The 144,179-nt window shown below is 41.6% G+C and overlaps 2 protein-coding genes and 1 non-coding gene across 3 annotated transcripts; 2 read left to right on the forward strand and 1 right to left on the reverse strand.

Moving 5' to 3' along the window:
* Positions 1-27,477: 27,477 nt before the first annotated feature.
* On the forward strand, positions 27,478-27,580 carry LOC135884186 (U6 spliceosomal RNA). The gene has a single exon (XR_010561679.1). It is a non-coding gene; the product is annotated as a U6 spliceosomal RNA (small nuclear RNA).
* A 24,211-nt stretch (positions 27,581-51,791) lies between these two features.
* MME (membrane metalloendopeptidase) lies at positions 51,792-111,093 on the forward strand. The gene is made up of 22 exons (XM_065410933.1): positions 51,792-51,951; positions 53,012-53,047; positions 57,164-57,325; positions 58,488-58,568; positions 59,578-59,673; positions 59,782-59,900; positions 61,059-61,124; positions 65,289-65,423; positions 68,099-68,200; positions 72,748-72,884; positions 72,986-73,079; positions 75,921-76,049; positions 77,422-77,520; positions 81,812-81,892; positions 83,039-83,142; positions 89,854-89,912; positions 97,479-97,598; positions 98,326-98,459; positions 101,690-101,755; positions 106,001-106,096; positions 106,488-106,564; positions 110,994-111,093. Exons 1-22 carry the CDS (start codon positions 51,792-51,794, stop codon positions 111,091-111,093), a joined length of 2,253 nt encoding a protein of 750 aa, XP_065267005.1.
* A 26,617-nt stretch (positions 111,094-137,710) lies between these two features.
* On the reverse strand, positions 137,711-143,727 carry STRIT1 (small transmembrane regulator of ion transport 1). Its single transcript, XM_065410417.1, has 2 exons — positions 143,715-143,727; positions 137,711-137,805 (listed from the first exon to the last, which is right to left on the reverse strand). Exons 1-2 carry the CDS (start codon positions 143,725-143,727, stop codon positions 137,711-137,713), a joined length of 108 nt encoding a protein of 35 aa, XP_065266489.1.
* Positions 143,728-144,179: the final 452 nt, after the last annotated feature.

Consider the following 144,179-nt stretch of genomic DNA (forward strand, 5'->3'; position numbering starts at 1 on the left):
AGCTGCTGTGGTACATTGCAAAGCCTTGCTCTGAAGGTGCATCAGACATTAACATTAAACTAAACTAAATCATATCTGTGGTACATTTTCTTAAGTAAATTAAATAAGTAGATGTGGGAGGAGCAAAGAATGAGATGTGAATATACAGCTAAATTATTGGGGTTTCATGTATTAACATATTTCATTTTTAAAATTTTATTCTACTGATGTCACTAAAATGTTATGCAGATTGGAAAAGTGATATTTACCTCTGAAGCAAGATAGTATTGAAACACATTGGAGAGCATTCAAAGTTCTCTAAATAGAGATTGGTTACAACTCTTTGTGACAACATGTTAAAGACCCAAGTCTGATTTCCAGACCGATCTGGTTTTCAGTGTTTTAGCGGTGAAGCACATAGGGGTCAGGGTGAAACATGAGCCTTGCATAACTCAGCAGCAACCCCAGTGAGTGATTTAGTACTAACAAGGGGTTTTGAAAGCACCACTATGTCTGCTGAAAGTTGGAAGCTGGACTTATAGAAGGAGAAATTGAAGCTAGGTCTCCCACATCATAAGTGAGCACTCTAATCACTGGGCTAACCATTGTGAGGGCATCACCACTTCTTTTGGCCGTTTTGTGTGGGGTTAGGATAGCTCTGAGAACACCCAGATCAGGCCCTGCAGGTGAGATAGGAGGGGAATGCTAGTCTGAGGATCCCACTGGGGCTATGGCATGAGGTAGGTGAGTTGTCGCTAGACGGAGGCTGTTGGGGCAGGACTCTAGGCACCTACCGAGCAAAGCATCCACTGAGTGAGGGTTTTGGAGATCTCAGTGTTGCCTAAATGTTGGGCTTAGGCGCCTAAGAAGGCAGTTAGGCACCTAAGTCTTTTTGTGGACCTAGCCCTAAGTGACTAGCCTAGGCTCACTCACGAAGGCTGTGGCAGTGCTGAGAATAGAATCCAAATCTCTGTACTCATTCCCACAGGACCACTCTGCCCATAAGAGAAAATAAAATGCAGAAGACATTTTAAGGAGAAATGTGAAGGGCAGTAAGAACATTTGGTGCACTGGAAAATGGGTCCTGCTCCAAACGTATGCTGTTCCATTCTATTCAGGGCTTATACAGCCTTCATCACTGTAACATCTGAGAACCTTCCACAAATGCATTAATTGATGTGTCTAGCATCTGTCACATGTGATTCTTTCTTTTACTCTTCCCATCCCCAAGGATAAACTAGGGAAGATAAAAAGGCACATAGAAGTGGGAGAATGGGAGTAAAGTGCATTAATAAGAAGGTTTAGGTAGATCCAAACCATAGAACAAAAATGTGACAGTTATGGGACATATTCGTCTCGTAAAAAAACCCTGGAGAATATTTGGGGGGGAGGGGCGGGGGAATCCAAGACTCTGAACTGGAAAAAACTGGTTGATTTGAGAATTTTGTCTGATTTCCAGATCTACAGAGCACTCTGATGGGAGTTGCAGGGGCTCAGCACCTCTCTAAACCAGGCCATTAATTTTTAGTAAAACAATAACTGAGAAGTCTGTGTGTGCTTAAAAATGTAGCCTGTTGCTAGCTGTTGAGTCTACATTCTATTTCGACATTACTGGTGGCCTCCTACATAATTTGCCTTTTCCTTTGCAGGTAATGGAGTATTTCTACTTTATCACCCATTGTAAGTAATCCCAAGGATTTTGACAGTTCTTACTGGAGCATGAAGTAAATTCCTAAAATAGAATAATTGAAATGCAGTGCTGGAAGGGACCCCGAGAGATCATCCTGGCCAGCCCACTGCGCTGAGGCATGACAAGTATACCTAGACTATTCCTGAAAGATGTTTGTCTAATCTGTCCTTAATAATCTCCAATGATGGGGATTCTACAACCTCTAATATCTAACCTAAGTCTTTCTTGCTGCTCATTAAACTCATTTCTTGTCCTACCTTCAGTGGACATGGAGAACAATTGATCACCATCCTCTTTCTGACAGCCGTCAACATATTGGAAAACTATTATCAAGTTCCCCCTCAGTCTTCTTTTCTCAAGAATAAACATGCCCAGATATTTTCACCTTTCCTCAGAGGTGAGGTTTTCTCAACCTTTTATCATTTTTGTTGCTCTCCTCTGGATCCGCTCCAATTTGTCCACATCTTTCTTAAAGTGTGGTGCCCAGAACTGGACACAGTTCTGCTGCTGATGCCTTGTCAGTGCTGAGTAGAGCTGGACAACTATCTTCAATCACAGTATATTGCATACAGAAATTCTATCAATACATCCCAGAATGATATTAGCCTGTTTTGCAGCTGCATCGCATTGTCAACTCATTCAATTGTGATCCACTATAACACCCAGATCTTTTTCAGCAGCACTACTCCTGAGCCAGTTACTCCCCATTTTGTAGTTGGGGATTTAATTTTTCTTTCCTAAGTGTAGTACTTTGCACTTGTCTTTATTGAATTTCACTTTGTTGATTTCAGACCAATTCTCCAACTTCTCAAGGTCATTTTGAATTCTAATCCTGTCCTCCAAACTACTAGCAACCTCTCCCAATTTAGTGTAATCCCCAGATATTATAGGTAAACTCTCCACTTCATTATCCAAGTCATTAATGAAAAGATTGAATAGTACTAGACCCGGGACAGACCCCACTAGATATGTCCTCCCAGTTTGACAGTGAACCATTGATACTACTCTCTGAGTGTGGTCTTTCAACCAATTTTGCATGCACCTTATAGTAATTTCATCTAGACCACATTTCTCTAGTTTGCTTATGAGAATGTCATCTGGAAATGTGTCAAAAGCCATACTACAATTAAGATATATCTTGTCTACAGCTTCCTCCCTATTCCCTAGGCCAATAACCCTATCAAAGAGGGAAATTAGGTTGGTTTGGCATGATTTGTACTTGACAAATCCTCGTTGGCTATTACTTGTAACCCTATTATCCTCTAGGTACTTACAAATGGATTGTTTAATAATTTGTTCCAATATCTTTCCAGGTATTGAAGTTAGGCTAACTGGTCTACAATTCTTCAGATCCTCTTTGTTCCCCTTTCTAAAGATAGGCAATACATTTGCCTTTCTCCAGTCCTCTGGGGCCTCACCTATCCTCCATGAGTGTTCAGGATAACTGCTAACGGTTCTGAGATTTCCTTAAAATGTCTCATTATTATTTCAGACAAACTAATTTATGCAAAATAAGGACTAGATCTTCAGCTTGTGTAAACTAACTGAGTATTCAGACATTAAGTTCTTGTGGTGTGGGGATGCATGACACACCTTCTGTCCCAAGCCACTTTTACCACTAATGCCTTTTTTAATTTTACACTGAGTGATGATGTTTCCACTCCAGCTATCCCAACTGTCTTTAGAATCAGCTTTTGATTGAGCCTGTTTCTCAGTCATCCTACTGTCTTGCTAAATGAATCTGACACTACTATGGGACAATGCCTTTTCACAGATGTTCCTATTGCTGTGACAGCATCCCCTCTTTCAAAGCACCCATTTCATTTCTAGAAATGTCCTTGGAGAATTTCAAAGAATGTTTAGGCCAATTCATTCATTGATGTTGTTATGCAGCATCCATACCATACTAGCTGGGCATCTCACTTGAAATTAAAACAAAATTGTTGAATACATTGAAAGAAACTACACAAACAGTTAACTAAATGAAATCAAACACAAACCCCGAGCGATGGTGACAGTTGGTTGATTAATTAAGAACCTGATCATACCACATTCTGAATATTGCTGAACTCATATTCTGATAGATCATCAGAAGGAGCAAAATTTATAGGAGAGGAGTGGACTTTTCAAAAGCACTTAAGTGACCAAGGAAGTTCTATACAGCAGATCAGATTAGATGATCACAATGGTTCCTTGCGGCTTTATAAACTGTCAATATAATCTATGTAGGCCCACTGAAACTCAGGTGCTATAAGTGACTACAGCTCTTGAAAATCCCACCCAAGAGTCTTAAACTGAGATAGTAGATGAGAACTACTCCTGGATAATTCCATTTCAGGAAACAGCAAGAATTTCCCAGCAGATCTCAACTGTTGTGACAGGAGATTGCCTCTTCCCTATCTTTCAGATACCTGAATCCAGAATTCTGCATCCAGAAACAAACAGGAAGCCACCACAGATCATAAAGTACTGGAGTCATATGTTCAGAGGGACTTTCACCCCATTTAAGAGTTAAGCCACTGCAGGTTTTCAGACCTTCTTGGATTGCTTTTCTATACCATAGAAGAGTACAGAATACTCCAGGGGAGAATATCTTGGAAAAACTTGGCACTATTGGAGGTGTTGGGAAATCACAGCTCCCACTGATCTTAAGGAAAGGTGCTCAGCACCTCTAAACATCCGTCCACTTATTTAGGTATTTGGGTTCCTAGTGCTTAGCACCCACATTTGAAAATATTGTCCTGGTGTGTCCTATGTTTCTGGCAAAATGTCCCTGCAGACCTTCACGTGAACAGAAGGGGAAAAGAATTCCCATAAAGGTTATTAAAGAGAAGAATTTCAAGGAAAAGAAAAACAGCTGTGTTTCCAGAGGCATGAATTTCCACTCACTTTCATCCTGAATCCTATTTGGCTTTCATGAAAAAGGGAGATATTGTGCTATTTCAAAGGGACATACGCCAACAGTTTCCTTTAATATGGTACTTTTAAATGATTCCATTTAGTTAAACTGATTAGTCCCAGTATAATCATGATTTCACAGCAGGGCATTTAATGCAAGTTTTCATGAAAGCATTTATACAATGTATAAATCACACTTAAGAAAGGAAGGGTACAATTACATTTGTAAGCCATGTTTATATTATGGCTGCAATCTTCCATACAGGTTTTTCCAGCTGCAATTAAAATATCATTTTATATCCCTACAATTTAGAATACTGGAAAACTATTAAACCAGAATTATTTAGAGAAACAGAAGCAGTTAGAAATTAAATTTGGAGATCTCTGTTGAACAGCACACAATATGATAGAAATATTGTCCTTTGACACAAAAGTGGAGCAGCAGGATGAACTAAGATGGCGTGTAAAGAGCTAAAAGGGGCATTAATTCACAAGAGACAAATAGTAAAAACTACAACTAAAACACAAGCTGAATTGACAAAGGGTGTTGAGAAAAAACAAAAGGCAGTGGACAAGACATACTATTTGAAAACCAGAAGTCAAGTAAAAGACAAGTGCAATTTTGAAATGAATACCAATAAATGAAGGTTACAACAGAGCTCAAAACTATTCCTTCGTTCAGACTGGAATTTTTCACAGTACTCTTGTTTTCAGTTGTGTACTGTTGATTTTCTTTCCTGCTTTCTGTTTAAAGTTGATCTTTTTCAAATTGAATTTCAGTTTGCAATTGCAAAGATTGTGGTCACTGCTAACATCTGCTGTTCAAAATTCCCTTGCGATGTCGATAGATGACCTGAATCTCAAATTAACACAGATGTGTCAATCTTATTTTGCCATCTAGTGAATTCCATGTTTCTTTGTGTGGATCTTTATGAGGGTACAGGATACTTGCAAGAACTAAGCTGGACACCAAACAATTCAATGAATCTCTTGCCATTTTGGTTGAGGGTTCCCATTGTGTGCTTCCCCACTGTTCTTTCTGTTCTTTGGTTGCCATATTGTACTTCAGCATTAAAGTCGACCATGACAAGAAGTAAATCATCTTTAAGTATTCTGTCAATCATATTTTGGAGGCAACTGTAGAACTCATCTTTATCCTCATCACTATGTTCCTCTGTATGACTGCCATCTTTAGGAATCTGGTTTGGAGTCTGCTATATATGATTCACTGGCTAACAGGTTCCTAGCTCATGTGAAACCCTTGAAACCCAGATGTCAAGCAGGAACATCTCATTTGAAGGCAAAAATATCATGAAAGTAGAACAGTTCATCTGGGCAGCACCATATTAGCCAATGGAGTCCTCAAGAAGGAAGTGACTTCAAGAATAGGAAAGTCATCCACAGCACTTACTAAACTCAACAATGTTTGGAAATCAAAGATATACAGCACCAGAACTAAACTGAGAATTTTCAATTTAACCGTAATCTCGATGCTAACATGTGACTGTGACAGCTACTAACACGGTGGAGAAAACTAGAGGCCTTCGAGAATAAATGTCTAGGAATGATTCTGGGCATTGGTTGGAAAGCCTTCATCACCAATGACAAGATTTGAGAAATCACCAACCAGCACTCATTTCCATCAGAAAAAAGTGCTGGACATATCTAAGGTATGTACTCTGGAGGCCAACACACAGACTTTCACATGCAGCTGTCAAATGGAAACCACCTGAGGTTGAGGAAACGAGGGAGCCCCAGAGAAACCTTAAGAAGGACCCTTGGAGACAGGACAGTGTGATTCTGGTAGACCTGGTACCAGCTCATGCCAAGGGCCCCTGCCTCACTGAACAAATCAGCATGAAAACCAGTCTGGCTTATCTGTATGGCAGTATTGTTAAGATAGATATTAGAGTTGTAAGAATGTGTTTGGTGTTTAGACCTTATGAATAGCTTGTAGATGCTGTATTAGTCTCACTTATCTGTACCCCATGTTATAAAGCATTAGCAAATGTTTGCCTTGTAAACCTCTGTAAATGTGTAACTCATCAAACAGGAAAGAAGCCTTCTTTAGTGCAAATGCTGCCTTCTTTAGTGCATTGTCTTTGGTTTGAGATCTGAGTACAGTTGACCTGTGTAAGAGACTGGTCCTTTGGGATTAGGAGTAACCTGACTATTGGTGTGATTTTTGGTATAAGAGACTATCTATCAAAGAGGCGGACTTGCCTAGGGTGGTAAGATAGACCAGAGTGCCCAAGGGGACTGTCTGTGACTCCATGGTAAGGCTGTTGTAGTGCTTGTGCAGTTCACACTTGTTACTTGGTTGATGAAATCGAATTATAGAACATACAACCAATTTGGGGGTTGTGCCCTATTTCCTGACAGGCTGCTCTGAGTTTGGCACCCATGCTCATGAGTCACTCAGACAGCATCAGAGAAAGAATAGTCGATCTCAACACCAGAGAGCAAATGGAAGCAGCAGCAAATGACAGAGAGGAACAGAAGAGGCTAGTTTCTGCCCTGTGTGCCAACGTTGGCACAGGAAGAGTGTTTAAATGCAAAGAACACCCCCCCCCAAAAAAAAACAGAGCTAGACAAAATACCTAGAGAAGAAATCAAACAATAATTATTCAGGGAACAGCATAAACATAAAATGATCTGGCTAAAGATTATTGGGCAAGATTTGGGAAGGTAGAGGAGACATACAAAAAACCTAAGTTTCCTGATGATGATCAAAATTCTTATTGTATAATGTTTATATTAAGCAAGGCCTGGATTTCCACAGCCCATACCCAGGAGAGGTATCAGGAAGACAGATGAGAGGGAAAAGGCCACTACTGCTGTGCTTCCCCATCTGCTGCCCAGAAAGGGGACAGTGAGAGAAATGAGTCACTGCTGGGCTTCCCCACACGTTGTTCAGAAAAGGAGATATGTAGGGAAAGAAACAAAATATTTCTGGGCTTCCTCAGCCCATGCCCATGAGAGTAGAAATGGACGGAGAAACAAATCAGGATATCTATTATAAATATCTATTCATGGAAAGCCCACGCCGCTTCCCGCAGCCCCCATTGGCCTGGAGCGATGAACCGCGGCCAGTGGGAGCTGCGATCGGCCAAGCCTGCAGACACGGCAGGTAAACAAACTGGCCCAGCCCGCCAGGGGCTTTCCCTGAACAAGTGGCGGCCCTAGTTTGAGAATCATTGGTCTACACTGTAAAAAAAAAAAAAAAAGATTCTTTACTCAGGTTAGCTAACAGAGGCGTAGCGAGCGCCCTTCGTACCCTCCGACCGGAGGGGGCCCCACAAGGAAGGGGGCCCCTAAAAGTGGCAAAATAAATACCGCATTCCAGTTTCTGCATTGTAAGGGGCCCCGCCCGGACATATGTTCGGAGGGGGCCACCGTTCGGAGGGGGCCACGTTCTTCGTTGCTACGGCCCTGTTAGCTAACTTGGGTTAAAATAGTAGGGAAGACATGGCAACTCGGCTTTTAACTTGGGTGAGCAGCTCGAGTTCACCCCAGGCTGCCCTTATGGGCTTGAACTAAAGGGTTAACCTGGGTTAAAAGCCAAGTGGCCATATTTACACTGCTAGCAAACACGAGTTAAAACACAGGTTAGCTAACTCAGGTTAAAACACTAGGGTTAAACACCTTTTTGCAGTGTACCCTTAAGGCCTCTTCACTGCCCTCTGCAATGTAAAGGTTACACCCCCTTTGCACTGCCAGAGCGGTGTAAAGAAGCTGTAGTATAAATAAGAATTATGCTCAATGAGATTTATGGTAACAGCCTGTAATAAACCTTTTCAAAGCTAAGTATTGCATAAAGCCTTATTGGTAATGCTATTAAAACAGTCATGAGATAATCCGGATGACTAAATTTGGCAATAGTAAATATTTAATGAGAACATTTATATAGTCTTCCAAGAATGAAAGAAAAACAGTACAAATATTGTGCTTGTTTAACCTTTCCTAGTGATAGTGGTGAGGGGCCTTTGGGAGGCAGGGTTCAATGCATTTTCTTTCCTAGCACACTAGAACACTGTACCAGCCTAGTTCTCCATAAGTCTACTTAATAAACTATGAATGTTTAAGTTCAGAGACCGGAAAGCCTGTTGGCAACTTTTTGGAACCATTTAGTAAAGGTTATTATGGCTAGTTGCAAGCACTTAATATACTGATGTAAGTATTCCAGCTGTATTCCTTTGAGTTTATTTTGATGGATTCCACTCTTTCTGCCTTTAAACTTCAGTGTCACAGAAAAAATTATTTCCTGTGAAACAAAGTCATTAATTTTCTCTTAACTAAATATCTATTCATGGAAAGTCAGTTACATAATCTCCATGGATGATTTCTTGTTTAATCAAGGTGCCCTTTTTATATTGGAATGTGAGCTCCCTTTCTAAATTTAGCAAATAGTGCAGTAATGCAAACTTTATGTTGATCACAAGAATTGTTCTTTTTATATCCTCTCCGTTACCTGCTTAGGTTATGAGATGGCTACTCCTCTTTCTTTTGTGATAACTTTAATCATTGAAATCAGGGCCGGCTCCAGGGTTTTTGCCACCCCAAGCGGCACAAAAAAAAAAAAAAAAAAAAAAAGCCACGATCGCGATCTGCGGCAGCAATTCGGCGGGAGGTCCTTCGCTCCGAGCGGGAGTGAGGGACCATCCGCCGAATTGCCACCGAATAGCTGGACGTGCCACCCCTCTCCGGAGTGGCCGCCCCAAGCACCTGCTTGGCAAGCTGGTGCCTGGAGCTGGCCCTGATTGAAATTGATCTGCTCACTCAGTCCACTTACATATGCTTAAATTATAGTTTAGTTCATCCTATTCCATTACTGTGCATAGCAATTTGTTTAATATTTCATTTTAATTGTATTTGATGAGAAAAAGATGGACAGTGGGAAGAAATGTTAGGATATAGATATTCAGGCCTGTCTGTAAAGGCCTATACTTTAAGAATTTACGTGTATTCTTATCACTTAGCTAGTTATAGAGGTATAAAAGAAAGAATCAAAATCACTGTCTGTTTGTGAAAGGGCCTTGTCGTACTGTGATAGCCTGAGGTTCTGTTCTTAGGCTAAGGGTACGTCTTCACTTACATCCGGGTCCGGATGTAAGCAATCGATTTTCTGAGTTCGATTTATCGCGTCTGGTTAAGACGCGATAAATCGATCCCGGATCGATCCCGGAAGTGCCCCGGATCGATCCCGGAAGTGCTCGCCTTCGACGCTGGTACTCCAGCTCGGCGAGCGGAGTACGCAGCATCGACGGGGGAGCCTTCCTGCCGCGTCTGGACCGCGGTAACTTCGGACTAAGGTACTTCGAATTCAGCTACGTTATTAACGTAGCTGAATTTGCGTACCTTAGTCCGAAGTGGGGGGGTTAGTGTAGACCAGCCCTAAGTAAGGCCTTTGGCTAAGCAGCAGAGGTAACCATAAGCTGAGAAGTGAACGGTCACATCCTCACATTCCAAACTAGTCACATGGAAATAAGGCCATCTGGGGCTGTTAGGAAGGTGATCCGATCTATCACCTCCAGATAAAGGGAAAAGCCTAGAACATGTAAAAGAAAATTTAGTTTGATAGTTTTCTGTCTGGTAACAACTCACTTATCAATAGACACAGCTGGAAAACCCTTATGTCTGTACAATTGTAGTTGTAAAACCCTTATGTCTGTATAGATGTAGTTGTGAAATCCTCACTTCTGTATTGTTTTGTATGTTTATTTGCATGGTCTCTGTCTGGTTCTGTGATTGTTTCTGTCTGCTGTATAATTAATTTTGTTGGATGTAAACCAATTAAGATGGTGGGATATAATTGGTTAAATAACCATGTTACAATGTGTCAGGATTGGTTAGTTAAATTTCAGTAAAATGATTGGTTAAGGTATAGCTAAGCAAAACTCAAGTTTTACTAAAAAAATAACAGGAGTACTTGTGGCACCTTAGAGACTAACAAATTTATTAGAGCATAAGCTTTCGTGGGCTACAACCCACTTCTTCGGATGCATATAGAGTGAACCATATATTGAGGAGATATATATACACACACATACAGAGAGCATGAACAGGTGGGAGTTGTCTTACCAACTCTGAGAGGCCAATTAAGTAAGAGAAAAAAAACTTTTGAAGTGATAATCAAGATGGTTCAGTACAGACAGTTTGATAAGAAGCAAGTGTGAAAATACTTACAAGGGGAGATAGATTCAATGTTTGTAATGGCTCAGCCATTCCCAATCCCTATTTAGCCCTGAGTTGATTGTGTCTAGTTTGCATATCAATTCCAGCTCAGCAGTCTCTCCTTGGAGTCTGTTTTTGAAGTTTTTCTGTTTTAAGATAGCCACCCGCAGGTCTGTCAAAGAATGGCCAGACAGGTTAAAGTGTTCTCCCACTGGTAGCAACACTATAAACAGTAGTGTTTCCTGGACACTACTGTGCTAATAAGCGATGGTCACATAAATACCACCCTGTACCGGAAACCTACTGACCGCTACACTTACCTACATGCCTCCAGCTTCCATCCAGGACACACCACACGATCCATTGTCTACAGCCAAGCTCTAAGATATAACCGCATTTGCTCCAATCCCTCAGATAGAGACAAGCACCTACAAGATCTCTATCAAGCATTCTTAAAACTACAATACCCACCTGCTGAAGTGAAAAAACAGATTGACAGAGCCAGACGAGTACCCAGAAGTCAACTCCTACAAGACAGGGCCAACAAAGAAAATAACAGAACACCACTAGCTGTCACCTTCAGCCCCCAACTAAAACCTCTCCAGCGCATCATCAGAGATCTACAACCTATCCTGAAAGATGATCCTTTACTCTCACAGATCTTGGGAGACAGACCTGTCCTCGCTTACAGACAACCCCCCAACCTAAAGCAAATACTCACCAGCAACCACACATCACTGAACAAAAACACTGACCCAGGAACCTATCCTTGTAACAAAGCCCGATGCCAACTCTGTCCACATATCTATTCAAGTGACACCATCATAGGGCCTAATCACATCAGCTATACCATCAGGGGCTCGTTCACCTGCACATCTACCAATGTGATATATGCCATCATGTGCCAGCAATGCCCCTCTGCCATGTACATTGGCCAAACCGGACAGTCTCTACGCAAAAGAATTAATGGACACAAATCTGACATCAGGAATCATAATACTCAAAAACCAGTGGGAGAACACTTTAACCTGTCTGGCCATTCTTTGACAGACCTGCGGGTGGCTATCTTAAAACAGAAAAACTTCAAAAACAGACTCCAAGGAGAGACTGCTGAGCTGGAATTGATATGCAAACTAGACACAATCAACTCAGGGCTAAATAGGGATTGGGAATGGCTGAGCCATTACAAACATTGAATCTATCTCCCCTTGTAAGTATTTTCACACTTGCTTCTTATCAAACTGTCTGTACTGAACCATCTTGATTATCACTTCAAAAGTTTTTTTTCTCTTACTTAATTGGCCTCTCAGAGTTGGTAAGACAACTCCCACCTGTTCATGCTCTCTGTATGTGTGTGTATATATATCTCCTCAATATATGGTTCACTCTATATGCATCCGAAGAAGTGGGTTGTAGCCCACGAAAGCTTATGCTCTAATAAATTTGTTAGTCTCTAAGGTGCCACAAGTACTCCTGTTATTTTTGCGGATACAGACTAACACGGCTGCTACTCTGAAACCAAGTTTTACTATACAGTCTGCAGTCAATCAGGAAGTGGGGGGGGGGGAATGGGAACAGGGACTGGGGGTGGGGAAATTGGGATCATGTTTTGTTAAGGGGGGGAATGGGAACAGGAACAGGGACATAGGCAAGGCTCTGTGGTGTCAGAGCTGGGAAGGGGGACACTAAGGAAGGAAACTGGAATCATGCTTGCTGGAAGTTCACCCCAATAAACATCGAATTGTTTGCGCCTTTGGACTTCGGGTATTGTTGCTCTCTGTTCATGTGAGAAGGACCAGGGAAGTGAGAGGGTGAAGGAATAAGCCCCCTAACAAGAAATAGCCAACTGAATTAACATTCCTTAATTAGCAGATCAATTGAATTTGATATGCTATGCAAAAAAGAAATGTATGAATAATTTTCTGTTATTTTGTTTACATTCAGATAAAAGCTTTGTTTCATTTAAATTATTCAGCATATCTGGCCATTTCAAGAGGTGATGATTCAATTCGTCAGTGGTTTAGTTATTGCATTTTCCAGGGGGGAAAAAGGAGATGGGTTGATGGGAAATTATACCTTAAATAAACCAGGTTTGTAGAGAACTATATTTTCAATCAGCATGCTTTGTAAATTCAAATCTAATATTAAAAATGTGGGTGCTACGTCCCCCCCCCCCCCCTTGGCATCAAAATCCATCCTATGTCTGTCACCAGGTTCCATTCTTCCTCATTAATTTAAATCTGATACGTTCCTTTTCTTGGTCCTTCTATACCTAAGTTTATTGGTGTTTGTTGGCCTGTATGTTTCAAGCTAGCTGGGATGAATGGAAAAAAGTGTCTTTATTATAGTCCTATCATACTTTCAGATTGCAGTCCCTTAAACTACGTATCTAAAATCTCCTAGCCTCAAGGTCATTACAAACATCTTCAGAGCAGCACAATGATACAGTGTTACAGTGAACACCAAAATTCCAGGTGAATGTTTTTCTACATCATGATTTATATGCAAAAAGAACAGGAGTACTTGTGGCACCTTAGAGACTAGCAAATTTATTTGAGCATAAGCTTTCGTGGGCTACAGCCTACTTCATCGGATGCATAGCTTCATAGGCTGTAGCCCACGAAAGCTTATGCTCAAATAAATTCGTTAGTCTCTAAGGTTCCACAAGTACTCCTGTTCTTTTTGCGGATACAGACTAACACGGCTGCTACTCTGAAACCTATGATTTATATGGAAACTGAAAGTATTGAAAGAAAAAAATCTACATACAGGAATTTTTTTAAACCACACTAGGGAAAAAACAACTGTATTATTTTAGTAAAGGAACAAGCAAATCTATATATAGCAAAGGTAATATTTTAAAATTGTCTGATAATATAAAGGCACTTTGTCTTTTCTTCGCTTTGAACATGTTTGCTATGATGCAGTGAATATTTTGATACATTTAAAAGTGTAATAATACATTGCTGAATTGTGTTATTGCAATCAACTCTGAGTCCCTATAACATGGAGCTACCCCTTTTAAATTCCATCAACATTATAAGATTCCAGGATTGTCACTCTGAAGTCTAGAATATCTGAATCAGAATGAAGCAATGAAAAGAAATACAAAAAAGATTGAGAGCTCTTTTTGTTCAGAATACCACCAAGTTCAACCATCAACGAGATTTGCTGTCTACTACTGTCCAAATTTAAGTTCTCAGCCATTTTGACTTTATGAATTATGCCATTTACAGATTCAGTAAGGCGTGTATCTAAGGCCAAGAGTCCTAGACCATTGTGATATCAACGGTAACTCAACCAATCACCACCTTTACTCTACAGCTAATTTGCATGTAACAGTTACATTGGTTATATGAGGGAGACTGCACAGATGATAGATTACTTGGCCCAAATGCCACACCTGTTCCACAGCATGGGCTTTCAGCTACGAGTAATACAAATAATTTTCTATATGGTGAATAGTAATATGGTCCTTTCCTACCTAAAACATAAAGGACAAACTTTTGAAAAGTTTCCGCTACTTTGGATTTCCTCAGTTTTGGGGCATCTAACATGAAGAACCTACGGCAAAAATTTTAAAAACAGCCACCTAATTTGAGGTGCCTTTATTTTGTGTCTCAAGATGGGCACCCAAAAATGGAAGAGCCAAAGTTAGTAGACGCTTTTGCGAAAGTTAGTCAAAATGGATATTCCAGCTACAAAGATGGGCTTGATTCTCTCCTGCGTCTGAGATCCACTCAGCGCAGGGTCAAGGAAGTCATCACAAATCTGATTATGACACCCTTATTCCATGGGTTAGTCTCTACTGGTGCCAGCCCCAACGTGAATTAGAGCAGCCTCAGGGCTGGTCTAATTTATGCCAACTGGGTATCTGTGGTGCCAAGCAGAGCTCCAGTCCATGGATAATCCTAATTAGATGTGAGATCTTACAAATCAGGATGCATGCAATCCATCTAGGACATAGCTGTCTACCAAGATAGTGGATTCCATATACATGTAATAATATATGCATTATGCACTATCAGACACTTCTGAGCAAGAATTTTTGTAGCTCTGTGAGCTCAAGTGTCTTACTTTTGTTAATTTATTTTTAAAAATAAATTATATTAGTATTTATGAGAAAGTGTCAGAACAGTGTCTTTAAAAAAAAGATAAAATAACACTGTAAACCAAAGTCACTACTTTAAAAAAATGCAATTTTATTCCTCCCCTCCATAAATTAATTGCATATGTTCAAATGTAATTAGGGTAACAGCCACCAAAACAAAACTATCTCTTGAAAGACAGCACAGCATAAGTTATGGCCTGCTGAGAAAAAACATGTTATGCTTTTGGGGTCAGGGATTATACCTTCCTCTGTGTTTGGAAAGTGCCTTGAACATTTTGGGCACTTAGCCATCTTTCCATTTGCCCCAATCCAATAGCCAGCTCTTGGTGTAGGTCAGAGTGGCCACAGGACTGCTGAAGCTTACACTTTCTGGAGCAGCTCCATGGAGCATGATCACCTTAACATATTGCACTCTGGCTCCACCTCTTCCCATCCTGACATGTCTTCTACCTGCTCAACATGCCTCCTATGTTGGCAGGGAATTTTCAGCTGCTTTTTAAGGCAGCTTTAAGTTTCCTTTTTATGCTGATTTTGGTAATTTGGCCACCTGTCCACTAACATCACGATACTGACCAATGGCTCATTCCACTGAACAGCCTTCAGAGACAACCCCTTCCAGTTACAGCTGATTTGGGTTGGATTTAAACATATGACTCCAGGTGGGCTGAGTGAATAATAAATTACCCAAATATTCTTAAATTGGTGACAATTGGGTTCAGAGAAATACCAAAACATCACTAATATTCAGAGCTATTTAGATAAGTCAAGATTCAGGGACAGGAAATGAGATTCAGGAGAGCATGATGCCAGGGACCACCAGGAAGAATGACAGGCTGATTGGTGCTCCTTTATACTCAGCTGGTGTCCATCTGACAGGGAGAGGCAAAGAAGCATAGATCCACCCCTCATTCAGCTAGCTCACAACTGTAAGCCCAGCAGTGGCTCATCTATACTATCCCCCTTCTCCGGCTCACCTCACCTCTCCAAATCTTGGAGAGGGAGGGTGAGAAAATGATACTTCAGTTATTGCTCTCCTAGTTCCAGTGGGAAGAGAGTGACTATTCAAATGGTCTAGCTCCCTTCCCTGGATGCAAAGGGAGTAAGATCCTGGCAAGCCAGTCTCCTGATGCCTCAGGAGGTAAAATTACTCAGACAGCTTGGCTCTTCCTTCCTGAAGGCTGGAAAAGTGGAAATTAAGAAGTTCCCTCCAAGCTGTGTGGCCCCTCTTCCTTAGGACAGGAGAGAGAGAGAGTGTGTGAGGAGAGATACCCATAACCTGATAATTCCTTCTCTAAGGCTTTGGGAAGAAGGCATATGAGCAGGACTTCAGCCAAAGTGGTTATTGCCTGAATACTTTGATGAGATGCGGCTCAATATTTGACCAAATATGGACCTGCTAAAGGCTGGGACCCTCACACATCCAGAGACCTAGATCCATACCCCATTAACAGTCTCCTAACCATCCAGTCCATTTGTTTCTGACTGAATATCTTCATGACAATATTCAAACATGAGTCGGTTTATTAAGAGCAACTACTTTCAAAGCTGCTCAATTTCCACTTAACTTTAATGGGAATTGGGTGTCCAAGTCCTTTGGGCAGCTCTGCAAATCTCAGCCTAAACATATATATAGAATGTTAGCTAATTCATCGGCATCCTGCAAGGATACACTCAGACCCTGTGGGCCCATTTATATAATGGATTGCTACAATCTTACAGAATGAAAATCCTTGTATGGAAGAGCTCTCATTATCCCTTAAGGAGCAACCATAGCAACTGTCATCATGGACATTCTGGGCATCTCACACCAGAATAAATCAGGAGTAATCTCATTAATGTTAATGCAAACTGGTGTGAGATCAGAATTAAGCCCTTTCTTTTGCACCGAGAGCTCTGTTGGATAGCCATAGACTGTAAGAGCTTTTTATTTCATTCATTACTTTGTGCAGGCTCTTGGCTACTATGGACTGACTGGTCATGTGCACCCAAAATGCCCTTTCACAGCTGGTCAAATATTAATGCCCTTTATGCCTTTTTTGTTCTCAGCTACTTAAGTATTATACTGTATGATGTTTTTTGTCTTGCAGTAGGTATACTGTGCTTAGAAAAGCTAGATTCTAAAAAGAATGTGTCAAATGGTCAGAGGAAACTGGTCAGAAATCATTCACTTCCTCTATGAATATGGAATCCTAGAATGCAAAAGGGAAAATCACCTAATAAAATATAACAAATTCCTGACATTTTTATAAAACATTATAGTGTTGCTCTTATTTAAAAAATGCATCTCTCTACCAGGAATCTTCACAGCAAACTAGGTAATAGGTCTCTGAGGTTGAATTCTCACTGGGAGAGTCTAGAAGGAAAATGGTGTAATAACTGACTCTATGAAAAACTGGGCTGCCTATTTTGATAGCCAAATTATTGAATGGCAAAGATCAAATCAAAGCAGCAACTGGGCATGGAGAATGGATTGTCAGTATAGAGGGAAAAAGCAACTTCTAGCGGAGCCAAGTTGAACTCAGATCAACTAGAAAGAGATTCCATTTGGCTCGTCTGGCACAGCTACTGCACTGTTTGTTGACTTCAGTAATAATACTTATGGAACACTTTCCAGTTTGAAAGCATGGTACAAGCTCTAAGGGTTTTTCTAGACAAACTGTTAGCACACAGCAAGCTAGGATATAAATCTACAGTGCTCTAACATGTCCATGTGGACCTTGCGGCTGCACACTAACAATTCCCTAGTACATAATGACCTACTCCCATTTCAAAGCACTAGGGAACTTTTAATGTGTGGTAGCATGGTCTGCCCGTACAGTTAGGCAGGCCAATCTAGCCCCCGGTGTAGACACAGATAGGTCAATGGAAGAAGGCTTTTGTTGACCTAAGCTACTGTTGTTCTAGGAGGTGGAGTTTCTACAACGAAGGAAAACCCCCTTCTGTCACTGTAGGTTTTGTCTATGTTACGGGGTTATGCTGGCATGGCTACAGCGCCATAGCTATTCCACTACAGTCCCCGTAGTGTAGACAGGTCTATGATGTGCAGCATGCTAGTGTGCTGTAGATTTACAACCCAGCTTGCTGTGTACTATTTGTCTAGAAAAGCCTTAAGGCCCATATTCAACAAGGTACTTAAGCGTGAGTTTAACTTTAAGCATAAGTCTGTTCATGTACTTAATGTCAGGCATATGCTTAAGCACCTTGCTGAATCAGGGCCTAAATAACTAACTCTTGTAACATCACTGTAAAGTAGATAATTTTCATCTCCATTCTATAGAAGAGTAAACAGATTCCGAAGTGAAGCTACTTCCCATGACCACACAGAAATTCAATAGCAGTAGTGGCAATAGAATTCGGAAGTTCCTAACTCTCCACAAACCAAACCTCAGAGCCTCTTAGTCTGTTGAGTCTCAGCTATGGTCATATGTGGGGTGACCATACTGCATGGTCAGCAGCAGAGAAATCTTGATATTTGGTTATGTTTGCTCTAGTGTCTGACCACCAACTGGCAGACTATCTATCTGTGCATTTCTACCACGCTCTTCACCAAGGTATCTGAGCAGCTGAACAAATACATCTGAACTTCATTTCTACATATATTTTGAGTCGCTAATGTAGATGGATTCTTCTTTTTAAAATATCTGACAGATCATATCTGACAACAGTAGCACTCATCTCTGATTATATGGAGTGACATTAACATGCTATTCAATCACATCCAGGGTAGACAGTCAAGAGCAGAGTATCACTTGCCAAAACTTTTAACACACTTCATTCTGTGATCTCAGAATAAAGCTTTGCACACTAATGAAGATTATAACAACTGGACAGAAGACAATTCACATTTCTCACTATCTATAATTCTGTACTCTAGGAATGGATAATTTTTAGATTCCAAACCAGCTTTGGTGTATAATGCCTTAGTAACTCTTGGCTCAGACGCAAAGAGAAATGTTTTGTTTTGTCATAATCAGTAAAAACATTTAAGAGTTATTTTTGAGGGTAAAATACATGAAATTAAATGTTAAGACTAACATTTCAGCACTAATATTTGTAAACATATGAAATGTTGAGTCTTACCCCTCTAGTTTAAGTCTTTCTAGCAGTGCTAGAGAACATTAGTAGTCATTTCCTTTCAACTGAAATTATTTCCCCTTTTTAATATATGATGCAATTTTGTCTTTCACAACAACTGAGTGAAACATATTCAGGAGTGTCCAGCAGATCTACTTTCCCATAGGGCCATAATCTTGTACAAAAGCTTACATTACATCTGGAAGGCTACATAATTTCTCAACACATAGTGAAGATTCAAATGTTGCTACTGTCTCTTCCAAAAGATTTTGCAAAGAAACAACAGCAGTCATACCTCCTAATCCTTCTTCCTGGGTTATGAGGAGTAACAGCTCCTCATTTATTTGATTACATTTCTAACTCATGGTGTAAGACAACATTTTCTTGAGCTATAGTGGTAGCTAATGTCTTTAAAGTATTTAAATCAGTTTAAATACTTTACATATGATCCCGTTCTTGTGAAAACTCTAAATATCCTGTTGTATATCCTCAGCCTTTTCCTAAATTTTGTAATTGTAGGGATTATACAATTTTTTTTAAATGTTCAGACATTTGAAGTGATCCAATATTATTAATTTAGTGTAATTCATCCCTCCTCAGAAATAATAGATCCTAATCCTAACAAGTGAATTTGCCCAGGGAATGATAGAGGACCAAAACCTCAGAGAGCACACCTATATTCAGTGCTTCCTCCCCATTTTTACCCTTTCCTTGCCAGATGTATCGGTCCAGTTGCTTTTGTAGGTATAGCTTACTAGGTTACTTCCATCTTTAATGGATCATACTTCCAAGATAATCATCACCTGAGAAGTCAGGCCAAGAATAGTATCAACCTAGAAGTTCAATAAAAGTTCCTCCACTAGCCAACTGAATAACCCAGATGGGAAAACCCTCATGGCATTCAAAGAATCCACTATGAATGTTCCAGGTCAATGTGTATATAAAATCTGGCCAATTACAAATGCCCATAAAGTTAAAGCTTTAGAAAATATTCTTCATTAACACATGATTTAGGAGTTAGGTCCTGGAAGGGTAGCATGGTGGAACAAAAGGGAAACTGCTGCTATTATCATCACTATTGTAGATTGTGCCTGTATTTATATGAAAGTCAGCCAAGTCTGGTATCCCTCTATGAAATATAGATCAGATTGGAAAGAGAAGAAGCAAACCAGTTCTACACAAGTGTCTTGTCCTTATCTTTAAGGCCCTTCACAATTAAGTCCATTCTATCTAGCTAATCTTGTAACTTATTACAACAACCTCACCACCACTCCTCCAGTGTTCCCAGCCTGTATTACCCATCATTGCCTTCTCCATTAAATACCTTCACACTTTCTCCCTGTAACTGACTCATCATCCCAGTGTACCCCCTTGTGATGTGACATGACATTTCCATGACTCTGCCTTGGCTCTCCCTCAGGACTTCAGTGATATGGCATCATGGTGTCTTGGCCAGGTCACATTCTAGCCCCACCCCTTCCTGGGTTCAACTGGTCCTTAGAATTCCAAATAATGTCCACCACAGCTGGCAAATTATATATACTCAACTCAAATGTCTTTTGTTCCTCCTGAGGTCTCTCTTCAGTCCCAGTGTCTCTGCTGAGAAGTAACAAACAAACAAAAAAACAACCTCCAGTCCCCAGCCCTGCAGGGCATGAAATTCCAGTCTCTCTTCCTGTTCCTCTCAGTCCACCACCCTATTCTCAGGATGTTGACTCACAAGTTCTAACTGGAACAAACTTGATGTGCCAAGATATCATGAGAAAGATGCTCCTGCGGTATTTCCAGGCCATCAACAGCATGAAGCACACCAAAAAATGTTGATAGTTCGGATAAGCAGTGTGCTTATCCTAACGAATACCTGAACCTGCTGAGGATCACCCATCAATACCAGTGACTGTAGAAGGAGGTATAAGGCTTGATTCAGTGCCCACTGAAGTCAGTAGGAAGATTCACAATGCCCTCCTGTTAAAGGGTGTGACTTCATGTGGAAACATTTCTAAAATGATAGATTTCAATAGACTGAATGAGAGCCAGGAGTTTCCATATAACTCTATGTGGGACATAGTCAAGGCTGTAGTTGGGGAACGAATCAGGAATCATGCAGTGAACAAAAAGCAACTGTACAATTTTCAAACTATGGTGAATAATTAGAGGACTATATCATACAATTAGAAACGGACCATATCAGAAGCAGTAATACTGATTTGATGTGATCCTGCACCACATGTGGACAAGATAACTCACTCCTGTTTATCTCATAGATTCATGGTCTGTATCAGAAAAAGGTAATCTGCTTTCCCCTCTCCCACCTTGAATTTAACACATAGACCAGCCAGACTAAACATGCAATTAACTTAAAAGAGAAAGGGCAAATACTAAAGTATTGTCATCATTCAGTTCCCCCCCAAAGATTATCACCACAGACGTCAAAAGGATGGTCAAGCTATCTGAGATACACCCAGGAGGTACACCCATAATACATTGTAGCTGGAGCTGGGCAAATAGGGGGGGGGGGAGTATTTATGAACATTTTTGTGAATTCTGAAGTACATTTCAGTTCAGCCTTGTTCACAGGAGGAGAAGCTCATAGAAAGTTAATTTAAACCTGGAGCGAAGATCTGTGAACCAAGGCATAAAATGCATTTTGCATAGAAGTAGACGCTGTTTATAAATATTAGAGCATCCAGGCAGTCAAAAATCAGGAGCAACATCATATGACTCATCATGCAGCTTGAACAGTAAAGTCCAAAAGTTGAAGGACCACTTTGAACAATATGTGAACAATCCACTAACTGACATGTATTCACATAAATCGTTCAGCAAACGAGTTTGAACAACGAACAAACTTTGAAAATTGTAATATGTTCACAGACAATTTGTGAGCAGAACACAGAGACAACCAGATGGTGGGAGGCACAATTAAAGGTTGGGGGGACATGTGACCGCCCCACACATTGCCTCAGGGCCCTTTCCCACTCACCCTGTACCTCCCACACCTGCTTCAAGCCAGCACTACCTTGCCCCCGCTCCCCTCAGAGCTTCTTCTCCACTGCTTCCATCGCCTCCCCACTACGGGCATGGTGCGGGCTGGAGCGGGCTCCAGACACTTACTGTCAAGCAGGAAACTGCAGGTCCGGACGAAGAAGGGATGGCACTCAGTGGGTTTCTCTGCACCCCCTCTGGCAGAGCTGTGCTGCCAGTCCGGTTTCTCTTCTCTGCTGCAGGTGCCTCCTAGCAGGGCTCAGCAGGAGCGCTAGGTGTCAGTGCCTTTCCAAGGCACATCCCCCTAAGCTACTCTGAGTCCAACTCCCACCCTGGAGGGACACGTGACTCCACATGACTCCTGCCACATGTCGCCTCTGGGCTAAAATCTCTGAATAAATTATTTGCAGCAAATAACATGACCAGCTTTTATTTTGCAAAGATTGATACAAGCTATGTTTGAGATGGCAAAATAATCTGCAGAACAGGTTAGTTGTCCATATAGATAACCCAACATGGTTCTGAATGAAGTGTAAGTAGTAAGGACTGGCCCAGAATAAGATGAACATAAAGGCAACTTAGTCCAAACATAAGTGGAACAGATATATATATATATATATACAAATTGACGAACAACTCTATGAGTGTCTGAGCTCATTAAGGTGTCATTCTACAAAGTATCTGTTTCAACCACTGAAATTGACTTTCAGGTGAAAGCTGCATTGTGCACCTCTGGTTATAACAAGATCACACAACCCTCAGCACAACTGTACCATCTGCTCTGAAAGACTAAACAAAAATGGGGCATACCGCCCAAAGTCTTCCCCCAGTTTTATCATCACTGACAATGTTGTAGGCTCATTGTGCAATAACAAACTTACATATGAGCTTTGCTTTCTCAGCTGTCTGGCACAGCTTATGTAGGATTTTCCTGAGGCTGAGCATTCTACTGGATATCTTCGAGCAGATGCTTTCAATATCTCTACACATTTTGGATCACTCAGAGAAGGAAAGAACTGCTGGAGAGACATAATATCCCCATGCAAAAATAAAAATAGGAAAGTTGCTAGAAAGAAGACCACTTTGAAAATTGTGGAAAGATTTACAATACTGAAAAAGCATACCCCTGGAATAAGGAATAGTAAAAGGACAATAAAGTGTAACTCTTTAGTAGTTAAGGCATATGCAATATTATTTTGCAACCATCAGAGAGAAGTACTCATTTACCTCAGGAGCAACTTCACTGAAGTCACAAGAGTTACATGGGCATAGAACCAGCATGAGAGCAGAATCAAACTCCCATATCTGATGCCATTGGAAACTAGATTGGACTCATAGTCTTGCCCCCACTTCTACAACAGTCCTCTGAGAAACACCCCAAAATGCTGTAAGACAAGATTTTGAAAAATAAAGTCTTTGGCTGTCATGCAACCAGCTACTATATCTGGAAGAGTCTATTCATTTCCCTTTATCCCACTGATTCACCTGCCCTTCCTTCTCAAGTAATCCCATTGGAGTCAATGTCAATGGTGAGACTAACAATATTTTAATCATGCAGAAAGGTAAATGCTTGTGAAAATGTACCTAACTTAGGCCAGTACAGTACTGTGTGTTAATTCCCACTATTTTCACAAAATTGACAGCAATTGCCAGTAAAATCCACATAAAATGTGTGTGAATTTCACACTTTTCACATAAAGCAGCTATTTCCTGGGGTTTAAAAATGTGAATTTTCTACAGTTCCACAAAAGATGAGAATTATCTTCGTACACCCTAGGTGGATAAGTATTACAATCCCCAATTTACAGAAGGAAAAACTGAAACACAGAGAGGTTTTAATAATATAAAAATACCATTGTTTCTTCTTACTGTTAACACTTAGCACTTTCCCCCATAGACCTGAAAGTGCTTTGTAGAGGTGGATACAGTAAAAGTACCATTAGACTCATTTTACAGATGAGAAAACCAAAGAACAGAGCAGTTAAGTGATATGTGCAAGACTATATTGTGATTCAGTGGCAGAGCCAAATATAGAGCAGAAACCTCCTCACAGCTATTTCTGTCCACTGGACGATACAACTATGACTTACTCAAATCCACATAGCTAATCAGTGGCAGAGGCAGATTCAAACTCAGGAGGAGTTTACTGGCTCCCTATAACATATTTGCTACTGATTTATGGCTATTTTTTAGCATCGTGTATGGAATGGCATGATTTTATAATGTTTATGAACTTCTACTTCTCAAACTATACTGGGAGCACCACTGTTTGACACAATGTTTCATAGCTTTGTTCTGCAATTTCTCTGTGTATAGGGATGGAGATTTTCTAACTGGTCCACAAGTATTCTTGACTGTATCTGCTTGCTGCCTAGCCAGGAGGTTATTTTAATTTTAACATGGCATTCCCCCCGGGTTATCTCACAGAGTAAGAGAGAATAGTAACACACTTCTGGAAGGCTGGGGGCTCGACCAGATCCTCTACTCTCACTTCCGCCTAACTATTCACTCTCAGATCCCCAAGGCTTCTACACAGCTGGGTGTCATATTATTTTGGCTTGGAGTTATACTTGCACAGTTGGTACCACCTGCTGTAAATTCTTTAGTCCTTGTTATCTCTGCAGCAGCTCTTGGCCTTTTAAAAGCTAATTCAGTGAAGGAAGAGGAAGGGACAGTGTGTGCTTGATGTTCAAACAGCCATTTTATTTTCCAGAAACTCTTCAGATTTATAGTTCAGGCTACATTTTGGGAATTCACAGTGTGACACAATGAACTATTAACTGCTGCTGCTGCTACTATTTAAATAGTAAGGGCCAAACTATATTCCCAGTTATATGATTGTGAGTGTAAATCCAATATAACTGTAAGGACTGCAATGGAATATCTTCAGTTGCAGGTAATAGAGGAACTCTGGAGTTTTACCTATGTAAATGAGCACAGATCTATGCCTTCAGCCTCATGTCTCATTATACATCCAAGGCATAGGCCAAAAACCAAGTGAAAACCCCTAATGTTGTCCTGTATACCCCAATATCAGGCACAATAGAGCATTGAATGTATATATTAATACTATTAGGCATTCACTTTCAGCATTACAGGTGTCACCAGACCAGTAATGGAGAAGCTGAGGGAGACAATGAGTGGCCACTGTAACAGATGAGTTATTAGCTCTTAAATACACTCTTTTTGGATGCAAGGCCATCTTAGATGATTCAGGCACAGGGTGGATTGAAGCACGGCTAGTAGTTGAAGCAAAACTTAATGATTTCTCATTCATTTACATCCATTTCATTTCATTTATGAGGTCTGAGCTGTGAATTCAGTGGGAACGAATGGAGAGATCTTATGTCGGCAAGAAGGTCTGGCTGGACAATAAAACTAGAGATAGGCCCAAATCAGAACCCCGGATCCCACTCCCCATTGGACTTTGGGAAAGTTTCGGTTTGGATCTGGAGCTGAATTTTACAGCTCAAGCCCATATCTAATCAGAACACAGATTTGGACAGTCCAAACCTAAGTCACGCTCTGATATAGTTTATTTGATGTATAAGTTCTCCATCTCTTATTTCTGTGACTTTGGTCTTTTAACAGGGTATTGACTGGAAGTGAAAGAGGAACAGCCCATTTGCAGTTTGGACCATGCCCAAACTGGAAGAAAATGCAATGTCATGTTGCCTCAAAAACAACGATTAGCTCTACTTCTATCCCTTTATTCTAACACACACACACTGCTATTTTCAACTAGCAGCACTGAAAAGTGGGCTACTCACTTAGATCCCAGTTAAAGAACTTGGTTTGCACTCTCTTCCTGGCCAGGAAAGCTACAGTGGAGGTCTGCCCTTGTAGTCAGGAAGAATGTGACTGGGCTAATTACTCTTTAATGGTATTAATGAGATCTTGGAGTCACTGTTGATATTTCTCTGAAAACATCCACTCAATGTGCAGCAGCAGTCAAAAATGCTAACAGACTGTTCGGATCCATTAGAAAAGGATAGATAATAAGACAGAAAATATCTAAGTGCCCCTATATAAATCCATGTTGCACCCACACCTTGAATACTGCGTGCAGTTCTGGTAGTCCCATCCCAAAAAAGATATATTAGAATTGGAAAAGGTACAGAGAAGGGCAACAAAAATGTTTCGGGGTATGGAGCAGCTACCATGCAAAGAGAGATTAAAAAGACTGGGACTATTCATCTTAGAAAAGAGAGACAACTAAGGGCAGGAACTTGTTGCCAGGGGATATTGTGAAGGTCAAAAGTATAACTTGATTCAAAAAAAGAATTAGGTAAATTCATGGAGCATAGTTCTATCAATGGCTAGTAGCTGAGTGGTCAGGGACACAGCCCCATGTTCCAGGTGTCTCTAAACCTCTAACTGCCAGAAGCTGGGAATGGACGTCTGAGGATGGATCATTCAATAGTTGCCCTGTTCTGTTCATTCCCTCTGAAGCATCTGGAACTGTCCACAGTCAGAAGACAAGAAACTGGGTTAGATGGACCATTGTTCTGACCCAGTATGGTCATTCATATGTTCTTATTTTCACAATACAAACACAGCAATAAAACTTGATGCTTAACAGACACCTTGCATCTGAGGATCTAAGAGGGTGACGGTTTGGGGAGCAGGTTTCTTCCTGAGTTGGACAAACACTGAGACCCATTTCAAACGTCATCAGGGAAAAGGGAATTTGTGAAATTCCTTGTTCACAAACAGTGTGTTTTAGTGGACCGATAGTGTGAGGTGCAGTGTCTGGCAGGCATACATTTTAACATGCACATTTTTATTTGTATCCCAAAATATCATACCATTTGGAACCAAACCAGCAAAGTTTTGCCCAGTTGATTTTTGAAAGGCCCCTATCACTTTTACAAAGTTTTAAGATGCTATTTTCCATTTTAGATGAAAAAACTTTAAAACTCTCTCACTTTTATTTTCTTAAACTATTTTTCTAAAAAAATAACGTTTTTCCTTATTCCTTTAGGCTTTTGTGTGTAGGCTGAGGTAGCTTCATTCAAAATCCTCTCTGGTCTCAGTGTGTGGTGTCTTTGGAATGCCTTATGCTCAGCTGAGCTGACGGGCATTTAAGAGGCCTGTAAGCAGACTACTAAATCCCCCTGAAAATCCAGGCAAATTCCAAGGCTGTCCTTTTCTCAGTAGGAGTGGGTGGGCTAATTACAAACCTATTTAAACATTGTGAGTTCAAGGGTTTGGTTTAACCTTGAACAATATTTGGTTCACTTCGTACTTAGGAGATGCTGTCAAAACGGGAAGAAGAGAGGGTGAGAGAGGACATAGCCAATATGAAAACAAAGTGGAAATTGGAGCAGAGAGTGGGCAGACTGAAAACACAAGAGTAAAGTTGAACTCCCATGAAAGTCTGGGGGTTGGGAGTGAAAAAATTCTAATTACAAAATGAACAATCTACAACAGTGAGTACCCATTTGTCATATTGTATCTTTATGTGGGAGTGGAGGGAGGGATTCTAGCTTGCGTTCATACATTGCACAGGCTCTCTTTCAGTTAGAATAACTTTTTTAAATTGAATCACCCTTAGGAAATACCCCTGCTTGACTGGCACCATAAAAGATGCTGGAACAATGCAGATACAATTAGCATGGCCTCTGCACAAGCATGACATGAATATTTGCAAAGCATTCCTTTTATTTTTTAAAGGATTTAAATTACAGAAATAAAAGGTTCATATACTAGGCCAGGGGTAGGCAAACTTTTTGGGCCGAGGGCCACACTGGGATTGCAAAACTGTATGGAGGGCTGGGTAGGGAAGGCTGTGCCTCCCCAAACAGCCTGGCCCCCGCCGCCTATCCGACCCCTCCCACTTCCCGCCTCCTGACTGCCCCCCTCAGAACCTCCGACCCGTCCAACCCACCCCTAACTCCTTGTCCCCTAACCGCCCCCTCCCGGGACCCCACGCCCCTAACTGCCCCCGGGACCCCACCCCCTATCCAACCCCCCCTGTTCCCCGTCCCCTGACCCCATCCACACCCCTGCCCCTTGACAGGCCCCCCTGGGACTCCCACGCTTATCCAACTCCCCCCCCCCGTCCGCCACCAAGAACCTCCGCCCCATCCAACTGCCCCCTGCTCCCTGTCCCCTGACTGCCCCCCGACACCCCCCGCCCCTTAGCCAACCCCCTGCTCCCCGCCTCCTTACCATGCCACTCAGAGCAGCATGTCTGGCAGCCGTGCCGCCCGGCCGGAGCCAGACACGCTGCCACGCTGCTCGGCAGGAGCGCGCAACCCCGCCTCCCAGAGCGCTGCCCATGCGGCAGCATAGCTGCGGGGGGTGGGGGGAGTGCGGCGGGCGCGGAGCCAGGGGCTAGCCTCCCTGGCCGGGAGCTCAGGGGCCGGGCAGGACGGTCCAGCGGGCCGGTTGTGGCCCGCGGGCCGTAGTTTGCCCACCTCTGTACTAGAGCAAGTTTTGTGAACTCTGTTAACCCGAAAGAGTACTTCAAGCAGTTTGCCAAATCTCAAACTCCACAAGGTTCAGCCATCCCTAATTCTCACTTCAGTTGGGTGTCCACATAGGAAGTGGAGAAAAGAGATAGGACAGGAAAGTATGCTGCCACCATCAGAGCCCACACAATGTAACAGACTGTCTAGGGGCGTAGTGGAAGCTCCTTTGCTGGAGGTTTACAAAAGGAGGCTGGATAGCCATCTGTCTTGGATCGTTTAGACAGTTTAGATAGTTTAGACACAACAAATCCTGCATCTTGGCAGGGGGTTAGACTAGATAACTCTTGCGGTCCCTTCTAACCTTATGATTTTATGAAAATAAATCTAAAGTAAATCATTCACATTAGTAGAAATACTCCTAAATTATTCTGGTGTAATCAAATTATTAGCCACTTGTATTCACAAACTATCTTTCCAATTTATTGTTAAAAAAACTTTGGAATCTACAGTACAGATTTAATTGTCCTACTTAGTAGAGTTTATGGAATGGCTTCTAATAAAGATAGTAATAGTGATATATATCAGGATAATCTAACACGGATCTCAATGAAAACAAAAATAAACATATGTAGCGGGATGGTCACTCACTCCTGCCTTAAAACAGCCTGGGGAGAGGGTTGTGGCAGGGAAGGAAAAGCGGGGCTGATTGGGGAAAGCAGCCTCAGCTGGGGGCCACGCACCAATCAGGCCGAGGCTGGCTTAATGAGGGCCCAGCTGGCCCTTATAAGAGGTCTGGGGCCAGAAGCCAGAGACAGACCCTCTCTAGCTTTGAGAGGGAGGGACCTGGCTGCAGGGAGCTGAGAGAAGGTACCTGGAGTGGAGCAGGGTTGGGGGAAAGCCAAGGGAGCTGGGGAGCTCCGGTCTGGAAACCCCCTGGGCTGCGGCCTAGTGGAGGCTAATTAGGTACTGGGGTTGCAGGGGGCAGCCCATCGGTAGGCAGAGGCAGCAGGTCCAAGCCCCCCCCCGCCTATGATGAGTGGCTTTTACACTGCAGTCTGCCCCAGCAAGCGGGGGCTAGATGGTGACTAACAGCCCATGACTGAGGCAATGTGGGGAAAGAGGGTTGGGGGTTCCCCTGGGTGGGGAGACCCTGAGACTGTGGGGGTATTGCCAGGGGGCAGCACCCCAAAGACAAGGGGCACCAGGTCCTGAGAGGGACATGGGGGGCCAGTGGCAGTGGGACACCGGCCTGCAGAGGGTGCTCTGGAGGCTAGAAATGCTAATTCCCTGAGATGACCAGCAGGAGGCGCCGCAGCGGTGAGTCCCGCACCGCGACAACACATCAGAGTTTGAGTTATGATTTTGGTAATTCAAAAAAAGTTGATCACAGCCTATGGATCTGGCTCTAACCCCTTATAAGGGATAGTGTAGTAGTTCAGTAGTATGGATGCATAACTGCAGTAAATTCATGTGTATAATATGCTCTGAATATTAATCTTTAAAAGAAAAGGAGATAATATGACAAAAATTGAGAAGAGAGGAAAAAAGACAGATTTTTCTTACTGACTGCTGCAAAGAGGGGCAGATTGTCAAAGTTTGAAAGACCCTACTCAAAGAATAGTTATCAATGCTTTGCTGCCTCCCCCCTGCCAGAGCCTTTCTCTGCATGTAGAGGACTGTGCAGGACCCTCAGGGTACGTCTTCACTTACATCCGGGTCCGGATGTAAGCAATCGGTTTTCTGAGTTCGATTTATCGCGTCTGGTTAAGACGCGATAAATCGATCCCGGATCGATCCCGGAAGTGCCCCGGATCGATCCCGGAAGTGCTCGCCTTCGACGCTGGTACTCCAGCTCGGCGAGCGGAGTACGCAGCATCGACGGGGGAGCCTTCCTGCCGCGTCTGGACCGCGGTAACTTCGGACTAAGGTACTTCGAATTCAGCTACGTTATTAACGTAGCTGAATTTGCGTACCTTAGTCCGAAGTGTGGGGGTTAGTGTAGACCAGGCCTAAGGGTCTGTTGTCTCATTACTCTACTGGCATAAGCAGTGCCTCACTGTATATATTACTATATATACTCCTGCTGGAGGGCATGCAGTGTATGTATTGTACATGCTGCGATAAGTGTAGACATAGCCTTATACAGAGTCTAAGAATACTGGGTACAGTTCTCCTTGTTATAATACAATGAGCCATGGATGGATTGTACACTTATATATGTGCTAAATACTAAGGGCTACATTGTGCCATTCTTACTCCTGTTGAGTACCATTGCAATCAATGGCATTACTCAGGAAGTATGGCACTGCTTGATGTGAGTAATGGGGGCAGAATCTGGTCTAAACATAGGAAGAAAAAATATATAAATTGTTTCAAAGTAACATCTAGAGCACTGGACAAATATTTCACAATCCTACAAAATAACAAACCACAGCACTTCATCCGCTGCAGCAACAAATCAATGCAACTATAGAATTTCAACCCACATCCTTCACACTGTGTTTAAAACCTATATTGTAGTCTCATTTCCCCTTCCCAATGATGTAAGCAAATAGCCTGGAAAAAAACCGAGTTCTATTTCCATGTCACAGATTAGCTGGCTCTATGTCCCTGCACAATGAGATAATTTGAGCAAAATCCATTATTTAAGTGTCTCTTTTGGGTCTTTTTACCCCAGATGACAAAATACAAGGCTTGCACAGCATAAATAGTAGGCATCCGTCAGGCTCGAGAGACCATGGATACGTGTCCCCGAGAGGTAAAGAATTTACTCAGTTGGTTTTATGGCAGCTACAAACATGGCTGAAGAGACCCACTCGAGAGACACAATTTCTGCTGCATCTGTCACATTTAAAGGTGATGTTTCGACCCTTTGGGCTCTGCCTTCTGCGAGCTCTTTTCTCCTCTGCTAAGCTGGACAGCTTCCTCTTGGAACTCCGGAGACCTTTGTTAAGCTCTTGTTTCCAAAGGCTGCAGTCATGAGTGTGATCTTCCCATTTGTCCACATCCATGTCCATTTCTTTGAGGTCTCGTTTGCACACATCCTTGAAATGCAATTTTTGATGTCCTTTGGGTCTTTTTCCAGATAACAATTTGCCATAGACAATGTCCTTTGGGATGCCCATCATTAATTTGGTACACATGCCCAAGCCAGCGGAGGTGTCTCTGTTTGAGCAGTGTTTGCATGCTGGGTATGCTGGCCTGTTTGAGCACCTCAGTGTTGGTGACTCTGTCCCTTCAGGAGATTCCAAAGATTAAACGAAGGCAACACATGAAAGCTTTTGAGCCTCTTTTCCTGATGAGAGTATAAGGTCCATGTCTCGCTCCCATACAAAAGTGTGCTGATAACACACCCATGATACACACAGATCTTTGTGTGTTCTGTCAGTTTGTTGTTTTGCCATACCCTCTTGTTCAGTCTAGACATTGTTGTGGTGGCTTTTCCAATGCAGATGCTGAGTTCTATTTCAATGAAAGGTTGACTGCGATAGTGGACCCCAGGTATATGAACTCGTTCACCACTTCTAGCTCATAGTTGTTGATCTTGATGGAGGGTGCTTCCTCAATTCCTTGGCACATTATGTTCATCTTTTTTTAGACTTATAGTAAGCCTGAAGTCTTGTCAGGCTTTGGAAAAAACTGTCCATAATGTTTTGGAAATGGGTTTCTGTGTGGGTTGTCACTGCTGCATCGTAAGCGAAGAGGTGGTGTTGGATAAGGTCCTCCCAAGTCTTGGTTTTAGATCTGAGTCTTGCAAGATTGAACAGCTTTCCATCAGATCTTGCGTGCAAATAGATTCCTTCAGATGAGGAACCAAAAGCTTGTTTCAGTAGCAGGGAGAAGATCCCAAATAGTGTTGGGGAAAGTACACAACCTAACTTAACTCCGCTACGAATCTGGAAAGTTGCAGACACTGACCCATCGTATTGGACTGTGCCGTACATGTTTTCATGGAAGGATCGAATCATGCTTAAGAGCTTGGGGGGACATCCAATCTTTTCTAGAAGCGCAAATAGTTCACTTCTTCTGAGAAAGTCAAAAGCCTTTGTGAGACCGACGAAGGCTATGTAGAGGGGCTTTTCTTGTTCTCTGCATTTCTCTTGTAGTTGTCTCGGCGAGAAGATCATATTGATGGTAGACCTTTCAGCTCTGAAGCCGCACTGTGATTAGGATAGGTTCTGTCTGCAAGGGTCTGAAGTCTGTTCAGGACAACTCAGGCAAAGGCTTTCCCCATAATACTAAGAACGGAAATGCCACGATAGTTGTTACAGTTGTTTGTCACCCTTGTTTTTATAGAGAGTGATGATGTTGGTGTCTCTCATTTCTTGTGGTACTTCTTTCCAGCACAAGCAGAGCAACTCATGAAGAAGTTGCAGTAGAATAGGTTTTACACATTTTATGACCTTGGACAATATGCAGTGTTTTCCAGGGGCCTTTCTATTGGGGAGGCCATCTATGGCAAGGCTAAGCTCCTCAACATTCAGTTCATCATCGAGTTGGTTCATAACAGGCAGGCTTATGATGGTGTTGATGACTGCGTCCGTAGCAATATTTCATGAGAGTAAAGCTCAGAGTAGAGTTCTACCCAGCAATCCATCTGCTTGATACGGTCGTTGATAGTTTCCCCTGTTGTTGATTTCAGTGGGACTGTCTTCTTTGAAGTTGGACCCAAGACTTTCTTGATCCCATCATGATATGTTTCTGATGTTGCCTGTATCAGCTGCTACTTGGATGCTTTCACATAAGTGCAGCCATTCGGGAGAATGTTGCACAGCATAAAGCCTGTACAAAAATGGAAAAAAAGAGGAAATCCCTGTCCCTTTGGGTCTCCTGGCTGTCAGACCACAGTGAGAATTCTCATGTTATCAAGTCCAAATCATGTTTCTTACAGCACTTCCAGCAATAGATCTGGGGAGAGGGAAAGAATGGCCATTCTGAACAGCCCACATTAGTTTCTGCAGTCTCTTAAAAAAAACCTTAAAGGCCAAAATATGCATACTTGAGTGCCTAAAAATAGACAACCAAATCCATAGTGAGGCATCTAAATAAGGGCTTGATCCTACCTTCTTTGAAGTCCATGGCAAAGCTCCCATTGACTTTCAAGGTGCAGGCCTAAGTGGTCTGACCTACCGCTCTAAAAATCCAGCCACTTGCTTAGGTCCCCAGGTAGGGGATTTAACTGCCTAACTTCAGACACTTGAAATTTTTGGCCTAAGTTCCTGGCTCTTCTAGTCAAATATGAGCTTCAAATATGAGCCACTGCTGCTGCCTACTGAGTCCCTAAAAACACAATATGAGAGGTATAAACTTTTCTGTTAATCTCACCTGGTGTTAGTGCTGAAACTCGGTGATTACAATTTAAAAGCTAATGTTAACTATTTCACTGCTGCCCATTTTAGTAGAAACATCCAGCTTATCAGTATATTTACCTCCTGTGATTAGGTGCAGTGGAAGAGAGAGATGGCAGGGCAGGGGGGGCTGTAAAGGGACCCACCCTCTCCCCCAAAAGTCGTACTTATAACTGGTAGAAACCTGGAGCACCTAGCACCTAAATTTTCCCAACCTCTGTCCAACAGGAGATCGGAAGAAGAGAAATGAGCTGCTGGGTTTCCCAACCCGGGGTTCAGGTTGGAGGAATGGGAAGCCAGGGGATTTTCCTGCCCTTGTCTCATGATATAGTTGTTAGGTGGAGGAAGGAGATGCCATTGGCCTCCTACTGTCTTTGCTGGACTTATTCATTCCTTTCTCAGGTATGGGGATTGAAGGATAAAAGTAACCTACTATTGGGGTTCTCTGTGCCCTACTTAGAAGAGGGAATGTAGAGTTGTGGAGAGAAATGGTTACCACCTAAGTTCCTTTTCACAACTGGGTAAACTGTTCTTACAGTGAGGAAGATTTTCTTGAGATTTAGATTAAATCTACTACACTGTAGTTTGAACCCATTGCCTCTTGTCCTGCCTTCTGTGAGAGAACAAATTTTCTCCATCTTTTTATGGCAGCCTTTAAAGTATTGGAAGACTGCTATCATGTCCCCCCTCAGTCTCCTCTTTTCCAAACTAAACATACCCAGTTCCTTCAGCCTTTGCTCATATGGATCCTTTCCAGTCTCTCTACATCCTTTCTATACGGTGGTGACCAAAACTGGACACAGTACTGAGGCCTAACCAGTGCTGAGAAGAGCAGTATTATCACCTCCGGTGACTTGCACGCTATGCTTCTGTTAATGCAACCTAAAATAGCATTTGCTTTTTTTTCAACAGCATCACATTGCTGACTCATTTTGAGGTTGTGATCCACCACAACTCCCAGATCCTTCTCAGCAGTGCTGCTGCCAAGCCAGTTATCCCCCATTCTGTATTTTTGTATTTGGTTTTTCTTCCCTAAGTGTAGCACCTTACATTTGTCTTTGTGTAATTTCATTTTGTTGTCTATAGCCCAATTCTTCAATTTATCAGGAATCTTGCCTCTGAATCTTGCCTCTATCATCCAGTGTGTTGGCAATCCCCCCTAGCTTTGTGTCATCTGCCAGTTTGATCAGTTTGCTCTCTATCCCTACATCCAGGTCATTAATAAAGATATTAATCAACTCCGTACCAAGAACAGATCCCTGTGGAACCCCACTTGAGACCTCCCTCCAATCTGACATCATTCCATTAATAGTTACTCTTTGTTTGCAGTTGTTTAACCAATTATGTATCCACCAAATGGTAATTCCACCAAGCCCGCATTTCTCCAGCTTACTTATCAGAATGTCATGTGAGACTGTGTCAAAAGCCTTGCTGAAGTCCACATATATTATGTCCACTACATTCCCCCTATCCACCAAACCAGTTATTTTGGTGTAATAAAGTGCAGAATGTACTTGGGCCAGACTTTATTTTGAGCCAAACTGAATTTGCTGAGCTTGTTCTTTGAATTCAGTTATTCAGCCATCCAATGCAGCACAAGAAAGTACTTCTTTTCTACAGCATTATAGCCCAAATTAATTATTGCTACATCCCTGTGTTAAAAAGAATAAAAGGCATTTTTCCAGGTGCACCATTTAAGGAGGAAGCAATAGGGTAGCCTATTACCGCCCCCAGATTTTGTTGATGTTCATTGGTAGTCAGACTGTCTGATTCAAGATGTAGCAAGCAGAAGCAGATCTGCCCCTAGAGAGAGTGCATGGTCAGAAAAAGAGGCACATCCTGTCTATATGTGGCATGCAGCTCTGAGCACTTAAAATTGCTAGGTCTTGAAAAGTGCTAAGTATTACAAAAAGTGAACACAATATTTACTAAGTTTAGAGAATTCACAGGGATTAGGAGCTATAGAAATGAGGAGTACAATTTATATGCAGTAAAAATGCCAAAGAGGCATTTTTGACTTTGAAATGTACAGATTGCATGAAAAGGAAAGTATTACCCAGCCAAAACAAAACATGAGGGAAAATATACATACACAGTCTTTCAAGACAGCTAAATTATAATTTAAATAGATTACCTCATAGCTTTCAGTTAAGAATAGAATCCAAACATCAAAATAACAGTGGTCTCTGATTGCAAGGAGGAGAGGAGCAGGAAGACAATATAAAAATTCAGTCAACCATTGCATGACTAGGAAGGAACAAATGCAACTTGATCACCATATATGGGTTTGGAAAAGAATTTTCCTCCTAGTCAGACTGGCAGTGATCTTGGGGAGGGGGAGGGGTTCTCTTCCTCTGCAGCATGTGGGTCACTCACAAGGATTATCTGGGCATATCTCATTTAATAATTACCCTGCCATTGTGGGGACCTTGGGCACTGGTGCACCTCGATCCTTCCTATTCCCTCGCTGTAAACATAATAGTTTAGTCTCCTGTGGACTGTAATACATTGGTCTCATTTTGTTTGTTGAGTTTAGTGTGTGGGTTGGTGTTAGTGGCCTGTGATATACAGCAGGTGAAGTTAGGTGATCTGGCCTTAAACGCTATGACTCTAACTTTAATATGCCAAGCACTGTAAATACAAAGTGAAGCACTGCATGTATCTCTAAGCTAGTATACAGCAGGTAAGCATTTAAAAGCCAGTTACTATAAAAGAGTTCACAACAACCTCCCTCCCTTCCAGCAAAGTTGATATGCCAGAAACTGTTAACAAAAAAAAAAAGATACTGCCATTGCTCCAGGTTTGCTAGTGTACAGGCAAATATTAAAGTTTAAAAGGTAGTGATAATAAAACAAATGAAAACAGTTCAAACTAAGGGCAAATACAATATTGAAGTGATGTTAATTTTTCATACAAACAATGTATAATACCACAGGACTGGCACAGAAAAATACTAAGCACATGCCTGTGAATACCAAGCAGCTAAACCAAAAATATTAATGAAAATCACATAAAACTACTCTCCTCATTCAAACATATACCATGCGATGCTGCACATTATAAGTCTAACCATGCAAGTCCTCCGAGCCTGAGTTAAGGTACCTTCTAGAACTTACTTCTAGCATTTTGCAGAAATAATGTTCCCTTAACAAGCAGTTTTTTCATTATACACAGTTTTAGCTTCCTTTACCAGGCAGTACTGTAACTCCTCAGTAGAAAACACCTTGGGAAACATCAACTTCTTCCTTCTCAACTAGGTCAGTGGAGGAACTAAGATCAAGATGGAACTGATTCTTTTATGTTTTACTATCAACTGATTTTCATGTCGAATATGTACATAGTAAGTGTGACCTGGAATTGATTTGTACTGATATGGGTAATCTCGTGAAATGTTTCCCTGATTCCCTGAATAATTGAATTTGCGGACATGAAGTCAGCATACAGTGTGCAAGGAGCTGACAGTCTGCAGTTTACACACTTGAATAAAGTCTCATTTCACAGATTTGCCATTCCCTCTGACTGCATATGACACTTCATAACCTCTAAAAATCAACCCCCAACCACAAGAGTTATAATCCCAAATTACCCTGGACAAAGCTACTGTATATCTTAAATATTTCCAGTGATTCATGCCCAGATCCCATTCTAAAAGTAGGAGGGCCCATTCTCACTGTAATCTCCCTCACTTGATGAGAGTTGTCTGGTTTCTTTCTTAAACTCACCAACTAGTGCCTACTAAAAAGAAGAGCTACGCAGCACATTCAGTTTGAACCATAACACTCTCTCTCTCTCTCTCTCACACACACACACGTACAAATAAACCTTTGATCAAATCCAGCCTGCATTCAGAAACTAGCAATGATTCACACAAATTTGCTTGAGTCTGTGAACACTCTGTCAAAGCAGGATAGGAGTTTCTTTACTCTATCCCAGTTCACAGACACTTTGATGCTATTGTGCATTTCAGTTCTGAACTGAGACAAGTTACATAGCATTTCCCCAGTGTCCCTGACTAGTGGTGCCTACTGTGAGGAATCAGAAGGGAAGGCAGAAACTTTGTTTCTTAGGCTGTGGTTAAGTTAATGTCACTTATCCAGACAGAAAAGTCAGAGAAAATAAACGTTTCAACTCAGCCTTGGGCAGTAGTCTAGGCCAGTATGTTACTAGCCTTCATTCCATCAGTTAGTGGAAAACTAAATTATTATTATTTAGCCTAATTATATGTATTACTTGTATAGCTTTGCAAGAGAAGTTCTCTGACTCGAAATCCTGGTTCAGCTAATGCCACTACATCCTGTGCCAACCAGGTCCAACATTTCTACAGCTCCAGCTGTCTGCTCTGGCTACCCAGCAGGTGCACATACATGCTTCTTCCCTCGGCCACAGTGTTGCTCTGTCACCCCAAGATCACTGTTATAATCGCACTATCTTTGTAATGTATTCATATAGTTATCCTTCCACATAACTATAGTTCCTATGTTCCTTCCAGACCATGGTTCACCTCTTTGCAGCACTGATTGTGAGTGACAATCTGATTGGTATTTCCTGTAGGAAAATGGAAAACTCAGGCTCGGAGGACTTGCATGGTTAGACTTATAATGTGCACTCGAATCTGATCACCAGAAGACAGCACCTGCCTCCCATGTTATCACTCAATCTGCCTACTGCCCTTATTACTACAATCTCCCACAATGCTTGCTTTCTCCTTCTCTTTCTTACTGCATTTATATTATGCTCATCCAATGTGGTGTCTCCTCTTCCCCATGTATAAAGTGTGTGTCACTTATTATCTCTAGTTAATTTGCTCCCTCCTCTCACAAAAGAAAAAGCCTCTGTGTTGTCTTCTAATAAACACTTACAATCATATTTTCCAACATGGTCACTAGTCCAGTTTCTGGTCCCAGTGAGCCAGTGAACCCATGTTAACTCAAACTTTGCCTGTGGGTTTGCAGTGAGATTCAAACATACGGCAAACCAGATGTGTTTGCAGCCAAACCTTTTCAAACGTCAAGGATTGCAAACTCATCTGAATCAGTTATGATATAAAACATATCAACCTGGAGGGGTTTACAGTACTCTACTACTAAAATCTGAATCGTTTAGAAATTCTAACAAACCTTTTGAGAGCTGTGATCCCTTTGGAATTCAGGGATTATAACCCAATTAGTCTGCAATCATATGAAAAACACAAAGAAAGGAATTCTGAATCTTGTATATGATGAACCTAGAGCCATGAATTCACAATCTGTTTTACAGCAACCATCATCTGGTCCGTCAGCCTCCTGGATGATTCCTCTGCTGCTGAAGCATGAGGAAGCTGACAGATTTAATCAAGGCCCTCATACCAAAATAGACAATGTTAAACCTGCCTTGCTTTATTCTACACTGAGTCATTTGGAGGAAACCGTCTTCTTAAATGAATAATTTACAAAGCAAAATAGTCAGGCCACAGACTTGTTTAGATACAGTAGAGGAGACATTAGTTATATAATATTGTAGGAGAATGCCACATCGCTAGCCAGGAGTTGAATTAAAGTCTGGGAAAGAAGACAAATTCGAGAAATAAATAAATAAATAAACCTCAATCAAAACAAGCTGCAGTGCTGAGGACAGCAGGGAAAGAACTATCTGAGTGAGCTGACAGCTTCTTACTGAGAAATTGTGTCCCTAAATTTGGGTGTGGAGAGTGATCATTTAGGAAGCATGGTTTAGTAGATTAAAAAATAGGATATGGAAAGTCAGGAGCTGAAAATCCAATTCGTGCTCACTTGCTGTGTGACCTTAGACAGGTAATCTAACCTGTCTGTGTCTCAGTTTCCAAATATGTAAAATGGAGATAATATTGTAATAACATACCTCACTGAGAAGATTAATTTATTAACATTCACAAAATGGAAAATGCTACATGAGTGCGGACATTTTTTATTACTATAGGCAGCACAGCCAGCAATGCCTATAGTTGCTTGACAATTTCCATTGAGACCCTATTTTCAGTTGTTTATAACTTTGCCCAACTTTAATCATTTCAGCTGAAATTTTCCATGCCAGGTGACTGCATCAGGCTGACTTTATTTTATTTTATTTTATTCAAATTTCAGCTAAACTAGTTCAGCAATTTCTCAGAACAACGTTAGGAAAAATATGTTTTGCCCACGTTAAAATTTCTTACAACCGTTTTGTTGAGAATTTCTAGTACCTCCATACTTTGGAGCAAAGACTTGTAATTTGGCCAGTGGTGGGTGGGGGGAGTTGACATGGTGTCAGGGTTGTGACTTTTGTTGTCTCCATGAAAATTCCCACACATTTGGACAAGTTATAAGCCTCTGAAAAATCTGTTTGCTCATGCTCAATAGAGATTTGTTGGAGATTAGTCGTTACATTCTCTGAAGATTCCATCTGCACTGAGCATGCTCCCTCTTGGGAATGCAAGAGCTGAGCAGGACTTTCCTTGCAATAGCTGTTTCTGGATGATGTGGATCGCTCTAGCACTGCACGAAGGACCTGAGAGGAGGTAGTCCAGGCAACCCTAATTCTGGCCTTTCCAAACTTTCAAATGCTTGACTTTTCAACCTAATGTTCTTTTAATGTAGTGTTTTGTAATATAATTTATATATTAAGGGTGGGCATTAGATCTCATCAAAATGACCAGCTTTCAAAGGCAACGTATCAACTTTTCTCAACGTTATCTCATAGTCCATTTTAAATAGTTACTCCTTTTGTTAAATGTCATTCAGAGAGTTCCTGGACAACAAAATGGCTCATTGTTGCTGCCCTAGTCATATGTGCCAATACAATATTGAATGGGTTACTGGCTATTCTTCCATCGATTGCATGTGACTGTGAGTTGAGCTATTGTGATGCAACTTGTTCTAAGTATACAGTAAAGTGCATCTTTCTATTATAGATAGTGCTGGATTATCTGGAAGCACATTACTGTGAGTAGTGTTAAGTGAAACAAAAGTAGACAAAATGTGGAACACGGGCTTATGTGCTAAGCAATGAGCCCAAAAGAGCCTTCCTCCAGTGGGGCCCCTTTCAGATCCAGGGCTTCAAATCCTAGCTCTGGGGACAGTTCTCAAGATGCTGCATTTCAATCTTGAGTGATATTGGTGGCAAAAGGGGATATCGTCCTCTGCCTAGCTACAAAACTTGACGAACACATAATCTTGCTTCATAAAACAATCTACTGCTGACATGCAATTTTCAGTTCCAGGCTATGCTGTCATGGCTTATTACCATAACGAATAGTATGGGATGGCATCTCATGTTAGGAAAGGGCTGCGCACTGTCACTATATTGACATCTGGTCCAAGTGACATCACAGAATGCTGGGCAATAATAGTGAATACATTTATGTTGATCAGTGTTTACAAACCTCCATCAGTTAAGTGGCCAACCCCTGCTCTGCCCATCTTTCCAGATGCTTCTATCTACAATTCCTACCATGTCAATTGGGGATACCCTGACAGCAATGCAGATGGAGAGATTCTAATGGAGTGGGCATTAATCACTGACCTACAACTCCTCTACAAACCAAAGCAAATATTAAGCTTTCATACTAGCAAATGGACAACAGGCTCTTCACCCAACATTATCTTTTCATCTTCTGGGCAACTGCTGCCAGTGGTCATAAAGCAGAAGGTGCTTGAAGCTTTGCCAAAGTCTCAACATCAGCCATCTTTGATCACCTGGGTCTGTGGATATCAATAAGAAACAGCTTACAGAAAGCCCCGTGAAATTTTTGGAAAGCTTAGTGGGAGGTCTTTCAGTGAATTGGCTGAGTTGGATTTGATATATCCAACCAATATAAATGATTCCTAACAAATTTTCTGTGAATTAGTTCAGCCAGCTGCAAAGACATCAATCCCTAGAGGCTATCGCTGACAGTATATCCCTGAGTGGTTGTCAGATGCAATTAAGGTCTAACAGGAATTCAATCTGCTGATAATAAATGTAAAGTTCTTAATAAGAACAGGGAGCTCATTCAACTGCTGGATCAAAGTAGGTGTGATAGATGGAGAGAAACAGTCACAAAGATGGACATTACTCATTCTAGCCAGAAAGCCTAGCAGACCTCCAGAATGTCTTTTGATGATTCCAGTCTCCACAAATTCTATCACAACCCAGCTGTACGCTGAACTTGGATAAATCTTTCATTTGTGTGATCAAAGCCGAGGTTACAAAGAGGTGGCAGGCTCTGAGTGCGGATTCAAACCTGATGGCGTCTTTTTCAGACAAAGAGCTGGACCTGGCCATAAAGCTTATGAAAACAGGATAGGCCTGGATTATATCCATATAGAGTTCCTACTTCACAGAAGCCTGACAGCCAAAATCTGGCTGCTTTGGTTTTTCATCCTATGTTTCTAGGACAACTGCATTTCAAAAATCTGGTGCAGGGCAAAAATTGTAGCCATTCTGAAACCAGAAAAACTGGTGGCAGATCCCAAGAGCTATCAAACCATTCTTCTCCTTTGTGCCTATGCAAGCTTATGGAGAGACAGAACCTCATTGATGGACATCAGAATATCAAACCACAACTGCCTTCAAATGAGGATGGTGTACCTAAGATCAAGTCATTTGCTTAATACAAGACATTGAAGATGCCTTTGAGAAGGGCAAGAAAGTTGGTTCCATCCATGTTAGCTTCATATAAGACTGTCTGCATACAAGGCTGACCACTAAGTTGTTCCAGACTGCAAGCCCATGGTACGGTTCATCATGGAAATCATAATGAATTGATGCTTCATCTTGCAAGCAGGAGACAAAGTCTGCTGCCTTAGGCATCTGTTACAGACTCCCACAATGATCCATTCTAGCTCCTCTCTTTTTCAACATATATACTTAGAAACTACCAACACCTAAGCCAATTAGTATGTATATGCAGATGACATCCATCCCACTGATGTGGGTAACATTCTACACAATATTGAAGGGTTACTCTGCCAAGACACAAATGGTCTGGCCACTTACCTTTGTCAGTGTGATACCAGAGAAACGCCATTTTGAAGTCCTCAGACTCCATCTTCTATCCCTAGCTTCTATTTTGAATGAGCAAGAGTCACTCCATGGGTGAGCAAGAGTCACATTAGATGAAAGCTGTAGGTCACTTAGCACTGAAATTGGCAGGAGAGAAATTGGCAACAAAAGCAGAGGTGAGGCAGTTGTTGATCATGAAGTTGGGTACATTAAAAAACATTGTGATGTGGTATGTGCTCTGCAGAACTCTGACAGGAAAATATTAGCAAAAGTAAACAAAACTGTCTGTCAGCATAGTATATAAAGAGAGTGTCAAAGATACAATTAGCAGAAGAGAAGGTGCAAGGAGTGTAGAGATGGTGCAGAGAGAGAGTCTGAGAGTGCATGTAGAAGTTGGAGCAAAAACCAGAGAAGGATCCAAAGATGAGAGATGAGACTTAACATGAAAGACACTGAAAGACTGTTACCAGCAGCTGTCAGCAACCTGTGGAAGACTGGCCATCTGAAGCAAGGCACAGCCATTTAGCATCACTTCAAACTGTATGGTAATGGAGTTTGGGGTGCTCTCTAGCTTGTTGTGAGGGATTTGTGTTTTATAGCATCAATAAGGGGTGTTGTTAGGTTGTTATTGTGTTAGGGATTTGTGTTATTTGTGTTTGCACCAATAAAGGGTGCTTTGTTTTGGAACACTGCTTGTGTCAATCATTTATCAGAGGGCTGTATCCGTATCCTCTAGAAATTCCTTAGACATCCTGGAGACCATACATGAGGAGAACAGATTGGCCAGGCGATCATTCAGATGGAAGATTGTGGCCACTGTCTTAGACTCCACTTGTTACCCTGAAAACAGAAGTTAAGTATCCCCAGAATAGCTCAACTATTGCCCCCTCCTGGGTTTACCAAGAGTTCCCTCAAAACAGCCCAACTGTTCACCTATTATAACCAATCTACTGCTTACCAGTCTCTGCTGAGGATTGTTCACTCCCTTTTTAGCTAGTTGCCACTTATTTAGGAGTCAAACTGGACTGTAGTCTATCTTAACGGTCCCATATAGAACACAAAGAAAAAGATTATCTCCTACATTGCGTTGATCCAAAAGCTTGCAGGATCCTCCTGGGAAGCGGAGGCAAATGTTCTATAAAATCTCTGTTCTGGCACTGGTGTTCGCTTCAGAGGAATACAGTGCAGCAGTGTGGGACAAAAGATGGCATAGCATCTCATTGATTTGGAGCTGAACACAGTCACCGTATCATTGGTGGCTGCCTTAGACACACATTAACATCTAACTTATATGTGTTGGCTCACATAGCTCCTCCAAAACTTTGACATGCCATCACCCTTAAAACTATGTGGCGGGATAGGGCAGATGAAACCACCTGCTGCACACAAGGCCTGACAATGATTCCAATACGTGCAAATAAACAACTCACATTTCCCACAAGAAGATCTGCCCACCTCCAGAAGAAAACACATACCCCGTAGTTCCTGATGACTTTCCACAACTGACTTTGCAATATCCTTTTGAGGTGGCCATTCGTGCATTCATGTCCAGTGCTGCCGGTCCAGTGCCTATTTCAAATAAACAACAACATATCCGGGCCAGCAGCTATGACTTTATGGAGTGGCAGCAACTCCTGGGATAGAGAGACAGGCATGCCAATGAACTTCAGAAAAGCCCTACTTTACAATCTAGGATGCATATCCTGAACTAGGCTTAATAGGCTACTGACTAGAATGGACATAGTGGGTCCCACAATGCAGAAATTTGGCTTAGCCCAGTCTTCACAGTGTGACTGCAGAGCAGTGATGCAGACAGTCAAACGTGGTGGAGTGCACAATTAGAAGATTGGATGGTGGACTGCAACACCTTACTACCCTTGATGATGCAGCAATTAGATGGCTGAACAATTTAGATAATGACTTGTGATGCATGGGGGGGGGAAAGAGTACCTGGAAGTAAACTTTCAGGAGAAGCAGATTTCTTTAATTTTTTCTTTTGTCATTAGTATGAAGGACTGCCATCAGAGCTCCCTTAGACAAATAGCTGGCACAGAAACCTGTATGTTTCAAGCCAGAGACAATCTATTAATACTATTTCCATTCTCTGATTCTGTAACTGGCATGCTGTATTCTCTTTGACTACCAAATTACCACTTTTTAATGTATCAGCTTCAACTTAGTAGTCATCTGTTAGAAGTACAGAAAGTTATCAGGGAGTACCCGAGATCCCATTAAGGTTACAACATAGTGCCTGATCCTACAAACCCTTACTCCTGTGGTTATTCTCACTGAAACCAATATGACTACTCAATGGAGTAAGTGTTACTTACATGAGTACAATTTGAGAGGACTGGCCATTTATTATAACACCAAAATGCCTGGGATTATAAACTGTTATAAACTATTTTAAAATTTAGAGAGAACTTTTCTGTTTTTTTTTCTTTGTTTTTTTTAAATAACACGAACAAATGGCAAATTGAATTACAGTAAGGAATCTGATCATGCACACAAATATTTTGAGAGAACATCACATGAGTTAAAGCATTATGTTGTCATTTCTTTGGTTCATCATGGCAGTAGAGGCATATCTAATAAATATATTTAATTTTTCCATGAATGGAATGACCTTTTTGTTATCTCTAAAAAAGGCACTGCATAAAAAGATTAGAGAATATAGTTCTGAAGTCTTCTTAGCTATCCTTTCATATTAGTACCCTTTACTGCACTGGCCAGATCCTCAGCTGGTGAAAATGGGTGTTGCTCTACTGAAGTAAAGGGAGCTGTGCAAATTGACACTAGCTGAAAATGAGGCCCATTGAGCCCAAACTGTTACCTGGTCACTTTTATATGGGATTCTTGCCTGAATAAAGACTGAGGAAGAACTTCAGAATTTGATCCACAGATTATATAACTGATTAACCCCTATATGTGCTAGCTTGTGATATCTTCTCTCTCCCCACCCCCTCCAAACTAGGGGCTCTAAAAACAACGGGACAAATAAGGGATGCAGACTCAGGCATTTTAGTCCCCTTTGAACAGATTTTAATGTTACTTTCCCTCCTGCAATGGGCCCCAAAGTATTGGCACTTCGTTTGTTCACCTCAGTACATTTTGAAAAATGAAACCGCTGGGCTCATTTTAACTCAGACCACTCTGATTTCCCTCTACTTCTGGAACTTTACTGTACTTTAAATATCAGGTGGTTGAGGGAAACCTACTACCCTCACATAATTAGACTCATTTTAAAATGTTTTTAAATGACTCGTCTGCCATCACCATTTGTAAGAAGGATAATGGGTAGAAGGGTTGGAATTATGACTGTGTAAAGGGTGATTTTAAGGCAGTAGAAAGATGGATAGTCCTGGAAGCAGATGGCTTGCTGTAATAACTGAAGTGGCAGGAATGAAAGACTAATGCATGAAAGGTTGAAATTGAGACGTTTGAATTAATAAGTCTCTAGAAAAGATTAGAGTAGGGTGGTTATTACTCTGCATTTAGATTTACACTGGGGTATCTCTGTTCTGTTAACTTTTTGAATGTGTCCTTTTCTTGCCTTCATTGGATGCTTCTCTGCCTTTCTGCTCAGTCTATAAAAACGTATGTTCCTTTTCATTCCTTGAATAGGCTGTCCTACTTAATTGTAGGCTGTACACCCTCGTCTTACTCAGAAAGGAAATTAGTTCTCGATGTTCACCCTTCTCCATTAAAGAAAGGTTGCATCTCTGAGGTGGCAGATATTTTAGTTTGTGGAGCTGGTAATATCAGAGTTGAGAAATTTCAGTTGGCACTTGCATCCCTGAAACACTATATGGGCTTCTAGGAAAGTGGGTGTGGGGAATGGTAATACAAATCTATCAGTTGCCTGTTTGGAACGTTGGTAACAGAAATCGAACTACTGCCGTTGTTAACTATGTAGATAGTAGCGTGGTTTCTACTAGTATGGCGCCAAACATGCACAGCACATGCCTATCTAGTTTGCCAGAGAATCTTGAGAAAAGTACAGTTCAGGGCCATTTCTATACCCAGCCCCCTTCTGAATGCAAAAAAGTCTCTCCTGTCTGCCTCTCCCTCTTCAGAAATCATTAAGTGCGCGTGGGGAAAGGAAGCTTGCAGAGAAGCGATGTGACTGCATTAATGTGACAAAGGCAACGCGCCTGCATGAAACAGGCATTGTGCACGGCAGAACTTCCACTGCGAACCCCCCTTTTGCATCCTCCGCCTCTCTCTCGCTCCCCCTTGGGCTGAGCCTGGGGAGACATGAAAACCCCGTGAAGGAAGGTGCAGTCTGAGCTCCCGCTGCGGCTCAGCTGTCACTTTGCATACGGCCTGTGTGTGTGTTTCACATACGCGAGACAGAGCAGCAGACGAAAGTCTGCCCCAAGCCTCCAGTCCCGAGTCAGGAAATGGGGCACCTCCGTCGGACCAGTGCTCCCCTGCGCTGAGGGCCACCGGCAGGCGCCTCCTTCCCTTGCCATCCCCGAGCAAGCTGTGGCGGGAGTGCCTGGCTAATCCCCCTCCTCCCCGCCCGGTGCGGGCAGCGAGGTGACGAGGGGTTCTTCTTCCTGCCCCCATCCCATTGTACGATCGCCCGGGGGAAGCCTTCGGCTCCCCCCAGCGAACTGCTCAGCCGGTCGCCGGGAGACAAGGGCTGGTTTATTGCCGCCAGCAAAGCCTGGCTCTGCAGCAGCCGCCGCCAAACTCCGACCGCAGCCGGTGCGGGAAGCAGGCAGCGCTCTGCTGGGCTTTGATGTCTTGGAGATGCCGCAGCTCCTCGCCCCTGGCCCTGCTGCAGCCGGAGTCTGAGCCCAGCGCCCCAGGAACAGAGTCTGTGCCCCGTTCTACCTCCCCAGCCCAGCCGCTATCCCGCCGGCTCCCGGCGACTGCTCAGCCGGGGACACCCAAGGCTGCCTCCGCTTTTTCATTGGTCGGTGATGTGTCTATTTACATCCGCACCGAACTTCTCCGAACATCAGCTGGTGAGTCCCGGGAGAGGAGACAGGGCAGCGGGACTGGCAGGGGGAGAGGGGCAGCGAGAAGAGACAGGGCAGCGGGGAGAGGACAGGGCGAGGGCATATCGACTGGAGAAGGGGGGAGGGAGATTTGAAGTGGAGAGAAGGGGACTGGAAAAGGGGAAGAGAATAAGAGTGGGGTCGGACAGGGAGAGGTTCTGGAAGTGAGGGAGGAAGAGGAGGACAGGGAGAAGATGCAACTGGAGAGCTATGGAGATAGTCACAGAGAGAATGCAGTTTTCTAAACTCTTATCACACCTCCCTGTACACAGTTACTTGGCTGTCCTTCTCTTCAACAAACGTGCCCTGGAACATGTTGTAGCAAAGTCTCCTCTTAATGTTATGGATATTGATGTTATGGTGGCCAAGCCTTCATTGGACTGTGATTTTTAATTATATACAGCATATAGTTTACACTATCTAGATTTATGTTATTTCACTCTCGTTCTGCTACTTTTGTCATTATGAAGTCATACATACCTTATTTTCAAGTACCCTGTTTTCCTCCATTGGACTCAAATGTAATTTACAGTGATACTGATTATGCTTCGAGGGCATTTGGTTATTTTTTCACATTGTCTTTTACATAAAAGTTATTACACATTTCATAAAACTTATGTATTAAATCACTATGGTTTTGAACCTGCAAGAAACTTAGTGCCACCAGTGAGATGCTGAGCACATCCAGCTCCTAGCTAAGTATCCTGCAGGATCCAGCTTAGTGTTCCAGGGGCCACATCCTGCACCCTTTACTTATGGAAGGCATCCTACTGAAATGATCGTAAGTGACCCTGGTTTTACACCTTTGGTAACTTTGGTTTTACATCTCCTCCAAAGGATGAACAATGGATGCCATAACCAATCAAATTGCCACCTACTGAATAATCAGTAGTGTCAATAGGATTCTGATATCCCTTTTCTTGATCCAGACCACTACTTAGCTTGTAGGAGCTGACAAAATCATAGCACAAAGTGGTATGGCTGTAACAAATAATTTGTGTTCACTTTTTAATTAAAAATGAATTACATTTGTAAATGGTGAAGGTTGTTGCAGGTATACATAGTTACTCCAAGATCACATTCACATGTCTGATAAAATGTAGAAGAGATAGGAGCCCTAGCCCAAGAATTCATGCTTATCTGAGTGATGGCTGAAGGCATTTGTTAGTCATCTCTGTCAATCCTTTCCTACTCTTACTGTAACACACCAGGTATGTCTACTCCTCAGTTCCTCAGGACATAAGTTTTAACTCATGTGGAAGTGTGTGGTACTTTTGGGACACACATACATTTTTTCGGAGATTTGATTGAGAACATGTGGCTTATCTCAGAAGTCAGTTTTAAACATACACATCCAGAAGTGAACAGCTAATGCATTAACTCACTCTGCCACCTAGGCCACGGCCAGTCAAAATAATTATGGATGTCTGTTTTGTCTAAGCTTTAGTGGGCAGCTGGTAGATCATCACAGGAGCACTGAGAGAAACATAATGAAACTATAATACCTAAGCTCAGATCTGCTTAAATTACTCCTAGGCTTTTGTTGTGTCTGCAATTAACACATAAAGAGGCTTTTACTAGGTGTTCTTTAGTGCAGACTTTATAGGTTTTACAAAGAACTAAATGTAAGAATGAATCAGTGGGATACCTTTAAATAAGAGGAACACTCCTGCAGCAACAGAAAGACTAGTTCACTTGGAAAAAGTTGCTGACTGCAAGAAGCACATTTGCACATGAAAGATACAGTACTTCTTGTAGCTCTGAAAAGCTGCATTTCCAGGGCACTAAAAACACTTCAAAAATCAGAAGAGTGTACTATATTCTAATTTCGGAGGAGAGTGTTCATAACATTTTGAGCATTGGTCAGCTCTTAATATAAATAAAGAGCAATTCTTATTGCTTGCTGGGTGTGGAGGTGAAAAGATAAAAGCAATTTAAAAGTTATACATTTTTATCTGTGAATTTAGATTTCACAGTTTTAATATAGGCCCCAGTTCTCCCAAACATGGGAAGTTCTCACTCTTCTGTATCCATTTTCTATGGGATTCCACTCTTATGTGTAGCAAGCTGTAACTTATTTGATGAAAAGCCTGTAATTCACAGCAAAACAGGGGCCCATGTGGACTGGAAGGAAGGTAGGGCTCTGGTAGTCGCTATATGTTTGAAAAGGGAGGGGCTAGACAAGCTATGCAGGATTCCAGTCTCCTATGGACCACCTGTGCCTCCCTGCTCTGTGGTTCCAGAACTATCCCTTAGGCGAACAGCTGTGAGTCAGGAGAGCCTGTAAGCACTGTGACGTCTGGGGACTGCAAGTAGAACTTGGAGACAATGGGAGGGCATATCATCCTATTCATTTAGTTACTCTTGTTATTATTGTTCCCATAGTCCCCAAAGGCACCAGTCAGGCTCAGGGCCGCAGACTCCATTGAGCTCGATGCTGGACAAACATACACCAGCCCTGTCCAGGAGAGTCTGCAGTCTAAAAGAGATGAAGAGTTGGGGAACATTCACACAAAGTGATCAGGGTGATGGGACAGACAGGTGGAAAGTTAGCTCCTGACTGTTGAATTCTTTTACATATTTTATTAATTTACAAATACTAGTTATAGAGGGCTAGTTTTTTGGGTGTGTGTGTGTGCAGAGATCTTGAAATTGAAAGGAGGGGAGGAAGAGGTCATAGGTATAAAAGAGTGGGAATGCGTGAGAATCACAATCTGTATGGGGAAGGAAATGAGGATGGGAAACTGAATGGCTATGGTGGTAGGAGAGGATAGGGATGAAGCAGAACCAGTCACCAATAGCGATACAGCAAATAAAATATATATATATATATATATATATATATATATATATATATATATATATATATATATATATATATATATATATATATATATATATATATATATATATATATATATATATATATAGAGTACAAGCCTCAGAGCTGATTGAGTTTTGATGTCAAGATGCTGAGAAGGTCGCCACCAGCTGTTGTTCCTTATTGGATGATGGCAAGGAGGGCCACTGGGCCAGATGCCCCAGGTGGGTTCCTCTGGGTATGATGGAGGCAGGAGGACTTGAAGGCCCTGACTTATTGCTGTGCCCTTGGTTTGTTACTTTGGGAGACAAGCCCAGAGAGTTTGAGGATTTCCACAATTCCTGCTGGTAGAAATCCAATATTCTTCCCTGTAGAGTGGAAAGGGCAGGGATAAAAGAATCTCAAGGAAACTCTGAGTTGAAACTGTCAGAGTCCCCATTCTGTAGCAGGGAGAATTACCTTGCATCAAGGAGAATCTGACCCAGTATTGCAGAAGCAGAGGAAATGAACGGGCCCCATTTGAATGACAATATTCAAATGAGGATGCAAGGCATGGATATAAGATCAGCAGTACTATAAGAGGTAAACCAAAAACTGCCTTTAAAGAAATATAAACAAAAAGGACTGTCACCACAATCATATCCTACTACCTGCACATTCTCTGACCTGACTTCCACTAGTTTTATCTGTCTTTCTTGGAGTTATTCCTAATTTACACCCATCTAAAGTTAGATCAGTGGTCCTGATCCTACTCCCATTAAAATTAACATAAAGACTCCCACTAACTTCAGTGTGAGTGGGATTGAGCCCAGAACAAAGCATTTTTCTTTCTTCTATTTAGTCATAGCATCAACACTACAATCTTTAATTGCTGAAATGATTTTAAAAAATGCCACTGAGGCAAAAAACATTTGACCTTTGGCATTAGATCAAAGATTGGAATGTTAAGTTACTTTTCCTGAAGTTAACTGAGGTTAACTATTCAGACAGTAATAGTTACCTTTTGCTTGCCTGTGAACTCTTGTACCAAGACGTATGATTAAATCACAAGGATAAGTGTTAAAACCATGGGTTTGTGTTCTTTCCTTTGCGGTGGCTTGTATATGTGAAAGAAGAACTGTCCTGTGAACTGTGAGTGGCAAAACAACTTTAATTTCATGAGTAACATGCTACTCGGATTTGCAACCTTTCCTAGCTCACCACGGAAAACATCCTAGTAGCTGATGAGCTAAGTGGCTAGATGTATTTGGGAAATATGATTCAGTTAGGCTCTCAGTGAATTTGGCTTTTTCCTTCTCAGAATTTGGGTTATGGGCAAGTCGGAAAGCCAGATGGATATAACTGAAATGAACACTCCAAAACCAAAGAAAAAACTGCGATGGAGCGCCCTCGAAATAGGGCTAGTTGTTGTAGTGATTCTCCTAACTATTATATCTATCACAATGATAGCTCTGTATGCAACATATGATGGTAAGTGGATGTTCATCTTATTGCAATTTGAATGTTAAAGTTGTTAATATTCTGCAAAAAAAAAAATGTCTTCAAGAATAGAATGAACCTGATAGAATAAGGTAATAGCACTCAAGTGAGGTAGGCTCAAATGCGATGTTAAAGTTTCAGTATGTTTGAGTGCATATATATTGCTAACTAAATTATTTAGCTAATAAAAGAAAAACCATTTTATGTTTGACCTAGAGAGGCTCAGCCAAGAATTTAATTGCCTGTCACTACTATGTTATACTTTTTATAATCATACAAAGTATTGTGTATAAAATTAGCTGATTAACAGTTCCCATTTATTGGCAGCTGACCATAAAAGAGTCATTAGACAGCATTAAATGGTCAACTGAAATTTAAAAATTCATCCAAATTTCATATTTCATTTAAAGTTCTGATTTACTATGAGCATTCCTTTTCCAACAATTTTTACTTCAAGAAACAGAATGTGGCAAATGCTATATTTAACAAAAATACCTGTTTGTTCCAATATACTAATTCTGTAGTTTACAGTCTATACTTTAATTACACAGTGAAGCACAGAGTATACAATATGCTGGTGAAAAGATAAATGAAATGGAAAAGCTTTCTGTACATTCTTACTGTACCCAGCATGAAAACTCCATTCTTCCTAACTAAGGCTCTTGATTTGCAGTACGGCTCCCATTGTTGTCAATCGGAATTTCATCAGAAGGATCAAAAGCAGTGCATGACCCTAACTAAATGAAGATGTTAGCAATCTTAGGGCCTGATCCTGAAAACACTTACTTACCAGTTGAAGCACTAATTATTGTGAGTATCCATTGATGCCAATAGGACATAGTAGTTAGCATTATATTAATTGTATAAGTGTTTGCAGGGATCAGGCCCTTAATGAATTAAAATTTTAGGTGGTGTTTAGTCTCTGCATTGCCTTTAAATTCAATTCTGAAATGACGGTAGCACTGAAACTAAAATTTAGAGTAGTGTACATTAAGGAGACTTTCAACTGGAAATTAAGGATTTTAATTTTTGTCCCATAACTTTTTTTCAGATGGTGTTTGCAAGTCTTCAGACTGTATAAAATCAGGTAAGGATATATAGCTTTTCAACTGATTCTAATACTTTTGCCTGTGTTAGTATTTTATGAAATCCATTATACATTGTCACCCTGCTTACCTTAAATATTCCCCCCTTCACAAATCTCTCATTTATTTAGTAACACTTTATCTCAGGAAAGCAAAGGCACTGAAAGAATACTGATTTCATATGGTCTTTATGTGTTTGTAGTAGATACGTTGTGGGAGTTTTATAATATCAGTTTTATTTAAGTTTAATTGAAATGTTTGGTAAAATTAATTGATTTAATTGTATGTCATACTTTTAATTCATGAAATATAGCAACAATGGTTCACTTACTTTTTTAAAGCATATTAAAACCTCAAGCCTGATCTCAAAGCACAGGCCTTCATTGTTGTCTGTCTTGTAAAAATCAGCTTTTCTGCATGTCTGAGATCAGGATCAAGCCTTCAAGCTCTCTAGCAGGGTAGTGATTTATCTTTTATGGGTGAAATCTTGGCCCCATTGAAGTCAATTGCAAAACTCCTATTGATTCCAGGGGGGCAGGATTTTACCCTATATCTTCCAGATTTCATCCTCCATCTTCTAAATTGTGCACTGCCCTGCATGGGCACACGAAAGAGGCTGAGGTGAAGAGGAAGCAAGGAACCTTGTACCCCACTTAACTTCTCTAAGCACAGCCAGTCATTGGCCCTTTAGAGTAAAAGGACTGGGGGACTATACTGCTAAGAGGAGCAATAGAATTTCATCATTCCTTCATCATTGGCTGGCACAGGAAAGAGGGAAGTACATACTGCACTCTGGTAGTAGCAGATGCCCTTGCTGTGGGCACTCACCCAATGCTTCAGGAAACATTGTATTGCCTCAGGCACAATGAGTGAAATAACTGGCCCAGCTGAAGTCAATGGGAGTTTTGCCACTGACTCCAATGTCTCTGGGAGCTCACCCTAGGTTTCTGGGAGCTATCACCAGTTCAGTCCAGCAGCTTACAGCCACTGTCTCGCCTTTACTTGGTTTTCATTGGGATACAAAAATACAGTTCTCTGCACCTACTCATCCTCGAACTGTAGTCCATATATCATATTTGTGAGAAATTCTTTTGGGCAGAGACCCAGAGGCCATTTCATTTGTTCTATATGCTCTATGTGAATAAATAATCATAGATAAAATTATTAGTATGAATTTGAGATGAGCCTTGTGAATAACACAGCTCATTCCAAACAAGCACCCATAAAACCCTTATACCGTATAACCCATCATGTATTTGGCATTCTTCTTCTTCTTCCAGGGAAGTCCTATGGCCTATTTTATGTAGGAGGTCAGACCTCTAAATATGGCACATGACCTAAGGGCCAGATTGTGGAGTCCTTGCTCATGTCTGTGAGCACATACTCATTCACTCACATGACTACTCCTGGGTTTAAATGCTCGCTACTGTGAATGGGGTCTCCACACTCCAGCCCTAAACCAGTGTTCTGTAATGGCTAATCGGTGGGAGTTCAAGGCACCCAGCAGTTCAAAAGATTTGGTAATATAGTGGTTTTCATGGGTTTTGCACCGTTATGAAGGGATTCAATGGCATGATAAAATTCACTCTGTTGCGAAAGACTGGTATAATAAAAAAATCCCTTAAACCCAGAGAAATAGTTGTCAATCTATATTAGTTACCATGTATTATTAATGTTTCCACTGTGATAAACTGTAACTCTGAGTTCAGTATTTAAATCAATAGTTGATGTCCATTGAATATCTGTTTGGACTTTGGTATCAAGGCCAAGTAGGATAAACTGCTCAGGTTACTTTCAGTAGTACTATGGCAGCGGTTCACACATGGAAAGTATGTGATCAAATTACTAACCCAAGGAAATTATACAGAGGTCCCAAAAGAAATTGAATCTGGACAATTTTATTAGGGATAGAAATTAAATAAACTGGTAAAGCCTTGAAATTACAGATATGAACAATGTACTGGGACAGTTTTGTGTGTTCATTTTCAAAAACTTGCAATATGTACAAGCCCCTGAAAAGGGTTAAAATGAAGGTCTTGCATTATAGATGCCAATTAATCGAGGTCTGTGGGTCTGCTCTTACTGTAGTTAATAGGAGTTTAGCTACTGATCTCAATGAGAGCCAGAGCAAGCCCAATAAAACCAAGAGACGCAGCATGGACAAATAAAGGAAAACAAGATCAGTAGTGCTTTGGGGAAAGTGATAAAGTTCAAATTTAACTGAGACACAAATCCATCATTCAAGCTGTAGAGACTCCCCATAGGATTTTCAGAGCATATTGTTCATCCAAAAAAATGTAATAAAAATAATGTAACATTCTCTCTATTGTGAGTGTACAGTTTGCCTCATGTGAAGAAATATACAAAATAGCATTTTTTAAAAAAAATAATTGGCAGCAGACCACACTATGTATCATGTATAAAATGCTAGTGGTATACAATTTTTAAACTTTATTTACTAAAAATTTAGATTTCTAAGGAACAATACTGGAATGCAGTAATGACATGTTTTGGTAACATTTTACTTAGAATTTCTTGGTGATGTGCTTTGATTTTTCATTTGCAGGGTTTTGTCTGTCTTTCTGCTTCAAGCATCTATTTGTCTTCTTTTCCACACATTTTCTGTATGTTTTCAACACACACTCACTTAATCTTTATTCCAGAACCTTAAAGCTTCATCTCTACTCAAAATCCCAGATGTCTTTTCCTTCTACTGTAGGCTCTGTCTTTCATTCCTTCTAGTTTGGCTCCTGGGAGCCTTTCTACCACTACTGCAAGTGAAGTGTGCTTGAAAACTGTCCTGCTCTAGTGGCTAGTTTACATAGAGGCTAACCGCTTACCATTGCTTTCACTTAACGATTATTCTTTTAGCTCAAATGGTAGGGATCTATGCTTGTGTGCTGGTGGTCCTTCATTCAATCCCCGATAGCAACCTGTGGTGAGGTCATTATACAAGCAGGCCCTCAAATCTCCAACTCTGCCAAAATATAATTTTAATTCTGTAGACTGAGCACTACCCTTTCTAGGAGACTTAACTCCTAACACTCACTTCCAATCCCTAGTTTCCTTCATTCACCAGACTCCAATCTCCTCCGAAAATGTCTCCCTCTCCTTATATGGAAATTTTCCCTTTAATTTAAATGCTATTCTAGCCACATTTTATTACAAAGAAGTGTAAATGAGTAAAGGAAACATAAGTACCTTGTATAATTAAAAAACAAATAATCAGTCATGGAGTCATCATCTTGACAATTTTATGATGCTAAATACAACTAGAAAAATCAATTTTTCCAGAAAAAAACTGGTAACTAAAAAAATTATTGTATGTGTTGCATTTTGTGGACTGTTTAGTAGTAGTAGTAGCTCCACATCTAAGCACATTAAAATCAATGGCAGATTTACCTGAGTAAGGACTAAATTAAGAAAGTACTTCAGCATTTGGCCCAGTAAATATTGATCCTGAATAAGCAACTAGGATTTTTAAAAGATGCTTTGACATTTTTAAATGCATACTGAGTAGGAATTTGCACAAAAATGGTTTTTTTAAAAAATACCTTTTAGATAAAGCAAAACTCCAGTGATTGTTTGTTAAGGCTGCTTACTCACCACTACATGTGGGTCCAGCTCTACTGCCCTTTGAGGATGAAGATCTTCCAGTGAACAATATCAGATATCAATTTAGTATTTATCATATTACAGTATGAATTAGAAAGATGGTGTGGTCTGGAAGAATGAGCACAGGGTTGGGAGTCAGGTGATTCTAAGTTCTAATCCTGGCTCTCACACTGACTCTGCCTTGGATAAGTTACTTTACCTTACTGTCTCAGTGTTCCCATTGGTAACATGGAGATAATACCCACCCAACTCGCAGGGCTGTCATGAGGATGAATTCGTCATTGTCTATACAGGGCTTTAAAGATGTTAAATTATTAAATTTACTGGCTAGTTTAGAAAAAAAATTCTTTTAACTTAAGAAGATTGTGTAGGTGTTTTGGCGAGGGAAGGGGGAAGCCAGAGTATCCTAAACTCAGGAATTATATTTGTCCCTTTCCACCTCAGAATCCAGATTTATTTATTTTCTCTAAGGTTTCTACATGTCGATCTGTCTCATATTACAGCAGCCCGAATCATTGAGAATATGGACACTACTGCAGAACCTTGTAAAGATTTTTACCAATATGCCTGTGGAGGATGGTTAAAGAAGAATGTCATTCCAGAGACCAGCTCCCGTTACAGCAACTTTGACATTTTAAGAGATGAACTAGAAGTTGTTTTGAAAGGTCAGTGGAGTTTGTCCATGTACTAGAAAGCTGGACCATATAAAAGTTTCCTCTTTGGCTTATGTGTAATCAGAACAAAACATGTTGTCTAATAAAGGTTTATACATGATAGAATAGTCAAGATTCTTCTGTATTCAGTTCAGCATAAGCCAAGCCAGACTATTTGCTTGGCTAGTAATTTGAGCTTTGGTGGTTATGCTGTTGTTTCTGAAAAATAGTAGCCAACCACTGAAGCAGACTTGTCCAGAACTGACCCCTGTGATGACTGAATTCTGTGTGTGCACTTATCCGCCTATTACAACAGCTGAAACCCAATTCATTACCCTCATGACCTATAAGTGACAGCTGTTCCAGGTGAGGGGAAGAAAGGAATTTCCCTCTGTGTGAGCCATTGGAGCACTGCTCCACATGCTGGAAGTTGTTCTGTGCCAGCTTTACATTCTGCATTACTCCTTCAGCTGCAGCCAAGCAGGCCGACCCCTTTCTAAATGTTAAGGTCAAGGCATATCAAGATGTCACAAGGTATTAAGACCAAATTCAGGATTGTGGCCTATATAATCCCTCCCTTGAGTTTCCACACATAGGGTGTTCTTCTAATCATTCCATTGTGTGTCAGGGGGTGGGGAGCTAGCACCCTTCCCAGCTACCCCCAGCAGATCTTTTGGGGGACACAACCTGTAAACCTCAGAGCATCCCCAGTGGTCATAGGCTTTTGCAGGGAAACCCAATATTCTTGTACTGTTTCCTAGGCTTCACCTCTTGCATGGCAACACAGCTCCCTCTACTCACAGAGCTTTCCCACCATCTGCAAACTCTCCTTCCAGGGTCAGGGAATTTTCATTCTACAGAGGGGGACTCCATAGAAGGTTTACCTGGCAAACATTATTGGGAAACATCTGTAGACTAGAGGTGATACCATGGAGAGTAGCTGTCAAGAGTCTCACCACTCCCCACCCAGCCATGCCACCTCCAGGGCCCTGTCCTCTCAGACTTGGAATGGAGGGGCTTCTATGGGATTTGCTATGAGCAGGGAGCATGCTGAAGAGTTATTGATCCCCCATACTTGTGCTCCCAGTTGGTTTCCATCATGTTTTTCTCCAGGCTCCTCCCATTGCAGATGAGGTGCTGTAATATTTTTCCATGTATGTGTTCTTTGTTTCAGACGTCCTTGACAGGGACAACAGTAATGACATAGTGGCAGTGCAGAAAGCAAAAACTCTGTACAGATCATGTATAAATGAAAGTAAGTTTTCCCACAAATTACTGTACATAAGATTTCTATATAAATATGGGCATAATCCATATACTGCACAGTGCATGGGAGCTGTACCCAAATGTTACAAGACCCCCAGCTTCTGGGGCCATCTCAGGAAGCAAACTGGAAGTTCTGACCCAACTTCATGTAAACTAGATTAGGTGTCCCTAGACTCTGTTTGCCAGAAGTTGGGAATGGGCAACAAGGGATGGATCACTTGATGATTACCTATTCTGTTCATTCTCCCTAGAGCACCTGGCATTGGCCACTGTCAGAAGACAGGTTATTGGGCTAGATGGACCTTAGGTCTGACCCAGTATGGCTGTTCTTATGTAGATTTTTATTTAATTAAATATCAACATCAGTACAGTAGCCCATGTTATTAATTTTGATAGTTTATATTACTCTTCTTATGCATTTTCAGTATTCTGTGTGCTGCTGCCTTTTGTCGGCAACTTAGAACTGCACTGTAGAAATTCTTGAGGGGTAAGATGGAGATTTTGAGTGCTGGGTAGCAGTCATTTGGGACTTCTGACATCAGGAAAGGCATGGGGAGACAGTTTTGGATTTTGGGGATAAGAACTTTAGCCAGATGTTTTTACTAAAATGATCAGCAGTAAAATAGCTAACAATGTAGCCCTTTGAATTATCATTGTTAGGTGTCAGAGTGAAATGTTAGCTCTGAAACTTTTCAGAGCTATTGTTTGAAGGTGTTTGCAGCAGACTGTACTTCAGTTTACACTGGCTCACATTTTAAAGTTTTTTTATTTGGTTGGTTTGTTTTGCATCCATGAGAGAATTTTTTTTTTAAAAAGAAATCTCAGATTCTGGAGCACAAATCTGCGGTGCTGCTGGTGGGTGTGTTCTGTGGGAAAGTTTTTCAGCTGCAGAATCCTGAAATATGGAGAACCTTTTATACAAATCAGTATAGTATTTGGATGTTTTAAAATATCTGGGCATATAACTCATACTGTATTAATTTTCTTGTTTCCAAAAGCTACTATTGATAGTAAAGGTGGAAAACCTTTAATCAATATATTGCCACGGGTGTCTGAATGGCCTGTAGCAACAGATAACTGGGACTCTGCATATGGTAGGACAACTTTTGTCTGTTTATTTTTCTGTTAAAATCTCTAAATGATTGTATTTTTTCTTTATTTTCCAAAAATACTGAGACTAAATGCATCTATCATTTCCTTAGGTGCCAGTTGGACAGCTGAAACAGCTATTGCACAACTGAATTCACAATATGGGAAAAGGGTCCTTATTAATTTTTTTGTTGGCACAGATGATAAGAACTCCACAGCGCATATCATTCATGTAAGTCTGCTAGGGTGGCATTGGCTAAATAATCCTGAGCCATACACATTTCACTCTATTTTATAAATATTAGCTATAAGAAGTCAGAAGGAAAAATTTACTGATTTGAATTTTGGCAGTTAAGCAATAGCAAATCTTATGAATGTTTGTACCCTTTGTATTTAAAGCTTTTATCAGTCTGGTACAGAGAATCTGTTACTGAGGGTTTTTAATTACACTTAATAGGACTGTGACAAATATCTGTATATGTATGAAAAGAGTATGCATGCAGCGTATTTTCTTGTACTCGCTGGACTATGCTCAGCCAGCACAACTCAGGATTACAAGACCCTAAGGCAGAAAACCCACCAAGAAGGGAGTTGCAGCTGTACAAGACGGTCACACCCCTTACCCCACTGCGGTCAGCCAGCAGAGCTCTGAAAGGGATGTGGCCAGGGTGACCAGTCTATTTGTTGATTAAATAGCACATTTTCCAGGCAGCTGCTGTGCAGCCTGCCCTGGCCATAATTTAAAATAGTCTCCCCTAGCAGAATATCTGGGGAAGGGCACTGGTGAATCCATCTGTAACCCAGCTTTCTCATGCAACCCTTAGCAATGGTGAATCTAGTCTGTTTTACACATTATATAGAGTATGCAAGAGTCATGGTGCCCATCTGTAGCTTTGTCTGTATATTCCTTGCCGCCAGTTGCATTATCTGCTTACCTCTGAAGACAATACCACAATGGACTGTATTGTTCAAAGGGCAGCAGCAGAGGGAAAGAGCTAAGAGGAGAAGATTCATAAATTTTAAGGCCAGAAGGTTCCACTGTGATTATCTAATCTGACATCCTGCAGGACACTGGCCAGAGGACTTCCCTGTATTAATCCCTCCTCAAGTCCAATATCTGTGTTTGTATTACAGCATGGCTCTTAGGAATGCATTCAGTCTTGATTTAAAGTTTTCCAGTAATAGGAAGGAAAAAGGAGAGGAGAAAAGAGGGGGGGGGGGGAGAGGAAGGTAGGAAAAGAGAGAGAGAGCTCCACCTCAGTCAGCCTGTGGATTTGCAATATTTAGGCAAGAATGAAATCAGAGAGCAATACTTTCATTATTTCCAAAATTTTGGTTTGCTACAGGGTGGGACTATTTTGTCTGTAAGCTTTTTTAATTGTTTTTGTAGATTGATCAACCTGGGCTTGGTCTGCCTTCTCGCGACTACTATGAATGTACTGGTGCATATAAGGAGGTAAGCCATGGCTAACAAGTAGGGGTGCACATTCTCTCCCCATGTGCACAGGCAATACTGAAAGGAGAACCGTCCATGGCCCAAAGAGCCTGCAATCTAACTCCCATGGAAACCTCACTGGTGGGGAGAACAGAGAGATTCATGGGTATGAGTTTTAAGAAGAGATTGATTTGATAGCAGGGAGAGTGTGCTTAGCAGAGAGAAGAGGGAGGAAGAAACATGAAAAAAGGCATAAAAATCAGGAACAGAAAAAGGAAACATTGAATATGAATGAGTAGCAAGTGAGACGGCAGGGAGATATAAATGAGAGTAGGGGAGGGGGACAAGAGCCTGTAGGGCTGAGGTGCTGCTATGAATATGATTCAGTAAAGGTAGGGACTTGGTTCAGTTTTCCTGGATGCACTCTGAGCCAGCTGTTCTCTATCCAAAGTCAAATTCCACATATGCACTGAGATAGTGGGAATATTCTGTACTGGATGAGAAGGATGCACATAGTTCATGTTGCCTCATGGTCATCCCTAGTGGCTGCACATAGATGTCAAAGAAGAGCAATGATGAGACTGAGCCTTGTGGGAGCATGCAAGTTGAAGCTCTTACAGAGCAGCAGCAGTTTCCCAAAATGGAAAGGAATAAATGTAGCATCATTCCATCAATTTCTGCCAGGACACAAAAAACAAGCCAGGACAGTTCAAACTGGCAGTGTTAAAAGCATTTAATATGGAAGATTTGGTCTCAGCCCTGGTGTTCCATCATCATGAGGAAGTTGTCTCATCAGTTCAGCCAAGGCCACTTCTGTACATACTGGATAAAGCCAGACTGGAAAGAGGGTCTAGGGTCTCAGTGGAGGCCAGGCTTTACAGATTTACAGTTCTTGTCCCGGGAGCTTATAGACCAGAGTTAGTGGATTCATTGTCTGTTTGACTTTTGAAAACAAGATTAAGAATGGAGATGACATTTGATCATTTTGAAAAAAAATTGTTAAATTTTAGTTGTCACTGGTATGTTTAATGGGACGAAGAGAATAGGAAACCTGCAGTCAAAAAGGAGCCTCCAGTCAGAACTATTGTATTGCATGGTTTAGCGGAAAAGGTCTAAAAGTATCTTAAGCTTGAAGGTAAGCAAAGAGCCTAGCACCTACATCACATCATGCCATTAGAATTACTAAAGTGGTTTGTAGTTCTAGCTGATCTTCTTTAATTCATGTTTACTTACCATGCATGCATATTTTCATTAACTCCTTGATACTAGAATTGTATATTCTCCCATTGCCAACAATGGGTGCACCTTAACCCTCAAGGGGTTAAATATATATATTTACTGAAGTCATCTAAGTGCTAAAACTGTGGCTTTAATTAGCCAGTTTTCCCATCATATAATTAAAGGCAGAAGTGGTGGGAAATGCATGATTGTGTTTTGTTGATTTTTGCTAACATATGATACTTAATGTTACAATTTATACTAGTTATGTTTAGTTAAGAGTTTACTTACTAATAAAGATAACCACTAATTATTCATATTACCATAGCTCCTAGGAGCCCCTGTCACAGACGAGTACCCCACTGTGCTAGGTGCTGTACAAACACAGAACAAAAAGATGGCCCCTGCCCCAAAGAGCTTACAGCCTACCAGAAAGTAGGTCACGAGGAAATTATATAAAAATTGTATGAACTGTGATTCTTGCTGGTATTTTCATTTGGTCTGACTATGGGCCTGATTTTGATCTTACAATAGTTTTTAAAAAGTATAGCACTAATGACTTCAGTGGAGCAGATTGTGATTTACACAAGCATAAGTGAGAGGAGAATCAGGCCACTGAGTTCTCAGATATACAAATCTGTACAGTGCTGGCATCCCATTCAAATTTTAATCCAAATTCCATCTACCTTAAGGATGTATCTGGGCTGTAACAATAGCTATTTGTTGGGACTTCTAAAGGCAAGATACTTGGTTTTAGTATTTGTTTTGCTACAGAATTTAGTGAATAAATTAGATGGTGTTACATTGTGACCTGACAGATTAGTTACCATCAAAACCTCAAACATTCCACCACTAAATAATGAAGAAAGTATGGACAAATGTTTAGGGGGGGGACACACCCAAAAAACAAACAAACAAACACCCTCTTAGCAATGTCAAGAGTAAGCACAAGGCAGGCAGATTCTAAATATTCCCACCACCCCGAAGACTTCAAGGGAATGAGAAAAGTCTCTTCCCAACAGAGTAGCCACCTGCACTCTGCCAACAGCCTTTTCTTGGCTCTGGTTCCTGCTGTGTCATTCTGCTTTTATCCTTGAGCTGTATGTGGCAAACAGACAGCTGGTCCATCTCCTGTTCTTTAACCTAAGCATTTTCAGCTTTATCAGGAGTGTTTCTCACCCCAAAACTACATGTGGAATCTGTATGAGAGTTTTTTTTAAACTAATGGTACCTCAGAAACCATTTCACGCCACTGCTGACAGTTATTTTTGACCCTGAATGCCCTTTAACATTGCAGTATATCCAGCACCTATTTACAACTGTAGCTAGAGATCAGCTGAATTGTCCTCTTGGCTGTTCTGATTGTTCCCAGGTGCCATGCAATGGTCTCCAGGTTAGGCCTGATCCACAGTCCATTAAAGGCAATTAAAGGACTGCCATTAACTTCAGTGAGCTTTTGCTTAGGCCCATAGAAAACTTAAGATTTGTGTACATAGCTGCGTACTCTTAAAAGTTTCTGGGCTTGACGAGCACACCCCATGGTACAATTTGTCATTTTAGCTGCCAGGAACTTCGTGCCATTTCCTCCCTGTTAAAGTGTTCTTTTCTAACTCATGACAAGTACCACTGAGGGCCCAATCCTGTGAGGTGCAGTGACCCACCAACTCCCAATGAAGTCAACGTCATTTTCAGGAGGTGCCCAGTGCTTCACAGTTTGAAGCCCCAAGTGCATACAGACTGTAACCAGCACTGCCTTTTAAACACACATACGAGAGGCTAACTGCAGATGAATGCCATTGGTGATAGTCGCTAAAATGTCCATCTGAATGTCTCATTTCAGGTCACATTCTGTCAGCTTGTGAACAGACGTCAAAACATCCCAATATAGTTCCTTAAATGCACATATACTTTAAAAATTATATTGTTTTTCTATTTAGTTTAATTTATTTATATTTGCATTAAGGGAGCATGTTGAAAGCAGGATTCCTATCAGGGAGAAGGTAAAGCAAAATGAATGGGAATTATAAAGAGGCATTGTAATGAAATTTCTGCCCTACTTTCCTTTATGGAAAAGTCTGATAGAATTGAACAGATGACACCAAGAGGGTTCTATAGAAGTTTAATCTTATAAAATTATATCCGTACTATATGTGAACCACCCTATAGATATCCATAGCTTGGATATTATTTTTCATTACATTGAATAGGATGATCTGAAAGCCTATAGAAAGGTTATCGTTGTCTGTTAAATTCTACAGGAGCTGCAGAAATGTCCCTGATACAGACTATTTAGCCAACACAATTTATAAAAAACAGTATACAGAACATTTTTCCCTAGCCTTTGATGGCCTAAGGAGTGCACGGCCATTAGCGAGACCTCAGGATGTTCTGATAGAAAGTACGTATCACTGCAAACTAAGGAAACTGCCCAGCACAGAGGTTCCTATAGACTCACAAGCAAGATATAGTAGTTACTTGACTAAAAAAGAATCATTGTTTCTGAGAGTGATGTTTCCCAAATGCTAATTCAGCACTATCCCATCAGCATTTCCCTCATGTAATGTTTCTGCTTCTGCTGCCTGGAGGCACTATTTTCAGAAATTATAATTTAAGTAAGATGATTAGGAAATTTAGGGTAATTCCCAGACAAACACGAGGGGTGCGATTTAAGTATAGACTAGTAAACATCTTAATTTTAAATTATGAATGCATGGCACAACAGATTGCAATGTTTAGCCTTGATTAGTGCTGCAACCATATAGCAATTTGCCATGACGAAATTTTTAAAGTTAATTTCCACGTTATAACGCAGCATTTCAGAATGTAGTACTATATTTTGTTCTTTAGAAATGTAGCTAAGAAGTGCCAGGAACAATAATTCACAAAAATCAAAGTTAGTCTAAGATATGCATGATACACAGTACTTTGAAGAGGTTTGTCTTGAAATTGTTTGTTTCTTTTTTGCAGGCGTGTTCAGCCTATGTGTCTTTCATGATTTCTGTGGCTAAGCTAATTCTCCAAGAAAAAAATCTCACCATCAATGAAAGCCAGATTTCTAAAGAAATGGAAAGAGTTATGGATCTGGAGATAGAGATTGCCAATGTAAGGAAACTTTTCTTTGTGGGTTTTACATAACTGACTATTCTAGGTTAAAAGAGATAAGCAGTAGGAACACTTAGGAAAGAACATTATAAACAGTTATGAAGTTACTTTTATGTGAACACTAAGAGGATATGGAGCCATATTCTGCCCGGAGATAAATCAATAGGCATGGTCTCCATGTAACTGGACCCTGTATTCAAGACACAATGCAGCCCATGTTACATTTATATAATGGCCTTCATCTTCAAAGGATCCCAAAACATTTTACAATCTTAAACTGATATACCAACTGTATAGAGTAGAGCAGAAGTCTCAGACTTTTCCAAAGTGAGACCCTGAAAGATTGTCTCATGGGTCACCTTCCCTCGCATTTACAATCCTGCTGACCACTTCCCCTACTATTTAGGATTCCATAACACCCTAGTGGCGACTACAGCAATTGCTTGTCTGGAAAGTAATATTAGCAAAATGTTGTGTATTTTTAGCTGTCTTTTAATTTGATAAAGCAGCTGGAAATTAGGAGGAGAATGCCACATGTAATGCGTCAGCCTACTGCAGACCACTTGAAGCAGTTCGTGTACACAGAGGTTCTCCATTTAAACACAGCAACTCTATACAACACTTTAGGTTCCAAATCCTAAGACTAGCTTATATGGCAGTATGGTGTCCATAAGACACAGTGGACTGTAAATGGGATGTGCACCAGGCCAAGCAATCCTGAAGAAGGTCAGGCCTGGTACACTAGATGGGAGATTAAAGGGCACATGGACCTGAAGGTGCCTATTACAAGAGGAAGGGAAAATATTGTCATTAGCTGTCTCCTCTCAAGCAGTAGTATTCTGACCTTCTGCACATTGTTTACTTCAGCCCTCCATAGCTCCAGTGGGGAGTGGGAAAATGACAGGAGAGACTTGGTTCACATACCATCTGCTTAAGAAAGGGCACTTTATGAGGGACATTTTAGGGGTCTCTTTCCTTCCTATCCTTCTCCTTGATTTTTGGGGGGCTAGTTAGAGCAGTGGGCACCGACTGTAGTCCCTGGAATAGAACATAGAATAATATTTGGCCCACACAACCTTTTCAGTCTCCCACTAGTCAGCTGTCCCAAACTCTTAGCCAAGAGTTTTCTTCAACAATAGTATCCCTAACACAGGCAGCCAGAATTTAAAAGTGTCAGGGGACAAACCAAATGGAAAATTCTAGTACTCACGTGCAAAAATATGGCCTCAAAACATTCAGAACTTGGGAAGATTCTGGACTGATTTTCTTTACCCTTGAGTTGTTTTTACTTCCTCGGTGAGGAGGACTATAAAACAATCCAAGTTTGCATTTTCTAGCTTCAGCCATTTGAGTCACACCAACAGACTAACGGCATGTGTGTCAAGGAGGAAGTGTAATTTCCCCATTTCCATATATCAAAACCAGATTTTGATTTTCCTCAGACTCTTGAGAAAGTCACCTTTGACTGAGACCAAAGATGGAAAAAACTTTCAACCAAAAGGAGTTTATTGGATAAAGATTTGAGGGATTGAAAAGGCAAGTTAGAAAGGAAATCACATCTGACACTTCTCTATGGCACTCGCTATTGGCAAATGCCATGCTTAGTGATGGGCAAGCTGCTGTTGCCTAATTTTGAACCCATTTGACCTAAATTTGAAAGTTCAGCTCCAGTTTGAGCTGTAATGGATGTGGAATCTGCATTCTGCTTAGAGAAGCCTGTAGGAAAAGAAGTGGAGAGAAAAATATATGATGAAGCCGAGTGAGGAATAATGGAGCAGGGAAGAGGGAATGAAAAAATAAATATAAAGGAAGTCTTAAAAAGGACTGGAGCTGGGGAGAGAATTTCTAAATTAAAAATGAATGGAGTGGCCAAAGTTTGCTACCCCTACACCAACAGAATTGGCTGTGCCAATAGAGGCAGGGGATTCTGCCTTGGATAGACCACCTTCCTTTGAGAAATCACTTGGATCCTTATTATTTTGCGTTCTCAACTCACCATCTTGGGAGCCAAGGTAAGAAGGGACACAAGGACGATATGCTGCCAGATGATACTTCCTCCCCCTCTCTAGTCAGACAAGCTGCAATGGTAGGAGACAGAGGGGAAGCAGCAGTATGGCACCCCCAGGGCAAAAAGCCCAAGGAGCAGTATTTCCCTGCTCAGTGCTGCATCATGCAAGTGCTTGCTTCTCTCCTATCCTTCGGGCAGATCCAGCTCAGGGGGGATGCTGTACATTGGAAAGGACAGATGGAAACCCAGGAATGAAGGGTGGATCTTTGAGGACAAGAGAACATGTGCCAGATGGCTGTTTAAGCAACTTAACTGGGGATATCCATGGTGCATGAGAAAAGAGTAGGAGTATATCCTATGGGTTGAAGGTATCGTAGCAAAGCAAGAGAGCTTTTTGGAAAGTCAGTGATATTGGCTCTCTAATCCAAAAAGCAGAGACCTATAGTATTAACAGAGATTTTGTCAGTGTAATTTTGTCCTCTCTTTTGACTCAAGCCTACAACATGTACCTGCAAGGCATTGAGCAATATTATGAACTGCCCATATACAGTAGACATGTATCAAGCCTTAAGACCTTCAGTTCTTTCATCATTTTCACTTCCTTTTCCTGGTATTGCTATAAATTGCCTCAACTTATATAGTCTTCTTCTGTAATTAACATGTGTAGGCTACAACTAAACCTGAAGACAGAAGCGATCCAGTTCTGCTGTACAATAAAATGACATTAACAGAACTCCAAAATAACTTCTCTTTGGAGATCATTCATAAGGTGAGTGATTAATATCCCAATATTTTCAAGTCCTATTAGTGCCTGATAAAAGAAACTATGTAATATTAGAATTCTTTTTGAAATAAAGCTTTTATATCTAGAACGGAGATATTTTAAAGTTGAACTATGTAAATGAAGTGCTTGAAGATGATAGGGTATTACTGGCTGATTTGATGCCACTAAATTAAAAACAAGGAGGTGCTCTTTTAAAGCCAATACTCAGGATTGCTGGAAGAGCATTGACTAGAGATGGTCAAAATTTTTCAAAACAAATTTTTTTGTGGGGGGAAGAGGAGGGGGAGGGGGGAACAACCAAAAAATGCAGACTTGGTATACCAAAATGCTTTGTGCATGTGTCGAATTCACCAAATGGTTTCAATTGAAAATATAAACCCCCAATACAGAAGGTTTTGTTTCAGCATTTTCTAAATGAAACCTTTCGTTTTTATGATTCAAAATTACATTTTTAAAATAAAATTGAAGGACATTTCAAAACAAAAAGTGTAAAAAAAAATAAATCCAGAAATCAAGATGAATTGTTCCATTACAGCTTAAACAAAATGTTTTGTTTGGCCCAAAGCAAGCTGGTTTTTTTATTTTTCAGAACAGCCAGCAGCATGAAAAATAAAGTTATTCACATGTCTCTACATTTGACAGCTAAACACATTATTTTGAGCCAGATTATGGCTGCCCTTGCCCCTGCCATCCCCCACCCACCCCATGGAAAGGTTAGAGAAGATGAGAGAAAATTCTCATTACAAATGAATTCTGTGGGTTTGATTTACTCTTGGCGGGGCAGAAGGGTGAAACTTGCAACTTCTGGAAATACGGTCTTAGCTAATGGTCACTGGAAGAGAACTTGGAACGATAGGCAGGAGTGTATTATTAATTATTTTACATATTAAGTGTTTCAGCCCAAGTAATGTATTTTGAAATACACCTCCTACCACTGCCTGTTACATAGTATCCTTCTTAATCTCAAAGACTGTCAATGACCTTAAATTTCCCATCCTAAATAATAATTTAATTTAGCTCATCTTATCGCACTTCTGATTTCATACAAGTCACATACACCCACAGATCTCAGTTAAACAGTTACTATACATAAACCATGGTATCAGGAATTTATTTAGTTTGCTCATAAAATATTACTACACTGTTAATTTCCCCATGAATTAAAAATAAACAGCCACCTCTCTCCTGAAAGTCTGTCCAAGAATGCCTCAAAAGGTATAAATCAAGACCAAACCACTTTTCAAAATAAGAGGCAGACTGTTTTGAGTGACAAACTTCCTCAGGTGTCAAAGGACAAAGGTGCTTGTCCTAGATACAGTAACTTTCCTCAACTATTTAAAGAGCAGATTTAACTGAACAGGGGGGAAATACTGAGTAGCTCAATTATTGTCTCCAATGACAACCATAGAATCATAGAATATCAGGGTTGGAAGGGACCTCAGGAGGTCATCTAGTCCAACCACCTGCTCAAAGTAGGACCAATTCCCAACTAAATCATCCCAGCCAGGGCTTTGTCAAGCCTGACCTTAAAAACCTCTAAAGAAGGAGATTCCACCACCTCCCTAGGTAACCCATTCCAGTGCTCCACCACCCTCCTAGTGAAAAAGTTTTTCCTAATATCCAACCTAAACCTCCCCCACTGCAACTTGAGACCATTACGCCTTGTTCTGTCATCTGGTACCACTGAGAACAGTCTCGATCCATCCTCTTTGGAACCCCCTTTCAGGTAGTTGAAAGCAGCTATCAAATCCCCCCTCACTCTTCTCTTCTGCAGACTAAACAATCCCAGTTCCCTCAGCCTCTCCCCATAAGTCATATGCTCCAGCCCCCTAACCATCTTCTTCTCTAATTTCCACCCCCTCAGTCTTCACATTGGCCCACAGAGGCTCTGCAGCCCTCTTTTCATCTTGAATACCAGTACAACGGAACAGGGAGTTACGGGCCAATATGGAGATTTTAACAGATCATGTGAACTTCTACACAAAGCAGTGTATATTCACAGTTTTCCTAGTGGAAACTGCCATATCATCTACTCACACTGGAAGCTCACTTGGTAAAATGATGAATGGAGAAGGGTTTTGTTTTTTTCATCCTGCAATGGGTTTTTTTGTTTTTTCATCCTGCAACTTCCATTGAGGTTTCTGGTAGCTGAAGGAGTTAAGCATCTTCCATGTAGTCTTCAGAGCCACACAGGATAAGGCCAATAGGAGTGTAATGCATGTGAAAAGTATCACATTTTCCAGTGCTGTCAATATAATTGTCTGTGGAAAAGGCCATTACTCTGCCAATATGCTTCAGTACTGACCTAGAGGGAGCATGTATAGGTTGTAGAAGTATATTCTCCATTTTTACTCAGACCTTGTTCTTTGTTGAAACTATGAACAAAGATGCCATGTTGCTGATGGGGTTTGTAGTACAAATACTGTCCCACTACATAATAGAGTGAGACCAGTAACTCATTCCTCATAATACACAAAATGGTCTCCAGCTGTCAACAATTTTTAATAACTACTGCCTGTATGCAGGACAAATTCAGTGTTCAGTGAAAGATTCTATAACCTCTTACCAATCCTTTCATCTAGGTTTACCAGACAGCAACTGTGAAAAAACAGGACAAGGGGTGGTGGGTAATAGGTGCCTATATAAGAAAAAGTCCCAAAAAACAGAACTGTCCCTTTAAAAACAGGACATCTGGTCACCCTACTTTCATCCATCTAGTTCCTTGAGCAAAGAGCTATTAAATAGAAAACATAATGGCAAGCAATGATATTTCTTATTCAAGGGTTGTTCACAATTACAGAGCATACAGGATTGGGGGCCTATCTTACAGCACCTTCCTCCTACCAGGCCGGGTTTTGCTCTTGCTGAGCCAGCTCATTCCCTAGGGTAATTCTGTCTGATGATCTCTCATAGAATCCAGGGAAGCAGTTTTCCACACAGTTAGTTGTTTTTTTATTTCAAGCCTTCTTAACACAAGAAAACAAAACCTCACAGACTCTTCCCTCAATGTCTGTGCAGGCTGAGTAGTCCCTTCCCCAAGTCTGCTCTTCACACCAGTAAGTTCATCAACCCAGAATTTCATGCCTCTTACCTCACAGCCTTAGTAACACAATTGGTCCAGCAGCAGTCTATTGCAAACAGCTACTAGCCCATCAGTTTTCTGGAAGGTACTACCAACTCCTCCCTCCATTTCCTGCTACCTTTTTTTATGAGGATGAACCAATTCAGTGCCAGCTCTTTTTCCCCAGGTGCAACTGGTGAGGCTAATCAGCCAGCCAGCTGCAGGCTTCTGACCCCTGAGGAATGATATCCCTTATACCTTCACAGTTTCAAATTTAACATGTTCACATTTTAAAATAACACACTGTGCAGATTGCATAGGCATTACTCAATAAGAATTTGCTTAATAGAAAATTGCTTTGATAGCTGTTGGCCTAAGCTCTGAAGACCGGGTAATAATGAACAGCAGCACAAAGGAATTTGGGGATGTAGGCCAGAAGAGGAGGAAAAAAGGCATTTTAATGTTAGAGTGTAACTCACCCACATAAGCCATAGACATGGTCTGTTTCAGACTGTGTACCTTGTTCACGTGTGAATGACATGGAATTCTGAGAGGATACATTTTGCACAAGCCAGAATGTGGGATGCCTATGTTCTAGGGTGCTCATCCAGAGATGTGTCCAAACAGTTTGCTTTTATGTAGGTGTGTACCTGCCATTCACAATGGCTTTTTTTTATTGTAGCCTGCACTAATCTCATTGTACACTCTCAATGTAAATACAAAGGCATTAATTTACTGATATTATAATGTGGTCTCCAAAGACAAGCACTGACCTTGGTCTGAGATTTAACTGCCTCTTTACACTGCAAACAGTATTGCTTTCAAACAGATCCTGTTCAAGTATCTCATCTTAGTGAAAATATGACAGGCTGGGGAGCAAGAGTAAAAGGATTTAGGGTATGTTCCAAAGCCCATTGGAATACATCTTATTGATTTCACTGTGCTGTGTATCAGGCCCTTAGTGCATATGAAAGTCTCAGGACCAGATTATCATATATACCAAGGCCCTATTACACTCCCAGAGCAGTAAAGAGAGGCCTTAGAGTAAATGAAAATAAGGTTCTCAGTGAATTATTAATTTAAAAACTTTTGACTAGAAATTAGAAAAGAAAAGAAAAGAAAAAAGAAAAGAAAAGAAAAGAGCCCCTGAAACTGCCTAAAGTATCATTTCCACTTTTCCAGATTTATTTTACAGTACCATAACCATTTAAATCACTGTACTTTAAAAAAAAAACAAATTCCATATCCTGCACGCTAATTGTCAGCCTGGGATAATATCATTTCAGATCCTCCAAAATCAAGTTTTACCATGATAGCTCCAGTTACAGTAGTGTCAATATTAGGAAAACTAAAGTTTAGCTGAAACATTTGTTTCACTCAAACATAATTGTTACCCATTTCTTTTTGGGATTCAATCACATTATTTTATATCTTATTTAATACTTATCCTTAAAATGCATGTTTTTTCCAGCAATTCAACTGGTCAGAATTCATAAATAATATAATGTCAACTGTGAAAATTAATGTCGAGAATGCAGAAGATGTGGTTGTTTATGCTCCAGAATATCTAACCAAACTAAAGCCTATTCTTAATAAATATACTTCCAGGTAGGTATGTCAGGTATGTTTTTAAAATTTGCATTTTATTGCCAATAAGTTCCAAAAGCCTAGAAACATCACCAGCTTATTATTGTTGTTTTATTACACAGAGACATTCAAAATTACATGATTTGGCGATACGTAATGGATCTTGTAAACAGTCTAAGCCGTAACTACAAGGACACAAGGAATGCTTTTCGTAAGGTGCAGAAATTCCTCTCTCTTTTAAAATTTTAAATATGACTTTTTAACACCCACCAAAGATAAATGTTTTCCGAGAACCAGCTACACCATATACATTTTGAAACACATTTTGAACTTTGCAACACACAAAGCTGTAGATGTTTGCTGATGCTCCTGCTGGAGTGTGTTTATAATTTGTATGATGTATTCTTGATACTTGGAAAGCGGGTTGGAAACATATTGTTCTAAGATCTGTCTCTGTGTTATTCTGAATTTGAGTCAATCAAGTGAATGCATGATCAGTTTTATGGCAGTACAGTAATATTTTAATGCAAATAACTATGGTTCCTCAACTCCTATTGACTTGCTGCAAGCTTTTCAGCACCTTACAGTATCATGACCCATAACCAAACATTATGGGCCCAATATTGCTGTCATTAATGGCACAATCCTGTAAAATGCCAAGTACTGACCGTGTCTACACTTAAAATGCTGTAGCACATCAGTGTAAACACTCATTACAGTGACGGGATCATCCCATCACTGTAGTTAATCTACCTCGCTAACATAACCACGTTAAGATCCTTTCCCCTGATTCACCCCTAGCATGTTTCTCTGAAGGTTAGACCATTTGGTCAGTTATTGATTTAAAATTTCACATGTTCTGGAGCTGGAGCACAGAATGCTTGAAATTCTCAGGTGAAGATGCCAGGGCCCTAGTAAAAAGGCTATCAAACCTGTTGCCACCACTTTTTAGAATCTCAGCAGAAGAAGCCTGGCAGATTGCTAGACTGCATATTCAAATAAGCCTCCATCTGTTACAAAGGCAGGACTATGACCCTAGCTCACTGGAGTTCCATTGTGTTCCCTGAGGCCAAACTGTCAGGTTGCACTATCACAGTTGCTGCCCCACCAGCAGATCTGTTATTGAGAGACTTGGAAAGGCAGTGAAAATGGCATGCACATTAGTATGGTGATGCATAGCACTTGGAATTGAAGTGACTGTACAACTGTGGATATAGTTATTTCCTTTAAAGAAAGGCACTGGCACCTTCCTTTTTCTATTATTATTATTTAAAAACAGAAATTAAATGTTAAAAGTTATATTAATGCAACACTGTAATTGAGAGTTTATGCACAATACAGTAATGAAAGTTAGTGGTATGGTTTCTAATGGAACCATAATGGCCATATTACATACATGAATCTATATTAATGCATTGTAGTTTAGCACCATTGATAATCACATGCAGAGCGGATGAGTTTCCATTGTTGTAGGAAGCATAATTTTGGATTTCCAGGGCCAGATTCACCAGTTCATGGTGCCACACTGGTGAGGCCAAACAGACTTAAAAGCAGCTTCCTGAGGATTCCGCAGGTGAAGGAGAATCCCTGAGCAACAAAGAGCACTGTAATCTCTGCTGGCTATTCTAGCCCATGTATCTGGGGTGTGGCCAGGTATAAGGGAGCACCGGAGCAACAGCTGCAGCAACAACTCCCCTCCCCCCTTTGGTTTGTGGGCAGCTGGTGTAAGATTGAGCAGCACTGAGGTCACTTTCACGGTCTCCCATTGGACTTGTGCTGAGCACAGCTTGGCTGACCTAGTAACTCTAGCCCCCTGATTTTTGGGTATAAAATCTCTACCATAACATGACAGTGTAATTTTTTTTTGCATTTATTTTTGCTATGTCTGCTGCTTTTTGTGGTTAAAAGTGAATCAGCCCCAGCATACTGTGCCAGTATTGTATTACATGCATATTTCCCCTGATGCAGGGTCTAGGTGTGTGTCTGTGTGTGTGAAAAAGGAAGCAAAATTAGAAATAGGGGAATTTTCTATTCTAGTCAGTGGCAGTGTTGACTCACGTAAGAGTCATGGAAAAGCTGCAACAATGCAAGGTCTTCAGGGAAGCCTGTTGTAGACAGTTCTATACTGTGTGCCACTGATAACATTTTCAGAAGACCTTTCGTCTCCTTCTAATTCTTTATGTATTTGTTGGGGTGAAAGGAAGTATCAGCAGTTTTCCTTTTCACAATCATTAATTCAGTGCAAGGTGCAGGAATTATGGAGCTCTTAATACATGAAGTCCCCGATCTACAATCTTGAAGAGAAGGATAACTGTTTTCTCGCTGAACGGGGCTCCAGGGAGCCACCAGATAATCACAGAGTGACTCCCTAACACTGTAATCGTTTTGTTATGATGTCACACCATCACATCAACATCTCTGCATCATCATTTATTAATGAAATATCATGACAAAATCTTTGCAACATGTACATTGATAGTACAAGATACCAATAGACTCCCTTCAAGCAGTCAGGGCTGTCCCAAAACTGTGTGGCTCTCGCTGGAAAGGTGGTGTAGCCTGTGTATCTGGGGCATTGACTAGGGGGATCCCCTGCTCAGATACCACCAGTGGCACTCTTATGGAGCTGCTGGCAGGGCTGTGGTGGAAAGCTCCACCGTCCTCCTCTGGCTGTGAATCTGCCGTCTGCTCACAGTGGTCCTTAGTGGAGCAAGGGGTTGCAGTTCAAATCCAGGCACCTGAGGCAGCGATGTGCAGCAACACCTTCCTTATCTCTCCCCTTCGTGGCTATTAGGGGTGTTTTTTTACCCCCCTCCCCCTCTTCCATGGCTGCTGGGGGTATTGGGAATGTTGCCAGTGACCCCCGTATGTTTCCTCAGATGGGTGTTCAATTTAGAGAGTACCCCTCATCCCCACTAACACTAATGAGAATTAAATGCAGTCAGTGAGGGTAGATTAGACTCCTCCAAAACTCATAGTCTGGCAATCAGCCACCATTCTCCTTCTGTTTGTGTTGACCCAAATGTCATTCCTTTATCTAATGTTTATGTTTAATAGGCACTTTATGGCACAACATCAGAAACGGCTGTTTGGCGGCGCTGTGCAAACTATGTCAACGGCAATATGGAGAATGCAGTGGGACGGCTGTATGTAGAGGAAGCATTTGCTGGAGACAGTAAACATGTGGTAACATTTTCAATTCACTTAACTTGTGCACCATCCAAGTGGTTAAGTTTACTAGATGATGATTTAATAGAAATTGGCTTCATATTAGAGTTGTAGAAACCCAATTATTGCTGATGTCATTCATTTCATTCCACTGCAGATGCCCAGGGCAAATGCTGTCTTGGGATGCTTGCAGCTGCTCCAACTGACATAAATGGGAGCTGCACCACTCATTCATCCAGTGTCAGAATTTGTTCCTTGAAAGTACAGTAGCTTTGTTTCATTCCTATACTAATGGCTACCAAGGGCTAGATCAGAAACAGGAAAAGCAAGCTTATCAGTTCAAGAGAATCTGACAAACATTACACAGTATATCATCATGCAGAACTACTCTGCTAATATAACAGGAGTACTTGTGGCACCTTAGAGACTAACAAATTTATTAGAGCATAAGCTTTCGTGGGCTACAACCCACTTTGTAGCCCACGAAAGCTTATGCTCTAATAAATTTGTTAGTCTCTAAGGTGCCACAAGTACTCCTGTTATTTTTGCGGATACAGACTAACACGGCTGCTACTCTGAAACCTGTTACTCTGCTAATGTTTCTAAGCAAATAGATTTAGTTCCTTCAACCAGTACAGAGGGAACACTAATTGCAAAAGCATAAAATGTTATTTCCCACATTCAGAAGGTTGGGTTAAGAACAGGGAAGAAAATGCTACTCAGCAATATGTTCGGAAGCACCCATGTCAGCAGTCTGTGGTGATGGGATCATGTACCTTTTCCAGGACAGTAAAACAAGCAATTAGCAAATGCTGCTAAGAGTGGATGTCAAAGAAGATTAGGAGAAGCCATTGCAAACTACAGCTGGCAATATCATAAAGCAGAGAAGATTACAGAGCGTGGCACTGAATTTGATTACCTTTTCTGAAAACAAACTCTATTAAATCAACTTAATTAAAATAAATTGGTGAATTAAATATGTAAGGTATATTTTCTCAGTGAAAGGAGGGTGAATTTAGTTATTTAAAACAGTATTTTATTACGGCTAATGATCTGAAAATACACGATTTTTCCTTTGTGGTTATTACAGGGTTATTGTCTAATCATAAATTCTTTAGGATCACTGACCATAACGTCTTCCCAAATAATTATTGCTGCAATAAGTAATAACCTCTTTCAACTTTTGATTCTTTAAATAACAAAGGTAATTGTTATAATTAACACTTTCCACTTGGAAACTTTGCTTTCTGATAACATTGGCCTTAAGATTTTGTTTATTTGTTGCTCAATTAATATGCCATTTGAGTAACAACAAGAATGTACAAAACAGATTATGATTTAGGAAAAAAATGACTGGGTGGTCTTACTGTATTCTGATGGCTTTTCCCAGGTTCAAGAAATGATTACACAAATCCGTGAGGTTTTTATAACAACGTTAGATGAACTCACCTGGATGGATGCAGAAACCAAAAAGAAAGCAGAACAAAAAGTAAGTGAAAAAACAAGTTTTGATTTGTTTTATAACCCTATTGTAAAGAGTGGTAACTTAAATTGACCAAAAAATCTAATCAGACAGTCATACCATTGCATTTATCTACTATTACTTTAGTTAGATCAGAATAACAGCGACCAAGTTAGTACAATATGGAGATCCCTTGTTTGACAAACTATATCCAACCCCATTTCATTCTGAGGGTCAGTTTCCACTCAACACAGCTACAACTGATAAGACTCAGACTCTACCGCACAGAATTTTTCCAGATATTAAAACACATATAATCATAGTTTTTAAAGCTCCACATGTTACATTAGCAGTTTTCAGATTGACTGGGAATGATTGATGAGGAAAGGTTAAAAAAGATAAATATGCATGGTTTGACTAACCCATGGGCTTTTAACTGGGGGCGAGGAGTCACAACCACCCTGCCTTTCCCATATTACTGAATAGAAGGGGGTCTCAGTTAAGTCCTGGTTACATTGGAGGATCTTGGCATGGAACAGGAGATCCCTGTACAGAAAACGTTGAGAATCACTGGGCTGAGCAGGGACAAAGGGAGTAGATACCCTTTCAAATACAATATTTGTAGACAGTTATAAAGACCAAGATGGAAAGGAATGATTTAAGGTAATTCACTGGGCTGAAATGACTGTAGGAGTAATGGGATGGAATTAAGAAGGGAAACATTTAGACTGAATATTGTGAAAAACTCCTGGACAGCGAGATCTGTAGAACAGTCTTCTAAGGGCAGAGAGAAGTCCTATTGCTTTAGACATTTAAAATTAGGCTGAATTAAACACTAGACAACATACTGTAGGAGACCATCCTTCTTTTGCAGGGGAGATAACCAAATGGAATGATTTCTAATAGGAAACATAAGAATGGCCATAGTGGTCAGACCAGTGGTCCACCTAGCCCAGTATCCTGTCTTCCAACAGTGGCCGGTGCCAGATGCTTCAGAGTGATCCATCCCCTGTTGTCCAGTCCCAGCTTCTGGCAGTCCGATATTTAGGGTCACCTAGAGCATTGTGTTGCATCCCTGATTATCTTGGCTAATAACCATTGATGGACTGATCCTCCATGAACTTAGGTAATTCTTTTTTGAGCCCAGTTATACTTTTGGCCTTCACAACTTCTCCTGGCAACAAGTTCCACAGGTTGATTGTGCATTGTGTGAAAAAGTACGTCCTTATTGTCGGCTGATTGAGATGAGGGCAGTCTAGCCTAGTGGCCAGAGTCAGAGCCATAGTCAGTCATCAGGAACCAAGGGTCAAACCAGAAGGCAGAAACTGAGTACCAGATACAAGGGTCAAGCTGGAGTCCATAGTCAGGAGCCAGAACTGAGGGTCAAAGGAGGTCAGGAACTGGATCGAGCAGGGTAGCAGGTAAGGAGGGGTTCAAGGCACCGTCAGGACAGAAGCGAGGCTGAGTGAAAGGCAGGAGCAGGCATATGGGGGAGGAGGGGAGGACAGTATGATCACTGAGAAGCCAGCAAGCTGCTGCTGCTGACTTAAAAGTCAGCCTTCTGGCCTCAACAGCCAATCAGGTGGTGTCGCTAATCAGGCAGCCTTCTGCTGGTCAGCTGTACTGATGAGTCTGCTTAGAGACTTGCTCTGCTGCAGTCCCTAATTCCTGACACTTATGTTGGTTTTAGATCTGCTGCCTATTAATTTCCTTGAGCGAGTCTGGTTCTTGTGTTATGTGAAGGGGTAAATAACACTTCCCTATTCATTTTCTCCACACCAGTCATGATTTTATAGATTTCTATCATATACCCCCTTAGTCGTCTCTTTTCTAAGTTGAACAGTCCCAGGCTTTTTAATCTCTCCTCAGATGGAAGCTGTTCAATACCCACAATCATTTTTGTTGCCCTTCTCTGCACCTTTTCTAATTCTAATACACCTCTGCCTCGATATAACGCTGTCCTCGGGAGCCAAAAAATCTTACCGTGTTATAGGTGAAACCGCATTATATCGAACTTGCTTTGATCCACCGGAGTGCGCAGCCCCGCCTCCCTGGAGCGCTGCTTTACCGCGTTATATCCGAATTCGTGTTATATCGGGGTAGAAGTGTATATCTATTTTGAAATGGGCTGACCAGAACTGCACACTGTATTCAAAGTGTGGGCATACCATGGATTTATACAGTGATGTTCTGATATTTTCTCTTATCTATCTCTTTCCTAATGGTTCCTAACATTCTGTTAGCATTTTTGACTGCTGCTCCACATTGAGCAGGTGTTTTCAGAGAACTACTCAGAGTGACTCCAAGATCTCTTTGAGTGGTAACAGCTAATTTAGACCCCATCATTTTGTATGCATAGTTGGGAGTATGTGCATTACTTTGCATTTATCAACAATATTCTAGAGCTGGTTGAAATTTTCCCAATTTTGAGTATTTTAATGACATTTTTCATCAAATTCTGTCTCCAATTTTTTAAAAAAGAAAACCTTGAAAATGGTGGGATTTTTCTACCTACTATCGAGCTGGTCAATTTTTTTGACAATTGCATTTTTTCAAAATTTGGAAAAACCCATTAATTTTTTTTGAAAAATTCCTGTGAAATGTATTACTGTTTTTTCAACAGGCTCTAGATTCTGCAACATATAAAATAACACTGTTATTGCAACATTACAGTCAGGAAGTTCAAAGTTAGTGTTTCCCAATGAGTTTAACCATGCTCCCCTGCACATTTTGCTTTATGTTAGTGTCTTTCATTACATGCTTATGCAATGTAGATGCAATAATACCATATTATATTTATGTACATCCATGGTCATAGAGAACAGTTAGTTACAATCTATATCAACAGTTCAACAATGCAGTAGGTTGGGTCCAAGAATGGTATTTTAAGTAAGGTAGTGTATTGAGCACCTACAGTACACTCTGTACTGTAATTAGTTCTGGATGTTATATGTGCTCAGCCTCTCCAATCTAAGAAACGTTTGCAAGACTATGCAGATTCACATGGATGAATGACTAAATCCATGACTTTGACTAAAATCATTACATTTCAAACAAACTAATTAGTATTAGGCCTTGGCTATACTACAGGGGAAATTCGATCTAAGCTACGCAATTTGAGTTACATGAATATCGTAACTCAAATCGGCATAGCTTAGACCTACTTACCGCGGGGTCCACACTATGCGATGTTGACGGGAGCCGCTTTCCCATCGACTCCCTCTACTCTTCTCGATCTGGTGGAGTACAGGAGTCGACGGGAGAGCGATCTGCGGTTGATTTAGCAGGTCTTCACTAGACCCGCTAAATCGACAGTCGATGCATCGATCGCCGTTCGTCAATCTCCCAGTAAGTGTAGACAAGCTCTAAGATATCCAAGTGTACTGAGATGAGTTACTTATATTGCTTATTTGTGTGCATAGCCAGTCAGAGCATTACTTACAGACATATCAGTTAAACTGGTTTAACAGTTAAATTCATTTTGGCATTTGTATATTGAAAATGTCAGAAAGGATTGCCAAGGAGGCAGTTACTATCATGAGGCTTTTTATAACTTCTGGCAGCAGCATCAAATAAAAAAGACTGATCAATTACACAAAGTGATGGACATTGAATGGGTCTGGACTGAAAAGCTTGGATCTGGATTTCAAACAAACACCTCAATGTACAGGGGTATTCAAATCCAAGGATTGGGTTCAGTCAATGGTAAATGTAGGAGCCTGCTCTGAAATTTGGATCCAGATTCAGATTCTGAAGATTCTTGTCTTCAAAAGCTGGGATATGTTCAGATTCACGGTTTCAATTTGATCCCATCTCTCCATATAATGTACCTATCCCCGCAGATATTAACAGGACCATTTTGCCTGCCTTGTGTTGAAGTTACACAAATTATAATCATTAATTTAATTTCTGTCTTGTAGAACTATCAGATACATTGGGAAAACCTTCCATTCACTGAAATCAGTATTCCACTGGAAACTGCTGCTGAGATGTGGGGTCTGCCAATAGCATACAGTTTTATCAAAAAAAGCCTATGATCGTATTTCTGTTGAATGGGACACATTTTCTGAATTCTTTTAGAGTCATAAAGCAATTAACCATAGAACTTTACAATCCTTAAAATCCATAAAAGAAAAGAAAAAAAAAACACCTCAACAAAAACAATATACAATGAGATTGAAGGCTCCTACACAGGTATTTCCAAATAGGTGCCCGTAAACATCTGGTATATTACTAGTATCTGATCATCTCGAAGGTATAGCTGTATTTGGATTGGCATGTAATAGCGAACCAATTTAAATATTATTATGTCCTTTAGGCTACAGCAATTACAGAGAGGATCGGCTATCCAGATGATATCATAACGGATAACAATAAACTGAATAACGAATACCAAGATGTAAGTATCCATAAAGTCATCAGGCAAACAATTATTAGCAAAGGCTCTTAAGAGCTAGACTATGATTGTACTACATGCCTATGCAGGGATATAAGGCGTAAGATTTCACCTCCACATGGGCTACCTGGATATTGAGTTTGGGGTGCAGGAGTCAGGGAGTGGGTAGAGCTTAGGCTCTGCACTTCTGCCCTCCTTCCCCCACATGCAGTGTGGCACAGATGACTAATCCAGCATGGATAGTGGTGTAATTTGCTGCTGGTATAGGCCGAGACGTGCCTAGGGGATGGTGCATATAAGTGTAGATTCCAATGGCGTTATATCAGCATAGAATTGGAGCAGTGCAATGGAGAATCAGGCTCAGTATTTCCACTGACTGTGTGTGAATTAAACAGCCCTGCTTTAAGTGACTGCAGTTCCATGGAATTCAATGAAGTTGTGCCCATTTACATCAGGATTGAATTTGGCCCTTCGTTTGTGACCTTCTGCAAGTCACCTACTGTAAACTGTATCTCAGTTTGTCCATCTTCAAATTGTGGCTCATAATTCTCTCCTGCCTTGCAGGGGTATCGTGAGAGTTACTTTCATTAAAGTATGTAAAGCATGTTGAGATCCTCAGATAGAAGGTGGTGTAGGAGTGCAAAGTGCTGTTAATATTTTTAAAGCTAAAAAAGAATGGAGAGTCATAAAAAAAATCAGAATATTTTTTTATTCTTAAAATATCCTACGGGCCTGATTCTGACATGCATACTCCTGGGGAGCAGCACCTTGCCAGGCAGATAGCACCATTGATGTGAATTGGGTGATTCCCAGAATAAGGTACTACTCACTCCAAGTAATGATGGCAGAATCCAGCCCTAAATCTACAAATAGGAAATAGTGGTGGCAAATAATGATCCTTTAGGGTACACTGCACCGCTACATTACATTAGCATATGTCCTGGTGCTGATACAGCTGTGATACCCAATGAATGATGTTACAGAGCACTGCAAACCCAAGATCTGCTTTTGCAGTTTAGAAATTTTCATAGGAAATTTATCACTCTGAGTACCATGCTCGAAATGGACTTTTTAAACCCAGTCCCTCTTCAGTAGCAGTCAAGTAACAAAATTGCAATATCATTTTTCTTTTATTTCTCCTTTTTTAAGCTGAACTACAAAGAGGAGGAGTACTTTGAGAACATCATTCAAAGTTTGCTATTTAGCCAAAGCAAGCGGCTGAAGAAGCTCAGAGAAAAGGTGGACAAGGAACAGTATGTATTTTAAATGTCCGTGTAGTGTTTATCAAGTGTGTTTAAAGTAAGACATAACTGGCTTTCAGGTAAGCGCCTAGGATTGGCCACACTCATCCCCAGCACTCCCCTTTTCACCAGGGCTCAGTTCCATGTGACCAAGAAGTTTGCTGAGCACTGTGCACATTTCTCCACACTATGTGAGCAGTGTACTAACATTTCCTGCACACACTGAAAGCTGAGCATTAGCACTTGGACTTGCTTGTTCACCCGAAGTCAGCACAGACGTTACCAGGGATCTATGTTCTCCAGATGTTCTCTCATTAATTGGTGTTTGAAGATAGATCTGAATTCAGGAAAGATCGGGTGCCTGAGTGTTTATCAAAACAAGAAAGGTGATAACATTTATTTTGGTAATATAAAAGAATGCAGCATGTATATTGGTGAGTTTTTTGGGAGCTTGAGCTTGTGAGGTACTGAGTTGAGAATGATACCGGAATAACAGCTTAGAGGCACTGAAATATAATGCAGTTATATTACAAATGCAATCCATCATGTATACATTTATCTTATAAATATGATCCGGCTGTGAGGCACAGTGAAATCAATGGGAGGTTTGTCTACCTAGCTATGCAGGAAATGGCTCTTAATTACAATACACATTCTGTGCAAATCTTATAAGATGAGACGTCACAAAAAGGAGTTAGGCAAACACTTTAGGTCTGGTCTCCACCAAAAACGTAGGTTGACCTAGCTACATTACTCATGGGGTGTGAAAAATTAACACCCCTGAGAGATGTAGTGAAGCTTACCTAAGCCCCAGTGTAGACATCACTAGGTCAAAGAAAGAATTCTTCCATTGATGCTTAGCTACCGCCTCTTAAGTGGCTGGATTTGCTACAGCGATGGAAAAACCGCTTCCATCACTACAGTAAGTGTCTGCACTACAGTGTGGTGTAGCTGCAGTGCTGTCTCTGTCCCACTGTCGTGCTTGTAGTGTAGATATATCCTTAGAGGTAGAGAAGCGAATATAAAAAAGCTAAACAATAGGTAGCCCTAAATGGTCATGGGGGCCTCCTTCCAACCTGAAATATTACTATGATACTTCACTTAGGTCATTTAATTTAGTGACACCGCATGTAACTTACAAACTGAAAGCAACTGATAGAAGCATTTACGTCTGTGCAACTGTATGACTGCAGCTACCTACTACATTTGTGCACATCCCTCTCTCCAGCTGGCTCCCTTGCAGTGCTCTCTTACCTACTTCTCTTGGTGTAGTTTCATTTACACTCTGCTTTTACAATACACTGCCCTATTACCCAGTTCTCTTGTCTGGGCTCAGCTAAACTCTGCTTTCACAAGCATATCTCGAAGCTACAATTTCATTTTTCAGCCTTTCGCTTTTTAAAAAACTTTCTTTGTCCATCTTTTGAGAAAATGTTCAGGATTGACCAGTACCAGAATGGAAAGAACGTAACTGTTGTGGATAGGTTCAAAGGCTGTGATTCACTGGCTAATGCTTCTTCTTGTTTCAGACGAGAGCACAGTTTCTCAAGTTCTTTGTAAGTTTTACTTTCTGGTTTCTGATTTAGAGAAACTGCCTTAATGCATCATCAAATTCTCTGTTTTCTCACCTGTTGTGAGATAATATACTTTGTGGCTATTTGACCGGATCTGCCCCCTGCTGGCATACGAGGACTGTTCCACCAACCCCCCTGGCAAAATGGGGTGAGGATTCATCACTTGAAGAGGGTGGCTAGCATCCACGGGGGAGGGCAGCTTTACTTTCCACTCGAAGGCTGAAACAAGCATGTGCTGTATCTGCCCAGTCCCTGGTTGTCCTGGCCACATCCCTCCCCTGCCAGCACTGCCCACTTTTTTGGCTACTTTAGCCACTTGCAGGACCCAAGCAGAGAGGGGATTACGGCCAGCATGAATCACCACAAAAGCAGGACTATTCTCATAAGTAAGAGCTGCAGAAGTGAGTTTGTTCAGTTTATCTTTATAGCTGGTTTATAGTTTTTAGCTCAGTTTTGGTAGAGTCCAAAAGATTACAGGTAATCTTTTTCAGCCTGTCACCTTACCACCTTACACTTGGTTTTTGTCCATGGTCACTAGGTATTCCCTGTGCACCCATCGGACTGCAGCTTTGCACGGGATACACCTTTTTGGAGGGGACTCTAGTCTGTGCCCCTTTCACCAAGAATCCTGGACAGAGTAGGCTCCAGGCTCCCTTCTTTCACTACATCTTGTTAAAGGTTGAAGGTTGTTTTATGTCTCTGGGATGGTCAGCAGGAAACTCCCAAGCGGGGTAAGACTCAAGCAGAATTAAAAACACAATCTGTTTAGAAGAGAGAAAAATCATACTAATACAAAAGCAACAGCCTGCATGACCCATGTATCCTTGTATTCAGTAAGCGTTAACTTAGAGAGATACCTCTTAGGTTAGTTACAATGGGAGAAATGAAGACATTCCCAAAGAATACATTCTCCTTTCTCCCCCCTCACCACCCATCAAGTCAGCATGTCAGAGACCCCCCTCACCCCTCTGTCTTGTGTCTTTGGCCTGGTCTACACTACGACTTTAATTCGGATTTAGCTGCTTTAATTCGAATTAACGCTTGACCCATCCACACAACGAAGCCATTTAATTCGAATTAAAGAGCCCTTTAATTCGATTTCTGTACTCCTCCTCGACGAGAGGAGTAGCGTCAAAATCGGTATTGTTAATCCGAATTAAGGTTAGTGTGGCCGCAATTCGAAGTTATTGGCAATTCAATGTTATTGGCTACCCACAATGCAACGCTCTGGAAATCGATGCTACTACGGTAACTTGGACGCACACCACCGAATTAATGGTGCCTAGTGTGGCCGAATACATTCGAATTTATAAAATCGGTTTCCTAAATTCGAATTATATAAATTCGGATTAATCCTGTAGTGTAGACATACCCTTTGCTTTCTTTTATCTAACTCATAGTCCTCTGATGCTTTCAGGGTATTTTTTGCAGTGCCTTGCTTATCTCACTCTTGTGGTGTTCCTCTTGTCAGTGCCTCTCTTGTCCAGTCTATTGTCTGTATCTCCTATCAATTCAGAACTGCATTCCTCGCGTTAGATAAACAATTGCAGTTACTGATTTTCCTGTTCTTTTTTCACATCTTATTACCGTAAAGGTATATTCCCCACTGCAATGGCTGCCTAGTCTCTGTTCTGTCTTCACTACCAGGCTCTCTCATGTTAATTGTCCAGGCTAGAATTGTTAGGCTGTATCAAGTTTGGTCTGTTTCTATTCTCTCATAAAGACCTGGTCTACACCTAAAACTTAGGTCAAGCTAGGTAGGTCGCTTAAGGGTGTGAAAAATTCACACCCCTGAGAGACATATTTAAGCCAACCTACGCCCTGGTGTAGACACTGCTAGGTGGATGGACGAATTCTTCCATCCGCCTAGCTACTGCTTCTCAAAGGTAGATTTACTACGGCGGTGGAAAACCCCTTCTGTCACTGTAGCAAGTGTCTATGCTACAGCAGTGTAGCTGCAGCTGTGCTGCTGTAGCACTTGTAGTGTATTCATGCCCTTAGGCCAGGTCTACACTAGAAAGTTAAGTCAGCCCAGCTACGGTGTGCAGGTGTGTGAAAAATCCACACTCCGGAGCGACACGGTTAAGTTGACCTAACCCCGTTGTAGAAGAATTCTTCCGTCAACCTAGCTACTGCCACTTGGGGAGGTAGATTAACTACAGCAGGGGTCGGCAACCTTTCAGAAGTGGTGTGCCGAGTCTTCATTTATTCACTCTAATTTAAGGTTTCGCGTGCCAGTAATACATTTTAACATTTTTAGAAGGTCTCTTTCTATAAGTCTATAATATATAACTAAACTATTGTTGTATGTAAAGTAAATAAGGTTTTTAAAATGTTTAAGAAGCTTCATTTAAAATTAAATTAAAATGCAGAGCCCCCCGGTGGCCAGGACCCGGGCAGTGTGAGTGCCACTGAAAATCAGGTCGTGTGCCGCCTTCGGCACGCGTGCCATAGGTTGCCTACCCCTGAACTACAGCGATGGGAGAGCCCCTCCTGTCACTGTAGTGAGTGTCTACAGTGAAGCGATACAGCAGTGTAGCTGCAGCATTTCTAATGAAGACATAGCCTTACACCCACATAGTAGGCAGGAATAACTACACCGAAGTCAGTGGAGTTCCTTGGTATAAAACTTGAGTAAGTGAGAGGCGAATCAGGCCCAAATGATTTATTATATATGACTCATTATTCATTCTTAATATTCATTTTACTTTATATCAGGTATGAGCCATGCACAGAGTAGCTGATCTTTCACACAGTCCACTTGTTTATTGTCATTTAAATGATGGACTCTATCACAGTAACTTATTACTTATAGGCAATAAATTATCCAATAGACCATTTACAATATCATCCCACTAGTCCAACGTCTGCTTGGAAAACTTCAAGTAGAATATTAAAGCCTAGTAAATATTAACATTTATTAAGCCTAATAAAACAATTAGGGTTATATTCTGGCTCGGAATATATGGGCTCAGATGTGATGTGACGCAAAAACCTATCCTCTTATCATAAGCCAGAACATTGGGCCAGATCCTACACATTGCTGAGTGCTACCTCTATGGAAGATACAGGGCTTGATTCTGACCTTTCTCACCTTAATATAACTCCATTGACTTCAAATGGATGTATTCCTGAAGTGTACCAGTGAGACACAGAATCAGGTCTCCAGAGCCAAATTCAGCACTAGTGTAAGCAGGCTCAGCTTCAGTGAAGTCAGTGGCGTTACATCAGGACTGTATTTGAGAACAGAACATAAATGAACAACACAACACATTGGTTTATGGGTATGTGAAAGATAGGCACAAGAAACCATTCTTACTAACAATTCAAAAATCCTTTGTGTGTGTGTTTTTTGCTTCTATGTTGATTCTATAAATTAAACTTTTACAGTCAGTGAAATCACAAAGTTGGCTGACCTTTTCATGACTTTCACGTCATATAATATAAATATCAAGTTGACAGTAGACAGACCATTTCTGCCAATTGTATCACCTTTCTCCAGTGAGCACTTAGCCGTGCCGCCCTCCCCCACCCCCAACCAAAATATCCCCTGTTGGGTCTTTATCATCAAGAGATTACTGGGGCAAAGGTATCTTCTGAGGTATTTTTGTAAATTAATCACTGAGGGTGAAATAAACCCCTGTGCATTGGGCCAGCAGAAGTCACATGCACCACTTACGTTCCTCTTGTCTCAGATCTTAAGTAAGACTTAGCTGATACATAGGCCTCATTCTGGCCCTCTGTACAGATGTGAAATGTCACCCTTAGCTCCAATACTGCAAGTTAAACGTGTACAGTACCGATGCTGCTGAAGCTTCTTCACTGAAGGTCTAGTCCTAGGTGTCTGCTTAGGAAGGCATCTTAAACTGAGTGCCAGTGAAAAGCAGTAAAAAATGTCTGACTCTAAAAACGGCCAAGACTTTTCAAGTATTTTCCAGATGGTAGGCTTGACCCTACAAGGGGAGGAGAGGTTGTCTTGTGGTTAAGGCACAGGACTGAAAGCCAAGAAGACCTGGCTCGGTGACAGCCCTCCTATTTGACCCTGTGCCTGGGTTTCCTTTTCTGTTAAAGGGAGTAATAGTTTCCTACCTCATAATTAATTTGTGAGGTCCCAAGATACAGTGATGAACAACACTGAAATGCTTATAAAGCAAATTGTATGCTGAGCACCTATAAACTCCAGTTTAAAGGAATTCAAGGTGCTTAGTACTCTGCAGACTCAACCCCTTTTAGATAGGAATATTTTTTATAGTAAATAAAGGCTCAGTGCTGCGGTCTTACGGAGGTACAATTCTCATCAGTTTGACTGGAAGATTTGCCCTGTCAGGATTCCAACAAGGTCAATCAGGGCCAAGGGTCAGAGCAGGGGCAAACCCAAGGCTGGGAGTGGCAGGGGAGTTCATAGTCAGATCCAGGCCAGGGTTAATATCAAGGGTCAGAGTCTGAGTCAGGCAGTGAAGTCCAAATCAAGCTAAGGTCAAGCCAGGAATTCAACAGCAAGGAGCAGGACCAGTCATGGCAGACACAGAAGAACCACAGTGTTGCCTAGGCACTCCCTGGAATGCCCCTTGGGTTTATATCGGTCAGGGAGCCGATCAGGAGCCATGGGGCTGCTGTCTGTCAAACACTTGAGGTAAAACTTTCCATGGTCTGTGTCCACAATGGGTCGTAGGAAATGGAGCACAAGTCAGTTATAGTTGCTGCTGCTGGGTGTCAGCCTGGCGTGGCTAGCTGCCTTAGTAACTCCACAGAACTTGGTTCTAGACCTGTGTAAGCCTTACATCCCTGTATAATGACCACAGGATCAAGTCCAATATCTAGATTTCTGGACTTATAGCTGATGACGGATCCTGAAAACATTGACATATAAGACTATAAACACAATTTTAAATGAATCATAAATACTTTGAAATGATAATAATCTATGCTGGTGTTTATCACTACTTGAAGATATGCAATCTGGATTCATGATGATTTTTTTGTGTTTGAAATTTTGCCAGTGAAATCTTCTAGTGCCAGTAAAAGGAAATCTAAATATTTTCAGTAACAGGTGAAGGAGAGGGTCACTTTCCTGGTCTGTTCCCATACCCAGTTGAGCTTGCTGTTACAAATTGTATTTCTAACTAGACTTCTTGTGTGTTTTCTGTAGGTGGATAAGTGGGGCTGCTGTCGTCAATGCCTTTTATTCTGCAAGCAGGAATCAGATAGGTAAGGTTTACTAGCATACTGAAGGTACAATTCTTTAGCGGCCTGGTTATTTGTTTGTAAGCCCTGAAAGTGATATGCACCCAGTAGCATATGGACTGCAGAAGGCCCTTAGTGTAGCAGACCCACAGAGATTTCATTACTTGGGGAGTAGGTGATTGAGGGGCTCTCAAACGCGGATGGGGACTCCACATCTTCTGTACATGGAAGAACTGGGAAGTGGGCCATCTCTGCATAGGCCAGCAAGGAAGGGAGCTTGGAGTTCAGCTGTGGAAAGGAAAGAGGTGTGGCCAGTGGGTCAAAGATTACATAGGTCCAGTGACCACAACCCTTGCCTAGGGGATGCCCAGGAGTTGCAGTAACTGTACCAGCCTGAGAAAGGAAGCAGTGGCCTGAGCTGCCCAGGGTTCTGTCTGTAGATTAGAGGTTGATTCTGTTCCTTACAACTCTTCCATAGCTCCTTCACACAAAGCCTATTTACTCTAGCTTTAGTCGGGACAGTGAATTTCATCCAGCTGAATAATGGAAGCATAAACTTACTGAATGTATTCCTTACAATCCCTTAACATCCCTTTTCATGTCTTCCTTATGGGCCATAAATCTCCTGCCCTTACGTACATGGAGAGGTACCCTTCCCGGGGAGTATTCTCATCTAAATCAGCAGGGCTACTCTCAGAGAAATGTCCTTTTGGCAAGGTAACAGACGATGGCCCTATGTTAAATCATCTTGAAATATGAGTGTAACTCGCTTTAGCGTGTAAGGAGATCTGTTTACACTGCAATAGGCTCAGCTGGCATTTGTCATTTTTTTAATCTTAAACCTACAATCACAAGGCACATTCTCTAAAGTACGGCTCTGTAAAATCTTGTTGAGTCTGGGGGGTCCTTGGTTCCTATTTCAGTTAAGCATGTGTCATCTGTCAGATGACCTGAAACTCCTGGTCTGTCATGTGTTTCATCTCTCTTTAATTCTTGGTTTCCTTTGTACTGGAAAAAACGAAAATGTCAACCTGGCAGATTAAACTCAGCACAAAAACAGCTTAAAGAAGAAGAAGACACAATAATAATCAAATAGCTTTAGCAATGCTTTTTGAGTATAGCTAGAAACCTGGTAGTATCAGCCTATCAGGCCCACCTTTGGTTATACATAATTTGGAAATAGAAGAGCAGGGCCATCCGGGGGGAGGGGAGGGGCAAGTGGGGCAATTTGCCCCAGGCCCCAGACCCCGTAGGGGCCCCGCGAGCCCTGGCCCAGCGGGGGTCCGGGTCTTCGGCGGCATTTCAGCGGCGGGGGGCCCTTCAGTCGCTCCGCGTCTTCGGCAGCACTGAAGGACCCCCCGCCGCCGAAATGCCGCCGAAGACCCGGACCACCGCCAGGTGAGTACAAGTGCCGCAGCTCCCGCGCTTTGCCCCAGGCCCCCTGAATCCTCTGGGCAGCCCTGTAGAAGAGAAACAATAAAAAGATGATAAATTATTTTTATAAATATGGAAAAATAGGCTTTGGCTGAAGAAAGGAATATAGTAATAGTGAGAAAAACCTCTGAGGTCCCCCCCCATATAACAACATACTTTGCATCAATGCAGACACTTTCATCCAAAGATCTCAAAGCACTTTACAAACATTAATGATTCCTCACAACGTGCCTATGCCATAGGTCAGTAAGTATTATTATCCTCATTTTAGAGAAATTTAGAGAAATTTGAAGCACAGGGAGTTGAAGGGGCTTTCCCTCAGTCAACCAGCGATCAATGCCAAAGCCAGAACTCCTAATTTCCCAGCCCTACTGGGTGCTTCCTTACTATTATGTATTTGTTTAATTCTCAAATGAAAGATCTTGGGGCAGAAAATCTGCCCCATTCTGCTCCCTTTACACTAGTCAAGAAACTGCTCACAAGGCCCCTGCTGGAGATTGCCCCTGGCAAGGAAGAAGCGACAGTGGGTGCAGAGCAGGTGTAGCCAGCATTTCTGCCTTCCTTCCACAACTCCTGGTACAAGAGGGCTAAGGCACGTCAGGAGCAGAAGGGAGTAGGAAGAAGCCTGGGAAGGGGATGGGTGGGGCACCCTGGGGGCCATAGGCAACTAGTGCAAGTTAGAGCAGCCCCAGCCTGCTCTAACCTGTGCTGGGGCTGGGGCACATATAACTATCGTCCTAATAGTCCCTTCACTCTGCTGTGCTAGGTGGGTGCAGCAGAGGACCTGGCCCCTTGTGTCTATTTCAATTCAAGTATCTGTTATTTCTGTTTTTTTCATCTTGCTGCCCCTGGGTAGTATCTTGCTTCATATGGGACACCAAGACAGAAGGTGTCAAGTATCAGAGGGGTAGCCGTGTTAATCTGAATCTGTCTTGAGCAACAGAGGGTCCTGTGGCACCTTTGAGACTAACAGAAGTATTGGGAGCATAAGCTTTCGTGGGTAAGAACCTCACTTCTTCAGATCTGAAGAAGTGAGGTTCTTACCCACGAAAGCTTATGCTCCCAATACTTCTGTTAGTCTCAAAGGTGCCACAGGACCCTCTGTTGCTCAAGACAGAAGGGACACTCACAAGTACAGACTCTGGCTTTTATAACCACTTATGGAGACACCATAATCCATATATGATTCTTATTACGGCATGAAAATAAATCTGCACCATGTTTAGAAACTAAAGGACCTGATCTTGCATTGCTTGCACAAGAAGAAATAACATGTTACTGGTTTACATATGGAAAGCCTTTGTAGAAAATATTTGACACTCTTGGTTTCATTGCAGTTAAACCAGGGCTGTTTAATATTTAAAAAATAGTTTCTATTACAATCTTACTTCTATTTTCAAACTACGTATTAAATCAGCATGCAGGCTGGTGTGCAGTTTCTTTCACTGGGTTCTCAGGTTGCTAGTTTTAAAAATTATGTCACTTTTCTGCAACATAGTCATTGCCAGCAGGAGGTTCAACTGCAATTTGAAACTTTATTCTGGGAATATATATCAATTTATTGCATGGCAAAAAGTGATTCCCATTGCACACTCTGTAAGCACAGCTGCACTGAGCCGAATGGATGCTGTTTTCCTTTCATTTTTCTGGGGCATATTTACATTGCTAACATTTTGAGAGTCTGTACTTTCTACCCAAAAAAAAACAAAAGTTAATGTTACATCTTCGATCATATAAACCCTGCTCCTGCTCTCACTGATTTTGAAGGTCTAGGATCAGACCCAGAATGAAAGAGAATTGGAATTCTAAGGTCAATACTTCCAAGAAGGTTGCTAGTTTGATTGGAATATTTCTTTTTTTTAAAAATTAGACAATTTCAAAATGGTCCTGCAGTCCTAGGTCCACAGTTTTTATTGAGCCAGTTCATATCTTGTTTATACCTCTGCAAGTGTGGCCACACCTTGTCCCAACACTCCCCAACACCTTTGGACTTGCACTCGGAGAGGCACTAGAAGTTTGTAGTTTCTAGTGCACAAGGACTACAGTTATGTTGGCCCTGGCACAGGGAAGGCGGGAGTGACGGGGGTAGGAGGAAGCCTCCTGGCACCCCACACCTGGTGCACCTAAATGAGGGCCAGGGACAATGTAGCAGCCTATGGTGATTTGATTAGATGGGCTGTGCGAAATATTTTCATGAAAATGTGAACCATGCCAAACTTGCCAGTTTCCAGGTTTCATCCCACACTTGAAACTCAGATAATGTTTGCTCACAAATTTTTACAGTTAACTTCAGCCAGTTTCTGTCTTTAAATCAAAATCATGTGAAATTTGCAGTTTTGCACTGCACCAAGTGAGCACCCCTTTGACATGGTAGGGGTTTTTGAACATGAAATGTGTGAGGATGGAGTTCAAACCACACAGATTGAAACCAACAGTACATAATCACCCAAACGCTGGCAAAGCAAAACTGCCGCACAATTATCATTAGATACCAGAGCTCCCACAAACAGACTAAGCACTGAGAATTATGTGGTAACCACAGTAAGAGCCTAACACAGACAACACTCCATTGACTTCACTGACCAGTTATGCTTGGGTAAGGACTGCAGAATGAGGCCAAGGGTGTTGAGGCCAAATAAACATTTTGAAAGTACCTTTCAACATGCAGCATAAAAATCTGCTCACGGAGCTTTGTTTAAAATAGCTTTTGCTTAGTAATCAGTGGAACAGGAGTCATAATTTGGAAGCTTGAAGCTAATGACTGACAGTAAATATGAGCCATAAATTCTTATCTCATCCTTGAGCTGTGGCATGCCACTTTATAATTAAAGCAGAATGATCTTTAAAGTTGATGCTTGAATAGCTTAGTAACACACTTAAGAAGATTTCTTCTAAAGCAGAGCTTTCGGCACAGTGCTTAGGGAATTTAGGGCTCTGTCCTGGTGCTTCAGTACAGCCGAGGGCTGGGGTGGTATGGATCCACATTACCTCAGCAGGACCTCTGGGAGGCACTCTGCCTCAAAGTGAATTCTCCCTAAGCTGTTGGGCGTGCAGGGGGAATGCTGGGAATAGCCCACTACTAGAGACCTTCAGAAGGTGCACCATAGATCCCCCCATGCAGCCAGCTGTCTCTGTTGGCAGGTATATAGGAAGAAGGAGGTGGACCCATGTTCCTGTCGTCTTTGGGGTATCTTGCATCCTAGGAGTGCCTAGAGGAAGCAGGCATTGCGCTTCAGGGACTAGAGCTGTGTTGTGCAGGTGTGCACAGGGCTGGTGTAGTGAAGTGCCTAAGAGCCCGCAGAGTAGCAGGGCACACTCTGGCTCTTGATGCTCAGCAGGACTTGCACATAGTCTCTTTTAAAATCTCCACTCTGAATGTACCTCATAACTTTATAGTGCCTCAGCTAACTCTAGTTAAGTCAGGATTTTGTTATGTAACAGGAGTCATGGAATCAATGCTCTTATAGGAGGGTGGGTAAAAACCCATGAGTCCTGACAGTAAGTCTTTACTGTCCAGCCCTCGCCTGGACAGTCTAAATATATATGTGTGTGTGTGTTTGTGTGTGTGTGTTCGAGGATGACATTTTTATGCTCTTTCTTTTTGTGGATTCTGGAGTGACTCTGAAGTCCAAAGCGTGACATGCATGCTCGTGAGCAGATCAGGCAGACAAAGTCATTGGTGAGCATCTGGTAGCTACGGCAGTAGTATGATGCTTTTCCCTTGCAGCAAACAATCGATTATTTCTGTCATCTTCAAAGGCTTGGAAAGCTCTGAGTGCTGTGTGTTGCTATGCTGCTCTATTTAACGCAGCCTTCTCAACATCATCCGGTTTTATTGCACCAAAGTGTGTGTTGTTCTTGATGCTGTCCTTGTAGCGCTTTCTGGGGCAGCCTTGATTCCTGTGTCCTTGTGCCAATTATCCATAGAAAATTTTTCTGGGGAGTCGATATTCACGCATCCTAATGATGTGTCCAACCCAGCATAGTTGGGCTTTTATCAGCATGGCCTTGACGCTTGTGGTATTTGACTTTTGGAGAACCTCCAGGTTGGTAATTTTGTCCTGCCAGTGGATCCCCATAATGACGTGCAGAGACTGCATATGGAAGGCCTCTAGCTGTTTGATATGCCATTTGTATGGTGTCCAGGTTGCACAGCCATAGAGGAGAGATGTGAGCACAAAAGCATTGTAAAATTTTATTTTTGTTGAGAGGGTTATGTTGTGGGATTTCAGTACTTTGCTACATAGCTTTCCTAATGACTGAGAAGCTTTCTCTATCCTGTTCGTGATCGCTTTGTCAAGAGATCCATCATTGGAGATGTTGCTGCCGAGATAGGTAAAACTGCCAACTTGCTTTAGTTGGATTCCACTAATGTATATGCTAGGAGATATTGCATGGAGCAGTGAAGATGATTGGTGCATCACCACAGTTTTTTCCAGGCTGCTTGTGAGGCCAAACAATTTTGATGCTTCAGTGAAGCGATCTACAATGCACTGGAGATCTCCCTCTGTGTGTGCTAGGAGGGTACGATCATCAGCAAAGAGTGCTTCTCATATTAGTAGTTCTGTTACTTTTGTTTTTGCTTTAAGTCTTGTAAGATTGAAGACTGAGCCATTGTGTCTGTATCTGATGTATATGCCACTGTTGAACCATCTGTAGCATGGTTGAGAACTTGGGTGAAGAAGAGGTTGAGCAGTACAGGGGCAAGGACACAGCCTTGTTTGACTCCATTTGAAATGGGAAAGGAGTCAGTGAGATCGCCATTAAAAAGTACCTGACCTTGCATCCCCTCATGGAATAAATGAATAATCTTTGCCAGTTTTGGTGGGCAACCAAATTTGCTGAGGATCATCCATAATCCTTCTCTACTGACTGTATCAAATGCTTTTGTGAGATCAATGAAAACACTTAACAGATTCATGTTTGTTCGATACATTTTTCTTGTATTTAAAGTCCCTTAGTCCTTTAAGGGAATAATATACAACAACTTGCCACCTTAAATGGAATTACCCAGACACTTCAACTTAACACACTGGATTAGATAAAACATTAAAACAAATTTATTAACTCAAAGAGATGGATTTTAAATGAGTACAAGTGAGGAGGCATAAGAATTAGAAATGGTTACAAGAAAAATAAAGATAAAACACTGTCTAGTGCCTAACTTAACAAGCTATATTAGATCCAAGCAACGTTTCTCACCACATGCTTCCAGCAGTATTACTGACCAATGTCTAGGTAAGGACTCCTCTCCAGAGTCCAACGGCTGCTTCTTTTCTCGTCTCAGGTGCAAAGAGTGAGATAGACAGGGAGAGAAAAGAGAGGCGCCTTTGGGGTATTTGCCCCTCATTTTATAGTTTCAGTCCCCCTCATGTAAAGCATTTCCAGCTGAGAACCAGGAACCAAAAAGCCTGTGTGGAAAAATGTTCCCTGCTGGGTTTTTTTCACCTGTATATGCTCACATGCAGGTTTCCTTTTGTTTCCTCCCTTTCCCCCTCTCTGCTTGATGACTTTGTTTGCAGCTTAAATGCAAATTAAGGCAAACACACACTCCTTTGTTCAAGACAGGTCTGTTTGACCAGTTTGATGCTATGTGAGACTGAACATGCATTTTTAATATCATAAAGGGGGGAATTTATAACTTTGCACATAATGCTGATGCACACATTTTACCATGATATTACTGATCAGCAAGTTATACGTTTTCAGATAATACCTCGCAAGGCATACCGTGTACAAATATTACAGTAGTGTATAGGGCAGTGGTAGGCAACCTGCGGCTCGCCAGACAGTTTGTTTACATTTGCACAGCCACCCGCAGCTCCCAGTGGCCGTGGTTCGCCGTTCCCAGCCAATGGGAGCTGTGGGAAGTGGCGCGGGAATGTTTGGAGGGATGTTTCCCTTTGCCCCATGTTCGATTTTTTTTTTTTTTTGCTCATTTATCTTCACTTCTCACAGAGCCTTCCATAGGTAAATATATTTACCCTTGCTGTTGTATTTGCGGGCAAACAGCTTGATTTCCTCACTAAAGTCCATGTAAATGATTCTGTAATAAAGTACATTTCTTGTAAGTGATCCCATACGAATGAATTACTTATTAAAGTTGAGTGCATGAAATAATGAATCGGCATCTTATTGTGTTTTCTTCCTTTGCAGTCTTCCCTGCAGGCATTTTGCAACCACCTTTCTTCAGTGCCTCTCAATCCAAATCACTGAATTATGGTGGCATTGGTATGGTCATTGGCCATGAAATCACTCATGGATTTGACGACAATGGTAAGGTTCAGGGTTTTTATTTTTTGTAGACATTACATTATTGACTGCATACTTTGCAGTCTAGTCATTCAAGGTAGAAGATAAAAAGACGACGCTTCTAGGACCCAATCATATTTTCTTGTGATTTGCACTGGTATTCTCTGAGAGCAACAGAGGCACTAAGGTAGCCTCAGGGCTGCAACAGTAGCAGGGGCGCCGGAACAGGAGGGTCCAGGGGGCCATGGCCCCACCATTTTTAAAAGTGAGGAGGCGGGGTCTTGGGGAGAAGAGGCAGCATGAAGGCGGGGCCTTAAGGGGAAGGGGCACTACAGGGGGCGGGACCATGGTTCAGGCACTGGTGCCCCCTCTCCTCCACTTTTAAGAAGCTTATGTCACTCTTGAGCAGTAGCACAGCAAAGCACATGCGCTCCCTCCATCATGGTTTTTTGACCAGTGGATCTCCTGCTTTTCCCCCAGGCTATTCCCAAAGCCCCTTGTATGCTGTTGTGGAGAGAGCCTTATGTTGTAGGCAACAGTACCTGTCCTTCCTGGCTAGAACACAGGCTTGTTTTGAAAGAAGAAAAGGGCATCATTTCTGTGATTGCTTCATTACAGAAACACCTATTTTCATGGATAATTATACTGTAATATATTTTCTTCTAACTGAGAAAGTAACTTTTATTGCCCTTCATTACTGCATCATCAGCTTGTTTCTTACATACATCATTCTGTGCACATATCATTACAGGTAGAAATTTTAATGAAAATGGGGACCTCATGGACTGGTGGACGCAAGAATCAGCACAACATTTTAAGGATCAGTCCCAGTGTATGGTATACCAGTATGGAAACTTTTCGTGGGACCTAGCAGGTGGAAAACATGTAGGTCATTCATAATTTCTGTCTCTACAATGTCATTTTAAATGAAGTAAGATGGACATTTAAGGCCCAATCCCACAAACTCTTATTCATGAGAGTAGTGCCATTGAGGTGTATGGCCCAGATTAGCCCCCCTCAGAAAAACCTATGGAAGGAGACTTTGGTGGATGACATCTCCAAGAAGATCACATACATACTGTCTGTCCCAGCAGGGGTCAGGGTTTACCCCCCTTTGTAAGACCATGGTTTGTGACTGCAAATCTGCACCAGCATTGGGCCCTGAAAGCCCTCCCCTCCCCCTTCAACTTTCTGGTAGAACAGGAAAGATAATCTGCTATATTTTTGGCTTCATTTCCTTGGAGCTGGAGGTGGGGATAATGTACCTCCCAGTCTAAACTCATCCTGCCTGCTACTTTCCCTGGCCCACTCAGTCTCTCCCCCTGCATTGTCAGCAGCACAGATCCCAACCCACATAGAGACAGGCCTCCAATGCATCTGGAGAGAGCTATGGTATTCATCACTATAGTATCTTGAGTCCTGAATAAATAGAGGCTTGCAGGTTCAGGCCCTTAGGCTGTTCATGTATGTTTAACATTCCATTAACTCATAAAAGCAGGTGACAATAACATCTGTCTTCTTTTTTTTTAACTGAATATGGGTCCAGCCCATTTAACTCAAATGGCAAAATTTCCAGTTGAAGAAGTATTGAAGGATACTCTGTCATATCAGTGTATTTCTATTTCTCTTATAAACAGAGACCTATATTAGCACATTTTCCTTCCATTGCTGCAGTCTCCTCTACTCCTTTGGTCTGGAATTTGCTTAGAGTCTAAGCAGAGCTGTGAACCCTTAAAAGTTCAATTTGAACAGCTTCATGAATTTGTCAGAACCATTTTGCATATATTCACACAGGGGTGGCTCCAGGCACCAGCGCCCCACGCGCAGGCCTGCGGCAGCAAGCCGCAGGGGGCGGCCTGCCAGTCGCCGTGAGGGCGGCAGTTAGGCTGGCTTTGGTGACATGCCTGCGGGAGGTCCGCCGGTCCCGCGGCTTCAGTGGCAATTCGGCGGTGGGTACGCCGAAGGCGTGGGACCGGCGGACCTCCCGCAGGCATGCCGCCGAATCCGCGTTACCAGTGGACCTCCCACAGGTGTGCCGCCAAAAGCCGCCTGACTGCATACATACATAGAGCTGCCCTTGTATTCACAGGCTGTGAAGTTAAGCAAAGTTGGCATTCAAACAATTGTCTCTCTCTCATAGAGGAAGGGTCTTACAGTTAAAGACCTGGATTAGGATTTAGGGTTATGTGGGTTCTAATCTTGGATTTGCTGATTTCCTTGTGTGATCTTGGGCAAATCATATAAGCTCTCTTTGTCCCCAGTCCCCATCTGTAAAACCGAGATAACATCACTTCCCTACTTCATCAGGATGTTGTGAGAATGAATTCATTAATGTATGTGAGGCACTCAGATATCACCACAGAAAAGCCGATAAATAACTGTTAACTCTCATAGATCTACAATCCCTGGTTTGGAATGCATACATTTGCATGGGTTTGTACAAAGTTTGGTGGTTCACTAGAACAGCAGCCATATCCTGTGACTTGTCCCACACAACTTATCCCAGTGAACCTCCTTCAAACTAAAAATGCACTGGGGAAAAAAAAAAAAAAAAAGCATCCTCCTAACCAAACAGCGCAAAGAAATGTTGACACAGAAAGAGCCCTAATAATCTAAGCTAGTTGAGAAAGGCAGATAGAACTAGACAGAGGTAAAGCAGACTTTGAGTGTCTCTGCAGTTCCAAGCTTGCGTTTCTCACAGTTCAAAGACTGAGTTTCAATGCTCTTTCATCTGAAGTCTCTGCTGAGCTGCCTGCATTCTCTGTGGACAGCTTGTAAAGGCTTGTACTGCACTAATGTGCTTTCCAGTTTGCGTTGCTGTTTCTTTCACAGAGAAGGTCACACAGCAAACGAGCATGAGCCCCTGAAACACTGTTGGACAGTAAACGGGTGGAAGGTGTTTACAATAGCACCCAATTCCATTGTGAAAGGCCAGTTCTTACAACATCTATCTTGTTTATTTTGGACTTCTCTGGATAACCACATGCAGTGTTCAGCAGTGCTGAAAGCTATTTGTATAAAGAGCAGAGTTTCAATGGGATAGAACCTCCTGCTGTAAGTGATGCATGAGGGGTTGCTCCCAGCTGTACCTTTGACTCTTATTGTCTCTTTGTTGACAGCTGACAAGTCTGTTCATTTTCATACAGAACATGCAAAGACAAACTCCCATCCTGAGGAGTTTTCAATCTAACAGCTATACCAATAAGATCACCAGAATCATTTTAAAATCATTTCGGGGAAATAACAGTGCAGGTTTTTGTTCTGATATTTATCCACCCTCAGAATTGAATCTAATGATGAGTTGCAGCTTTATGACTTCAGATGACATGCAGCTTTGGATTAAGGACTGGCAAAGTTTTTCAATAAAAATAAAGAGCCAGGTTCTCCACTAGCATAACTCCATTATCTTTAGTGTTAATATGCTGATTTACACTCACTGAGGATCTGTCCCAGTGTGTTGATTAGACCATGAAGCTAAGGGGCCACCCACCTTGCCTGATATCCAGCAAAATTCCTAGAAAGGTTCCAGCAGATTTGCCAGTCTTGGTTCTGTTAACTGATGTCTTCCAACATCATGAAGTCTGGATCTTCCCTGCCTCATGGGTTTCCAGTGTATTCTGGCCACCACTGGCCTGGAGACCTTGAGCAATGATGATAAAACCATACTGAGCCCAACAGAATCAGCCAGACCCACTGTTGAGATTATAGCAAAAGTAAGGAGGATGGGTTTGAGAAAGATAAGAAGCTGGATGTTAAGGACACAAAGAACAAGAAAGTGAATTAATCAGCAGACATCAGAAAGTCTGGGCAAGAAAGATATGACAGCCATAAAATGCTCGTTGTATCGAGAGGGAGGGAATTAGGGTTTGGAGACAAGAGAGGCAGACAATGTTCAGATGCATTAACATAAATCTTCTGTTAAATATTCAAATTTGGGAGGGCTTGCTTGAAACTTTTGCCATTCACTCGTCTCTGCTTTGGAACCCGAGACCTCTAGTCAAGGCCAAAGTGGGTAAATAAACAGGAGATATTCAGAAGTTTAGCACTGTAATTCCCAGGATAGAGAAGCTTTTCCTGCGAGAAAACCTGCAACTTTTTCATTTCTCTCTTTGCAGCTGAGTGGAATCAATACTCTGGGAGAAAACATTGCTGATAATGGGGGTGTTAGACAAGCTTATAAGGTGAGAAAGATCCATTTTCTCTCTGTCCTCACAGTTGAGATTATTACTGTTGAAACAAATTTATTAAAGTGCCTTGGCGGGGGGAAGCAGTTTTTATGTGGCAAAGACAGAACGACACTTTACTGTAATTCTCTGTCACCGAGTCAGCTTCTAAAACAACGGAAACCTTGTTACCTTTTGTTCAGTATATTACTCACTTTAGGGAAGGGATTCTCTATTCCTAGTGCTCTTTCATTTATTATTGCCCATTATAGCTCTCTCTAGCTCTCTCTCACTATCAGGGCCGGCTCTGGCTTTTTTGCCGCCCAAAGCAAAAAACGCCCGGCCGGCCGGAGCGGCGAAGGGGGGGGGGAGGAGAGAACAAACCAGCCAGCCGGAGCAGCGGGAAACAAACCTGCCCCCGGCCGGAGCAGCAAAGGGGGAAGGGGGAGAACAAACCAGCCGGCCGGAGCAGCAAAGGGGGGCGGGGAATAAACCTGCCCCCGGCCGGAGCGGTGGGCGGGGGGGACAACAAACTGGCCCGCCTGCCGGAGCGGCGAAGGAAAGAAAAAATAAAAACAAACAAAAAATACCTGCGAGGTGGTGGGAGCGTGGGTGCAGGGGGACTCCCGGCCATGCAGACCCCGGGCAGCAGAGTGCGGACCCCGGCTAGCGGGGGGAGGAGGGAGGGAGAAGGGGGGCGGCCAGGTCTTCCTTAAGCGGGGCGCTTGCCACGTGGCCCCTCCCGCTGCGCCGCCTGCTGGGAGGGCTCCGCGCCACTCCGTTCAGCAGGCAGGGAAGGACGCGGGCTGCCCTACCGGGCTTGATGCAGGGCGCTCCCCTCCTCCGCCCCCTACAGGGCGGCGGGAGCAGTAAACCAAAAAGAAAAAACCTTCAGGGGCGGCCAAAGCGGTGAAGCGCAAAACAAACCAAAACCAAAAAAAAAAAAAAAGGATTAGATGGAATGCCACCCTTTGAAATCTGCCGCCCCAAGCACGAGCTTGCTCGGCTGGTGCCTGGAGCCGGCCCTGCTCACTATTACTTGTTGGGCATAAAGAATTTGTAGAATGAAAACACTTAGTGAATCAATGCCACACAAACTTTAACCTGACTGAATGATCATATTGACCTGTTGTCTATGTCTGTTCACCAGCATTCTGTTTATGAATGGCAGGGAAAGGTAATGGTAGTCTTCCAAACTCCACCCACAAAACAGTCTCTGCCCACATGGAACGCCAGTCACAGTGATCCTGCTTGCTTTCAGGGCTTGGTTCCCCCTTACTGAGGTCCAGATACACCCACCAGCTCTGTGGGCTCCTTGTGCTAGGCTACCCCTGGGGGGGGGGGGGCAGATAGGGTTCCAACTCTGACTGAAGCTATTCCGGGAGATTTTTTTTCCCCAACATGACATAATGTCATTTTCTTAAAATATCCTATTAAAATCTCCTGGACTGCTTTCAATAGTCACCAGGAGATTGATGCCGATTCCAGGAGACTCCAGGCCAGTCCTGGAGGGTTGGCAACCCTAGGCCCAGATGCCCTGCTAGGCTCTTCTAGGCTTCTTGGGTTTGGGATGGGAAAATGGCAGTACTTTCCCAGTTCCACTCTTGTGGCACCACAGTGAGCTGTCCATCACAGCAGATAACCTAGATCCTCATAACATGACCTGCCCTCTCCTTTTCCACTTTAATCAGAGTGAAATATTTCACAGTGTTGACACTTAATACATTATCACTCCACACCAGAGCACCCCTGGAACAAATGGGGCAGCTCAGACCTCTCAGAGCTATTGTTTCAGGTTCTGCAAACACAGGAATCACTGCATCAGTTATGCTCAATTCACTAGGGAGTTCCTGGAAAGCTTAGATTCTGGAGAACAAGGCAGCAGCCAGAAAGAGAAGCTGGTATGTCATACTGCTACCTACAAGCTCAATCCAAACCCTGGTTTAGTGGAATATTTAGCATTTAAACAAGACAGCACAAATACACGGGACATTATCCTGTCTCAAGTCAATGGGAGCCAGAGCAAACCTAGCATAGGGAATACTAGCAAGTCAGCAGTACTACCAAGAAGGAACTGAGTCTTCAGAGTTACTGTGATATCACAGATATGGTCTGTATTATGAACATGTGAGAGAGCAAGTTTCACTTGATGACAACAGATTTTTTGCAAGATTTTACAAGAATTTATTTCAGGGAAAATTTTCACCATTTCTGCCAATGAACACTTTTTCTTCTTTTCAAAATAAAAAGAACCTACAAACTAACAAATCAACTTAATTACAGCCTGAAAAATGGCCTGCATTTTCATAAAAGAAGCCATAAGGAAAATTTCCTTTTTCATAAAGAAATGTTGCATTTGTCACCACAAAATCAGTTTTACCCCAGAAGTAGGTATGAATCAGATTCTGATTGCCTACAATGTAAATATGGAGTAAGAGCAGTGAAGTTACTCCACATTCACACCATGTAAGTCAGACCAGATTCTGGTCGAATAGAGCTTATAACTGAAGCATTGTCGTAATTCCTGTGGTAAAAGCCTATGGATTTAATTAAATAACTTGAAATTACTTACATTCATGGAGAAAACAACAGAATAACATTTGTGTATTGTGTGAAATTGGAGAAGATGGTGATTTTTGCTGCAACTGAAACTTGTTACCCCACAGCTCTAACTGTAGTATCATGGAAAGGATCAGGCTAGAAATGTTAGCTGATTAAACAGCAGAATAAAGCCTCTGTTTATACACTAATCATCTTGGAGACAGATTGTGCCCCCTTGAGCCCAGGCACAGAGGGCTCCTTCATGTGCAGAAGCGGCTCAGTCCACTCCCCACTGCTGTCCATGCACCTAGCCAGCAGTGGTCTGAGGGGAAGAGTGGGTGGGTGAGATGAACATCGTCGCCTTATTCTGGTCTCATGCACTGTACTTTAGGAAGACAGCACAGCATCAGGCTGCATTAACTTTTCTACATAGCCCCAGGCTCTGGGGGCCATGGTGGGGTAGTCCCTGTTAGAGTGACTCCGAAGGAACATGCATGAGCCCAAGGTGCTGAGGGTCAGAGCCTCCATGTGACTGGCTCTCTGGGGCCTGCCAGATTTGGAAGTTGGCCCCTCACTCTTTTCTGTGGAAGTTCAATCCCCCTGTCCACAAGGAGATGATATGACCAGGGCTTAAATTCAGCTGGTGCTGTCTGGAGCAGAGCTCCGGTAAACATTTTCAAACCCCCTGGAGTCTTTATAGGATTTTGGGAGAGGGATGTGGGGGAGGACTCCAGGAAATACCCTATAAGAATGTAAGCCCTGGATATGAGGGAATCTCCCAGAAGGTTTTTACCATGGCAGGGGACAATCTAGCCCAGTGGTCGGCAACCTTTCAGAAGTGGTGTGCCGAGTCTTCATTTATTCACTCTAATTTAAGGTTTTGCGTACCAGTAATACATTTTAACATTTTTAGAAGGTCTCTTTCTTTAAGTCTATAATATATATCTAAACTATTGTTGTATGTAAAGTAAATAAGGTTTTTAAAATGTTTAAGAAGCTTCATTTAAAATTAAATTAAAATGCAGAGCCCCCCAGACTGGTGGCCAGGACCCAGGCAGTGTGAGTGCCACTGAAAATCAGCTCGCGTGCCGCCTTCGGTACGCATGCCATAGGTTGCCTACCCCTGATCTAGCCGTAGGTAATTAGTAATGCTGGGAAATGCAGTGCGAGTACATGACAGTTAAATGGGATCTGATAAAATATTAACTAACGTAAAGCTTGCTGAAGTGGGGAGGTTATTGTCTAGAGGTATTGCCTACAGTCTCTACTGTTATTGTCATACAAGCACAATTCTTCTCCTGTACATTATCTTTTCTATAAAAAGGTGCATGACATCTGGATGCCGAGGGCATGACATATTACCAGCTATCACATCTTTCCTACTGAGACAATGATATCGCTGTGTTTCCTTTTCTATCAGTAATTGCATTCCTTGGGCCTAATCCTCCCCTCACTTACCCCAGTATAAATCAGGAGTAACTGCCTGAACTCGGTGGAACTACACCACTGTAAAACTGATCTGAGAGGAGAATCAGGCCCTGGTCAATCAGGCCATTGCATTTCTTTCCTATGCTGGCCCCTCTTTTTCTGCACATGGGTGGTATTCAGCCATAGAGGATACCTACTGTCGTATGTCAAATTATCCATGTTCCTTCTCATTATAGTGCCATTTTGATAAGGGAAATAGGAAACCATAACATTTCTGCTCCATTCGTTTTGCAGGCCTATGAAAACTTTGTAAAAAAAAATGGAAAAGAAAAACTGCTTCCCGGGCTTGACATGAACCATAAGCAGCTGTTCTTCCTGAACTTTGCACAGGTATTGTATCCTCCTTGACTGAAGGTTTGAAAATCATTTTGAGTTACAATTTCACCGTAAGCTGGAACAGCAGTCTGACATTTCTCATTCTAACAAGAGCTGGCAGGATTGTTAAATTGAGCAGTGGCCATAGCAAAGCAGACAGGATGTTAATCCTAGCCACACACTTGAATTCATGCAGGAGTAAGTCTGCTAGGCACAATCTGCTAGGCTCAAATGCCTGTGAAAGTGCACTACAGTATGTGGGGTTTTATAGAATCCACATTTTTTCACTGTGGTCCAATTTGAAATGTGTTTTCCAGCATTAAATGTTTCGTAATAAAACTAAAGCAGCACTTCTCCTGAAAAATCTTATTCACAACAGATCACTTTCTTTCTGATATGTTTCTAGATATGGTGTGGAACGTACCGTCCAGAATATGCTGTCAACTCCATTAAAACTGATACGCATAGCCCAGGCAAATTCAGGTCAGTGTTTATAATCATCATCCTCGACTGTAAGGTAGCTTTTCATTGTAGATATCAAAGCACTCTACAAAGCAGGGCAAGTATCATTATCCTCATTTTATGGGTGTGACACAAAGAAGTGACATGACTATCTCAAGGTCAGACAGCAGGTCAGTGACAGAGCCGGGAATAGATTGCAAACTTCCAGGCCCGTGTCCTTTCCATGTTGCCTCCTATGATCATGTTCATTTAAGTTAGAGCTAGCCTCTGCTAAGGTTCTCCCCAAGATGTCCAAAAGACAGACAGGGAAGTGACTTAAGGGGCTGCGTGGCCTGAAGGCTAGGATTGAAATCCTGGCTCTGCTGAAGTCAATGGCAAAACTCCCACTGACTTCATCGGGGCAGGGATTTCACTTTGTATGTCTCTCTTGACAGCTCTAAGAGGAGAGGGCTCAGCCAGGGAAAGATGAAGAAATCAAATGGTCTCTCCACAAATAGGGATAATGGAAGGGAGGAGGATGGGCCTTTCTCTATGGTGGGAGCTCGTCGCCTAAAGATATGCGGGCATCACACCAAATCAGAAGCAGGAGCACCCTCCAGAACTCCAGGGGTGTTTTTGTTTTGTTTTTTATTGTCTGGATTGGGTCTTTTCCTTCACTGGTATTGCACAGACAGTGTGACTGTATCCCTAGACCGACATTATTATTATTTAATTATACTGAGGCAGTGTCTAGGCCACAAACAGGACTGGGGCAGCATTGTACTGGGCACTGTACAAACTCAAGGGAAACAAGGTCCCTGTTCCCTCCCTATCCCTAACAAGAGGGAAGAAAAAAAGTCTGGTAACAGAGATTCTCCACCCCTTGAGCAACAACAGACCCACACACTGTGGCGTGATGGAGAGTGGAGTCATAGGTGGTCATGCCTAGTGGTAGGAGTCCAAATGCCAGACCCAAGGGACAAGATAGGGTGGGAGCCAGGAATCAGAGCCGAGGGTCAGAACTGCATTACCAGGAGTCAGGGAAGGCAGCAGTAGGGCTGGCTCAGAGGCAAGAGCAAAGCTGGGACAGGACTGGGTGCAGGGCGGGGTCTAGGCTGGAGCAGTGGCGGAGAAGAGCTTGGAGAGAGACAAGCACAGGGAAGCAGAGACTCTGTGGACATGTGCATTGAGCAACCAGCAACCTACTGCTCCTGCTGAGCTTAAGAACCGGCCTGCTAGCTTCCTCAGCCAGTCAGGCAGGGCGGTCCGTCAGCCAGCCTAGCTGACTTGTTAGGCTCTCAGGAGTACTGAGCAGGTGCAGCTGCAGGGCCTTCCTCCTGACAAGCCGACCAATTTTGGAGAAAGCTGACTCCGTGTGTGAGGGGGTGTCAGGAGGAAGGCCCTGCAGCTGCACTTGCTCAGTACTCCTGACAGTCTAAAGAGTCAGCTAGGCTGCCTGACTTCCTTTTCCCCTGCAGGGGCTGCTCCCAGGGCAGGTCAGACCCACCTCTGGGATCTCCCCCAGCTGCAGGAATCTCCACGGCTCCAGCTGTGTCCTCCCCACTCAGAGAGGCTGCTGCTCCAGATGTCACCCCTCCTCCCCCGCACGGAAAGGCTGCAGCTCCAGCTGTCACCCTCCCCCACACAGAGGCTGCAGCTCCAGCTGTCAGCCCCCCCCTCGGGTAGGAGACTGCTGAGAAAACCACAGAGATGGTAACCCACGCTCCCATACCCTGCTACCCTCACTTCTGTGCTGCTGCTGACGGTGGCTTTGGAGCTGGGAGCCCAGTCAGCAGCCTTCTTCTCTGACTGCCCAGCTCTGAAGGCAGCACCCCTGCCAGCACCAGGGCAGAAGTGAGGGTGGCAATCCCACGACCCCCCTACAATAGTCTTGCAACCCTCCCACCTTTGGACTGGGGCCCCCATGGTTACCACACCTTGAAATTTCAGATGTAAACATCTGAAAACGTGAAATTGACTCATTTTAAAAAACCCTGGTCATGAAACTGACTAAAATGGACTCTGAATTTGGTAGGGCCCTACTTATGAGGCTGAGGTGCCGAGAAGCTGCAGACAGTGTGGGGTGATTAGGACCCTTACATTTTAACCTAAACCAGCACAACATTCAGTTTGAGCAACATAAAAACACTGTGTTTGTTCTTATAAATCTGATTGGCTAAGTCTCATCAGAGTGGTAGATGCCACAATAACTGTGCTAGCCACAAAAATCATTGTGAACCCTACAGCACTTGCACTCCCGCTGATCACATTATCTTCTGCTACAGTTCATCACATCACTTCCAAAGGGCTTTCTTTCTTAACCCCCTCTCTTTACCAGAGAATTATTGCTTATCCCACATATTCAAATATTTGGTGAAAGCAGTGACTATTCCTACGGTTGTCATTAAACTGGCATTTTGGTGTGGGCATTTCTGTGTAATCTGCAAACCTCTCCCCAAGGCAATTATATTAAAAACTCCTGCAATTCGCTGAATCTAGGCACAATGTTAATGTGGGTCTGCGGCAGTTCTTTATAGCTTTGCCTCATATTTGTGTTATTAATTTGTACAGTTCATTAGTTCTTGTAAATTAATCGGCTTGATGTCTTTATGCATTTATATTTGGATGCACTTTGCTTCAGTGTCATATGTTAAGTCTCACTACTATTTTTATATCTATATAGGTGGCTACAAACAAAACATGTGCCTAATCCAGCAAACCTTTACTCACACAAGTCATTTTACATGAGAAATCTCATTCATATTACTGTAATGATTTGCAGGATCAGGCCCAACATAAAGCTCTAAAATATAAAGCATCTTTGTACATATTAGAATCGTATCTAAAACTACAATACATTTAATTTAAATATATAAAACTACCAGTATATTAATGACTTTGTATCAAAAAGTCATATGGACTCAAAATGTATAGGTTTATTTTATGCCTATTGCATTTGCTGGAGCTGATTTATTTCTCTGTCAAGGTGGGATGGGCAGTTTTTTATGTTGCTTTGTTATTTGCATTATATGTTTTTAATGTATGGATTGGGTGATTTGAGCACTGGATGAGGAATAACAGAAGCTTGTAGAAACCTGAAGTTGTTGATCAGATTACATTTGTTACAATTTCAATAAATGTAGCAATAGAATACAATATCTAACCACAATAAAACAAATGTGAAAGGAAGCCTTAGATTTAGGTGTCACTAAAGGAGGAAAAAGAAATGAAGTAATTTTTCAGATAATTTGCATTTGATTGTTATTCCATGTTAAAACAAATCAGATATAATAACAGATACAAGTCAAATCCTGCTCATGTGACTCACCTTATTGGTACTAGTGACATAACTAAAGCAAGCAGGATTTGTTCTCCACTGCCAATAGATCAAAAATAATGACAGCTGTAAGTCAGATTTTATTACACACAGAATATTTTTGGCTATGTTTTTGGCAAAATCCCACTTCAGTGGCTCCAGCCCTGGGATTGGTCAAGGCTTTGCTGGATCATTTACTAGAAAGCCATCTTTGTTTTCTTTTATCTCTTCTATTTGGTCCCCTGTGCTGCTGATGGCTCCTGACAATACTTACCAAATATTCCCCTTTTGATTTTACAGGGCCGATCCAGTAATTTGTAACAAATGTAATCTGATAAACTGCTTCACCTCTATTACTGCTCACAATTTCCACAGACAGGTCTTGATTATATTGAATCTAATTGTTACTGAAATTATTCAGAAAATGATTTCTGCAAATAATTCTTGCTTCACAATCAATTCAGTGCCACTATTTGATATTTGACATTAAATACTGGAGTTGTTTTGGCTAGATGTATAGGTCACAAGGTATATTTCTGCCATGGGAGGGGTGTAATTCTTAGAATCAGGTTTCACAATACAAATCTGAAAATTGCTTTTTACTAGTATTTCCCAAAATTCACTTAAAATCTACTGTTTATGTCAACATTTCTTCCAGGAAACTTGTTCACTAGAATATCTGTGGACAGTGACCAGAAAAAGGGGTGTGACTATAGTCAAATACAATGAATACTAACAAAAAACTTCTTCAATATTCCTCCAGCTCTAGGTTTTACCTACTTTTTACAGAGGACTTAAAGCACAAGTGAAGCTGTCTGAAAATTTTTCACCAAAACTAATGAAAGGCCATTACCCTGTTCCTATGATGTCAATGAGAGTTTGACTCCAACAGACATCAATGGAAATAATATCAGGCCTGTGTTTCTACGGGTCATCTTCTTTTGTATGTGATAGGGAATGTGCAAACTGGAAAAATAAAAATTTAGTTGGGCCACTACAATTTTAGAGGAGAAAGGGGGATAACCTGAAAAAGCTTAGAATTATGGATATTTCTTGAAATATTTTGAGATGCAGAAAATAACAGTTAGCTTTTATTTTAAATTGGGTCTTAAAGAGAATCAGTGGTGCCAACTTCTTTTTGTTTTTGTTTTAAAGGGTCATAGGATCATTGCAGAACTCTGCAGAGTTTACCGAGGCCTTTTCATGCACCACGACAGAGTACATGGACCCTGCAAAAAAGTGCCGTGTTTGGTGACAGAGCTATAAACCAGGCAGCCCAAGGACAAACTTCCTAAACAAACAGAAATTTGGAACTTACTGGGAGAAGGAAATGTGCTACAAAAGTCGTTTGTTAGTGGACAAAAAAAAAAAAAACCAATATCTGTGAGATCAGAGATTCAAAACAATCAATTCTTCAAATTAAGGTTTATAGCCAAGGCAACAAATATAATATATAAGCTGCTTTTTTATGACCAAACCTTGCAAAATATAAATCACTTAATTGTGTACCTATTGCTTCACTTTTAAACAACATTGTTATTATAGTTTAATTCTGTTTCCCATTTGGTCTACAGATTTTTTTATTCTCACTGGGGAACACTTAATCATCTACTCCTTTGAGAATGTATGCTAATATTTCTGATCAGATGGCGGAAGAAGATATTAAGTAACACATTATCTTGGACATCAAAATATAATGAGACAACAGTTCCTATAAAAAATGTCAGACTCTGTGCCCTCTTCTGTCATGATAAATGTGTTCTACCAAATGTTTGTTTTCATTTTTACTTGAAATGATTTATATTAGAAAAGTCCAAAAACCTGTTGTAATTCACTTAAATAATTTCTCAGTAATTATTCCAATGCTTAAAGGCTGAATTCACTATTTACTTAGTTTTATTTACTACTTTCCAGCCAAAATGAAAATGTAGTTAATTTATTAATTTTTGAGTTTATAATCAGTAATGTTGTGATCAAAGACCCCTTCACAGTTTTCTAAGAGTTTTCTTGCTTTCTCTAAACTTGGTCTTTTTAAAAGATTTGTAGTAATATATAAATCATAGTTTTTATATTTAATTCTGAGCTACACTTATGACTTGAAGTTATTGTTATATATTTTATCAGTGGCGGCATATAATTGAGAAATTTTAGTTACACATAGTATGATATAATAAGACAAAGCCTATAAAACAGATCTCTAAAGGGATGCACACAAAAAACAACTTTTGAGACTCACTTTTTCAATTTTTAGGGCCTGATCCAGTAAATACTTTGACTTTGTTGATGTGAGTAGTCCATTTGAAGTCAATGAGACTGGTTATGTCATTAGAGTTATACAAGTGTTTGCAAGATTGGACCCTTAATCGGTACTGGCAAAAGGTTTTAAATACACTATGATATATATGAAATGCCCTCATGCAGGTTGCCAAGGAACTTACTGCTTCTTGTATTGAAGCCAGTTAAGACTTCCAAAAATAAACACCAGATACCTCCAATGACTTCTATAATGGGTATACTGTATTTAAAAAACTATGTTCATTTTAGCTTTCTGAGTTTGTCGTCTGAGGAAAACCTTTTGATAATAAATTGAAATTATGAGCCAACTGCTCATTGTTGTCTACAATGACTACAGTGTATGTGTGTTTTCTGTAGGAGATGTGCAATAACAAAGATGTGTCGTCTGCAGTAGAGGTACAGAAATTCCAAACTCCCGGGGTGCCTGTTATGATTAACAGGAGAACTCAAATTATTTGGTGATAGTTTAAAAAAAGAAATGGACAATTTGGAACCTAGGGAAATTACACCAAAATGGACTATGTTAGTCTTTGTCTCATGTGCGTTCATCACAGCAGGCTGGCAAACAAAATACATCGAAACATAGAGCACCAAGTCCTCTTCCTGCACCCTGCCCAAGTAGTCAGGCTTAGTGTAGGAGAAAAGGAAAAAATACTCTGTGGATGATACTGCAGCTCACCAGCCACTGCATTGCCACTCTACAAAGGACAAGAGCAGTGGCTCTGCGTAGTGGCAGCCCCCAGGCCATCTGCCAGCTCTGTGCTGCCAAAGCCATTGTACGGAGATCCTGACAGAGCCACACACAACTTGGCTCTGCAATGTATTCCCAGTGTAGACCCCTGAGCTGGCTTTCCAAATTCTACCCCCCACCTTGCACAAGACAACTCTAATCCCACTCCATCTGGGTCCCCCTGTGGCCACAGCAAAGGGGATAGCAATGTGTGACCTAGGAAGCCCTTCAGTGCCAACTGGCAGAGGGCACACCATAATATAACTCATATCAGGCCTGGCACTCTCCTTGCTCCAACTCGCTATTGTCATAATCTGTACCTAAAAGGTGCCCTGGAAGATATTATATGTAAACTAGTGACATGTTGATCATTAATATTAGTGTGTGGTGTATGTACAGCTGATATACAAATAATTATAAATACGTGCTGGAAATATTTTCTTAAAATGTGTTTGGCAAACAGGGTTTAAGACATCCCCACCTTAAACAAAGGTATGTGGTTCTGCCTGCTTGAATGTGTTTCCAATGTAAATTGAGGAAAGAGAGACAACGAAATTACATTTACATGCAAAGTAGACAAAGTCCTCAGGCAAACCAGTGTGGGGGATGGCCTCTTAACAATGGAAGATGCAACTCCAAGAAACCTCCTTGCCTCCTGAGATAAGGTCATTGAACTTTGGAAGAGATAAGCAAAGATAGAGAGCCATTTTGGTATCCATTACTGGACAGATACAAGTGGCCAGAGCTCTTGTATATCTGAGGAAAAACAAATAGAGATTTTCAACCAAGGAGGCTGAAAGTCTCTGAAAACTGAAGATAGATGAGAAACCTCCTTATATTCAGACTGTAACTTCCTGAAGTTAAATGTAGTCATTAGAAAGCATGTATAGTTTGTAACTTTTCATCTCTCTTTCATTTGTACTAGAAGCCCACTTAATCCTAAATTTTTGGTTAATGAACTTGGTTTTAGTTTTACCACAACCATCTGAATGCTGTGTATTTCAACTACATGTGGGTGGGCCTTCAGCTAAACTAGCAGGCTGGTACATATGGTGTCTCTTTGGAGGCAGCAAATTTAATATCTTCTGTGAGGGCCCAGTGAGAGGGACTGGACACTACAGAGGAGATAGTTTTAGGGAGACTCAGGACCAAAAGGACTGTTGGTGTCCCCCTACAAGGAGTAACCAGGATGATGGAAGCCAAGGTGAGGCTACCGTGCTGTGGGCATGCTGTTGGCATCAGGGCTCTGAGCCAAAGCTGCACAGCAGAGAGGTACCCATGGTTACAGGGCAGGCAGTGACAGAACACCTTACGGGCCTAAAGTGTCACACAATGGCCCCAAAGAAAGGAGACTACAGAAGAGGAATAACAAGAAAAAAAAAGACAACCTTGTATTGTTTTTCTTTCTCTACTGGATCCCTCTCTCACCCCACTCTATTATCTTAGGTACTTGTATGGCCCCCATTATTGTATTGTCTGAATGCTTCACAATCTTTGATGTGTTTCACATTTCCCTAGTTTGTTTATGAGAATGTCATGTGGGACTATGTGAAAAGCCTTACTAAAATCAAGATATATCATGTCTAGTGCTTCCCACCCCCACCCCTCAAGGTAGTAACCCTTTCAAAGAAAAAAAAATTAAGTAGGTTTGACATGAATTTGTTCTTGACAAATCCTTGCTGGCTATTACTTTTAACCCTATTATCCTCTAGGTGCTTACAGATTGATTGTTTAATAATTTGTTCCAGTGTCTTTCCAGTTAAAGTTAGGCTGAGTGGTCTATAATTCTCCAAGTCCTTTTTCTTTTTAAAGATGGGTACTTTGTTTGCCTTCCTCCAGTCCTCTGGGGCCTCAACCATCCTCCATGAGTTCTCAAAGATAATCGTTAATGGTTCCAAGATGTACTTCAGGAATTAGCTGAAGCACCGTAGAATTAATTTCATTAGGCTCTGCTGACCTGAATACATCTAACTTACCTAAATATTCTTTAACCTTTTTCTTTCCCTAGCAGAGGGACAGCATGAGAAAGCACAAAGGTGCTTGTTGGAAAGTTTAACAAATGTGCATTGGAGGCTGATGTCAACAGCTTGGTAACAAACAAGAGGATCGGTAGCATGAGGATAGAGTGTGAAGGGCCTAGAAAGTCAAGACAGGCAGCTTATGTTTCATGCAATAGAGAAGGGGGAGACAATGGGGAATGTGAAGAGGGAGTGACATGGTCAGAGCCACAGGCTAGGGAAATGATCTTTGCTTCAGCATTCTGAATGGATATAAGTGGGGCAAGATTGCATTTGTCAATGAAAAAGAGAAGGATGTTGCAGTAATCAAGACATGCAATGATGAGAGCTTTCACAAGTTTTAGCTGGATGGACAGGAGCGGCCCCATCTTACAGATGGTCTACATAAAGAATTGGCAAAATTTAGACATAGCCTGGAGGTGAGGACCTAGAGAGAGGTCCAAGCTGAAGATGAGAAGGAGGCAAGGATGGTGTTATTTTCCATAGTAACCAAGAAAGGAAGTAGTAGGGAGGCTTGGTTGGGGAAGATTAGAAGCTCTGTTTTAGCCATGTTCAGCTTGAGAAGACAGCTAACTTAGTGGAGAAGGAGAGGGAAATCCATGGCCAATAATGTTGCTCCGTAGTACAGTTGTTTCTCTCAGACTGGCAATAAGAAGCTACTCATCTTATGGAAAGTACCAAAAAAACACTGGCCACAGCAGCAGCAGAAATTGTTGGATGAAGCAGAACTTCTACCCCTATCACAATTGGACCAGACGACTTGCTGAGGCCAGCTTTTTTCTTTTGTGATTTTCCCCCCTATGTTTCATTGTCTGCCTCTTTTTTTCTTATTAGAGAGATAAGGTGGGTGAGGTAATATCTTTTATTGGACCAACTTCTGTTGGTGAGAGAGACAAGCTTTCAAGCTACACAGAACTCTTCCTCAGGTATGAGAAGGTACTTAGAGTGTCACAGCTAAATAAAAGATTGAACACATGGAATATGTGCTAAGGGAACATTCCAGGTGAAGTGGCTGGTTAACGCCCTTGTAGGCATAGGACAAAAAAAGGGATTAGTGGAGTACAAGTTGTTGTAATAAGCCATCAATCCAGTGTCTTTATCAAGACCATGATTTTTAGTGCCTAGCAAAGTTATGAATTTAAGCTCCCGCGTTCATCTTTTGAAAATGTTGTGCAGGTTCCCTTTGAAGATGAGGACTGAGAAGTCAGATATAGAGTGATCGCTGTGTGAAAAGTGTTCACCCACAGGTGATAGGGTGATTTTGTCTTTTATCATTTTCCTGTGTGAGTTCATTTGACAACATAGTGATTATCTGGTTTCACCCATATAGTTGTTATTGGGGCATTTAGTGCACTGGTGAGGTACACCACATGTGATAGGCATGTGTAGAATCCAGGGATCTCGAAAGGTGGGTTGTGGGGGGGTGTTTTTCATTGTAGCAGTAGAGATATGTCTGCAGGTTTTGCATCTGTTGTTCTGGCAGGGTCTGGTGCCACTTTGAGTTGGTGTGTCCTGGTCTGGGGAGGTTGCTTCTGATAATGAGCTTGGAGAGGTTGGGGGGTTGTTTGAAGGTCAGAAGTGGGGGTGGGGGTCAGGAAAGATTTTAGGATGGGATCCGCATTGAGTATGGATTGTACTTGTTTGATGGTACCCGGTATGGGTTTCAGAGTGAGGTGGTAGGTGACAACGAGGGGTGTGCGGTCAGAGGGGGTTTTATTTCTGTATTGAAGCAGGTTCTCTCGGGGTATTTTGGTGGCCTATTTCATGATGCAATCTACTTCTCTGGTGGAGTATCCTTGTTTGCTGAAGGCAGTTTTGAGTGTGTTAAGGTGTATATCCCGGACTTTCTCCTCAGAGCATATTCTGTGGTATGAGTGTCAGGCTGTAAATAACAGACTTCTTGGTGTGTTTGGTGTTTGTTACTAGATCTATAAAGGTAGGTGTGGTGATCCTTGGGTTGCTTGTATATAGACGTTTATAAGGTTCCATTGTTGAAGCTGATTGTGGTGTCCAGGAAGTTGATGGAGTGTTCTAGAGAGAGAATAATGGATGGGTGGTGGTTGTTGAAGTTGTGGTAGAAATCTATGATGGAGTTTAAATCGTCTGTCCAGAGGATGAAAATGTCATTGAAGTATCTCAGGTATATCATTAGTTTCATAGTGCACTTGTCCAGAAATTCTTATTCAAGGAGGCCCATGAAGAGTTTGGTACTTTTGGGAGCCATCCTAGTACCCATGGCTGTTCCCATGGTTTGGACAAAGTTTTTGTTGTTGAATGTAAAATTGTTATGGGTGAGGATGAAATGGACGAGTTTGGCCATGTGTTTGGGGTGGATATCTGAGGGTTGTCCATTGTCTTGTAAATCTATGAGGCAGGCAACTATACCATCACTGTGAGGAATGTTGGTGTCAGGGAAGTGACATCCATGGTGGCAAGGACAGTGTTCTTAGGGAGGTTGTTAATGTTGCAGAATTTGTGGAGGAAGTCAGTTCTGTCCTGAAGGAAGCTGGCCCTTTTTGTGGTTTTTGTTTTGTTTTATATTACAGTCCATTCGTCTGGGACAGTGAGCTGCGGGGAAGGAAGTGTGTTAAATTCCAGTGATATACGGAATATAAAAGAAAATGTGTGAAAAAATAAAATGACAGTTTCACTGGTTTGGTGTTAATTGTGTGCTCGGTGAATATGGCAGATCTTTCTGATGTGGGCAAATGAAATCGAAGTTCAGTGTGCCTACACAGAGCTTCCAAGAAATAACCACATATTACTTATTTAGAGTTTGGATGAGGTACCTGTGCAAGGATGTAAGGGTAAATTTTTTAAAAGTGCCTAAGTGAGTTAGGAACCTAACTCCCATTTTCAAAAAATGTGTAGGCACCGAGGAGCCTGCATGACATCAATTTAGGTTCCTAAGTCACTTTTGAAAATACATAGGAATAACCAATGAGAGGGGTTTTCCATATGACCATGAATGGAAGATAAGGAGTGTAAAAGAATAAGCACCCATGTGGGTTTCTTAAACTGGGTATGGGCTGCCTCAGAGGAAGGACTCCTACCTGTGCCTCTGAAAATCCCTTTGAAAATCACTTATCCTTTCCCTCCACCCCACCTTTCATTCGGATGCTCAATTAGGCAACAAGCTGGTGATTTAGGCAACGAGATGTTTTTGAAAATTCTGGCCTCAAGTTTTAAAGCTATTAATGTGCATGCTGTACTCTCACTTGTTTTTAATAAGCAGGTCTAGTAATTGAAACAACAAAATATTTTGTTTTAGAAGCAGCCTCATTATTCAGCCATGAGTCAGTGATTATGAATCTGTCACTCAAGCAAAGGCAAAATCTTGGTCTTCTTAAAAAAAAAAAAACCCATAACACTCCTCATTCAGAGGTAAGATATTTGACATTTAACAAGCACTGAAGATCAGAACATACCTTTCATCACAGCATGCAAACTAATTAACCACAATGAGGCTTTTCCTTCTGTAAGAATGAATATGTCAGGGAAATATTTATAGAGATGCCCTGTAAAACATATAAGATAGAAAGTGTTTACCAAAGGCCTTAAAAACAACATCGGGCCAAGGAAATGTCACTGACTCCTACATTTATATTTTAGCGCTTCCTCAATCAAACATTTAAATGCCCTGAAGATTTCACAGCAGGAATTCAACTTGTGGGTGACTGCATTGGATCTCTGTAGAGATCACTGTACAATAAACTGTCGTATTTACAAGTTGAAGTTATAACCATGATAAAGTCCACAATTTTGGCACAGAAATGTTTAGTAAATTTCCCGTTGAGGTGTGAGAGAAAAAACAATAATTCAGGGGGAAGGAAGATTGGAGTGCAAGCCCACTCCACATTCACCAGGGGCGCCCAGAGGGGGGGCAAGTGGGGCAATTTGCCCCAGGCCCCGGGCACCGCAGGGGCCCCTACGAGAATATAGTATTCTATAGTATTGCAACTTTTTTTTATAGAAGGGGCCCCCGAAATTGCTTTGCCCCAGGCCCCCTGAATCCTCTGGGCGGCCCTGACATTCACCCTGCAACTACCCACAGCTCCTCTGCCACAGAACTAGGCCCGGCTCCCTGCTCCAGGCTTTGCAACCTGGCACATGGGTTGCAATGCCACTCAGGTTTGGTCCGTCTGCTCCTTTGTAGATGGAGGCAGAGGTAGACAGGCCAAACTTGAGTGACATTGCAACCCTGTGCACTAGGTCGCAACACCACTCAGTTTTTACAGCAACTACCAACAATTCATGGACTTTATTCAAATTCACGATTTCCATGATCATCATGACCTCTGTGACAAAATTGTAGCCTTAACCACGATGAATAAACAAGGTACCAATGATGGAAACAATGTGCTACCAAGTGTCTGTATTTTCCATAAAATGCACATGCCTCCTAATGCTATAATGTCACCAATGAAAATCTGGGGGTTGGTTTGGTTTTGTTGAATGAAAAATGCATGTAGAATGAAATTGGCATTAACAGAGACATCATGAAATAGTAATATCCGGGGGGGGGGGGGGAACTAACTGATGTCCCATAAAGCATGTATCAACTGTTTCTTCCTCAATTTTCTTCGCAAAAGAGAATCTCACACTGACCGTATCAGGGTTTACATGAAAGACAAATATGCTAATCTCTGAGCATTTCAATTTCTCCTTATTAGTGAATGTCAAATGTGAATTTCCTCTCTTGCTAAACCCCTCCACCTTGCTTTCCCTGAAGGTTCCATCCTTGGCTTCCATCTTCTGTGAACATCTTATCTCCTTTGGTCATCTTTCCAATTCATTGCAGGCCAAAGCCAATGCATAAAGGGGGAGGAGAATCTCATGGTCTTCTCCCTGAGGTACTTCCTCAGTCGAAGTTCTCATCCCTCCTTGGTTCAGGGAGGGAAGAAGTAGCAAATGCTGCACTTGGCAGAGATATGAGCCTCCCCCAGGCAGTAAAGGCAGTGCTGATGTTTGTCACTGACCAAGAAGGAACGGAGGCAGGTGACACAGTTAAACCCCGGGACAGTCTTTAATCCCGGGACTCTAGGCATAGTCCTTCTCCCCAGGGAGAGGGTCCCTGAGGCAGAGAGAAACTAAACTATACTAAAAAACACAAACAGTAAAAATACACAGAGGATTCCAACTCATGCCATGCAGCTGTAAGAAGGAACTGGAGAAGTGTTAGTCCCCTGGGCCCCTTATGCCTTCAGTATGGAGCACAAAGGGAGTGATTGCACAGGCACAAACCAATGGACTAATCACTCCCAAACCCCATCCAGCCTAAAAACTAAAGCTTCCCATCCTCAACATACTTCCCTCCATATTCAACTCACCCCATCAGAAAAAGACCTGGGGAAATAGACAGGATTTGTAATGCGTCCTGAATGCTATACTCCTGAGGGCATTCTGCACAAAAAAATTAAAAATTCTGTGCACAATATTTTAAAATTCTGCAAAATTTTGCACATTTTATTTGTCAAATAAATCTGGAGCCTCCAGCATTGCATTGGGGAGCACAGGCCACTTGCTGCACAGAGGTGAGAGATCATTGTGCAGCTTCCCCCCAGGACACGGACTCAGCAGTGAGGCTGCACCCAACCCTGACACTGCACAAGACCCGAGCCTGCCCCAGAAACACCCCAGGGCCCTGCCCCTCCGTGCCAGGTGCACCAGGTGTGGGCAGGCAGGCTCAGCAAGGCAGAATCCAAGTGTGGAAGGGCTTAGTGCAGGGGATTCAGGTGTGGGTTGAGAGGGTTCTGTGTGGGGCAATCTGGGTACAGGCAGCTCAGTGAGGGATCCGGGGGATCTGGATGCACAGGGGCTTGTTGGGGGGGTTCTGGGTACAATGGTAATGGGACTCTGCAGAGAGGTCCAGGTGAAGGTGGTTGGGGCTCAGCGGGAGGAGATCGGTGGGGCAGGGGATGATAGAGCTCGGCAGGGGGCTGTGGGTGTGGAGAGTTTAGTGGGGGGTCCAGATGCTAGGGAAGTGGGGCTCAGTGGGGTGGGGATCTGGGTGCGGGTGGCTTGTTAGGGTAGTCCAGGTGCAGGGGAAGTGGGGATGGTCGGGGGTATTCTGAGTATGGAAGGGTGAGGCTCAGACGGAGAATCTGGGTATGAGAGGGTCTGGATGCCTGGTGGTTGGGCGGATGGGGGAACAGCTCCCTGTAAAGAGATCCGTCTCCCTTCATCTGAGAGGCAATGGGTGCAGGAAGCGGGGAGGTGGAGTTTACAGAGCTTTCCTGCAGCTGGGGGAGAAATGGAGGTGGGTCTGACCCGGCCCCGGATGCCATTCAGGGGAAGAGGAAGTCCTGTCCTTCCCTGCCCAGCCGGGACTAGCAGCTGAGCCCGGCACAGGGTAGGAGCCACCAGCCTGGTCTTCCCCAGTCCTGCCCCCTTTGCCCCCCACCCCGTGATTTACCTTCTCTCTGCCTCAGGGACCTTCTCCCTGGGCACCCAAAACATACTGCTGGGGAGGGTCACATGACTGCTCTTGTGGCTTCCCTTTTCTTCCCTTTCAGAAAGTCTTTTTTCTGTGGGGACACAAAGAAATCAGCAGGGGACATAAATTCTGCGCATACACAGTGGCGCAGAATTCCCACAGGAGTTATGTCAACCAGCTTGGGCTCTGCTGGACCAAGACGGGTAAGAACTACATCCTTGAGTTGGGAACCCCTTTCCTGAGAACACCCCAAATTGTGGGACTGTGACCTGGAGAATCCCAGCTGGCCTCAGTACTTGTGACAACACTTCCAACACAAAACTCAGTGCCAACTACGGACATGTAAGCAAAGGTGAAATGGGCCCTATGGACATGAACAGTGCTGTTCTCTGAAAAATGAATTTATATAGCAGGGAAAGAGCACAGCCACACAAGTTTCCCATCTGGTACTGCTATTTGCTAACGCTAACAACTGTTTGTGCATGATAGCCCAAATACTGCTCATGTGATAAAAGCAAGCTGAACATGTCCCCATATGGCCTGGAGGTACCATGTATCCCCCAAAATGGACAGAGATGTGAGAGGTGTTGTTTTGCAACAGACTTTTTCTATTCCAGTGAATACTTTTGTGCATTAAATTGGCCTAGTTTTCCTATTTCCAGTGGCTATTTATTCATTCAGCACTTTAGTATTTAGCAAAAAGTTACATTATAAATCTAATCTTCTAGAGGAAGATGTAGAAGTTCTTTATTTCTTTCTCTTTAGCAGTTTTATGACAGCATTCATAAAGAGTTAATGTATTAGCTAAACTCAGTTTGGAAATGCTTTATGACTAATGTGAACATCTGTCAATATCTATTTTATCTATTATTTGCAGACTGTCCTGCATTCAAAAAATCATGTATCTGACTGAGTACTTTGTTTAATTAAAGATGATTTACCATGCTGCAAGTGTTTATTGTGCAAGCAATTAATGTAATTAAAATATTTGATTATATCTGTCAACTTCATTTTCCAAGTACTGTAAATGAAAAAAATATGTAATAAAATATATAAATGAATTAAATAAAATAGCCCCTTTTCATTTGCATGTTGTGTTTTAGTCTTTCAAAGCAATTGGAGATTACATAATTTGCAGCTGGCCTCACAGTGTGACTTTGTGTGGGGTCAGAGCGTTATGTGAGCTTTTTGCGGCACAACTCTAGAAATGGATCTTTATAGGCCATAAATAGGTGGCAACATTTGACAGCTTTGTTCATACTACTCAACCTAGTTCTGCCATTGCATTTAATCATGATCCCCCAGTGCTTCCGTCTACTCCTATTATTATAGCAAATGGTGTCTCTAAAGCACAGACTCTCAGTTGGTGCAAGTTAATTGAGGGTTTTATGCTAAGGATGAATTTCTGTTTAGACACTAGATTGAGATCTCTAACCTTATTTCACTTATGATTAAAGCAAAATGTAAACTTGGGCCTATATGGAATCATTAGTGTGTTAGTCCATTATACCACTTAACTTCTGCTCTTTCAGGAACCCTTTCCCTATTGCTGTTTAATACTTTCCTGGGAGGAAAAGCAAGAATAATGACCCTTTGCCTTTCTTCAGAGCAGTAATAAAAAAATAAACTTTTTTGAAAAAAAGATTATCACAGATTATTGCCTTTTCAGCAAACAATTGACCAATTTATGTGCTAGCAGGTTTTTGGTGTTGTTTCTTCTTTAGTTTTTGGTTCCAAGGGAGTAAATTTCCATGTGAACCTAAAAATGTATTATCTCAGTCAACCTGAACATTTCCCGCATACAGCTTGAGGCTACTTATTAGAGTAGGATGAATGGTTCATGGGAAAACATTCAGATCCTTGTGAAATTAGCCTGTGTAAATCTGCTGTACATATCCAAGTTTGGTCATGCAACTGTGGCATTGCAAGGGGAGACATTTAACTCGCTCATTCTCCCCAAGCTCCATAGGACTACTTCCTGAACTAGCTATCTCCTAAAGCTGGCACTGCAATGGAATATGTCACAATGCAAATAGAAGCACATTAGGTTTGAGTAGGGTTCAAGTTCACTGAAATTTGTGGCCAAAACTCCAAACTTGAACTTCTGATCTGTCCATTTCAACTCCTTATAGAAGGAGGGAAGAAGCTCTCATTAGATTTCCAGACCATTGATAGGACGGTGCTGTGACCACCTTCTTTAGAACATAAGATGTGTTGCACAATATTCCAAAAGGGACGGCAAATAGAGAAAAGGCAACAAGAACCTGGGGTAAAACTGGATGCTATTGGAGGTAATTTTAACAACTGAGTAGTGACTGTTAATGGTGCAACTATTCGTTATCACGGATGGGTTTGGGCTAGTCTCTTCTGAATCCAACATGTGAGGCCATAATGTGTAACTGACTATGCCAAAAAATTGTATTTGAACCCCATAGTTAAATGTAAAGATGTGTATAGCATGAAATATTCAACACTTACTTCTGCAAGCTGATACACCCAGGAATACATACTTATTTTCAGCATTTTTTCTTGCTATACTATCCATTGAAGAGAGACTAACTGGCCGTGATGGGGCATTCCCCATCCCAATCAGCGGAAGGTTAATAAGCTCCTTTGGCTCAATGGATACTAAATAGGCCCACCTGCAGAGCCTGCTCTACTTGGAGGAAGCAAGCTTAAAAGGGAGAACTCACCACTGGAAGGGGCAGTAACCAGTAGGAAAACTGCTGTGCCTCAGAGATAGTGGGCACTTGTAACAAAGTTGTTCGGAGGAAGACAGCTTGTAAACCTCTGCCGCTCACAAGGATTAACCAGACCAGATACAAGATGATTGTCAAAAGGGAGGTTTAAAGATAAACTAACTTTGACCCGGGGTTTAGCTGTACCTAACTATCATAAACAAGCCAGGCATCTATAGATTCTCCTGACGGAAAATCCAGAGCTTGAACATCCACTTAATTGGCAGATCCTTGTACCTGTGAATCTGGAAAGACTGGAGTAGGGTTCCCAAAGGGGGAAAGGCCTTTAGAAGAGAAAGAGACTTTGAAAATGCACAAACGGGGGCCTGGTAGAAACTCAACGTATCACACTCGCCTGTTAACCTTTTCCATGTCAGACTATGAGAGGTTGGCATGAAACAAATTGTTGGTATCCAAATGTCCCTGAGACCTATGTCTGAACTTTGTGACCGAAGTTCATCCTTACTAACTTCTGTGAACCAGGATGACTCTGTAGTCGCTACCACAAGACTTAGAGTGAGCAAAGTCACCTAAATTTGGGACTTTGACATTTTCATCACAAAAAGCTGTATTAGCTGACAAACAAGGAGACTTGCAAATACCTGAGAATACAACAATTCAAGGATGTGAATACTGTACTTGCAAAGCTAGTTTGCTGGTTTCTCTCACCTCCAGTCCAAATGATTTGAGCCTAATTAAACTTGCACTTGCATCAGTTCAGATCAGGAGTAACTCAATGAAATCAATGGATTTGCACCGGAAAAAACCCAGAGGAGAATTGGGCCCTTTGTATGCTATTCATCTGGAAGTTCCTTTGCTGGAGAGTTATGCAATCATAGGTGAAGCAGCAGATGGGGAAATATTCACAGCATTTTAACACTATCTGGAATTAAGCTGCCAAGATTCATAGATTCCAAGGCCAGAAGGGACCACTGTGATCCTCTAGCCTGACCTCGTGTATAACGCAGGCCATGGAACTTCCTCAAAGTAATTCCTAGGACACACCTTTCAGAAAAACAGCCACTCTGGATTAAAAATTGTCAGTGATGGAGAATCTTCCACAACCCTTATGGTTAATTATTCTCATCATTAAATGTATGCCTTATTTCCAATCAGAATTTGTATAGCTTTAACTTCCAGCCGTTGGATCATGTTATACCTTCCTTTGCTAGACTGAAGAACTCATTATCAATATTTGTTCTCCATGTAGGTACTTATAGATTGTAATCAAGTCACCCCTTAACCTTCTCTTTGTTAAGCTAAATAGATTGAGCTACTTGTGTCCAACACTAGAAGGCATATTTTCTAATCCTTCAATCATTCTCATGGCTGTTCTCTGAACCCTCTCCAATTTATCGACATCCTTCTTTAACTGTGGGCACCAGAATTGGACACAGTATTCCAGCAGTGGTTGCACCAGTGCCAAATACAAAGATAAAATAACCTCTCTACTCCTACTCAACAAACCGCGGTTTATGCATCCAAGGATTGTAATAGCCCTTTTGGTCACAGTGCTGCACTGGGAGAACTTGCAAAGATTGTGGAAGCAGCATCTCTAGCTGTGACGATGATCATAACATCCTTTGAGCCTTGCTTTCTATTGAATAAGATGTGCTGTAGTAGTTGTATATTGACATAGGGGGTTATTTTATAATGAATGGGACAAGGTTCATCTTTATGCTCAGCAGAACTACAAATCACTAACACGGTAAGATGCTGTAGTATTTTGGAAACAACTACCAATGTCAACACCATTATAGAGGGGAACGTTTTGCTCTCAGATTATTCTTGCTGTGAGTGAGGGCTAGCTAGGCTCATGTGGCAGATAGATCTAGTTTTTCACTTGACATTAGAGCAGACACTGCATGAATTGGAATAGAACTTATGTGAGGAAGATGGAGAAAGATCTATAAGGGATGAGTTCAGGGAAACCATTTTTAAATTTCTTTTCTGTTTGAAGGAAGATAAGTAGCACAAGGCAAGAGAGTAACAGAAATACATGTTCCAACAGGCAAATGGCTATCCTTTTTATAAACTTTGGAAAAAAGCCGCCCAATTCAACATAAAGTACAACTTACAGTACTATTCGCCTGTCATTCTCTCTCAAACATTAGAACCAGTCACCATTGCTTTTAAAGATACTTCTTGACTGTTTGATTTGAAGATTGACTTACTGTAGCAGTAGGCTGCTGAAACTTTAGTGAAACACAGAAAATACACACACTTAGCTTGTGTATGACATACTGAAATTAAATATATACCCAACATATGGCACTGTACCTAGGTAATATTGGATCTGAAAAGATTTTAACTTATAGGTTTTGTTGCAGCTGCAAAGAAACTTGGAGCTCAAACCTGCTCCTACTAAAGTCAGTGGCAAAAGTTCCACGGACTCCAGTGGAAAAAAAACAGGTTCTTAAGCCTGGATTTCTTAAGGTATTTAGGCAAGCGCCCATATCACTTTCAAAAATGAGATTCAGGCGTTGCAATGCTGAGCACAGTGATGTCTAATACCTTTAAAAATCTGGGCCTTATGGACCATTTTTGTGACATGCTGAGCTCCCTCAACTCCTCTTGATTTTGTCACGCTGGGTATTAGGTCTCTAGGAAAAGCTCACCGATTATGGGGACTGGATATCTGAACAGACTGGTAATGATGGTGGCAACTATCAGGCTCCTAATGATTATAGAAATTGTGACAGTAAAATTTTGTGGAATCACCAAACCCAAGCCTTTCCAGTGCAATACAGAATGTGAATGGAGATGCCAGCTAGTGGTGGTAAACTGGGTTCAATTCCCTAGTATGGACAAGGTTTATGTGAAGTAAATATTTCTTGCCAATAAACTCTTGTATATTTTCCTACATACAGTAAGTTTCTTGCTTTTCTGCATCCAACAATTTCATAAACTTGAGCAAAGGTCAATTATATTAATTCCAAGAATGGTTTTTAACAAAAATATAAATGCCTTGAGGTTTCTCAACCTCTTTCATAACTTCTTGGTCACAACCATAGCATAGCAACAAAGCACAAAACAAAATAAATTAGCCATCATACACACACTAAAGTTTCAGGGGGGAAATCATACATTTAAAAGCCATAAGTATTAGAAGAGGTTACTGAGTAATTCCAGTTAGGCTTATTGCTCAGTGCATGAGCTTCCACGGCATCATGTGGAATCAGATGGAACAATATAATGCAAAACATCATCAAGATGACGTGGATATCTGAAATCACTGATCCCTAAGGCCAGGTCTACACTACCGCGGTAGTTCGACGGCTGGCAATCGAAGTTCCGGGTTCGATTTATCGCGTCTGGTCTGGACGCGATAAATCGATCCCGGAAGCGCTCGCCGTCGACTGCGGTACTCCAGCTCGGCGAGAGGAGTACCGCGGAGTCGACGGGGAGCCTGCCTGCCGCGTGTGGACCGCGTCTGAACCGCGGTAAGTTCGAACTAAGGTATGTCGACTTCAGCTACGTTATTCACGTAGCTGAAGTTGCGTACCTTAGTTCGAATTTGGGGGTTAGTGTAGACCAGGCCTAAGTCTCACTATGTATCTTAAACTTACAGAAGGCCTAGACATGATGGGGGCAGCCATTTTAAAAACAGATAAGATGAATAAATATATCTGAACAGGGGAATATCAAGTAGGAATAAGGAAGTGGCATAACCTATCTATATGGCATTAGGCAGACCGGTATTGGCATACTGTGTCCAGTTCTGGTGCTAACTCTTTAAACAGAATTTTGAAAAATTGGAAAGGGCTCAGAAAAGAGCCCTAGTGCCCCATGGGTGGGGAGTCCACGCCTACACCATTGTAGGTCCAGGGGGTGTTCGGTGCCTAAACAAAACACTTAAAACAAAATCCACCTAAACTATTTTAGCATGAGACCCATGTACTGTTTAGTTGTTTTTCTTTCCAGAAAAACAAGATACATATCATGTCAGTTTACAACAGGAGTGTAGTGCAATTTGGGATGACTTAATGTAATCAGTTTTACACTGTTGGAGAAATGTTTCACAATACAGAAATATGTCAGTTTGGAAAACAAAAGAAGATGGCAATTGTGTGTATAATAAAAAGTAAACCCTGGGGTATATGGGACAACTATATCCATCTTCCACTGGATATAGTATTCTCCATTTACTTTAATAATCTGTTGTGCAATGAAGCTGGGTTCTGATGTATTTCTCAAAGTGAGCAGTGGAAAGCCAGTCTCTGCACTGATCTACACCCATTGCAACCCACACTGCAATCTGTACAGTCTTTAAAGGGCTTTGGGGTCCATTTCTGTTAAGGCGCTAGGTAAGATTTTCCTTAATATAATAGAGTCTGTAAATTACATATTCTGTACAAAACTTCAAATCCTTCTGACCCCCTAGTGGGAGCAGTGATTTGCAGATATTCAGAGCACTCACCCCCTATAAACATTCACACATTCTATTTTACATGGGCCATTCAGTGACAGCGGCTACAAATTTTCTCACCCTATAGCCCTCCAAAGAAGGTGCTTGATTCACGATGTCATCTGGTGTCCCCAAAGATACACTATCCATATTACATCAATCTCAGGGCCAAATCAGCATTCAGATACTACAGTGTTGGGCCTTACAGAAAACTCTGACATAGATCGTGACAATCCACAATGTGGGCTGACAAGAAAACCTCATAAATGGATCTTTATATTCCTTTAAAAATTCCTTCCTTTGCGAAGATTTTATCTGTATGGGGTTTTAAACTAGCTGAAAGGACCAAACAATCCTCTCTCTTTATAATGCAGAACAGACACACAACCTTTGATTATTTCAGAGTTTTAAAGCATATACCCCCAAACGCTATGGCTGTGACTCTCTGCTCGCTTGCAACCATGTAAACCCTATCAATGGAGTTACAGTGGTATAAATGGAATGTGTAAGTGAGCACAGAATCAGGTCCCATGATTCTTCTGCTGTCAAGAACAAATCACTTCCCCAGGTCACTTCTGTCATCCTAACTGCACCCCACTTGTTTATCTCATTCACCTGTTCCATCGTCTCTCAGATTGCAAGCACTTTGGGAGCAGAGACTGTCACTGACTGACTGTTTCTACCCTGCCTTGCACCTTGGGGCCCTAATCTGGATTGCCTCTAGTAATACTTCAATACAAACATTAAATAAAAATGACAATTTTAAATGAGGTAGCCCTGTAATGCTTGTGTGCACAGCTGCCAGAAGCCCAGCAATGCTGTTGATCCTGCATGCTGCTGAGTGCCCTCAACTCCAGCTTTAGTCAATAGGAACTAAGGAAGCTCAGCACTTTGACGGAGGTGTTCAGAATCTTGAAATATCAGCCCCAAAGCCATTAGAGGAATTTCTAACCTCACTCCCACTCCCCATCCCTTCCTCTTCTCAGGGCTGGAAATGCTACTTATGGAGAACACCCAACTCCTGCAGTCTAGGAGTGAGTGACCGCGTTTGAGCCTAACCCTCAGATTGGCATATGGGGGTAAGATACAGTCCAGGAGTAGCAACAGCTTCTTTCTTACACATCGCTGTGAACAAAATTATAGCACCTTGCCGTCTTGCACAATAAGTAAGCCTGCTTTGATCAAAAGCAAGCCTGTAACCAACAGTGAAGGAAACTGAATTTTAATGAAGTTAATGTTTTTTATTCTGCTAAATATATATACAAACCTCACATTCTCTGGAACTTTCAGTGTACGATGGTATTTTAAACATGTCAAGTTCAAATAAATACACCCTAAAGTTTATTTACATTTGTTGATTAGCTACATTAATAAGTCATACAAAGAGGCCTGGTTTACATTAACCATTTGAATGATGTAATCTAAATTTACCTGACAATAGCATAACATAGGGCCAAGTTTTTTGTTAATTTAGAATACTACGAATCAAAAGACAGAAATAAAAGGGCGGGAGTAAACTAATGAGTCTCAATGTGTACTTGGAAAGGCGCTGCCACACCTGTTACACTGTTTTAATCAATTCACAGATGTTTATAAATGGAGTAGTGGCCAGGGGTCAGAAGTTCCATGTAATGATGACGTGGGCCCTGATCCTGGAATGAGCTACATACATCTTCCACCCCAGTCCTGAAATGGGGGTCTGCCCACATGGACCTTATTATATGGAGTTATAGCTATCTCATAGAACTGGAAGGGACCCTGAAAGGTCATCGAGTCCAGCCCCCTGCCTTCACTAGCAGGACCAAGTACTGATTTTTGCCCCACATCCCTAAGTGGCCCCCTCAAGGATTGAACTCACAACCTTGGGTTTAGCAGGCCAATGCTCAAACTTGCAGGATCAGTTCCTTGCTTTTCACAGGCCTAGGTCCTGAATGACACTGAGCACCTTCAGAAGGGAAATCTGAGAGGGCAGACCACTGTGGAGCCCTATTGAAGTCAAAGGGGCTCCACACAGATGCAGGTGGGTCCATCTGTGCAAAGCCCCAGTGACTTCTGTGGGGTTCTGTGCAAAGCCAAGTGGAATTTGCTGAAGGATGAGGGCCTTCCTGCATGCTACTAAGCACCTTCAACCCCCCTTAAACACTCCTCAACTTCCACTGAGATCAGTAGTAGTTGTGTGGGTGCACAGCACATTTCTCTGATCTCCTTGCTCATGCAATGAGAGTGTGGGGAGAAAGGAGGCAGAGTAAACTGAAGCAAGGGAACAAGAGGAAGAAACAAGATAACACAGGAAAAAGCAAATCCCATGTGGCAGAGAATGGTAAGAATATGAGAAGGAAAGAATCAGTGCGCATTTTCAAAGGAAGAGGTGAAAGGAGAGAATGAAAAAGAGAAAGCAATCAATAAAATGAGAGAATGGAAAGAAAGTGGAATTGAGGTGAGTAGAACAGATCAAAGAAGGAAAGGAGAAAAGAAAGTCAGATGGTGAAAGAGAGAAAAGCAAGAAAGGGCATCTTTTAGGCGAATGAATTTAATTCAATGACTTTATGTTCCTCGTCTCATTGTAGGGGACAAGTGCCAGCATACTATCTGTATATTTGGTGGAGAGTGGCTATTTTGTGTACTAATGTTGTATGGATATTGCTAGCTACTCTGGATAAAATAGCTAAACAATATAAGCAAAAGACAGAGACGGTAATATCATATACCAGAAAGCAGCACACAACACCCTGTGACAGATGGGACCCCTAGCAGCCCCCAGGCCCTGGCTTATTTGGATAGTTGTCCCTTGAAACAATTTTGGGGAAACTATGCATAGATCCCAGCACAAGCCAGTGGGCTCCACTTCTCCAGCAGCAAAGGGGGCTGGTGGGGCTCAAAGATTCTCACCCTGCTTCTGCTAGCTAAACAACATCACTTTGGGTTTTGGGGGTGGTAGTGAACGAATCACCTCTGCACAAAATCCTGAGGGTAGTCCTATGCCTAAGGCATTGGGCAGGAATCCCAACGAGGGTAGTCCTATGCATTTGGCAGGAATCAATTCAGTTTTGAAGGCCCTGAAAAACTGGTTTGCAGATCCACCCTAAAATGTTATGGGTCATCTTTGCTTATAGAGAGCCAAATCCTCAACTGGTGTATATTGGTGTAGTTCCTTGGACCTCAATGGAGTGACACAGATTTATACTAGCACAGCATCTAACCCTATGCAGCATGCGTAATACAAATGCTAACACATTGTACACTGACCACTCACTCAATAGCACAGAGACAGAAAGATAAAACTATTGCCTCAATTTAATTGCAACACAGCCCTCCCTTTGGTGGAAGTCAGCCAGCCAAAGTCTCCTTGAGAAATGCTACAAGTGGATGAACGCTAAGTGCTCCTGCCAAATGGGGCAAGATCACAGAGACAGAAATGACCTATTAGCTCAAGTCCACCCCCTGCAAGTGCGGGAGGTGCCAGCAGAATATGTTATTTTTTTTTTTGTAATTAAAAGGAACATGTGTGGGCTGCTCAGAGAATGGAGCTGGATGGTTTGTAACAATTACAAAAAAATCATTCTGACGAATGGTCAATGCAGTTTAAACTGTGCGTGGGGTGTATATTTTGTTGAAATAATTCTCCCTTTTCTTCTATAAAACTGGCCACAGCTGCCTTTCCTTATCATAACAGGACCCAACTGTAGTAGCACGGGAACCATCAGTGAAATATTTTTCATTTCACCGTCCTTTTTAAAAAAAAATAGTGCCTTCAATTCATTTATATTGTGGATTGTGCTGTAAAAGAAAGAGGGCAGAGACAAGAAACTAGCTAAGAAGGATATAATCTGACGAGAATGACTACAAGGGGAAAGAGAGACAAGGTGGGTGAGATAATATCTTTTATTGGACCAACTTCTGTGTCTGTCACCAGCAGAAGTTGGTCCAATAAGAGATATAACCTCACCCACCTTGTCTCGCTAATATCCTGAGAGCAACATGGCTACAACCACACTGCATACAAGAGCAAATGACTGTTTCTTTGCCTTTTCCAAGTCACACCTGCCCTCCCTTAAAAAATTAGATAAGTCTAAAGCTTATTTTCATTGTTTATCTATATTTTACATTTTAATTTTTTTTTTTTAATGTTCAGTTCCCCAGACCATTCAGCCTTGTATCATATTAAACATCCAAAGAGTCGGTTTGATTTTCAGCAGTCTCCTATAAATGTACATTTTGGCTTAAGTGCAGCAATTTCCAGCTTAAAGAAAGAGTCCAATATATTTTGGTCACTTTCTTCACAAACGTGCTTCAGCTTGGAAAAATGAAACACCTGATCACATTTGCAACTGCTGCTCTGCTTTTCTCAAATACTATAGCTGCAAAGAGAGTGCCATCTGGTGGGGGCATGTGAGCTAAACCGCTCTGAAAAATAATGGCCAAAATATATAGCATCACCAAGAGGTAGGTTGCAGCAAATGCTGCAAAAATTAAAGAGATAATTAAGTCTACAAAGTAAGCTCTGTCACTTCATTTGCTTTATGTAACAGAGTTAGTGTAATGCAAAACAGATACAGCTGTGAAGTCGTCTGGTAAAAGAACTTAAATATTTGCTCTATCCAATTGCAGGAGGACAAATGGTCTTATTGAAAAAAACATAGAACTGGGAGTTAATAGAACTTAGATCAGTCCTTGGCTCAGCACAGGCATGGAAGGATATATTCAAAGGCACAAAGATGATTTTCAGCGGGAGCTGGGTGCCTCTGAAAACGTCCCCCTTTCTGTGGGGCTATGATCAACTCTCTTAGGAACTGATCCCCTCCCTCCTATTAAAGAATACAATGATACCTAGCTCTTATATAATGCTTTTCATCAGTAGATCTCAAAGTGCTTTATGAATGAGATATAATTATCCCCACTTTATGGGTAAACAGGCACAGGGGTACACTAAAGTGAAGTGACTTGTCCAAGATCACCAAGCAGAGCAGGGAATAGAGTGGAGGTCGTCTGAGTTTCAGTGTTCTATCTACTAGGCTACAGTACTTCATTAAAATCATTGAAGGGGCATTGAGTGGGTTAAGTCACGAATGTCTATATAGTGCTTTGAGATCATCAGATGGAAGCAGTTATTGGGGAGTTTTGGATATTTACCAGTGCCAGATTTGCAGCCATGTTTTTATACAGAGGTGCAAGAAGAGCACAATACCAGGACTGATTCAGCCAGTGCTGCCAATCCTGCAGCTACAAGAGAAACTCCTAATTATGGTGACCCACCAAGGCTAGTGAAATGGTTACCATACTTACTGCTCATTATTATAATTTAATATTTATATTAGGGTAGTGCCCAAAAGCCCCGAACAGGACGGTGGCCCATTGTGCTAGGCACTGCACAAACACACAGAGAGGCCCATTGAAATCAGAGACTGTGTCTCCATGTGGAGGCAAGGGTCCATCCAGACAGATCAAGTTGCAATATCAGGGACAAATATTGCACGGGATGAAGCATGAGGTGTTGACTTAGACTTCTGTGAGCCCTCTGTGAAATAAAATCATCTTCCACTTTGACGTGGCCTTGGCTGGAGCATATCACAGGTTACCATGCCTCCCCTGTTTTATAGAAAATCTCCATTCCCCAAACTGCTTCCACAAGCACAAACACCAGTTCAGACTCATTACCTATCATCCCTTCCTTTTGAGGCACTTAATCTCTGTAGCTGACACTGTATAGGAGTCCGGGCCAGGTAAGGAATTCAGGAGAAAGAGGTGTGTTCACCAAATCTTAGGAATGAAATTGAATAATTTCTCAACGGAACCCAAATTTACTGGAGGCAGACCTGAATACAATTAATGTAAGTTCTATTTATTGTCTTGATTTGTCAATGGGCAGAAGATGAAAACAGTGAGTTTTTATTTACTTGGCATAAAATCCAACAAAACACTGCAATCTGAACTCAAGGACAGGGTCAGAAAACCATCTCTAATCTGATAAATATATATTTGCAAATTCTATTTACTTTACTGGGCTTCCTGTCAGAAAACAATTCAAAGAAATGCACTACAATCCTAATCTATTTCAATGTTAATCGAACTAACCTTAAATCCACTTGAAACAGCTGCTTCAACACATCTGATATGGACAATGACACTGAGTCGAGACAGCTGTTTAAATATTTATCAAGCTAGCCTTTTGGCATTTAGATTCTATGAATATTTTCTGGTATTACTATATACATCTGATTTTGTTTTACCCTTTCAATTCCATGTAAATGAGACCACATGTGAAACGAGTGGAAAAAACAATATATCAAAGCCATTCCTACAAATCTGGAACACTCTAATATTTCAGAAGTACTATCTTGCTGCATTATATCATCCGCCCTTTCAAGAAAGTATGCACGGTTGTTTTATGAGGCTTTCCCCAAGGCTTTTCAATCAATCAGCAGGATTACAAATCAATCTCTTTTGGGGATCGTTGTAATATATGTTTTAATGAACTCTACTGCCAGGCCTACAACAAGGTTCAATTCATAAGAAAACAAAAACCATAATTGTCATACGCAGCTATTCCTAGATTAGACTGTGGAATATTAGGGTCATTAGTATATTAGGAATCCAAGGGGAACTGAGGGTTTAAAAGAAAACCTGATGTTGAAAGTGTGTCTAGTCTAAGTCAGCCTAGATGATCTGGTTGTCTCTTATGGCCTTAAACTCCACATCTGTATGCTTAGTAACATCTGTATATATAAATCACTTTATTATACAAACTGGGTGCAGCAAATTAATAGCCCAGTCCTAAAATCTTTACCTGACAAAAAAGCCCATTGGGCCAAATTCTACTCTCAATTACAGCTGCATAAATCTTCAGTAATTCCATTGACTTCCATGGGATCTTTGCTCAAAATAAACACTTATCCCTAGTAACAGAAAACAAACAAAATTTAACCAATCCTTGCTGAACCCTAGGTAAAGCAAATGATAATTCCCTCGTTGGGTACCTAGGAACCCCTGATGTGTCCACTCACGCTTGGCCCTGTATTACCCTGTGACCTCTACTTTGCCTCCCTCATCATAAGGTATCCTTCTCACCCCAATTCTTGCTCCTTCAGCCTTAAGTTGTGCCCTCTCCGTCCCCCCTCCTTACATGTCTATTTCTTTATCCAAAGTTAAGGGAATATCACCAGTTTCAGTTCACTATTTGGAGTGCCAAGTGTTTAGCATCGTGTCCCATGAACCATCTGTCTGTCTTGGAAGTGTGTGGCACAGGAAGGTGAATGTCTCCAGCTGGTGCTTGGAGGTATACAGCTTCCAAGCTGCTGCTCCTGTGATCTGCAGGGCTTCCCCATAATGACCAGAGGAGCTGCTCCTGGGGAAGTCTTCAAGAATCTCTCCCCTGAGAGGACAGGAGAAGGAAAGGAGTAGCTTGGCCAAGAGCTCCCTTTCATCAGAATGAAGAAAAAGAAATTCACCATAAGCTGTTGGAGATCGCCAAAAATCCCTTGAGGAGGGGGGTGGGAGGCTGCTATTATAGGGATATTACAAAGGCCCCCCAATAATGGTACAGCAGAAAAGGACTCCCTCAAAATATTGTTTAACAGTGATGTAATAAAATGATCGAATAGCTTTACTCACATGCCACTCTCTAACACATAGATGCACTTGCGTTCCTTGGTCACTCTCCTTACCATGTGACTGGAGAAGAGTGTACATTGCTTCCAGGGCCACACGTCAATCTGTTGCTGCACATAAGCTGGGAGTACCAGGATGTGTCAGCAAATCTGCTCACAGATTCTTCTATCGATCACATAAATGGTGGCTTCAAGTGCAGGGTTTAAGTGTCTTCCTCACCTTAGCAGCTTAGCAGCCATCCGGAAGGTTCGCAGAAAATATTGAGTTGAGGCACTAAACAAAACTGGCATGTCACAGAAGGCACTCACTCCTTCGTGGGCTGGTGCCCGTAACTAGGAAATGTGACCATTATCCTGTGATATGGTTTTAATGCATTCATCAAAACTTCACATAGGTATTCTTGTCTTCCACTGTGAGCGAATTATTAGTTCCCAATAAAGTCAGTGATTAGTATCACTGGTATAGTTATTGTGTAAGCTTCTCCAGACAGCTCTCTCTATGTCCCTCACTCCTGAACCACATCTCCCCTGCTATTCTACACACAGGGTTTTTTTCCAGATGTGCCACCTGTACCAAATTTGGTATTGATTTGATAATGTGCACAAATGGACACTAATATGAGAAAATCATTTTCATCTGCCACCAAAGAGTCAATTTCTTCTCTCCTTATGCAGACAGTCCTATTGAATTTAATGGGATTGCTTGTGGTAAGGCCCAATCCAACTTCCATTGAGTCAAGTCCCAATTACTCTGATGGGAACTAGATTGGATTCTGAGTGAGGAGACCAGAATCTGTCCCTAGAATTGGATTTAAACACCAAAGATCAAGAGTTAAGTTGACACCTATCTACATGTTTATTAGACAATACTTTAAGCTTTCAGGCCTTATAAAGCCTAAGTCATGCTTATACTACAAACTACATAAAGAATTCTTGCCACATAAATAAAGCAGATTTTTCTAGCTCCCTTTCATCCTCCAAAGGACCTTATGGATTTATTCATAGGTATGTTTGTGCGATTGCATTTTAAATGAGAACAGAGAATTTTGTTTTGGAAAATTTATTTAGAGAATAAACATTATTCCAGAGTTAGGGGGTTTTTTCCCACAATTTATTTTTTAATTTAGTATTTCCTTTCTACTGCAAGACATTAAAGATGATCCATGTACTGGTTAGAGGTGTCTTGCATCCCACATAGTTTACTTTTCCCAGGTATACTTCTGTATCTAGGTCACCAACTCCATTTGGCACTGTTTGTCATCACCAAAAATAAGGATTCTGGATATTTTACTTCCAAGGAGGCTGAATTTCAAGATGGTTAGGAACTAGTGGTTTGGAGTGTAGGCAAATACCTTACCTACCACTGGACTCCAAATACCACTCAGTTCAGAAGTATCTGAACCAACCTCATATCTATGTTGTAGAGAGAAAGTGTATATCATGCCTACACTGTGGTATTAAAACACAACTTGTACAGTGCCTATTTTAAGGACTAGACATTTCCATTTAACTTCTGGGTTCTTCCAATCAAGGTCATTGTGAAATCTTCTTTCCTGCAGGACAAAAAATTCCCTTATTAAAAAGGTAGCACTGCAAATTGTAGGAAGTGTTGACTGAATATGTATACAAATAACTTACCTTTATCAAGAGAAGACTATGTAAACCATTAACACGCAACCCACAATCCAGCCAACCACGAGAAGTGCAGGTACAACAAGACGTGAGTATGGGATTTCCCCTGAAGAGAGAGAATATAGAGTTTTATTCAGAAGGAGCATGACAGATAGGTCACGTTACACTAACTCTAAATCTGTTAAGTAAAACATGTGAAAACTGTGATGATCTTAAAAAAAGACCAGTGATCCGAGACAACCAATAATAGATAATATTGAAAGCCTAAGGGATTTTTAATTACCATGTAAAATGATGATTGAACATGAAAAGACTCTTATTTAGCACAGTGATTTAGAAAATAGAAATCAAGTTTTAGGAAAATCTGTTTCTATTCTACATCAGGATTTCAAGGAAAAAAATTTCACTGCTTCCAGCAAATAGCAAGTTTGTACTGCCCACAAGCTTACTACTGGGGGCTGGTCCACACTAAGCCCCCAGTTCGAACTAAGATACGCAACTTCAGCTACGTGAATAACGTAGCTGAAGTCGAAGTATCTTAGTTCGAACTTAAAGGTACTTACCGCGGGTCCACACACGGCAGGCAGGCTCCCCCGTTGACTCCGCCTACTCCTCTCATGGAGCAGGATTACCGGCGTCGACGGCGAGCACTTCCGGGATCAATTTATCACGTTTAGACAAGACGCGATAAATCGATCCCAGAAGATTGATTGCTTGCTGCCGAACCAGTGGGTAAGTATAGACGTACCCTGGGAATGGATCCACAGAAATACTTTGAGGTCAGGATGAGCCCACTTTAGTTCCCTCTTAAAAAACATTTCAAAATAAGTCCTCCTGCAATGAAAAATATTAGAAGTGTTTTGATAGCGTAAGACCATGCACCACACTGAGGTGACTGGATCACATTGGCAGTCTTGGTGGGGTAATCAACAGCTCAATGTTTTGCGAGTCTGACTGTGCTATTTCCAAAAGGTCACATTACAAATGAAGGGCTGTATCCTGCAGTGTGGCAGCACAGAGTTCTTACAGAACAGCTGCTAAATTAACAGTAGGGCTGCTGAGTATGGTGCTTTGTAACTTGAGAGCCAGTTGGATGAAGTAAGATATGAGGAGCAGGCGCTGCAAGTTGGTGGGTCAACGAGAACACTATGCCCAGCATAAATCATAAGGCACTGAGCAGCTGGCTCTGTGGCATGCTGTTTCATAGGAACCATTGGAAGCATTTATGTTAGTGGACGGGCAGTCCTAAGCACTGCTCACAAGCACAAGCCACTGCTCCTGGGACCTGATCCAAAGTCCAGTGCAGTCAATGGAAAGGCCTACTGACTTCAAGAGACTTTGGATCAGAGACCTGGTTGACAGCAGGAGTAACTGAAAATCCTACTATGCCCTGCATTTGCCAGACAGCGCCTATGCTACTGCCATGCTCTCTTTCTCCCCATCACCCTAGTTTTTCCTCTTCCTCAGTTGTGTGCATCTCAGAGCAAGGGGTTTGTTCAGATTGCTGAGCTCCCTGCTCTTTTCTGCACACTCCACGGAAGCTCCTCTGCACAGGAAAGGAGCAAACTGAGTGCTCTGGATCGCTGCCCTTCAGCAGCTTGCAAGATCGAGTGCAAAGAGCCTAATCCTGTGTGGGGTTTAGATGCTGCATTTGATTATTGGAACTGGTTTCAGATAATGGTAGTCAATTTACTTCCCTGGAGTCTGAAACTTTTCTAGCAGAGAGGAACATTTTACACAGGAGGTCATCCCTATATTACCCTCAGCCTATGGGGAAATCGAAAAATTTAACAGAAGTTTGAAAGAGAGTTTGCAAACAGCTAAACTGGAAGGGTGATTGTGGATACCCTTCACTACTGATTTCTTGCAAGCATACCGGGCTACACGACATGCCACAACGCAAAGATCACCCGCAGAGTTACTTCATGGGAAACAGATGACTACTAAGCTGAAGATTGCTGGATTGTTAAAGGCACGACCTGATGCCCCACACAAGGATGATGTGAGAAAGACAGTTGAACAGAACCAAGCAAAGTCTAAGGCTTTCACAGACAAATGGCGGGGTGCTAAGGAACCAAAGTTTGAGTGTGGTTCCTTTGTTAGAATACGAAAACCTGGAATCTTACGCGAAGGGGACCATAAATTCACAGCTTCTCTTAAAATCATAGAGAAGAAGGGACCTTACACCTATCGACTTTCTGATGGGCGGGTATGGAATGCTTCTTATCTTGCACCTGCCTATGCACCAAGAGGAGATTATGCCAACACCCAGTCTGCATTGGATGACTTCACTGTAGAACCAACACAACAAGACATTGCACTGGAACCGGGGCTTGAGAGACAGCCTGTCAGACTCAGACGACCACCTGCCTGGACTAAAGACTATGTTATGTAGTATCTACAGTGTTTTCAGTGTAATATTCCTGCCAACAGTATAGTGTCTTGTTTCATATTTGTTCCTGTGGTTAGAACAACAATGTTTATTTTAATTTGGAAAGTTTCTTAAGAGAGGAGGGAATGTGGTGTTTAGATGCTGCATGTGATTATTGGAACTGGGAGCACTGGCTGTTGGGAGTCTGAAAGGACAGGAAACAGGAAGGAGGGGGGAGGAGTTGAGGAGGCTGGGAGAGTTACAGAGTGTGCAGCTACAGCTTGGAAAAGAGACTTCCACTGTAAATAAAGTTCTGTTGAAGTTGTTAATACTTTGCTTGGTGGATACAACATCCTGCAACCCTCACTCCCATGAGAAGTCCTTATGAAGTCAAGGATTTCGCTAGTACAGGATATTTGCATGAATTGGGGTTTACTGGCTAAGTGCATCACTATGTAACTGGAAATGGACACTAAGCAGCCAGTCTTTCCATTCCTCACTCAGCTTCCTCCTTTTATCCAGAACTGTGTAAGGGCTCAGCTTTTCAGTCTTTACTCAGATAAGACTCCCCCTAACATGAACAGGATTGTGCCCAGGGTCTCAATGAACTCCTATTGCACTTGAGATGTCCGATCTGGCACAGGGCTGGAATGGGTTTACAGGGGGAGTAAAAACCACATTCTTTGGTCTTTAAGCCAGTGCTCAAGCCAATTTGCTCCTTGCACAGGCTTAAAAATCTTGATCTTACACCTCCCATGCCACTTAACCCCCAAATATCTCAGCAGATTTCACTGAATAGATTTTTTTATATTCTTTACAATGTGTACACACACACAAACACACACAAACCCTAAACTACCATTTAGATAGTCTGAATATGGTGTAGTGTGGAGCCACACTATACCATGCGGAGCTTGTGGAGGGATTGTGCAACCCCATGCAAAGGAGACGGTGTATGCTGCACCACCCTGTGCTGCGAGCCTGCTCTGAGGGCTGGTACAGATGGAGACAGGCTATAACTCTGCCTCGCTGTCCTCTTTGGGGTGCTATGTGCCTACGGGGTGCACTGAGGGAGGGGTCATTATGTGTCACTGTCTATGTCTATTCCCCTTGTATCCTTGTAAATGCTTGCCACAATATGGCAGATGCTGCATATGTGTGTCCATCTACATATCTAAAGACACACATGCTTTATGGTACAGAATAGAAACCATACAAATATGTTGGTCTTAAAAGAAATTTAAAGATTTTTCTAAGATTCTATTATTTCCCTGGGATAAGGAGACTTATTCCAATAAACTCTGAAGAAAGGACTAGTATGGGATCTGGTTAATATATAAATAACTCAGGAACTTTTGTTGGCTTTGTGTCCTCAGTATCTAAGATGCATATATTGTTTACAATTACACAGCATGGAATATGTTGCTGCTTTGATAAAATATGGAATTTATTATTTTTTTATTTGTAACATCTATCCAAAGAGCAATAAGGGAAGGTCATTCTTACAGGAAAATAATATTACAAAGAGAATTTCTGACTGGAGCAGAAAGTTACAACATTCTAAAATGAATGTGCAGTCAAACAAATCTTTTTCTAAACAAGAGAAGCACTCTTTATAAAGTGATAATTCCAATTAAACAAATCAATCCATCTCCTGGGATAGTCAGCTCAGATTAAAGAGGTGCTGGTTTGAGGAATCAATATCCCAAAGTGTCAATAATATGATGAAATAGTTAATAACCAGACATTCATGTATACTTGTATGCATGGATTAGAATGATAAAATAAACCTGTCAATCCTGCTTTTTAAGAATGTGTATTTGATGATATACTGCATACTACATCTTCCTAGATGTTAGAAGCCCCAGATGTCCACTGCCCACCTGCCAGACTCCTCTGACAGCTTCAATCCAATTATGTATTGTCAATACAAAATCTCTGACACACTGAAAATTCATTTTAATAACAAAATTAATAAAGGAAGAGCCCTGGTACTGATTGTTTTAGCAATTTTAATATTTAAATAATTAAAATCCTTTTATTTTTCAGTTAAGTGAGGTTGCCTCATAAATTGCCTGTCTGCTGCACTGAAGTATTGCAAGATCCAGGGACCTTAATGGAGAATTTTGATCCAGCATACAGTTGAGTACACAGGATATAGCTATATAGGAGACAGTAACACTAGTTGATAGGGCACCAGGCTGGGCGTTAGGAGACCTGGGTTCTAGTCCTGACTCTACCACTGGTTTACTGTAAAATCTAGGCCAAATCATTTGTGTCTTCCTTTATCTATTTGTAAAATGGGAACACTGAGACATACCCTACTGATGTAAAGTACTTTGATATCTATGATTAAAACAGCTATATAAATACTAAATACACCTCTACCCCGATATAACACAAATTCGGATATAACGCGGTAAAGCAGCGCTCCGGGGGGGAACTGCGCGCTCCAGCGGATCAAAGCAAGTTCGATATAAAGCGAAGCGGTAAGTTTTTTGGCTCCCGAGGACAGCGTTATATCGGGGTAGAGGTGTATTATTATTTATTTTGCATAGTGGTTGAAATTAAAAAGTCAGCATTCACCAACAGTTATCACACAGCTGAATCTGAGATTAGCACCGTTCTCCCTGTACTTAGAAGATACCAATGGTGACTGTGTAGGTGGCCGATTGTTCTCACTGGCTTTTACCATCTACAGATTTATAACATACAAACACTTAATACTACAAATAATAAATCAAACAGAACATTATTTCTACAAGTAAACAACTTGAGTAATTATATGTACCAACCGCCAACATGGTTACACCTAAAGTTGCTTTCCATCCACTCCTTGTGAAAATGGTGTAAATACAGCAGTGTCAGAATGTGTAAAATTCACTTTTTTATTGTCATTTGTTATGGGCACTCAATGCAAAAATAACTCATCGTGATTTCACTTTGCCCTGCTATTTGGGAACTGTGGAGCCACAACCTAGCTCATATAAAAACAAAAGGGTCTTATCTTTCTCACTTTTCCATACTCTCAGACTGTACCCACACAAACATTATTATTTATACACACACAAACACAATACATATACATGCACTGAATATATTGTTAAACACAAATCAAAATATTTATAATAGTTTAGGTAAATTTGAGACTCCTGTCAACTTCAAAAGTACATGTCTGGCTGAATAGATTGCAACTACAGTACTATTGTTAAAATAACAACTGAGATGACTACTGCTGAAAGAGATCAAAGAGAAAAAAAGTGTTCTCTGGTTTTCAGTGTGTTGGTGTATTTGACAATACTTTGCATATAGTCATTTTCAGTGTTTAACCTATAAAGTCAGTCACTTTCCCTTATTGTTAGTCTTTCATGGGGACAGAATTTTAAAAAACAGGAAAATGTGATTGTAAAAGCACAAAAACTGCCAGTGAGATTCAGAAGCAGAAGACTTCAAAATACTTTTAACCCTATTTTTTTTTAGCAGATTGGATTTCAAATTGACTCTATTCCTTTACTGAAAAGTAAAATATACAATACATCATCTAGGAATTAGTAGCTTACAAGTACCTTAATATCTTTGCACTATACTGCTATACTTATGCATTTTAAACATACATTAATACATTATTTATCTGTGCATCTTACCTAGTTCTGCCATTCCTCCCGCCACTAGATTTATTGACAAGTTTTAAGGTTTGCCTCTGCAGTTGTTACTGTGAGCTTTGGGATGCTTTAAATAGAGCAATATTTGGAATGTACTGCAGCTGCTTTTTCACTGATGCCAATTTTCTGCTATATGCATTCAATTGTTTGAAAAGAGTTCAGGGTCTTAGAGTTTACAACTTGCAGTTCTTGTTAATTTACAGGACTGTGTTAAAGAAAGATAAATAGAGGTTAATTTTTGCATGGACAATGAAATGAGGGCTGAAGTTTGATTTATGGTGTCTTAGCTTAGTTTCAGCATTTTACTGTGTAATATTCATGAATATCACTTTATTTAGAGCAAGACTGGGATCCAATTTGCTCTTGAATTCCCAATCCTCCTTAATTCCATTCCCTGATAAGAAGACATCCTGTACATTGTGTGTTACTATTATTTTCTATGCACCA

This window comes from Emys orbicularis, chromosome 9, assembly GCF_028017835.1.
Source record: "Emys orbicularis isolate rEmyOrb1 chromosome 9, rEmyOrb1.hap1, whole genome shotgun sequence".
In the NCBI taxonomy this organism is placed as follows: Eukaryota; Metazoa; Chordata; order Testudines; family Emydidae; genus Emys; species Emys orbicularis.

Excerpts from the sequence above, each read along its gene's own strand:
- MME (XM_065410933.1), top strand. The coding sequence starts at position 51,792 with ATGGGCAAGTCGGAAAGCCAGATGGATATAACTGAAATGAACACTCCA. Across the intron at positions 68,201-72,747 it reads CTTTGGAGATCATTCATAAG|CAATTCAACTGGTCAGAATT; the intron begins GTGAGTGATTAA and ends TGTTTTTTCCAG. Across the intron at positions 81,893-83,038 it reads TGAATAACGAATACCAAGAT|CTGAACTACAAAGAGGAGGA; the intron begins GTAAGTATCCAT and ends TCCTTTTTTAAG.